Below are 144,179 nucleotides of genomic sequence, written 5' to 3'. Positions count from 1 at the left end.
GCGGGAATTCTTTTAGCTTTTCACCGTTGAGAATGATGCTCACTGTGGGTTTGTCATATATGGTCTTTATTATGTTGAGATAGTTTACCTCTATGCCCACCTTCTGAAGGATTTTTATCAGAAATGGGTGTTGGATTTTGTCAAAGGTTGTTTCTGCATCTATGGAGAGCATCATATGGTTTTTATTTTTCAGTTTGTTAATGTGGTGTATCCCACTGATGCATTTGCGGATATTGAAGAACCCTCGCATCCCTGGGATAAATCTCACTTGATCATGATGTAAAATCCTTTTAATGGATTGTTGGGTTCTTTTTGCTAATATTCTGTTGAGAATTTCTGTATCGATGTTCACCAGTAAAATTTGGCCTATAGTTTTCTTTTTGTGTGGTAACTTTGTCTGGTTTTAGTATCAGGGTGATGGTGGCCTCATAGAATGAGTTTGGGGGTATCCCTTCCTCTGCGATTTTTTGAAGCAGTTTCAGAAAGACAGGTGTTAGCTCGTCTCTAAATGTTGATAGAATTCACCTGTGAAGCCATCTGTTCCTGGACTTTTGTTTGTTGGAAGTTTTTAAATCAAAATTTCGATTTCATTTCTTGTGCTGGGTCCGTTCATCTTTTTTATTTCATCTTGGTTTAGTCTTGGAAGATTATACTTTTCTAAGAATTTGTCCATTTCTTTTAGGTTTTCTGATTTATTGGTATATAGTTGCATATAGTAGTCTCTTAGGATCCTTTGTATTTCTGTGATGTCCGTTGTTACTTCTCCTTTTTCATTTCTAATTTTATTGATTTGAGTCCTCTCTCTTTTTTGCTTGATATGTCTGGCTAGGGGTTTATCAATTTTGTTGATCTTTTCAAAGAACTAGCTTTTCGTTTCTTTGATCTTTTCTATGGTTTTCTCTGTTTCGATTTCATTGATTTCTGCTCTGATCTTTATGATTTCTTTCCTTCTACTACCTTTAGGTCTTGTCCTTCTCTCTCGAACTGCTTTAGATGTAAAATTAGCTTGTTTATTTGAGCTTATGCTTGTTTCCTGAGGTGGGATTTATTGCTATAAACTTTCCTCTTAGAATGGCTTTTGCTGCATCCCATGGGTTTTGGAGTGTCCTATCTTTGTTGTCATTTGCTTCTAGGTATTTTTTAATTTCCTCTTTGATTTTTTCAGTGATCCATTGGTTGTTTTAGGAGCATGTTGTTGAGTCTCCACGTGTTTGTGTTTTTTGAAGTTTTTTTCTTGTTGTTGATGTCCAGTTGTATAGCGTTGTGGTCAGAAAAGATGCTTGATATGATTTCAATTTTCTTAACATTACTGAAGTTTGATTTGTAGCCCAGGATGTGACCAATCTTAGAGAATGTTCCATGTACTTGAGAAGAATGTGTATTCTGTTGCTTTTGGATGGAATGTCCTATAAATATCTATTAAGTCCATCTGGCCTAATGCTTCATTCAGGGCCTTGTGTTTCCTTATTTATTTTCTGTCTGGTTGATCTGTCCATTGCTGTAAGTGGGGTGTTAAAGTCCCCCCCATGATTGTTATTGTCGATTTCTCCTTTTAAGGTTGTTAGCAGTTGCCTTATATATTGTGGTGAACCCCTATCGGGTGCATAGATACTTAAAATTGTTATATCTTGTTCTTGGATTGAGCCTTTGATCATTAGGTAGTGACCTTCCTTGTCCCTTAAAATAGTCTTCATTTTAAAGTCTATTTTGTCTGTTATGGGTATTGCTACTCCAGCTTTCTTTTGATCCCCGTTTGCATGAAATATTTTCTTCCATCCTCTCACTTTCAATTTGTATGTGTCCCTAGAAGGGAAGTGGGTCTCTTGAAGACAGCATATGTATGGGTCTTGTTTTTGTATCCGTTCAGCCAGTCTATGTCTTTTGGTTGGGGCATTTAGTCCATTAACATTTAAAGCAATTATTGATATGTATGTTCTTATTGCCATTTTATTAATTACTCTGGATTTGTTTTTGCTGCTCTTTTTTCTTCCCTTCTTCTCCTGTTCTCTCCTCTTGTGGTTTGATGACTTTCTTTAGTGCGGTATTTGAGTTGATTTTTCATATCTGTATGTGTATCAGTTGTAGATTTTTGGTTTTCAGTTATACTGAAGTTTTGATATGAGATTGTTTTAAGTTGTTGGTCTCTTAATTGCAAGTGCATCTCCAATGTCCTATATCTGTATCCTCCTCTTCTAATGATTTCTGATTTTGGTGGCATAGTTGTGCATGGATGGTTTCATATCTTTACTGTTTATATACCTTTACTGGTAAACATTGTCATTTGTGGAATTTTTGTTTCTGATCGAGGTCTTTTCTTTTCTGCCTAGAGAAGTTCCTTTAGTATTTGTCATAAGGCTGGTTTAGTGTTGCTGAATTCTCTCAACTTTTGCTTATCTGTGAAGCTTTTGATTTCTCCTTCAAATCTGAATGAGAGCCTTGCTGGTTAAAGTAATCTTGGTTGGAGGATTTTTTCTTTCATCACATTAAGTATATCATGCCACTCCCTTCTGGCCTTCAGAGTTTCTGCTGAAAAATCTTCCGATAACCTTATCAGGGTTCCCTTGTATGTTACTTGTTTCTTTTCCTTAGCTGCTTTCAGTATTTTCTCTTTGTCTTTAATTTCGGTCAGTTTGATTAATATGTGTCTCAGGGTGTTCCTCCTTGGGTTTATTTTATTTGGTACTCGTTGTGCTTCCTGGATTTGAGTGAGTGGTTCCTTTCCCATGTTGTTGAAGTTTTCAGCTATTATCTCTTGGAATATTTTTTTCTGTACCCTTCTTTCTCTTCTCCTTCTGGCACCCCTATAATATGGATGTTGGTGCGTTTCACGTTGTCCCAGAGTTCTCTGAGACTCTCTTCATTTGTTTTCAATCTTTTTTCTCTTTTCTGTTCTGCATCTGTAATTTCTTCTAATCTGTCCTCCACCTTGCTTATTCATTTTTCTGTCTCCTGTATTCTGATGTTAGCTGCTTGTAGTGAATTTTTATTTCAGTTATTGTATTTTGCATCTCTTCTTGTTAAAGTTTTATATCTTATATCTCTTTGGTCAGTGTTTCCTGTAAGTTATCCATCTTTGCCTCCAGTTTATTTCCAATGCCCTCAGCATCAACAGTCTAAAGTCTTTTTCCGGAGTTCCTGTCATGGCGCAGAGGTTAATGAATCTGACTAGGAACCATGAGATTGTGGGTTCAGTCCCTGGCCTTGCTCAGTGGGTTAATGATCCAGCATTGCCGTAAGCTGTGGTGTAGGTCGCAGATGCAGCTCGGATCCTGCATTGCCATGGCTCTGGCATAGGCTGGCAGCTACAGCTCCAATTAGACCCCTAGCCTGGGAACCTCCGTATGCTGCGGTAGCAGCCCAAGAAATGGCAAAAAAAAAAAAAAGACAAAAAATATATACACAACCTAGGAGATAGATTTACAAGGAGATCCTGCTGAATAGCATTGAGAACTATGTCTAGATACTCATGTTGCAACAGAAGAAAGGCTGGGGGAAAAAACTGTAATTGCAATGTATACATCTAAGGATAACCTGACCCCCTTGCTGTACAGTGGGAAAATAAAATTAAAAAAAAAAAAAATATATATATATATATATATATATATATAAATAAATAAATAAAAATAAATAAATAAATAAATAAAGTCTTTTTCCTGGCAGCTGAGAATCTCCTCATGGCTTAGCTGATTTTCTGGGGGGGTTTTCCTTTCTCCCTCATCTGAGGTATAGTTCTCTGTCTTTTCATTTTTACAGGTTTTTGGTGTGGTGACCTTTTTACAGATAATAGAGTTGTAGCCTCTCTTCCTTCTATTGTCTGCCCCCCTTGTGGCTGAAGTCGGTATGGGGGGCTTGCTGTAGGCTTCCTGAGGGGGGGGGCTGATGCCTGCCCCCTGGTAGGTGGAGCTGATTCCTATCCCTCTGGTGGGTGGGTCTTAGTCTCTGGATGGGTTTAGAGGTGGATGTGTGCCTGGGGGGTATTTAGGCAGCCTGTTTACTGAGGGGCAGGGCTGTGATCCCACCTGGATTGTTGTTTGAGCTGGGGCTTCTCAGTGCTGATGGGGGGGGCCAGATTTTCCTAAAATGGCCCCCTCCAGAGAAAGGCAAGCTGCTGAATATTCATTCCCAAGAGCTTTGCCTCCAATGTCCTTCCCTCACAACAAGCCACATTCACCCCTGTTTTCCCAGGATGTCCTCCAAGAACTGCAGTCAGGTTTGACCCAGATTCCTATGGAGATTTTGCTTTGCCCTGGGACCCAGTGCATGTGAAACTCTGTGTGCACCTTTTAAGAATGGGGTCTCCATTTCCCCCAGTTCTGTGGAGCTCCTGTGCACAAGCCCCACTGGCCTCCAATGCCAGATGCTCCAGGAGCTCTTTCTCCCAGTGCCAGACCCCCACACGTGGGAGTTTGATGTGGGGCCCAGAACTCTCACTCCTGCAGGTGAGTCTCTGTGAATCAGTTCATTTCCAGTCTGTGGGGCTTCCCACCTGGGAGGTATGGGGTTGTTTACATCATGGAATCATCCCTCCTACCTCTTGATGTGGCCTCCTCTTTGTCTTCTGGAGTGGGATATCTTTTTGAAGGTTTTCGGTCCATTTTGGTGAAGATTGCTCAGCCTTTAGTTGTGAATTTTGTTTTTCAGAGAGAAGTTGAGCTCCAGTCCTTCTATTCCTCCACCTTAATCCCATTCTGACACTTCCTCTTTAAAATACTGACTTCATGTTCAATAACAGGCCAGTTCATTCATATGGAGACACTCTTACTAGCTGGGGTGGCCATTAAAAAATACCTTAGGTGGGAAAAAGCTTAAACAACAAACATTGATTCCTCATGATTTGGTTTGGGAGGCTGGACCTCTGGGATCATGATGCTAGGAGGCTCCTATTCTGGTGAGGAGAGAAAGCTGCCTTCCCATGGTGAGAATGAAATCTCATCTCCTGTGGTCTCTTCTTAGGAGGTCCCTAGCCCCACCCTCATGACCTTGTCTGACCTTCATCACCTCCTGAGACCATCCCCCACTGGAGGTTGGAGGTTCAACACAAGGAATTTAGGAAATTCGAAAAATGCACTCTGCAAAAGAGACTGAAAACACAAGCCTTGATCAGGATTGTGTTTTTTGAAATTGTCATTTCTGCATCTTTATCATTTCCTAGGGTTCCACCTTTGCTGTTTATGCTGGACCTCCCCCAAAAGGGCATGTGAAACTTAACTTAAGCATTTCTTTCCCCTCTTTTTTTTTTCTTTTTATGGCTGCACCTGGAGCATATGATAGTTCCCCAGCTAGGAGCTGAATCAGAACTGCAGCTAACAGCCTACACCACAGCCACAGCAATGCTGGATCCAAGCCGCATCTGTGACCTACACCACAGCTCAGGGCAACACCAGAAACATACTCCACTGAGCAAAGCTGGGAATTGAACCTGCATCCTCTCGGACACTACGTTGGCTTCTTAACCTGCTGAGCCTGCAGCTGCAGCTCTGATTTGACCCCCTCTGCCCAGGAACTTCCATATGCCCTGGGTATGGCAAGAAAAAGAAAAGCAAACAAACAAAAACTGCAGTTACTCCTACAGAGACTTATAGCGTGGAGGGAACTCCTTATCCAAAATTGACAGTCAGGAGTTTCCTTGTGGTGCAGCTGGTTAAGGACCCAGCAGTGTCACTACAGTGGCTCTGGTCTCTGCTGTGTCACAGGTTCCACCCTGGCCAGGGAATTTCTGCATGGCGTGGGTACAGAAAAAAAAAAAAAGTTCTCATGTAGTTCCCTGGTGGCCTAGCAGTTAAGGATTCGGCTTTGTCACTGCAGTGGTGGGGGTTCAATCCCTAGACAAGGAACTTCCTCATGTCATGGGCACAGCCAAAAAAAAAAAAAAAACCACCAAAAAGCAAAAGTGACAGTTACCCAGCAAAAGAAGACTGGTTTTTCCCTTTTCGCAGTTAATTTTGTGTTCATCTGACAATCAGAGAAGTTCTTCTCCCTGGAGTGGGTGTGTGCCTGGTTTGTTTGCCTTCCCAGACATGAGCGTTTCATCATCTGTGCTTAAACTTTGCAGTTGATTCATATCAACTTTGAAGGAATTCAGGGTCATTTCGCGATGGCTCCACGCAAACCTGGCATGGCGTCCTAGTCTCAAAGATTTGGATGTGAGGAAAATCTCATCCCGCCTTCCTCCTGTCCGCCTCACCACGCTCACGATTTTATGATTTCTCATTTTTCGAGTGATCCTACACACTCGTGAATAATATCTGTAAATCTCTCTCATAATATGTCATCTTGGAAACACCCACTTCCTGTGCGAAGAGGGATCACAAGACGTTATTTCAGCTTCTCCCCGACGCTCTCCACGTCCACTTCAGCTTTGGATGAATGTCCTCACAGCCCTATTTTGCATTTAGAGAGCAAATGAATTACGCCTGACAAACACCTGCCTCTGTGTTTTTTACCATGACGGAGACGCTGAATATAGATTTAATATTCATACACTTGACTGGCGGGATGTGGATCCCCCCCCGCTTTTTTTTTTGCCAGAAGGGCTCTTTTATGTTTTCAAAGGTCTTCTGTGTTTGGAAGGATCTTTCTCTGATGTGGGCAGTCAAATGAGGACGGCCGGGGGCAGGGCGGGGGGTTCCGAAATGCTTGCATCTTGCTTGCGTGCCCCAAGCATTTCGGCATTTTTCCCTTTTAGGTCCCAATATCATGGATAAGAAGTTGTGCATCTGGAATTCCTTATCAAATGATTACGAGTTATGCCCAAATCCAGCTTCTTTTCTAACCTGACACCGCTGTTGTTTTTGTATCTTAGATATTTGGAATGGGAGTTTTTATTTCGTGTCGCTTAGCATATAGAACTCCAGCTCTAACTCCTGCTCTGAGGTCTGTTGTTCTCAATATTTTTTGAATAAGGATGTTTATTTTTTCCATTATAGCTGGTTTATAGCGATCTGTCAATTTCCTACTGTACAGCAAGGTGACCCAGTTACACATACATGTATACATTCTTTTTTCTCACGTCATCAGGCTCCATCATAAGCGACGAGACATAGTTCCCAGTGCTACACAGCAGGGTCTCATTGCTCATCCATTGCAAAGGCAATAGTTTGCATCTGTGAACCCCAAATTCCCACTCCATCCCACTCCCACCCCCTCCCCCCAGACAACCACAAGTCTATTCTCCAAGTCCATGATTTTCTTTTCTGTGGAAAAGTTCATTATGAATTTCATTTTTCTCTCCAGTTAATGAATTGCTTTTCTTGCCAGTTTTGCTCTGTGTGTGTGCGTGTGCGTGTGCCCATGTGCGTGCGCTGCGTGTGCGTGTGCGTGTGTGTGTGTGTGTGTGTGTGTGTGTGTTGGTTCTTTCTTCCTTTTATGTAGTATTTCCATGTCTTCTCTTCCTTCTCAGATCCCATTGGAACCGTGAGATTTTATTTCAGAGTGGCCATAATTTATTTAATCTAGTCATGTCATGCAAAATCACTCATGAAATATTATTTCCCATTTTGCGAAAATTATGTTTCCTGCTGCTTCCTTTGCTTCTGCTATAAATGTGCCTGTTTTGCATCCTTCCTCCCTCCCAACCTCCTCCCTTCCTTCTTTCCTTCCTTCCTTCTCCTCCCTCCCTCTCTTCTTTCCATCTTTCCTTCCCTCCTTTCCTCATTCTCCACTTATTTTCCTGCTTTATAAACCGGGTGTTTTTCTGAATCGATGCCGTGCAGATTTCCTTCTCATGGTCTCTCCATTCTGAGTAGGGGTCTTTCCTTCTAGGACGGCTCTCGGCCAAAGAGTAATGTGTCATGGGAGTCGAGGGGTCTCTTGGGGAAGCTGGTGGCCTCATCCAGCTGCCGTGTCTCCATGAACTGTCCCTCCAACCAGCTCTGCGGTCTGCTCCACCAGGGGTCTCTGCATGTCCTCTGGCTATTAGGCTAAATTGGGGACCTGATGATATCCTGCCTGTGTGTGCATGCACATGTATGCTTGCATGTGTGTGTGTGTGTGTGTGTATACATGCACCTGTCTAACAAGCAGCAGGACAGCGAGTCACCCCACCTGGTCCCCCACTCCTCAGATCCCAGGGAGCTCGGCTCATTTCCGAGATGATGGACCTGAGGCTATTAATTTACTTCTTTCTTTCCTGACACTCGGCTCCGGGGTCCCTGGAACTCTTTGTGTCCCTTCTCACTCTCCAGAGCTCACTCTTCCAAGGTTGGGAGCCCTGCACCCCTTCTCCAAAACCTCTCTAAAAACCATGAAACGGTGTGCAAGGGGTCAGGGCTGCAAAGCTCATCCCATGAGGCATGAGGAGGGATTGCTTTCAGTCCAGGGCACGCGGGCTTGGAAAACATTTTCTGCAACAGGCGTGCGACAGCTGAGCCGAATCAGAAAGAAGTGACGGGGCTCCACCCAAGGCCTCCTTCTTATCCTGCGAAAAAAGAGATATAGGAGTTCCCATTGTGGCACAGCGGAAGTGAATCCAAAGATTATCCTTGAGGATGCGGGTTCAGTCGCTGGCCTTGATCAGTGGGTGAAGGGCCCAGCATTGCTGTGATTTGTGATGCAGGTTGAAGATGCGGCTCGGATCTGGCATTGCCGTGGCTGTGGTGTAGACCTGCAGCTGCAGCTCTGATTTGACCCCTAACCTGGGACTTCCCTATGCCACAGATGCGGCCCTAAAAAAAAAAAAAAAAAAAAAAAAAAAAAAAAAAATCATAGAAATCAAAGTAGGACGAGAGAGACTCAAATACAGAAAAGGAGGTAAAATCAAAAGCCATTGAACAAAGTAATCAGCATTTCCTCTGGCATTTTGAGTTGGAGGTTTTCCTGAAAAAATGCCAAGAGATAAGGCTGTTTCAAAACTCTTCTTCCTGGAGCTCCCTGGTGGCTCAGTGGGTTAAGGATCCGGCATTGTCCTTACAGGGACTCAGATCACTCTTGTGGTGGGATTCCTGGCCCAGGTACTTCTGCATGCTGCAGGTGCAGCCCTCCCCCCCCAAAAAAAAAGTATATTAAAATTTTTTTTCTTCCTGAGAACCTGCTGTGGCTGAGGATGGGGTTCCTACATCTGTGTTTTTCTCACCCCGTACCCTCCCTAAGAGAAAGACACCTCTGGTACGAGATGCGTTGCTCTTGGGTGTGAAATAATTGTGCAGCTTATTCACCAACAAAGAGTGAATCCCAGTCAAGGCACCTGGGTGGGGGGTGGAGACAGTCATCAAGCCCCGCCCCTGGGGGGCCTTACGTAGGACTTCAGGTCTTTCCCCGTCAAGATCCTATTTCTTTTAGGGCTGGAAAACCAATCAGGCATTTCTGGCCAACACTGATGCCCTCTGCGTTCAGAAAGACGGCGTTTGTCACTGTGGGAGTGATTGCAACATTTATTGAACAGTGTTGCCGCTCGCACGCCCAGCTATTGCCTAAGAAGAAATTGTTCGGGGTGGGGGTGCATAAGTACCGAAGCAGAACCTAAAGAATGCGAGTAGGAAACGGGGGAGGTGGCCCCACGTGATTTCACGCCATTGACAGACACGCGGCCGGTCCTGTACGCTGCCTGTCTCCCCATCTCACGATGGGACTTTCAACATTGGCAGCGAGCATCCTGGGAACGCGCGCTGTACCACAGATCGCGCCCTTTTCTGCCTTTGCCCGCACCTCCAGAGCGGCCAAGAGCTGGGAGCACCCTTTCCATCTCACACTGAGTCTCCGTGTTATATGCTGAATGATTTTGGCCGGCGGGGAAGGTGATGAAATGTATTCCTCCCGAAGCAATAACAAAACTTCCTATGGGGGGCGGGGAGTCATATGTGGTAGTTAAGGTGCTAGCTGGTATTTTCAGGAAATATGGTATTAACTTCGAAAAGGACCTGTTTATTATCATTTACCAAAAAGTTCTTGGACAGCCTGAAGCCCATCTGCTTTCTACAATACACATGCATAGGTGTTTATTCCCATTGCATGATTAGGACATGAATAGGCTGTGGGTCGTGGCATAATACACCGACCTGGCAAGGATGTTGGTGAACCATTTGTAAACCTTGTTCTTTCTGGTTCAGTAGGGTCTTGCCTGCTCTCAGCTCATGTTCTCTGAAATCTGTCTTAGGCTCAGAATAAGTGACATCCACACCTGTTTACATAAAGCAGTGGAAAAATCCAGGGAGTCCCTGTGGTGGCTCAATGGAAACGAATCTGACTAGCATCCATGAGGATGAAGGTTCCATCCCTGGCCTCATGCAGCGAGTTAAGAATCTGGCATTACATGAGCTGTGGTGTAGGTCACAGCCATGGCTTGGATCTGGTGTTGCTGTGGCTGTGGTGTAGACCAGCGGCTACAGCTCCAATTCAACCCCTAGCCTGGAAACCTCCATATACCACAGGTGCATCCCTAGGGGAAAAAAAAGACCAAAAAAAAAAAAAAAAAGGTGGAAAAATCAGGAGTTCCCATTGTGGCTCAGCAGGAATGAACCCAACTACTATGCATGAAGATTCAAGCTCCATCTCTGGCCTCACTCTGTGGGTTAAGGATCTGGCATTGCCTTGAGCTGTGGTGTAGGTCACCGAGGTGGCTCGGATGCTGTGTTGCTGTGGCTGTGGTGTAGGCTGGCACCTACAGCTCTGATTCGACCCATAGCCTGGGAGCTTCTATAGGCCACAATCCCCACCCATTGCAGTCAAGAGAAAATTCCAAGGAAAGTATACATTTTTAATTTCACAAATGATGTTTTCTCAAAATTTGTGGTTATTCAAATCTGGTTTATTTTTAAATTTTTTATTATAGTCGTTTTATAAGGTTCTGTCAATTTCTACTATACAGTAAAGTAACCCAGTTATACGTGTGTGTGTGTGTGTGTGTGTGTATACATGTGTGTGTGTATATATATAGAAATATATTCCTTTTTTCACATTATCCTCCAGTATGTGGGAGTTCTGTGATGGTGCAGCTGGCTGATAATGTCATGGTATCACTGCTGTGGCACAGGTTCGATGCCTGGCTGGGGAATTTCTGCATGCCGTGGCCACGGCCAAAAAAAGAATTGTAATATGTGTGTACACAGACACATGTGTAATGGTAGTAGACTGTGCTGGATTCATTACTAAGATAATCTGGGGAAAACCTGAAAGATTGCTGATGTTGGGGGCTAGCGGTCTCATCGTGGAAGAAGAAATTCAAAAGTAGGGACAGAAGATTCCTGTGGGAACGTCCTGACATTGAAGATATCCATGTAAAATAGTGATTTCTAAAGTATGTATACGCCAAGTAAGTGTGTGTGTGTGTGTGCGCGCGCGCGTGCGCCAGCACAACCTCAGGCATGTGGAAATTAACACACACATACACAGTTGCTAGTGTCCATCCAGACAAACAGTGAAGGAACAGGAGCCCAGCAGCAATGAGCAAATCTTGCACCTGGATGTTAGTATGTTAGATTTTGCTTGTTTGTTTTTTTTTTGTTGTTGTTGTTTTATTTCCTTTTTACAGCTGCACTGCAGCATATAGAAGTTCCCAGGCTAAGGATCATGTCAGAGCTGCAGCTGCCAGGCTACACCACAGCCTCAGCAACACCAGATCTGAGCCACATCTGTCACCTATGCTGCAACTTACGGCAACACTGTATCTTTCACCTACTGAGTGATGGAACCCACATCCTCCTGGATACTAGTCTGTGTTCTTAATCTGTTGAGCTACAAGGAGAACGCCTTGGATGTTAGTTTCTAACATTAACCATCACTCGAGGAACCCAGCCTTACAGACAGAGCTGATTTCAGGGCAGGTCAATGTGAGCATGTGCCTTAAATCACTGCAAAAAGTCCAAAACTGCTCGAAAATATTAGAACGTCTCAGAAGGGCACAAAAGCTACCATAAGAGTTCCCATTCTGGGAAAATTGGAGCTACAAATAAAATAATACCATAAAAGATGATAAACATTTGGGAGTTCCCGCTGTGGCTCAGTGGATTAAGGACCTGACATAGTGTCCATGAGGATGCAAGTTCCCTCCGTGGCCCTCACGCAGTGGGTTAAGGATCCAGCATTGCCATAAGCTGCAGTGTAGGTCACAGATGCAGCTCCAATCAGGTGTTGCTGTAGCTGTGCTGAAGACCTGCTGCTGCAGTTCCCATTCAGTCCCTAGACTGGGAACGTCCATGTGCCACAGGTGTGGCCATAAAGAGAAAAAAAAATTAAAAATGAAAAAAAAAGATTATCAATGTCTGAAAAAATAGCAATGCATGTGTCCATGAGTATATGTGGGTGTATATGTGTATATTTATATATACACGCACATGCACACACATATATATACACACATATATATTTTTACACTCATATTCACCTGCATGCATATGTCTATATATAATGTGTATATGTATAATTATGTAGAACATATGTATTTTACATTATATATATGTGTGTGTGTGTGTATATATATATATATATATATATAAAATGTCCAGTATGCAACGTCTGTTCAGCAGCTGCATTTGCAACAGGGGCAAGATAGGCAAACTGTGCCACCTCATAGGTGGTATTCTTGTGTGCTTCAAGCATAAGATGCTCCTAAAAATAAAGACCTGCCTAAACGTGTCATGTCACAAAGCAATCAGTGTCGCCAAGCACAGAGAGGGAGAGATGTGTGAGAGATGGAGAGAGAGCTCAGGCAAATAGGGCACCCAGGCAAAGCCTTTGGGAGGTCATTTATGTCGAGGCTTGCATCGGGAAGAGTACACAACCTTTCAAAGACAGAGAAGCGTCTGAAAGAGCACAGAGCCGGCGTAAGGGCTCCACAGCCTCCCTCAGCAAGGCTGGTTCTAGAAACAGAAGTTCGATTAGCATGGTGTGGCCGGGAGATGCAGAAAGCCAAGGAAAAGATGAGGTGAAAGAAGAACCCATTCGTGTAGGACCAATGCCATAGGACCTTTGTCGTGCCAGAAAAGAAAAGCCACTCCTGCTTCTTCTGCCCAGAGAACAATGAAAGTGTTCACGTTTTTACCACCTCTTTCCAGGGAGAGGCAGTTCTTCTTTCTCTCTTTAGGGAAGTAGTATGTGTTTGACTGATGGGTCATATTCTTTCATGCTTAACCTCACCACGTATGAAGCACGTCCTCACACAGGCTTAAATGTTGGAGTTAACATCAGTTACTTAAAACACATTATGGGAGTGTCCATCCTGCGTGGCTCAATGGGGTAAGAATTCAATAAGTAACCATGAGGATTTGGGTTCAATCCCTGCCCTCGCTCAGTGGATAAAGGATCCAGTGTTGCCATGAGCTACCATGTAGACCACAGACGCAGCTCAGATCCATGGTTGCTGTGGCTGTGGTGGAGACCATCAGCTACAAGTCCAATTCAGCTCCTAGCCTGGGAACTTCCATGTGCTGCGGGGGCGGCCCTAAAAATCATAATAATAATAACTGAACAATAAAACATTCTGAGAACTCATGAGAAATATACACCATTACTTTGAATGAACAAGGAGTTAGCATGCAAAGGAATGTCACTGAAGCCATAACGTGTCAATGATTTTTGTTGACAATGATCCACATTTGAGCCATTTTGTTCAGAATCTGGTTCTGCTACACCACAGAAAACCATAACAAAGGTCTCTACAACAGGTGCACACTCAGGAAAAGACAATTTAAACAAACTTTTTATTGGGTTTTTTTTTCAGTGTTTTTTCAGGTATTCGGATGATTCAAATATGTTATCTCGTTTTTCCTGGATAGCAGATGCAGAGGGGCTTGCTTAATTAACTTCGCCAAAAAAGATGGATCCCTAAAGACAAATACAACCTGCCATGTTTCATCCTAATTTGGAGATGCGAGATGCTACATGGAGGCTTTCTGCCTCTCTCCCTGGGTTTTTCTCCCTCGAAATCCACATTTACAATATGTTGTTCACAAGGAAATCTCCATAGATCAAGTAATTATGGCTTTTTTTTTTCCTAGACAAACAAAAAGATGTGTCGGGGAAAAAAAAAAAACGATAGCAAAAGGAACCAACAGCAATGATTATAAAGATCGGGAGCTTGGACTTATCAGACACAACTTAGAATAGATTTACAAGGAGATCCTGCTGAATAGCATTGAGAACTTTGTCTAGATACTCATGTTGCAACAGAAGAAAGGGTGGGGGAAAAAATGTAATTGTAATGTATACATGTAAGGATAACCTGACCCCCTTGCTGTACAGTGGGAAAATAAAAAAAAATTTAAAAAAAAAAAAGAGAAATAGTTTAGAGGAAAAAGCAGGCTTTGTGGGACTTGTTGGCTGTTTATCCATGTTGTAGTTAAGAAATCAAAAGAGCATGCGCTCTTCTTTTTAGAGTAAAGTAAGTACAATTTGGAAAAAGAAGGGGGAAAAAAACTCACCTCAGAAAATAAGATAGAAAACTTAGAACTTTTATGCCTTGTTCAGAAACAGAAAATGAATTCCATTTGTCAAAACCTTAGTCATGAGAAATCACCAAACCTGTTTCTGAAAGGACACCACAGCCTATAAACATATGTTAGGTAAGAAGATTGAAGTGCTCATGATTTAAATAGAGAAGCACTTAAAAATGGAAGCACCTTAGAAAACTATACATAAAACTACCATAGGATCCAGCAATCCCACTCTTGGGCATCTACCCACACAATACATTCCTTGAAAAAGACACATGTACCTGCATGTTGGCTGCAGCACTAGTCACAATAACCAAGACATGGAAACAACCCAAAAGTCCATTGACAGATGAATGGATTAAGAAGATGTGGTATATATACACAATGGAATACTACTCAGCCATGAAAAAGAACAAAACAATGCCATGTGCAGCAACATGGACGTAACTAGAGATTCTCATCCTAAGTGACGTAAGTCAGAAAGAGAAAGACAAATACTATATGGCATCACTTATATCTGGAATCTAATATACAGCACAAATGAACCTTTCCACAGAAAGCAAAATAATGGACATGGAGAACAGACTTGTGGTTGCCAAGGGGGAAGGGGAGGGAATGGGATGGACTGGGAATTTGAGGTTAATAGATGCAGACCATTGCCTTTGGAATGGATAAGCAATGAGATCCTGCTGTGTAGCCCTGGGAACTCAGCCTAGTCATTTAAGACAGAGCATGATAATGTGAGAAAAAAGAATGTACACATATATGTGTAACCGGGTCATCATGCTGTACAGTAGAAAATCGACAAAACACTGTAAGCCAGCTATAATGGAAAAAATAAAAATCATTAAAAAAACAACAACAACAATAAAGAAAAGTGCCTAAAAACTGAATCTCTCCAGACTTTCCGTCAATTCCTGTTTGGTAGGAAGTTGGCAAACATTACCGATGGAAAACCCACCCCATTTTCTCTTAAAGGAGACATGAAGATATTTGAAGGTCACATCTGAGAAGGTATGCCCGTATGCATAGGCCACAGTCTGCCCTGTCATGTGCTGTGTTTGCAGGTGGAAATGTGTTGTCTCTAGTTATGCCCATGTGGTTGCACTTTGCCTTTCTCAGAGATGAGCTAGTGGCAAGATCTTCCAATATTTCTTCTTAGTGGGGAAACCTCGGAAAATGGATATCATGGGACAATTTCCATCCTTTCAATAATTTCCACCACCCCCCCCTTTTTTTTTAGGTCCACACCTGTGGTATATGGAGGTTCTCAGGCTAAGGGTCTAATATGAGCCATAGCCACACCAGATCTGAGCCGCATCTGCAACCTACACTACAACTCATAGCACTGCTACGTCTTTAAACCCGTTGAGCAAGGTCAGGGATCAAACTTGCTTCCTCATGGATACTGGTTGGGTCTTTACCTACTGAGCCACAACAGGAACCCCCCATCCTTTCCATAAAATTCTAACTGTGCACACACTGCTGGCCAGAATCTGTTCTAGTTGTTGAGGCTACATAGTTTAATTAAATGAAAACAACCATCGACTTGAAGACATGTGTATCAAATTAAGAACCAGACTGGAGTTCCCACTGCTGTGCAGTGGGGTAAAAGTCCAACTGCAGGAGTTCCCGCTGTGGTGCAATGGGATTGGCAGCATCTTGGAAGCGCTGGGATGCAGATTGGATCCCCAGCCCTGTGCAGTGGGTTAAGGATCTGGCATTACCACAGCTGCCGCGTGTGTCACAACTGTGGCTCAGATCTGATCCCTGACCTGGGAACGCCATATGCCCCCGGGGTGGCCAAAAAAGAAAAGAAAAAAAGAAAAAAGAATCCAACTGCAGTGGCTCAGGTCACTACAGAGGAATGGGTTCGATCCCCAGTCCAGCACAATGGATTAAAGGATCCAGTACTGCCAGATGCAGCTCAGATTCAATCCCTGGCCTGGGAATTTCCATATGTGGGCAAAAAAAAAAAAAAAAAGAAGAAGAACCAGACAAATAACATTAATAGCCCTTAGTTAAGTAAAGTCGTATGATCAGGTAAGATTATCACAGATAATAACTTTAATTCTTTCCCTACCTGAGATTGGCATAAATTAAGAATCTGGGTTCCCTGGGAATATCAAATGATATGTGATTTTTTTCAGAACCTGGGATTAAAAAGTGGACTTTTAACATGTAAAACAAACATGGAAATATGTTTTCTAAAGGGGAAAGATAGGGGACGGATAAATTAGGAGTTTGGGATGAACAGATACACACGACTGTCTATAAAATAGATATATACTTCTATATATTAAAAAAATAGATAACTAACAAGAATCTACTGTACAGAACAGGGAACTATACTCAATATCTTGTAATAACCTATGGTGGAAAAGAATCTGATAAATCTGAAAAATAATATGAATATATATATATTCATATATATATGAATCACTTTGCTGTACACCTGAACCTAACACAACCTTCTAAGTCAACTCTACTGCAATAAAAATAAATGCATAAAATATAAAATGTAGACATGCAGTGGATTTGGGGGTTAACAGTGGGTCCTCGAACAGGTGTTTCATGTTCTCCATCTGAAAATAATGGTGACATGGTCTCTGAATCCTATTAGATGCCTTCTCTGTGTGTTTCAAAGGTCCCTTCACCACTCACCTGGAAACTCATCTCGGTGAGTTATTTTTAGACTTCTTTATGAAACACCGACAGGACTGAGGACCCAAGGCATGCTGACAAGCCTCTGCTGCACCCTCCAGATGCTGGGTCCCAGAGCATCTATTTGTGCTCGTGGCCACTTTCAGGACACTCATTCACCCCTGGCTGTCACTTCAGATTATTCTGAGGGTTTGCCCTGTGATTTATTGTGAAACAGCGGCAGTGTCATTCTGGAGACAGAATACCACCATGAAAGTATCTTCAGGAAACTCAAAAGCTGTTGCTCCCTCGGTTTCTATTAAGTGTACACATAGATTGAATAAAAGCCTCTTTCTACACACAGATTTCAAGATCAATAGATCTGGCTAGTCCAGCCATTTCCTTGATGGTGATATAAACATCATGTTTTATATGATTAGAATGTGATATTTTAAAATTATTGAAAGCCTCTTTGTCAAATCAGAATATGATTTCACGAGCTCCCATTGTGGCTCAGCCAGTTAAGCACCCAACGTAGTCTCCATGAGGATGCGAGTTTGAACCCTGGCCTTGCTCAGTAGGTTAAGGATCTGGCATTGCCATGAGCTGTGGTGTAGGTCACAGACATGGCTCAGCTCCTGTGTTGCTGTGCCTGTGGTGTAAGCCTGCAGCTGCAGCTCCGATTTGACCCCTAGCCCAGGAACTTTCATATGCTGCAGGTGCGGCTGTAAAAAGAAAAAAAAAAGAGAGAGAGAGAGAGAATATGATTTCAAAATCTGAGTCATGACAAAATCAGTATTGTGGAATCAAAACACTCATTCGACTTACACTTGACTTGTTTTACACATTAAGTAGTAATTCTTGTTAGAAAGAAGAGAAAGGCTTATGAGAGGTTCAAATGTGTTGACATTTTGGTTGTCATGCTTATCAGTTACGTCAAAACCATAAAAGCTGTACGCAAAAATAAAGCACTTTCTTTACTTTCTGTTTATAAAAAAAAATGAACATCCTATTTAAATTCAAACATTTGTTGAAATTAGTGTTATTTAGTGTTTTCTTCTGCAAGAGGATGTTTAGTTTGGGGAGAAATGTTTTCATGTGTGTTTAGAAAATGGTAGACCCAGATATATGTATGGATAGATTGATGATAGAGATAGATTGATGAATCAGTAGATAGGTTGCTAGATGATGGTTAGATGATAGGTAAATAGAAGAGAGATAAATAGAATGTAGATACCTAGGTGGATGTGTGGGTACATAGAGACAGATAAGTAGACATTAATTTATGTTAAAATATTTGGGGCAAAGCTAAAGTCAGATAATGACATACGTGCATCCGGTGGAGTCCCGTTTGGATGTTTATTGTCCTTCCTATCTTTCAGGCAGTTGTAACGACTCTAGATGCCACCACACTGTAGAAGATGTTGATAGCTTTTGCATTATTTATGAAAGTGTGAAGAAGACATCCAAACCCTTTAGGAATGCTCTCCCCCAAAGACCCGTCATTCAGGAGGTGCTTTTCTAAGGTGCATTCTTTTCCTTCAGCACCTACAATTCCTCTTCTCAGCATTTCCTTTTGCCTGTGGAGAACTGGTGTCGCATAGCCGGACGGTCTCCGAGAAACCGGTGATATACTGAAGCATTTCGCTCCGCTGCTAGAATTAATCATGCTTACAGTTGGACTAAGCATTGCCCCATTTTCTGAGCATATAAGCTCCTCTGAGGAAAGCCCACTGGGATAAATATCAGTGGTTCTGTTCCATACGCAGTGTCCACCTGGCTGCAGGTGCATGGGTGGATGGGAAGAGAAAGGTGGGTGAGATGGAACCTACGGTTTGGATGTGTTCCACTTACAAATATTTGAAAGAAGAAGCACGTTGGCTATCACAGTCTTTCCTACATGCAGCCTAGGGTACCAGGCATTCAAAACAGAAATGAACCCAGTTGAGAGGCAAATAACAGAGGTATCAGCAAATTCTCCTTAAACACGTCTCCGGGAACCCATGTCCCTCACACAGACAGACACAGGTGACACACGTCTGAGATGTGAAGACGTCTTGAAACATACATGTCCTCAATTTCTCTGAGCATCCTGACATGCCTTTTTCCACTCAGAGCACCAATGGAGAATGTCTAATGCTTTAACACGACCTTATATTCTAAACTTCTGCAGGAACCCACCTCCCTCACAAGGGGGCAGGGATGGTGCAGCTAAAAATACATCACCCTCTGTTCAATGTGAATTTCCCATAGTCACCAAATATATTTTTATGTATGCATGTCTCATGCACTGAGACACATATGCCTTTATGCAAAGGCATGTACAAAACGGGACTTCGTTGTTTATTGGAAATTCCTGTTGAGCTGTTCGTCTCCTCTTGTATGAAACACTACAAAGTAACTGTAAGAGTAGAAAAGGAGCCATAATGTATTCTGTGATCTATTTATCCATCTCTTTTACGTTTTCCTGTATCTTTCCATCCTTTCTTCTCACAGGCGTTGACCCCAAAGACCATTTTTCATAAAGACGAGCATCCCGGAACCTGCATCCCAAATGTACAGGCGACACATCTTTGCAGGGGCCATGACCAGCTCTCAGAGGCTCTGCTATAAACTTGCATTCGTTCATGGATCACTTGCTTCTTCAAGAAGCAAGGCTGAGTACATCACATTTTCCACACCGTGTAGGTGGTATTGAGGAGAAGGAGCCCATTCTTTGTGCGCAAAGACTTCCCTCGCTAGAAGATAGTGAGGGGGAAAAGATATCAAATCTTTTCCTAGGTGGTTGAACAGAACTTTTGGAAATGCCATTATAGAAGCAGCATGAAGGATGGGATCTCCTGACTCCTTGACGTTTTCTTGTTTTGCTCAGGCGTCTTGAACAGACAGGTGATTCACTAGACCTACTACTTTCAAGGAAAGGAGAAAATTAGAATGAAAAGGAGGAGGAAAGACAGAGAAGAATGAAAAATGAAATGTCCAAAACCTCCCTCCCTTCCTTGCTTCCACCCTCCCTTCCTCCTTCTCTCCCCTTCTTTCCTTCTTTCTTTCTTTCTTTTTACGTTGTAGTGACTTTTATTATCTTCATTTTATATCTGAGAACACTGAGATATATTAGATTTTTTAAATTTTTATATAAATACAGTTGATTTACAATATCATGTTAGTTTCAGATATACAGCACAGTGATTTGGCAATTCTTTTACACACACACACACACACACGTTCTTCTTCAGATTCTTTTTCCTTATATGTTATTACAAAATATTGTGTAGAGGTCCCTGTGGCTATACAGTAACCCTCACTGCTTATCTATTTTATATATAGTTCCATGTATACGTCAATCCCATTCTCCTGACTTATTCCCCCTCCCTTCCCTTTGGTAACCAGAAGTTTGTTCTCTATGTCATGAGTCTCTTCCTGTTTTGGAAATTTTATTTCCTCCAAAATATTTAAACCAACTCTGATTTCTTTTTAACAGGATAACTAGGTTTTTATCATCCCGTCCCATCTCCATTTGTCCTAGTAACTCGTGTGCTGGATATTTTATTCATAATTAATTTTGACTGAATAAGACGGAAGATGTAAAATAATTTAACCTCCCAAAGCGGGAATAACTATATATAATGAGAGAGTATTGTCATGCAATTTATGATTTAAAGATCAGATCCCATTTTCCGAAATGGTGCCTGTTCTTTTAAAACTATTTATTTTCATAAAATGTATATTTTAATCCATCAGTAAGTGAGGTGGTCTCCAAAGAGCATTTTGCCCAAATGGAACGCTCCATATTTTTTTTTTCCTGGGATGCATAAGCAAACAATAACTGGACTGCCCCACATATGAACAATTTCCATTGCTGTGTGACACTTGAAAGAGCCTTAGCGGTACGGGCTTGTGTGTTTCTCTAAACAGCTCCCGCTCACAGTATGAAAGCACATAGCAAAAAAAAATAAGCTTGCATAACACTCTTTCCTGTTTTTCATTTGATATTCATGGAAATGATACTCAGAAGTGATAGCACTTAAAACACCCAGGGGTTCTCCCTCTTGATCTGCAGGATAATTTTTTCTCTCTTTCTTGCAACTTTAAATTAGAAGGAAATGCATTGAAAGCATGCACAACCTACACGCTGCTGTGAAATTAGTTCACAAAGATAGTTTTTATATGCGTGTTGTAGTTCATTTACTTGATATGGAGCTCATGATAATGAAAGTACTCTGAAAAGTTCTCAGCACTTCTTGATGTCTGAACTTTTCAGAATTAGAACATCAAGTCCTTGAATATATTTTGGGGATGAATGACAGGAAGTGAGATGTTTTTGTGAAGGGGGAAAGAATTCCTGTCGCAGGGAATGACAGGAATGACTATCTTGTTTGAAATGTATGTAATTTCCAGCTTAAAAAAAAAATGGACGATTCAAAAAAACGTAGAGGTCAGCAGCTGGATAAAAAATGTCAAAGTGTGACCATGAATTAACGCACATGTGGAAATTATTTCGCCCTTGTGTTCATTCTCACTTTAGTCCTATCTTATATCGTGTACCTTTTTTTTCCCAAGTAACTTGTCTTTAAAAATGCGTTTTTTCTCGACATGGAGAGCAGACGTGTGGCTGCCAAGGGGGAAGGGATTAGGGGAAGGACGGAGTGGGAGTTTGGGATGAGCAGATGCAAACTATTATATAGAAGGTGGGTAGACAACGATGTCCTACTGCAGAGAGAGCACAGGAAACCATATTCAATGTCCCATGATAAACTATAATGGAAAGGGGGGGGAAAGCACTATATTCCAGCCTTTTTGAAATTTTTGCTGTTACCAAAACAAGCCCAGAAATTATAATTTCTTTTTTTAATTTAATGATTTTTTATTTTTTTCCATTATAGCTGGTTTACAGAGTTCTGCATTGTGTATATATACCACATCTTCCTAATCCAATCATCTTGAACATATATCCAGACAAAACTTTCCTTGAAAAGACACATGCACCCTCATGTTCACTGCAGTACTATTCACAATAGCCAAGACATGAACAAGTGTTTGATTGACTGTTTTTTTCCAAATTAGAAGAACAGAGGCTTCTTTGGTTCTTCCGATCCTGAGAACTGGATTCACATGAATAAGCTTTTTGGAGTGCCTTTGGAGTGCAAAGCATCTATCCTTCCCACATTCTTTCAAGGAAAGATTCATGTGTTTAATAAGGAGGCTTGGGAACAGCAGAAGCTGGCACCCTAGGGCTCCATCTGGCCCTCCACTTGCATTTATAAATAAAGTTTTATTGAAACACAGACATTTGTTCCCATGTTGTCTAAGGCTGCTTCCATGCTACAGTGGCAGAGCTGACAGTCAGGGCAGACATCTGTGACTTGAAAAGCTACAGATATTCATATCTGGCCCTTTATAGCAAAAAAAAAAAAAAAAAAAAAAAAAAAAAAAAAGAAAGGTGACAGCTGGCCTCAAGAAGTTTTCTTGCACCAAAAGCTGGAAGACAGAAAGTTTATGACCATAAGGCCCCCTCTTTGAAATACTCTTCTTTCTCCCTTTCCTCCCCTCCTGGTAATGTCTAAGGCACAACCTGTTTGCAAAGTAGCACATTTGCAAGCATCTTTTTAAACAGTCCTGTTTCACCATTTCCAAATCCCCCCACTTTTTGTTATTAAAATTTAGGACTTCATCCCTAAGTTCTGTTAACTCTGCCTAGGAAATGAGCTGGATCCCATTGCCATAAAGGATAACTACTCTCTTTTTGATTAAAGGCGTGTCGAGTTTTTCCTAAAGGCACGTGGGAGTTGAGTGGTGTCGGGGAAAATGGTTGACAGGGAGCACTTCAAGACGACCGTTTCTCAAGGCTGCCACCCTGGGAATAAAGATAGACATTTAACAGATATCCCTTCACCAGTTCTATTCACGGACATCTCTAAGATCCTGTGTAGGTGAAAACAGTACATAAAAACATGTCAGGTGGATGCACCTCCCGGAAGGGAGTAAAAAGGGCACATACTGCTTTTTACAAGGAAAGCAAAATGTGAGATTTTAACAAAGTCACCCTTTTCCTTCTCTGTCTTCTCACCTTCCACCCCACAACTTGTAAATCAACGTGTACAATACACATCATGGTGCATCTTGAGTCACGGTTCTCTGCTTCTCTGAAACTCATAAGGAACATCCTAAATAATTCAACATAGAGTTACAAAGATCATACTTCTAAAGAACATGCTATTATGCACATGAGAGGTTTCTTATAATCCATATAATTTGTCAAAACCTCCCAAAATTTTAGGAAAACGATTGCCTTGGGAATGGATAAGCAACGAGATCCTGCCGTGTAGCCCTGGGAACTCTGTCTCGTCACTTATGATGGAGCACGATCATGGGAGAAAAAAGAATGTATACATGTCTGTGTAACTGGGTCACCTTGCTGCACCATAGAAAATGGACAGGACACTGTAAACCAGCTATCATGGAAAAAATAAAAATCATTATTTAAAAAAATCCCAAAATTTTAAGGACAGAACTCTCACATATTATTAGACATTATACACTACTTCATCGGTGAATTGCAACATTATAATAATGCTTTTTTAATTTGTTTTTTAATTCAGTGAATTTTATGCTAGTCACCGATTTAAATTTAGTCAATTAAGTTGTACCACCATCACCACAACATAATGCTTTTGGTTACTGAAAACAGATTAGAATCATGCAACTTGAAAGAAATACAAGTTCGGGAGTTCCCACTGTGGCTCAGCAGCCTGAGAACCCGATGCAGTGTCCATGAGGATGTGGGTTTGATCCCTGGCCTCCCTCAGTGGGTTAAAGGACTGGTATTGCCACAAGCTGTGGTGTAGGTCGCAGAGGTGGCTCAGATCCGGTGTGGCTGAGGCTATGGTCTAGGCTGGCAGCTGCAGCTCCAATTCAACCCCTAACCTGGGAACTTCCATCTGCCACAGGTGCAGCCATAAAAACAAATAAATAAGTAAATAAAAATTAAAAATAAATTTAAAAAATAAATAGATACAAATTTATTCTCAAAGCAAGCACTATATTTTTAATATGACAGAACACCACACATTTAGGGATTTATTTGAAAATTAGATTTTTGCCATGAAGGACCTTGTATGAATCTGATTCCATTGCTACTTCTGTTTTCTGGCATCTAGAAAGGGTCAAATTTCTTAGGAAGCCATTGTACTTCCTACTGTGGAGATAAGTGCAGCTTCTGCCCTAAATAAGGGTCACTGCAGGCACCAGTTCATTGAAAATATCCTTGAAATTCTCCTTGACAGATTCCTGGTTTTCTGCTCAGCAGCAGATGCTAGCTCTTCTTACGGCCTTTGACATGGGCAGCAATCTCTTCTAAATTTATCTATTTCCTTTTAAAAAAACTCTTTTCCATTATGATTTATCGCAGGAGATTGATTACAGTTCCCTTTGCTCGATGGTAGAATGTGGTTGTTGTTTATCCATTGTGTATAGAATGATTTGAATCTGCTAACCACAAACTCCCAGTTCTTTTCTCTCTCACCACCTCTCCCTTGAAAACCATAAGTCTTTCTCTATATCTGTGAGTCTGTTTCTTCTTGGTAAATAAATTCATGTATGTCCTATTTTAGAGTCTATATAAGTGATATCATATGATATGTCTTTTGCTTCCTGACTTACTTCACTTAAGTCTACATAATCTCTACATCCATCCATGTTGCTACAAAGGCAGCATTTCCTTTTTATGGCTGAGTAATATTCCACTGTATATATGTACCACATCTTTATCCATTCCTCTGTTGATGGAGGGATACTTCGGTTGCTTGTATGTCTTGGCTAGTATAAACAGTGCTGCAAATGGCATTATTTCATGCTCTTTTATGGCTGAGTAGTATTCCATTATATGTAGGTCCCACATCTTTATCAATTCCTCTGTCCATGAACATTTTCTTTTCTTTTTTAAACCATCTGGACTATCTCGTTTAGATTCAACCATCAAGCCTTGGAGTGTACATTCTGTACACATTTTTCCAAAGGACAACCACAACTTGGAAAGAAAAACATCCATGGATTCCCCAAGAGTACTCCAGAAATACATTCCTAATGGCTAAAGAAAATATGTTATTGACACAGAGGGGGATAGACTGGGCATTTGGGGTTAGTAGATGCAAACTATTGCATTTGGCGTTTATGAGCAATGAGGTCCTGCTGTATATCAGGATATAGTATATAGGGAATTATATCCAATCACATGTGATAGTACAGGATGGAGGATAATGGGAGAAAAAGAATGTGTGTGTGTGTGTGTGAGAGTGTGTGTGTGTGAGTGACTGGGTCACTTTGCTGTACAGCAGAAATTGACACAACATGGTAAATCAACCATAATAAAAAATAAAAATCTTAAAAGAAAAAGAAATACATTGTCCAAAATTCAGCTAAGAAAAAAAGAAGAGAGATTCACTTAGAAACCAACCACCTGACACAACTCCGCTCACATCTTACACAACTCTTGCTAGCATCGTACACAACTACTGCTGGCATTGACACAACTCTTGTTAGTGTCTTACACAGCTCCTGCTAACATGTTACACAACTCCTGCTAGTATCTTGCACAACCACTACGGACATTTACACCACACCTGTGAGCATCTGACACACCTCCTGCTAACATCTTCCGAGGTCCCTCATCCCCAGTTCTTGGCACATCTTCCCGAGTAGACCCAGTAGAGCAATCGCTTCAACAGCCTCTTGCGTTGCCCACGTTTTTCCCTTCTTTTCCTCCATATCCTTATTCACCCTTCGAAGGGGAGCTGAGTCTGCGATTTGCGTTAGGCAATAGGAAGTCTGCAGACACGTGACTTGGAAACACCCTCCTGGGCCGCCACGTTCCCTGGAGGCCTTGCCTCTTGCAGCCAAGCTCAGCTGTCCTAATTGAGGCCACCCTACATTAGCCAGCTGCCCGTCAGCGCCCCCGCTGCCAGCCCCACACACAACAAGGAGCCTGGCCAAGATCCCCCGCATCCGGCCATGAGGAGTATCAGTGCTCGTTAGTTGAACTGGCTCAAGTGGAGGGAATCTGTTTAGTAGCAATTGCTACCAGATCCATTCTGCTAATATTGGATATAGTACCCTGTGTAGAACTATATTCCCTACGCTTTCACTGAAATGTTACCTAAGTTACCCTTTGTATAAAACATTGTAACAACAACCAGTTTCCCATTAATAAAGACAAAGACTTTCTTTCTCTGATACGTTGCTATGCAGCTGGGTTCCCTGCGCCCGCAAACGTATATCCACGTGATAACAAAAGCCTGCATTTTCGCAGCATAAACACTTACCTCTTTCCCTGTGTATGCTGTTTCCCTCAGCCCTTCAAGAGCTGTTACTCCAGCATGTTCTAGTTTGCATTGTTTCTGACTAGAAAACTGATTATTCCTAACTCTCTACCTAGAATGTCATGCATTTCTTTTCTGTGGCTCCTAAGATTTTTTTTTTAATCTCACGTCTTGAGCAAACAGATTACAAGTTTCCTCTGTGTGATAGTCATCTTCTGCTTCAGAATCATTGTTTCTTGCATCTTTTTTTTTTCTTTTTAGGACCACATGTGCGGCATATGGAAGTTCCCAGGCTAGGGGTCAAATCAGAGCTGCAGCTGCTGGCCCTGAGCAATGCCATATACCTAACCCTCTGAGCAAGACCAGGGGTTGAACCTGCATCTTCATGGATACCCATCAGATGTGTTACTACTGACACAACGGGAACTCCTCCATCCCTATTTTTAACCAAGTTTTTTTAATAGCTTTTTTTTCTCCAAATATAATAAGATTACCGTCTTTCACGTCTTTTCAGATTCTGAACACATGTCAATTAAGGCACTTGAAATTGTTGCATAACCTCCTGATACTGCTTATTTTTCAGTTTTTCACTGGTAGGCGGTGGGGTCATTGGGAGTCAGCGTCATCCACCTTCTGGTTCCAGCAGGTCTGGGGTCTCTGTGCCAGAGGCAGCATATAGTTAACTTCTTCCATCTGGTGGGGGCTTCAGCACCTGCAAAACAGCTCCAAGGACATGGCTCAGAATACTACCTCTAGTCTTTGAGGGTGAACCAAGGACCTTGACTTTGTCAAATGGCTAAACTCTTCTTATTCTGTCCTGCTCAGCTGGGTTCATGTTTCTCTGTCTTTTCTCACTTTTCTGATGAAGTGGATGCTTTCACTCAAGTTTTTCTCTAGACAACAGGCAGGTGGAGGACACGGGAGGGGCTCCACTTGGGGAAGGCTTTACGGGGTCCTGCTCGGTGACACGTTCTTGTCCCCAAGTTGTCCTCAAACATCTCTGCATGGTCATGTTCCATCTCAAGAAGCCATCTCTCTCCCAATGCATGGGAGTCTTGCTGTCAAGGCGTCACCCCCCGGGCAGGGAGCACTTGGAGAAACAGGACTGGATGTGAATCCAGCCCTGGGGCAAAGCACACCAGTGATGGGTTCTGATTTGGCCATTCAGGTGTCTCCAGGCATCTCCTTGACTAAAACGCGAGCTAGTCCGGCATTGCTCTGACTTGGTTTGACTTGGCTGTGATTGTTCTTATCACCTCCCCGAAGGTATCAGGTTTGTTGCCCTTGAGCAGAGCTTACTATAGAGAAAAATAACTGTGTGTTACCATCACCAAGGATGCAGATTGATTTTTAGGGCTTAAAACCACAAAATAAGTTTTGTTTCATTTTTGTTTTGGTTTTGACCATGCCTGCAGCATGCATGTGGAAGTTTCCAGGCCAGGAATGGAACCCATGCCACCTCTGGAACCGGCAGTGACAAGACCAGATCCTTAACCCACTGAGCCACCAGGGAACTCCTGAAATACATTTTGATTTTTGAAACTGCCAGACAGGAGTTCCTGTTGTGACTCAGCAGATTAAAGACCTGACATAGTGTCTGTGAGGATTTGGGTTCGATTCCTGGCCTTGCTCAGTGGGTTAAGGATCCAGCGTTGCCGCAAATGCGGCTCAGATCCAGTGTTGCCAGGCCCCCCTCACCCACCATCAACCAGTCGTTAATAAGTTACTGAATCGTGGCTGTGAAGACCATTGCCTCACGCAAACATAAAAGCTCTTTCCACAGCCTCCCTCTCCCAGAGCAACTGATACAACTTCTATAGAGCTCGGCAAGGAAAGTCACAGACAATTAATTAGGACGCTCAAAGTGCTTCAAGAGCCTGCTAAGGGTGGAGCACCATAGAAGGACAGACATAGGTTTCAGTTCCATCATGTCCTGGCCATGCTCCTGCAGGGTTTTCCTGGAAATGGAAACCCTCAAGCTGACATGCAAGCCGAGAGTCACACAACTTGAAGAATTCAGGTATTCAAAGAGCAGCAGGAAAAGAATACCGGGGCCTGGAACAGCCTGTGCAAAGTCAAAAGGGCCAGGATGAGCCTGCTTTTTGATGAATCGAGAGACTGAAGACTCTGGAGGCAGAGGCCTTCGGGATAGAGAAGCTGTGAGGAAAGCGAGAGGGAGTATTTGAAATAACTGTGGGGAAGATGTTTCAGTATGGGCTCATACAAAGTTAACTTATTCTGTGTCTTATAAATTAGTTCATGTATATGTGAATTACTAACAGGTGAATTACTTAACAGGTGGATTAAAGTTGGTTGTGTTTTTAAGTTTTTAATTTATTTATTATTAAAGTATAGTTGATTGACAGTGTTGCATCAATTTCGACGGTACAGCATAGTGACCCAGTCGTGTGTGTGTGTGTGTGTGTGTGTGTGTGTGTGTATTCTTTTTTCTCATACTGTCTTCCATCATGTTCTGTCCTCAGATCTTGGATGTAGTTCCCAGGGCTGGATTATTTTTAAGCAAAGAGCATTTTACAGTGTGTAAGATGGGTAATACAGCTACCACTTCTTTCATAGTTCCAAGTAAGAGTAAGATTCACATAAATGCTAATGTCTTAGCTTACATCTTTGGCTGTGATTATCTGATTCCACAGCTCCTTTAGGATCTTAGGTGTTCTGTACATTTGTAAGTCAAAAAGTAGGTGTGTGTGGATTGGCCAGGTGAGAAATAACCACGTGGTCACCAGTGTGAAACAAAACCCATCTTGCAGAGAAAAAGGAACCTTCTGACACTGTGGGAAGGCCAACTGGTCCAGCCACCCTTGAGAACTGTATGGAGAAAACTAAATGAACATACCAGAGAATCCAACAGTCCCACTCCTGGGCATCTATCTGACAAAACGCAAATTCAAAAAGAAACGTGCCCCTCAGTGTTCACAGCAGCACTGTTCACAATAGCCAAGACATGGAAACAACCTAAGTGTCCATTGACATAGGAGTGGATCAAGAAGATGTGGTCCATATGCACAATGGAATATTATACAACCATAAAAAATGAAATGATGCTGTCTGCAACAGCATGGATGGACCTAGAGATTCTCCCACTAAGTGAAGTCTGTCATAAAGAGAAAGACAAATACCATATGATATCACTTACATGGGGAATCTAAAATATGACACAAATGAACTTATTTACAAAACAGAAAGAGACTCAGAGACAAACTTATGGTTACCAAAGGGGAAAGGAAGGGAGAGATAAATTGGGAGTTTGCGGTTAAAATATACACACTAATATATATATAAAATAGATAAACAAGATGGATCTACAGTGTATACAAGAATTGTACTCAGTATCTTGTAATCAATTATAATAGAAAAGACTTTTAAAAAGAATATGTGTTTGTAAAAAATTATATATATATACACACATAGGTATATCACTTTGCTGTATACCTGAACCTAATACATCATTGTAAATCAGCTCCGTTATTTTATTTTATTTTATTTTTTTTTGTCTTTTTGCCATTTCTCGGGCCACTCCCGTGGCATATAGAGGTTCCCAGGCTAAGGGTCAAATTGGAGCTGTAGCCACCAGCCTATGCTAGAGCCACAGCAATGCAGGATCCAAGCCACATCTGCAACCTACACCACAGATCACAGCAACACCAGATCTTTAAACCACTGAGCGAGGCCAAGGATCGAACCCGCAACCTCATGGTTCCTAGTCGGATTCGTTAACCCCTGAGCCAGGACAGGAACTCCAAATCAATTTTGACAAAAATTTTTAAAATAATGAAAGCTCTCTATTTTTCAAATTTAATTCATGTATTGGACAGAAGACAGGAGAATTCTCTTGAAGACCTGCAGACACCACTTCAGCTGCTGCCGAATTATTTTTTATTTTTATTTTTAAAAATTTTATAATTAGCCTATACTTGATTTACAATGTTGTGCCAATTTCTGCTATATAGCAAAGGAACTCAGTCATACATATGTATACATGGGTTTTTTTTTCAAATTTTTTTAAAGCGTAGTTGATTTACAGTGTTGTGCCAATTTCTGCTGTACAGCAAAGGGACTCAGTCACACATACATATATATATATATATATATATATATATATATATATCCTTTTTTATTTTTTTCAGACATTTTTATTAAGGTATAGTTGATTTACAGTGTTGTGCCAATTTCTGCTGTACAGCAAAGTGACCCAGTTATACGTGTATACATTATTTTTTTAAACTTTTTTTAATATTTATTTTTTATCAAAGTGTAGTTAATTTATAGCGTTGTGCTCATTTGTGCTGTACAGCAGAGTGACCCAGTCCTACATATTTATACATTCCCTTGCTCATCTTATCCTCCATCCTGGCCCATCCCAAGAGACTGGATAGAGTTCCCTGTGCTGGACAGCAGGACCTCACGGCTTATCCATTCTCAGTGCAAATGTAACACACAACTTCACTAAGTTACTTCTGTTTTCCTGTTTCTACATTGTGGCATGTTTTGACCTTGCTATTTAATATGCTGATGAAATGGGAGAGCCCCTCGTGGCTCAGCAGAAACAAATCTGAGCAGCGTCCACGAGGTTGCAGGTTCAGTCTTTGCCCTTGTTCAGTGGGTTAAGGATCTGGCGTGGCTGTGAGCTGTGCTGTATGTAGGTCGCAGGCGTGGCTCAGATCCCACACAGCTGTGACTGTGGTGTAAGCCACAGTGCATATATATATATATACACACACACACACACACACACACATACATACATATATACACACACACGTATGCATATATATATGTATGTATGTGTGTATACATATATATATATATGTATGTATACACTCACTGATGAGTTGAATTTGTATTGGTTTAGGTAACTATGTCCTTTAATGGAACCATTCAATCTTCAATTATATTTACTTCTGACACAAGGATTATTTTAACCTTCTTACAGTTTGTAAGTTTCACATGAGCTCACTCCCCAGAACGTCTTATTGACTCTGCTCTCTCTTTTTTTCTTCTTGTCTTTTCTAGGGCCGCACCTGTGGCATATGGATGTTCCCAGGACAGAGGGTCCAATCAGAGCTATAGCCGTCAGCCTACGCCACAGCCACAGCCACAGCAACGTGGGATCCAAGCCACGTCTGCAACCCATAGCACAGCTCACGGCCACGCCGGATCCTTAACCCATGGAGTGAGGGCAGGTATCGAACCTGCAACCTCATGGTTCCTTGTTGGATTCATTAACCACTGAGCCATGACGGGAACTCCCAAACTGGTCTGTCAACAATAAGCATATTTGGAGTTCCCTGGTGGCTCAGCCGGTAAAGAATTTGGTGTTGCTGGTGCTGTGGCCCTGGTTGGATTCCTGGCCTGGGAATTTCCATATGCTGTGGGCATGGCCAAAAAGATAAGAAGAAGAAGAGTTCCTGTTGTGGTTCAGCAGGTTAAAAACCCAATGTAGTGTCTGTGAGGATGCAGGTTTCATCCCAGCCTCACCTGGGTTAGGTCAGGGATCCCACGTTGCTGCAAGCTGCTGTGTAACTCAGAGTGGTGGCACACAGAAGGTGTGGCCATGGCTGTGGCACAGGCCTCAGCTGCCGCTTGGATTTATCTCCTAGCCTGGGAAATTCCATGTGCTACAGGTGCGACCCTAAAAAAGAGAAGAAAAGAATAATAAATAGATTTGACCTCTCTTGCTGGCTTTGGTTTTTAACTTGCCTGTCATCTGTCAGAGCTTGTTCTGTTTAACCAAAATGTCTCCTTTTGTCTCATCCCCTATCCCATCTAAGCAATAAAATTCTTTTCTGAATTTTATAAATTGGGGATCTGTAGCCCCAAGGGCTGAGTTACTCTCCTGGATTCATAGGATGGCTATTGGAACCCAAACAATCCAATTCTAGGATGAGATCTGGCGTCTGAGGCTCCAGAAGTGAAACACAGATCTATAAATTACGTGGAAAGATTTCCTGCTAGGACAACATATTTAAAATAACTTGTGGATTTTATTTTTTATTTTTATTTTGAGGGCTGCTCCTGTGGCATATGGAAGTCCCCAGGCTAGGGGTCCAATTGGAGCTACAGCTGCCGGTCTATTCCATAGCCACAGGGAGCCGTGGGATCAGAGCTGCGTCTGCGACTTACAGCACAGCTCATGGCAACCCCAGATCCTTAACCCACTGAGCAAGGCCAGCAATCGAATCTGCGTCCTCATGGATATTAGTCAGGTTCATTACCACTGAGCCAGGACGGGAACTCTCTAACCTGTGAATTTTAAACAAGCATTTTCAGTTTCATTTTGAGCAGTGTACTCCCCAATTTTTATTTGACCTAATTTTACAGGTAGAAATATTATATGTATAATTATTATACATTATTATAATTACATCTTGAATTATTATAAGTAGAAACATTGATGTGCATGTATTTGTCATTTATCCAGAATCCTTTACTTTTCAAAACAGAGTAAGTTTTATGGAAACTAAATGCAAACTTCAAGTAAAAAAAGCATGTTCCTGCATTCAGAACATTCTTGTAGAAGCACTTAAGTGATTGTAGTTGAAATAAGTTTACAGAAGCTTCTGTCACTGTTACTAAAATAGTGACAAAACAATCCATTTTGGTTTTGCATCTGAAAACTAGGCTAAAGAAGAAAATACCAGCCCAGACTTAAACACCCGCACCTATGGTCAACTGGTCAATGACAAAGGAGGCATGAACATACAAATGGAGAAAAGAATATATAATTGAAGACAGTGCTGGTGACTGGGAGAGTTCCCGTTGTGGCACAGTGGTTAGCAGTTCCAACCAGGAACCATGAGGTTGCGGGTTCGGTCCCTGCCCTTGCTCAGTGGGTTAGGACCTGGTGTTGCTGTGAGCTGTGGTGTAGGTTGCAGACACGGCTCGGATCCTGCATTGCTGTGGCTCTGGTGTAGGCTGGTGGCTACAGCTCCGATTCGACCCCTAGCCTGGGAACCTCTATATGCCGCAGAAGTGGCCCTAAAAAGGCAAAAAGACGAAAAAAAAAAAAAAGTGGTGCTGGGAAAACTACATATAAAATAATGAAATTAGAACACTCTCTAACACCATCCACAAAAATAAACTCAAAATGGATTAAAGACCTAAATATAAGACCAGATGCTGTAAAACTCTAGAGGAAAACATAGGCCAAACCCTCACTGACATAAACCCCAGCTATACCTTCTCAGATCCACCTCCTAGAATAATGACAATAAAAACAAAAATTAACAAATGGGACCTGATTAAACTTAAAAGTTTCTGCACAGCAAAGGAAACCCTCAACACAAAGAAAACACAACCCACAGAACGGGAGAAAATCTTTGCAAATGAAGTGATGGACAGGGAACTCATCTCCGAAATTTATAAACACCTCCTGCAGCTCAATACCAAAAAAGCAAACAACCCCATCAAAAAATGCACAGAAGATCTAAGCAGACAATTCTCTAAAGAAGACATACAGATGGCAAAAAAAAAAAAAAAACATGCAAAGATGTTCAACATCACTCATGATTAGAGAAATACAAATCAAAACTACCACGAGGTACCACCTTACACCAGCCAGAAAGAATGACCATCATCCAAGAGTCAACAAACAATAAATGCTGGAGAGGGTGTGGAGAAAAGGGAACCCTCTTACACTGTTGGTGGGATTGTAAACTGGTGCAACCTCTGTGGAAAATAGGAGGGAGATGCCTCAGAAAACTAAAAATAGAACTACCATTTGACCCAGCAATCCCACACCTGGGCATCTATCCAGAGAAAACCATGACACGAAAAGATACATGTACACCAATGTTCACTGCAGCACTATTTGCAATAGCTAAGACATGAAAGCAACCTAAATGTCCATTTACAGAGGAGTGGATCAAGAAGATGTGGTACATTTACACAATGGAATATTACTCAGCCCATAAAAAGGAATGAAATAATTGCATTTGCAGAAGCATGGACGGACCTAGAAATTATCATGCTAAGTGAAATTAGGCAGGAAGACACCAATGTCCTATGCTGTCACTTACATGTGGAATCGAAAAAAAAGGCTAAAATAAACTTCTTTGCAGAATAGATAGTGACTCAGAGTTTGAAAAACTTACTGTTTCCAAAGGAGACCAATTGGTTGAGGGGGGCAGGGTGGGAAAATGAGCTCGGAGTTCAGGATGGAAGTGCTGTAAAATTGGGCTGTGATGATCATTATACAACTATAAAAATATAACAATATTCATTGAGCTGAAAGCAAAAAAGAAAAGAAAAGAAAAAAGAAAATATGGCCCTTTTCCAGATTCCTCCTCTCAGTGATTGTCAATTTCTTAGGCTGTTCTTTCCTCATATGCGTGGCTATTTTGCCTCTCAGATTTAATCTTTCTTAGCAGAGGGCAAGTTTCTGCAGCCTGCAGAACTGGGGCGGATCTAAGCTTTGTTATGATGTTCATGTGGTTTTTTTATAGTTCATTATTCTGCACACCTCTGACTATCAAAGTATTGATCCAAATACATGATCCTTTATGACTCCATGATTATTCCAGCCAGCCATCAAAAAAAAAAAAATGTTTGCCCATTATTTCCACTACATTCCACATCCACCTGCCTGTGAAATGAATTTGATGCTAATGTTTACTGAGAAACTGTTTTTCTGCTTTTGCAAAATATTAAAGCAGCTGGGGTCTCTCAAGAAATCTGTCCAATGCTGAAATGAAAATGCTGTCGTCTTCCTTTCTGCATGGATCCTGAGAAAACTTTTTCTTAGGTGGCTTCGTAAGAAAAGTCTTAATCTAAGGTTGTATTGCAATTGTACCCTTGAGTACACGCTGTATTTGAAGCAAGATCACTTCTGTGGAAGATGCACCCCTGAACAAATAAGTTTAGTGAATGAATAAAGCAATACTTGCAGAAGAAAGAAAATAACTATGCCACGGAACCCCATCTCCAGGAGACAGGTTTCTACTTATCTGGATGTCTCCAGAGTTACTGTTGCAAAAATAACAAAAGCAGAGCTTGTGTTACTTCTCAGGTGTTCAACCTGATGCACACATGTTACAAATAACCATACTTTTGATGCAGGTGCAGGTCAAGAGACATATTTCCTCTAGAAGTCAAGTCCATCTCTTCTGGAAAATAACATTCACAGAATCCTAAAAACAATAACAAAAACTGTGTTGGTTTCATCACACACACCAATACCCACAGTCCCCACCCCGACAAACAGACAAGATGCCCACTTTCTGTCTCTGCATCACCATCTGTGTCCATTCTCATCTTTCTGAGATGGAACAATTGACGGCCATCAACAAAATCCGTTTTCTTTCCCCAGGAGGCATCCCTTTGGAGAAAGAAGATAGTGTGAGTCATCATTCAAAAGCTATCTCTCTGGATGGATCCTGAGAAAACTTTTTCTTAGGTGGCTTCGTAAGAAAAGTCTTAATCTAAGGTTGTATTGCAATTGTACCCCCTCTCTCTGCCACACTCTCTGCAGCGACAGGACCAGAAAAGTCCTCTTGGATCATAAGCCAGCATCATCTGGCAGGCCATGCCACACCAACTCCGTCGACCCCAGCCAGGGTGGCAGGAACCTCTCTCGCCTTCAGCATTCAGAGGCAGCCTCCAGAAGATACTGCTCTCGGAGCCAGCGTCCTCCCATGTCTGCTGGCTGATCTCCCAGGAAATTTGTCTCCCATCAAAACGGGGCACCTCAAACTCCTTTAGACCAAGGGGTAAAATTCACTTGGTGCCAGTGTCCTCTGGCTCTGCAAGTGGAGGGAAGACAGAGCATTGAAAATTAAAACTCCCATTGAAAAATCGGGAGGGGAGTTTCTGCGGGGGCTCAGCGGTAAGGAACCCAACTAGTAGCCATGAGGCTATGGGTTCAATCCCTGGCCTCGCTCCATGGATTAAGGATCTGGCATTGCTCTGAGCTGTGGTGTAGGTCGCAGACGAGGCTCGGGTCTGGCATTGCTGTGGTGTAGGCTGGCGTCTATAGCTCCAGTTCGACCCCTAGCCTGGGGACTTCCATGTGCCCCAGGGGCAGCCCTAAAAAAGAAAGCGAAAAGAAGAAAGAAAGAAAGAAGGCAAAAAAGAAAAGAAAAAGAATGAAAAGGAAAGAAAGAAAGAAGAAAAGAAAAAAGAAAAATCAGGAGGAAGAATATCCCATCGTGCGGAAGGACCACACTGATTCTTTCATCCCCTGATGGGCATCTGGGTTGTTTATACCCATTGGCTGGTGTTAATAGTGCCACCGGGCGCAGGCACACACCTATTTTTGCTGAACGCCTGTTTTCAGTTCTCTTGGGCAAATACCGAGGCGTGGGATTGCTGGGCGGTAAGGGTATTTTATGTTTAACGAGGAATGCCAGACTGTTTCCCTCTGCAGATGCAGCCGTTAAAAGAAATGAAGCATTGACCTGTTAGACACAGCCTAGATGCACCTTAGCCTCACTGCATGCACGGAGGGGTGTCAGGCTCAAACAGCCATGCTGGGCATGATTGCATTTATATGCAATGTGTAGAGTCAGCCAATCCAGAAGGTAGATCTGTGGTCACCAGGGGCTGGAAGGAGGAGGGCGTGAGAAGTTGCTCTTCAAGGAGACAACATCGGAGTTCCCATTGTGGCTCAGAGGGTTAAGACCCTGACGAGTATCCATGATCCTGTGACTCTGCTCAGTGGGTTAAGGATCTGGCGTTGCCTGTGGCTGTGGTGTAGGTCACAGATGCAGCTCGGATTCGGTGTGGCTGTGGTGTAGGCTGGTCGCTGCAGCTCCAATTTGCCTGGGAACCTGCATAGGCTGCAGGTGTGCCTCTAAAAAGACAAAATTAATTAATTAATGAAAGATTTCCCCAATGATGAGGAAAAAAAGGAAACATCTTTGGGACAGAGAATAATACTCTCAAAGAGGTGGTGATTTCATAGTATTGGTGCATACACCATATAAATGCAGGGAATGGTGTATTCCTGAGCTGCATCTATGTGCCAGCAACCCCAGTGAAAAAAAAGGACTCTATTTCTACCACAACAAACATCCCTGTGGAACCTACAATGGCCGTCTGTCAAATAAATAAAATCTATGTTTATATACGTTGAAGTGGTATGAGCAAAACAGAGTAGCTGGGAAGAAATGGGATGGTGATAGTTTGCAATTTTCTAGTCCCTTTTCTGAGTTGTTGGATTCGGTTTGCTCATATGGTGTTGAGGATTTTTGCCTCTCTGTTCATCAAACATGTTGTCCTAAAACCTTCTTTTTTTTTTTGTAATGTCTTTGGTTCTGGGATCTGGGTGATGGAGCCCTTACAGAATGGGGTTTGGGAATATTCTGTCCTCTTGCATTTGGGCAGAATTGTTTAAGAAATAGTTGAATAATAGTTGTTATTAGCTCTTCTTTGTATGCATGGCAGCAGTCCCCTTTGAATCCATCCAGCCCTCGACTTTGGTTTGTGGGGAGTGCTTGCTTTCTGTTTTCGATTTACAAATGCAATTTCACTACTAGGAATTGGTCTGTTCAGATTGCCCATTTCTTCCTGGTGTGGTCTTGGAAGATTGTATGTGTCTAGCAATGTACGCATTCCTTCTAAACTGTCTGATTTGTTGGCTTATCGCTGTTTGTAGAATTTCTGTATGATTCGTTGTATCTCTGTGGCATTGGCTGTGATTTCTTTCATTTCTTAGTTTATCTAGGCCCCTCCTCTCTCTCTCTCTCTCTCTTTTTTTTTTTTCCAGTGAATCTAGGTAAAGTTTTATTTTATCAATTTTGTTTGTCTTTTCAACAAAACCAGATTTTGGTTTCATTGATCTTTTTAATTTGGGGGGAGGGGGCCTTATTTATTTCTTCCCTAATATGTATTATTTCCTTCTTTCCTTTTGGGCTTTGGTCTTTTTTGTCTAATTCATTTAGGTGTTATTTGAGATTTTTCTTGTTTCTTAAGGAAGACCTGTGTCACTAGAAACTTCCCTTTTGGAACTGATTTTGTTGCATCTCACAGATTTTGGAAAGTTGCTTTTCCACCGATGTTTGTCTCGAGGTAGTTCTGATTTCCTCTTTGATTTCTTCAGTACCACGTTATTTTTTTTTTAGTAGCATATTGTTTAACCTCTACGTGTTTGTCTTTTTCCTATTTTTCTTTCTATAATTGATTTCCGGTTTCATACTGTAGTGGTCAGAAGAAAAATGCTTGATATAATTATAATTATATAGTACTATTATATGTTATATCTAATTAAACAGTACTATTTTATTATATTATTTATATTGCTATATGTAACATTATATATTATTTATTATTATATATAATTTTATGTGTGGTATACATCATATGTAAATATCTGCCTAGATTTACATATATACTATCTGGATGGAAATCTGTCTAGGAGTTTCCATTGTGGCTCAGTGGAAAGGAATCTGGCTGGTATCCATGAGGACGCATGTTCGATCCCTGACCTCGCCCAGTGGATTAAGGATCCAGTGTTGCCGTAAGCTGTGGCTCGGATCTGGCATTGCTGCGGCTGTGATGTGGGCTGGCGGCCACAGCTCTGCTTCAACCCCTAGCCTGGGAACCTCCATATGCTGCAAGCATGGCCCTAAAAAGACAAATAAAAAATCTCTCTAGAGGTTAAGGACTCACTGTTGCTACTGCGGTGACATAGGTCACAGCTGTGGCTCAAACTTACATATGCTGCAGGTGCAATTGAAAAAGGAAAAAGAAATCCATTTAGATTATCATATCTATAACTATATTCATTATGAATAAAATAATATTGGTAAATAGTATATAATATTGTACTATTATAAAATGTATATTAGTGATCACTCTATTGTACAATATAGTACATATACTATGTATAGAAGTAGATAAGCATGTGTATTATAATTATATGTGTATTTATATACAATACATATCTATATCCTATAGACCAGGGATTTCTTTTTTTTTTTTTTTGCTTTTTTTGCTTTTTAAAATATAGTTTTAGGGAGTTCCCGTCATGGCTCAGTAGTAACGAAACTGACTGGTATCCCTGAGGACTCAGGTTCAATCCCTGGCCCCATTCAGTGGTTTAAGGATACAGAGTTGCCATGAGCTGTGGTGTAGGTCATAGACACAGCTTGGATACTGTTTTGCTGTTGCCGTGGTGTAGGCCGGCCGCTGTAGCTCCAATATGACCCCTAACTTGGGAACCTCCATATGCCTTGAGTGCAGCCCTAAAAAGACAAAAAAAATAAAAATAAAATAAAATATGGTTTTATACATGCCTTAAATGGGTTTACATTTTTTAAAAAGTAATATTTTAATTTTATATTTTATAATTGCGTAGAAGGAGAAATGATATTATAACATTCAGAGGCATTTTCTCCTCTATTATTTTTTGTTTGTTTTTTGGTGGGTTTTCTAATTTGTTTTTTAGTTTGTTAGTTTTGTTTTATTATTTTATGTTATGTTATTTTATTTTTCTTACTGAATAGTTTATTTACAGTGTTGTGTGGAATTTCATTTTTATTACGAGAGACAGAGGACAAAAAAATTCCCCAGAGCACTCTCTCCTCAAATATATAACATCCTATCTTGGGAGTTACATTGCAGCTCAACAGAAATGAACCCAACTAGTATCCACGAGGACGCAGGTTTGAACCCTAGCCTCACTTAATGGGTTAAGGATTAAGCATCGCCACAAACTATGGTGTGGGTCCCAGATGGAGCTCGGATCCTGTGTGGCTGTGGCTGTGGTGTAGGCTGGCAGCTGCAGCTCCGATTCAACCCTTACCCTGGGAATTTCCGATTGCCACAAGTGAGGTGCGAAAAAAACCAAAAACAAAAACCCTACTCTCTTGCACAACCTAGACCGACTTGTGTCCAGTCCTGTCTTGGGTTTATCACCTTGGATAAACCCCAAACTAAACATGGGCGAGCAAGCAGAATGGATAGTTCACGCAGAAAACCCTGGAGTCATGTTAAGAGGATGGATTTTGTACCTGCCCACCAGCCACCTGTGTTCCTGGAGTTGTCATCCCAGTAGCCAGTGAGATGTCCACCCAGAACTCCAGGTTTTGGGCTCATGGGAAGGTGGTCAGTGCACAGGAGCCTCCTTGAGAAAATTTCTGAGGTGTCACACAGCTGTTATTCCTTGACTTCTTGGAGATGGGAAACTTGCAATGATACCCACACCTTCCTCATCATCCACCCTCTGCTCCAAGCCATGAATGCAACACTGTCTGCCCTTCCCTGATCACAGGCTTCTCCAATTTCCAGATTCTGCCTTCTTTGATTCCATGCAATTCCATAGAATGCATGTTCCAAATGTGCACGCCCTCCTGACCCAATCCAGGTGTAGACTTTGCTTTGCCTGAGCCGGTTCTGAACCTTGGCATGTTTACTTTCCGTTTCCCAAGTGTTTGTGGACCTGATCTCAATAATTTGTAGCTGGCATTGTGGCAATTTCCGGACAACCCTTGGGTACTGGATAAGGTCATTTCCTTCCTGAATAAACCAGCAATCTCTGAGGGAGGGATTTTGGCATCTGTCCTGCAGTGATAAGGGACAGCTGGAATGCTAAGGACAGTGCCGGGAGGGAGGCTACTTGTCAACCAAGCAGGGTGAGTCTCAGTGTTTTAACAACCGGGACACCTGAGTATTTGTTCTGCCCACGAAGCCAAAATCTAACCCAGAAAGCGAGTGAAGAACATTTTCAGAGCCATGCTCATGAAGCGTCATGTCTGGCAGTCCCACGATCCCACAGGGATCTCCATAAAGATGACGCAGATCTGGTGGGTCCAAGAGGCCAGCTCACAAGTTATTCACTGATGCTGTTCTGCAGATTTTGAGAGATGCCAGGTTGGAAGGCATTTAGTCAAGACAAATGTATCTCTCTCTCTCTCTCTCTCTCTCTTTCTCTTCCTTCCTCCCTCCCTCCCTCTTTCTTTCCCTTCCTTCCTGCTTTGCTTCTTTCTTTCCTTCCCACACCTGCAGTATATGGAAGTTCCCAGGCTAGGGGTTGAATTGGAGCTGCATCTGTGACCTACACTGCTGTTTGCAGCAATGCTGGATCCCTAACCCACTAAGCAAGACCAGGGATGGAACCCACATCCTCACAGACACTATGTCTGGTTGTTAACCCCCTGAGCCACACCAGGAACTCCTAAAGGCGACCTTTCACAACTATGATTCCTTTGAGGATGCTATACCCCTGCTTCTCCATCCATTGCAGGAAGGCGACTCTCCTAAAACGTGTTCCTTGAAAACAGAACACAGCATCTCATTCAGTTTCTCTCTGCCCATTATCAAGGGGGTTGTTTTTCAAGCAACCTGCATACCTCAGTGGACGCTGGAAATCATGGCGGGAGGGAAGCCAGAATCAGATAAAATTGCACAGCTCTGCACCTTTCTTAAAAACCTTCGGGGAGAAGCACTGTAAGCTAAGTTTACAATTAGAAATCAGGTCGCAGGGCCCCTAAAGCACATCACCCAGATGCCTTTTTAATTGTTTCTCTCCTTCTCTGACACTTGATTTTTAAAATGTACTTCTTTTTCCCCTTGTGTCAAAGGAAGTGTCATTCAGAAATTACCACTCAGAGGTTGAAACACCCCCAATTCACTGGAACACATTTGAGTGAGGTTGCAGGGAGCCATTGAGTTTAATCATGGAAATCTGCAGGAAGCTTTCATCGATAGTTTGTCAAAGCGTGTAAAAATAACAGCACGGGGAATATAGCCAATATTTTATAAAACTTTAAATGGAATAGCATCTATAAAAAGAGTGAGTTACTGGGTTGCCGCCTGAAACAATGTATTGTAAATCAACTCTACTTCCCTCTAAACAAATAAATATATCAATAAAAAACAACCAAAAATGCAAAGAAAAGGTATATAAAATCATAGGCTAGAAGAAAAAAACGTTAGATTACGATTTTCTTTCTCTCTCTCTCTCTTTCTTTCTTTCTTTCTTTCTTTTTCTTTCTTCCGCTGTTTTAATGTCACACTTATGGCACATGGAGGTTCCCAGGCTAGGGGTGGAATCAGAGCTGTAGCCACCAGCTTATGCCACAGCCACAACAACGTGGGATCCAAGCCGCATCTGCAACCGACACCACAGCTTGTGGCAACACCAGATCCTTAACCCAATGAGCGGGCCCAGGGATTGAACCTGCATCCTCGTGGATCCTAGTCAGGCTTGTTAACCACTGAGCCACGAAGGGAACTCCAGATTATGGGGTTTTTTTAACTGAATATTTTTTACCACAGTGGCAGCATGCAGAAGTTCCCTGGGGCAGGGACTGAACCCATGACACTGCAGTGACCTGAGCTGCTGCAATGGCAACGCCAGATCCTTAACCCTCTGAGCTCCCATGAAATTCCTGATAATTGAATATTGTTATGTGAAATGTATGCAGCAGGGGATTCTGAGCCAAAACTGCATCTACGTCATTTCTACGAATGCATCTTATCTGTCTACCTGTTGTTATCCATCTGTCTGTCTATCCATCCATCCATCCATTTATCATCTATCTCTGTGTATGTATCTATCCATCTATCTTATCTCTCAACTATCTTATCTATCCATATTTCTATCTATCTATATGTATGTATTTATTTATCTATCCATCTATCTTATCTCTTATCTATCCATCTATCTATATGTATGTATCTATGTATCTATCTTAACTCTCATCTATCTTATCTATCCATCCATCTATCCATCTACCTACTTATCTCTCTGAATCTCTGTATCTCTATGTATCTATGAATCTACGTATCTACGTATGTATCTATCTCAATATTTAAACAAGTTACATGTGTTTGTTAGGCATTTTTGTATGTGTGTATATAACTAACTTTAAAAAAATCTCAGCCCCAAATTATTAGATGCCTTTCCTGTGAAAAACACTGATTTATGCACAAAGCGTTTTTGCTTTTCTGTGTCAATTAGCATTTGCTAGACCTGAAATCACCCTCAAACCCTATGGCATTCTTAGCACTATCTTTCTAAATTGACACAGTGATGCCCTGAAGCCCTACCTGACTAATTGCCACGGCTCCTATATATCTAGTGAAAAGTGCTGCCAGGACATTTGTCTGGTAGCAAGCCCAAGGCAGTGACCTAGAAGCCAGCTGTGTGACTGGCAGTTGTGACTCACGGTTTCAAATTTCCTGGACCGTGGGGCAGCCACTGACCTCCTATTCCTTGGCCATTGTTCCTCCTCATCCTTGACTCGCTGAGGCTCTTGTACCCTCAGCACTGTTGACATTTAGAGCTGGATAATCCCTTTAGCGGCGAGTTTCCCTGTGTCTTGTGGATGATAAGTGGCATCGTGGTCTCCACTCCCAGGATAACAGTTGAGACCCCTGCAAAAATGTCTGCAACATCACCAGCATCCCCTGGGGGACTGGGGTGGGGGCAAAACCACCCCATTTGGTAAATAGCCCTGCTGATTAGACTGAATTGCAAGCTTCTTAGTCTTTTAGACCCTTAAGTCTGCACATTGCTCCTCTCTTAAGGTATTTTTTTTCTCCCCCTTTTTCTGTCTTTTTTGTCTTTTTAGGGCCACATCCAAGGCATATGGAGGTTCTAAGGCTAGGGATCCAATTGGAGCTGTAGCTGCTGGCTTATGCCATAGTCACAGCAACTCGGGATCCGAGCCACATCTGTGACCTACACCACAGCTCATGGCAACGCCAGATCCTTAACCCACTGAGTGAGGCCAGGGATCGATCCTGTGTCTTCATGGATGCTAGTTGGGTTTGTTAACCACTGAGCCATGACGAGAACTTCTCCCCTTTGCCTGGACTGTAAACATGGATTTGCTTCCTTGCACAGGGTATCACTCATTCTTCCTAAGATGCATAAGGAGTTGACGTAGTATATCTCTGAAATTTCTCTGTAAGCAGAAAACTCACATTGCATTCACAAACTTTCACACGTTGTCTCTAAAGATTTGTTTAAAAAAATAATTGGGACATGACATTTCAACTCCTATGAATGAGTGGGTGGCAGGTTTTTGCTGCTGTGTGTATATGTGTGTGTACACACACACACTAATATATAATATATATGCACATATATAAATATATGTGTGTGAGGTTTTTTCCTGATATATATATGTGGTATATGTATGTGTGTGTGTGTGTATAGAATGTCTATCAAAACTAATTATGGCATAGATTCAAGAAATAGTCACCATTCCTTATGCCCTTTAGAAAAAGATGCATGTTTGCTTCTTGCCTTAGTCCAAAGGGAGTTAGAAAAACATACTGATTAACCAAAAAATTTTCTCTACATCCTAGAATTAATATTGGGGCTCCTACAGGAGAAGAATTTCTCATGCTACCTTTAAAATACAGTATTGGCATTCCTGTCGTGGCTCAGCAGAAACGAATCTGGTTAGCATCCATGAGGATGCAGGTTCACCCCTGGCTTTGCTCAGTGGGTTAAGGATCTGGTGTTGTCATGAGCTGTGGTGTAGGTCACAGACGCAGCTCGGATTCTGCGTTGCTGTGGCTGTGGCATAGACCAGCAGCTACAGCTCCGATTCGACCCCTAGCCTGGGAACTTCCATATGCTGTGAGTGAGGCCCCAAAAAGATCAAAAGACAAAAAAAACAAACAAACAAACAAAAAAAAACCAGTATCATGGAATAGGGAGACTACCAAAGTTATACATCACTGAGATTCCATAATATTTCCCACCTTTATGAATAATAGTTTTCTTCTTGGGGTTTCTAAATTAAATTAGACTTTCTAATCAAGGGAAAAAGCCAACTTGTTTCCAATAGCTGTTGCAAAAAGTGAAGAATCCACGAAAGCAACTCTGATTCTCTTAGCTGAAGAAAACCATGAACTTGGGAGAAATATATATAAATCTATGCATATAGAGTATATATATATATATACATGTATAAATGAGAATCATTGAGGAAACCAATGAGAAATCCATTTTCTGGGCTCACTGCTATAGCTGTGTCTTTATTTGCCAGTGTAAATTTAGAGTGTGACACACACACACATTTAGAGTGTGACAACTAATTGTTTCGAGAAATCAAGTAAAATAAAGTGAAACTAGAAGTCGAGCTATCCTCAAATAGAAGGCGAGACTGTACATAGTAGAGACCTACTGGATGGGATCAGTCCTAGGGTATTTATTTCGTCAGCATTTACCATCCTATTTGGATGTGGCGAATGGTTTATCTCTCATTTTTCTTTCATTTTCTTCTCTCTTCTTCTTTCTTCTTCTTCTTCTTCTTCTTCCTCTTCTTCTTTGTCTTCTTTCTCTTCTTCTTCTTCCTCTTCTTCTTCTTCCTCTTCTTCTTTTTCTTCTTCCTCTTCTTCTTTGTCTTCTTTCTCTTCTTCTTCTTCCTCTTCTTCTTCTTCTTCTTCTTCTTCTTCTTCTTCTTCTTCTTCTTCCTCTTCTTCTTCTTCTTCTTCTTCTTCTTCTTCTTCTTCTTCTTCCTCTTCTTCTTCTTCTTCTTCTTCTTCTTCTTCTTCTTCTTCTTCTTCTTCTTCTTCTTCTTCTTCTTCTTCTCTCTTCTTCTCCTTCTCCTCCTTCTCCTCCTCTTTCTCCTCCTCCTCCTCCTTCTCCTCCTTCTTCCTCCTGTTCCTCTTCCTCTTCTGCTTTTTTGGGCCACACCTGCAGCTTACAGAAGTTCCCAGGCTAGGGGTGAAATCGGTGCTACAGCCGCCAGCCTACACCACAGCAACACCAGGACCACAGCTCACAGCCACACCAGATCCGTAAGGCATCGAGGGAGGCCAGGGATGGAACCCACATCCTCAGAGATGCTAGTCAGGCTCATTTACCCTGCGCCACAACAGGAATGCCCTATCTCTCATTTCTCTTAGCGTAGTTATCCAGAACCTCCTAAGGTCAGGCGAAACACATTTCCATGCTGTTGTACATGGCGTCCTTAAGGAGAGCTAGCACGTAAGTTTAATATTCATGACATGTCAGACTCTTTCATTGTCATGACTACATGGAAATCTCAGACACCATCAATGCATGAATGGTCTAAATCACTAAAGATGACCTAGTTTTATTTCCATAGATATTTATTATGGTGACATTTCTCACCTTCTTATATCTTGCATTCAAAACATGTATAGTCTGTAATTTCACATGTATTATTATAAGGCAGGGGTCTGGATTGTGTAGACCAATTTTAAATAGGTATAGTATTCAAATAAGACTTTAGAGTATCAGTGTTAGAATATGATATTACTAATCATATAATAAAATATTGACACATCTTAAAAGTATTTCCAAGGTCCTTAAAACCCATGAAAATTTAGTGAGTACCACTGCCTGCTCTTTGATCTCAAAAAGCAATATATTTTACAGGAAGAGGGTGATCAGAGCTCCCACTGTGGTGCCACGGGATCAGCAGCATCTTGGGAGCCACTGGGACAAGGGTGCCACCCCCATCCTGGCACAGTGGGTTACAGATCTGGCATTGCCACAGCTGCGGCTTGGTTCTCAGCTGTGGCTCAGATCTGACCCCAAGCCTGGGAGCTCCATATGCTGCCGGGCAGCCAAAAAGGTTTTAAAACAAGAAAAAGAAAGGTGATTATCAAATAGCCTTCCATTAGGGATGCAGTAAAGAGTATAATGAAGGGTGTAAAGTGATGATAACTCTCTCGTGTTTACTGTCAGTCTTTTTTATATATAATCAATAAATCATTCTGCTCAGGCATTTCATTGCAGCAGATGACGCTGGATTTGATGCATTGCTTAGAACTGGACATCCATGGCCCTGGGGTTTACAGGGGATCTAAACTGAATTAACTGATTGACTCTCCCTGTCACTGATCTTTGGGGAGAGTGATTTTTGGAATCAAATTAACTTTGTCACCATATCTATCTGGGCTGCTTCTTCGTAGGATAACTGTGGTACACAGAAACATCATTTTGTAGGGATAAATGAGTGAGGATTAGTGAAAACAATTTGGTTTAAAGTGGTATTGGTTTAAATACTAGGAAAATATGTAAAAATAAAGCATGAGTTTAAACAAAATGAAAAGGTTATTTTTCTCACTTCTTAAAATCTATTTTGGGTAGCCCACGTGGAGGTCATGTCTTAGATTATAATACTTTTTTATTAACAATTATAAGAACTTAAAAAAATGTAGGGAGTTCCTGTCGTGGCTGAGTGGAAACAAACCCAACTGGTATCCATGAGGATGTGGGATTGATCCCTGGCCTGGCTTAGTGGGTTAAGGATCCAGTGTTGCCGTGAGCTGTGGTGTAGGTCACAGATGTGGCTCGGATCTGGCGTTTCTGTGGCTGTGGCATAGGCCGGCAGCTGTAGCCTGGGAACTTCCATTTGCCAGTGTGGCCCTAAAAAGCAAAAAAATAAAAATAAAAATCTAACTGCAGGACCTCAAACATCTATCAGCAGAACCTCAAAATATTTTCTCTATTAATAAGAGTGCTTTAGGCAATAAAAATAGTTCTGTGATGCATTTGTATGGTTAGAGAGAATCTAAACAAAAGTGTGACATTTTAAAAATTTTCCAGTAAGATGAAAATTGATAAACTCTTGTGATATACATTGGTTATTATTCATGTTTATCCAAAACTCTGAAATTCAAGAGATTTAAACCTAGAGTGCCATGCTGACATATTTGCCTTAAAATTTTAGGAGTTCCCATCATGGTTCAGCGGAAACGAATCCAACTAGGAACCATGAGGTTACAGGTTCGATCCCCGGCATCGCTCAGTGGGTTAAGGATCCGATGTTGCCGTGAGCTGTGGTGGTAGGTCACAGCGAGGCTTGGATCTGCCGTTGCTGTGGCTCTGACATAGGCCGGTGGCTACAGCTCCAGTTCGACCCGTAGCCTGGGAACCTCCATGTGCAGTGGGTGCAGCCCTAAAAGGACAAAAAGACAAAAAAAAATTATAAAGCACAGATAGCTGGATAATCTCCTTCTTTTCTTTTCTTTTTTTTTGGGGGGGGTGCTTTTTAGAACTCCACCTGCAGCATATGGCAATTCCCAGGGTAGGGGTCTAATTGGAGCTGCATCTCCCAGCCCACACCACAGCCACAGCAATGCCAGGTCTGAGCCATGTCTGCCACCTACACCACAGCTCACAGCAATGCCGGATCCTTTAACCCAATGAGCGAGGCCAGGGATCGAACCTGAGTCCTCATGGATGCTGGTCAGATTGGTTTCCACTGAGCCATGACGGGAACTCCCTCTTTCTTTTCTTTAGAGCCCTGACTTTCTCCTACAGTAGTTTGTCCAGATTCCATAGTGAAAGGAGTACACCTAAATATACATTCAGCTGTTTTATTTTACTTTATTTTTAATTTAACTTTGTTTTGTTAGGGAGGCACCTACCACATATGGACATTCCCAGGCTAGGGGTTGAATCAGAGTTGCAGCTGCAGCCTACCCCACAGCCACCGCAACACCAGATCCAAGCCACATCTGAGACCTACATGGCAGCTTGTGGCAACGCCAGATCCTTATTCTGCTGAGCGAGTCCAGGAATTGACCACACACTCTATGCTGGGTTCTTAACCTGCGGAGCCACAGCAGGAACGCCCATTCAGTGATTTGCTTTTTTTAATTCATTTATTTATTTTTCTGCTGTACAGCATGGGGGCCATGTTACTCTTGCACGTGTACATTTTTCCCCACCCTCTGTTCTGTTGCAATATAAGTATCTAGACATAGTTCTCAATGCTACTCAGCAGGATCTCCCTGCTGAAATGCCATGATAGTCATGGATAACACGCTCTGGTATTCGTTGGTCCAGAAGAAGCCCTTCACTGAGGGGGATTTACCACCTGAATTCTGTTTTAGGTTGTGGTTCCTCTTTCTACTATGGGTTGTCTTGCTGCAGAAGGTCCTTAACCCACAACACAACTGCCGTAAGGACCTGCTCGTGTCATGTGAGACAATCAAACTGTGCCCACAATGATCCACATCACAGAAGACCGCCAGAGAGGGCTGGTGGGGTAGATGTTGGACTCTAGGACCTTAAGGGTATCAGTTCCCAAAAAAGAGGAACACAATTAAAAAAAAAAAAATCGGAAAGGAGAGAAACGTACCGGCGGGCCAGAGCCGACGTATAAAAGCCTTTCTTTATTCAAGGCCAAGAGCACTTCTGGAAGCTTGCTGCAGTAAAATCATCAGTGAATGATGGCAATTAGTAACACACATCATCACTGCCCCTGTGTATCCTGTTGGCATGTGACGGCATTGCGAACACTTAGGAAGTGTTCAAAAGGATAGTGCGTGAGAAGTTCCCGTTGTGGCTCAGCGGGTTAAGAACCCGACACAGTGTCCATGAGGAGGCAGGCTGATCCCTGGCATCGCTCAGTGGATTGAAGGACCTGGTGTTGCTGCGGCAGTGGTGTAGGTTGGCACCTGCAGGTCCGATTCAACCTCTAGCCTGGGAACTTCCGTATGTGGCAGGTGCAGCCCCCCTCCCCTGCAAAAGGAAGCTGGAGCGTGAAACTGATGCAGTCTGAATAAGGAGCAGGATACTTAACAAACATACACACATTAATTGGTAAGTATTTACCGTGTCTAAGGGAATTCACAAGTCAATAAATTCAATAAAGTGGGGGAAAAAAAGAATAACCGTTTAAAAAGATAACATGTATTTCCACTAATAAGCAAGAAATTTAAAATTTACTTGGTGTTCTTAATTGCAGGCCGTGACTCAGTCTTTAATCAAGCTTTCCATGAAACCACAGGAATCAAAAAGCAAGAGATAATTATGAAAATTTGAAAATATCATTGGTAATTTTTTAATGTAAATGGGAATGGAGCAATAGAAGGAATCGGACAGCTTAAGGAGTTTCCTGGTGGCCTGGCCGTTAAGGATCTGGCATTGTGTCTGCAGTGGTGTGGGTTCAATCCCTGGCCAGGGAACTTCCACACACTGTGCATGTGGCAAAAAAAAAAAAAAAAAAAAAAAGAGAGACATCTTTATAGAATAAAGGGCATTTGTCAGTATGTAAATCAAAATGACGAAAGTCATTTTCTTTTTATTTTTTTGTCTTTTTGTCATTTCTTGGGCCGCTCCTGTGGCATATGGAGGTTCCCAGGCTATGGGTTGAATCGGAGCTGTAGCCACCAGCCTACCCCAGAGCCACAGCAACTTGGGATCCGAGCCGCGTCTGCGACCTACACCACAGCTCACGGCAACACTGGATCCTTAACCCACTGAGCAAGGCCAGGGATTGAACCCACAATCTCATGATTCCTAGTCGGATTTGTTAACCACCGAGTCATGACAGGAACTCCAGGAAAGTCATTTTTAAAAGGTGGGGAAAATGCTGAGAGAAAAGAAGGCAGATCCAGGAGTCAAATATCTATCTTATTAGAGAAAAACAAGTGCAAAGAATATAATGAAAGAGGATGAGGAAAAATAACTTTCTACGTCTTAAAAAGTGTTAAATTTTAAGATCAAACTTAATTTTTTTTAACTTTTATTTCTTTTTGCCAAGCCCACAGCATGCGGAGATTCCCAAGCCAGGGATCCAACCTGCATCTCAGCTGTGATGTAAGCTGCTGCAGTGACAATGCTGGATCCTTAACCTGTTGCACCACCAGGGAACTCCTTAGTCCACCTTTTTTTTTTTTTTTTTTTTTTGCTTTTTCTAGGGCCGCACCCATGGCATATGGTAGTTCTCTGGCTAGGGGTCCAATCGGAGCTACAGTTGCCAGCCTACACCACAGCCACAGCAACACAGGATCCGAGCCACATCTACAACCTACACCACAGCTCAAGGCAATGCCAGATCCTTAACCCACTGAGTGAGGACAAGGATTGAACCCGCATCCTCGTGGATACTAACTGGGTTCTTTACTACTGAGCTACAGTGGAACTCCCCCTATTCCATCATTTTAGAACTCTATTTTCAAATATCATCTTCCAGGTTGTGGCTATATTTTCCTTCTTTCATGATATTTTTTATTTAAGAACGTTCTTAATTTTTGCATAGCTACATGGATCCATGTTTTCTTTTATGACGTGTTCTTTTGGTGTAGCTTTTAGGAGTTCAGTCAAGGAAGGAACTGCATGTGCAACATTTTCGATAGGAAGTATCTCATCTCAGTGTAATTATCCTAGTCAAAACAGGGAACAGCCTCAGAGATCTTAAAACAATGTGTCAATTTAATGACTCCTGGAATGTCCACGTCAAATTATCCTCATGAACTACATTGTAACTATTTACTGACAAGAAACACACAGTATAGAAGAACAAGGTATGTAAACATTGGAATACATCATTATTATAGATTAATTACATAATTCCCATAGATGGCACACTGAAAACAGGTGAGAAGAAAAATAAGTACTTCATATTTCTGCAGTGAACATGTATGGCTTCTGTACGACACAAATATGATAAAAATTAAGTGAAGGAAAATAAACACCTTCTAGAGATGCAACATATTCTCCACGATGAAATTCCAGTTTGGGAACTAGACCCCTTTGCTGTCAACTTACGCGAAAGGACTGGACACGTATTTACAAGCTCACACTTAAAACTTCTCTATGAACTTACCTAATCAACTCTGGGGTAATAAAGTTTACAGGAGGAAAAATTAAATGCCATATTGAACGGAGACACACCTTCCTTGCTCAGGGGAATGAAGAGAGAGAAAAAGAAAAATACAGGGTATAGCTGTTTGGGGAGTAAAAAGCAAACCACAGAGCCCGTAATATTTTGTGAAAAACATTATTAAAAAAAAAAAAGGAAACACATAAAAAGGGAGAAAAACCTCCCACAGGGTTTACAGTGCCAGATGGTATATTTTTCAGGAAAATAACCCTAAAACTTTAATGGCCGTCAACAATGAATCCAACTTTTATAACGTAATAAGAAATTTCATGCTTTAGTATTTTAAATTTAAAATATGTACTCAAGAATCATCCCACATTTGTATGAATGGAGGCGGATTCCAAAATATGAGTAAAATCATATGCGGTGATGATAAATCAACTAGGAAAACGGTATAAAAAATGAAGTGGATAAAGGGCCCTTGTTGGCACAGTGGGTTGGGGATCCGGTGTTGTCACTGCAAGGGCTTGGGTCACTGCTGTGGTGCAGGTTCAAGCCCCGGTCTGGGAACGTCCGGAGATCACAGGTGCCGTTAAAAAAAAATGAAATGGATGATGATGAATTTTATTTATTTACACACCTAATCTCCTCTGTGATGAAATATTTAACTTTCACAAAAATGAAGATATCTTCTCCATATTATTAGTGTTATTACTTGGACTATGCCATTTGTGTGTTATGTGTTCTTTTAACAAGTTTTATTGGAGTAGAATTGACTTACAATGTTGGGGTATTTTCAGGTGTACAGCAAAATGATTCAATTATATATAATATATATTTATACATATATACACACACACACGTATGTATATATCCATTCTTTTTCAGATTATATTTTTCCATCTAGAGTGTTACAAAGTAATGAGTAGATTTCCAGGTGCTATGCAGTAGGCCCTTGTTACTTATCTATTTTATATTCGGTAGTGTGTATTTTTAAATCCATCTGCAGAAGAAATATTAGGAGTCTTTTTAAAAAGGCAAGGCTTTTTTTTTTTTTTTGCCAAAATTCTCCAAATCTGTGAGCAATGTTTGCTTTAATGCCTTCAACTACTTGAAAGAATGAAAAATGGATTAATAATTCGGTGAATAAGTCTTCTCAGGCCACTCTATGAAAGTTCTTGAAGATGAATAGATTTCTAGTTACAAAGGAATCCCATTTACAAGTCCAATAGCAAGAGGATCCAGTAATGCTTAGAAAGCAGTAGTTTTCCTCCGTGGAAATCCATGATGAAAGACATCAGATTCTGGCATCCACCTGACTTTTGTGGTACCTTCCGGTTTTGCTTTTCCGCCTTTCAGAGTCCATCCCTTTTTGTGGTTTTATAATCCTAACGTGAGACCACAGCCTCTCATTTAACTTGCTCTAGACCTATGACTTCCATTAAAAACTGCACATTATCATAAGCCTTGGATGACAAACGTGAACACATAGTTTTCTGTAATTCAGAGGCTTGGTACCCAAACCCAATGCTAGGCTTTCTCTGTCAGGCGTAATTAAGAGCTCACACTTGGCATTTTTCTCCTGCTTGACTTAAACCCTATGTCTTATGATGATACATTTTTGCATCGGATTCTTCTTCAACAACATTGTTCTTCTGCTTATATTCTTGTTCTATGGACAGATCCCACCTTCTCCTTTTTCCCTAAAGTATATATTTTTTGGGGTCCGTCATTTTACTGAGCAAATTCGATTACACAACTGAGAAATATACAGCACAAATTCAGACATAACACTGCATGAATGGCTTCCATTCTTAAGGTTTTTTTTCAAAAGCTAACGAAACAGCTGTGTATTACGTCAGGCAACAAGGCAGGCTCTGAACAAATATTTTACTAAACCTCTAGTGAACAGAAAGTGTCAATCACAGAGCATGATTTCAGAAGAAAAACTTCAAAGATGGGTAGGTATTCGGTTGGACTGGTCCACATACCTCACGTTTCACAGTGGACGTTCAAAACGCTAATGCATGGAATGATTTTTTAGTGCAGAAAAGAATCTCTGAATCCCTTGGGTTTTTATACGTATGTTTAAGTGTTTATTACATGACGCTGCCAAGTTGCCTCAAATTTATCTCTTGATTCCACATTAGGCAGGCTTTCTCTGGAAATCAGTGTTGATGATAAATGATCATGGAAATGACAAGGACACATAATTGGAAAGGCAGTCTAGATAAATTAAAAAAACATGGAGAACTTAGACCAGTGGTAATTACTGCAATAATTCAGCGGGGGGATACAGTTGCAAAAATAGATACAGTGATCCATGGAAAATAATGGCGCATTGAGAAAGCGACTCACATGGATATATTGTCATTGGATTAATGACAGAGGCAGCACCAGGGAGAGAGCGGGAGACTCTCTGGAGATAGAAAAAATAAAATCATATTGACGTTGACCTCACACCATGTGCAGAAGTCAATTTTAATTATAGCGCCAGCCTCCGTGTGACGGGGTCAGGCAAAAGGTCCATTCTGACTTTGGTAGGTTTCGGCTTATGATGCTAAGGGGAAAACAGGGGCTTGCAGGCTGGCCCAAATCTTTCTGCCGGCCCCTCATTCCCCCTCTGCCTGTAATTTTTATCTCTTTCAGCATTTTTCCTTACTTTATTAATGAATCACTTGACCGGAATGTGTATCAACTTTTATGTGAGATAGGAGTTCCCTGGTGGCCTAGAGGGTTAAGGATTCAGCAGTGTCATTCCTGGGGCTCAGGTTTGATCCCTGGCCTGGGACCATCTGAACGTTGCAGGCACAGCCAAATATATATATGGGGGGGTATATATATGTGTGATATGTATGTGTGTGTGTGTGTGTGTGTGTGTATAAAATGATGAAAACACTGAAAATCAGTTACCCAGGCCCACAACATAAGTCGGGAGGAGTTCCCGTTGTGGTTCAGTGGGTTAAGAACCCAACAGAGCATCTCTCAGGATGTGGGTTGGATCCCTGGCCTCGCTCAGTGGGTTAAGGATCTGGCGTTGCTGTGAGCTGTGGAGAAGGTTGCAGATGCAGCTTGGATCTGATGTTGTTGTGGCTGTGGCATAGGCTGGCAGCTGCAGTTCCCACTGAACCCCTAGCCTGGAACTTCCATATGCTACAGGTGTGGGCTTAAGAAGAAAAAAAAAAGTTGGGAAAGCAAAAACAAAGACACCCAGATAAGGAACAAAATAAATAACAAAGACAGAGCCCCAGTTAATGAAAGTGAAATGAAGATGAACTCGGCCCCCTCCACCCCATGCTGGCTCTGTGGAAAGAGCTACGCCTTTCAAATGCCATTTCTTCAGAGCCCTCAGTTACACACCACCAAAGAGGTACGGCTAGAAGATGCCAAGATGCAAATAACCATGAACAAAGGATAGGTTGAAATAATGGCCAGCATTCCCAAACTTGGATACAGAGACAGGAAGTAAGCAAACGGCTGTTGGAAAAAGGGTCTGAACACAGGATGGCCACACGTGTTTAGCTGGTACCAAAGAAAACGTAGTATCTATGAGCTGCAGTAAAGCCAAGCACAAGCCTGTATATATTCTCTGTGTATGTATTAAATATAGGTGTATATATAATACAGTATACACAGTATACTGTTGGCTAAAAAAGATGCAGAACCTAACATTTGAGAATTAGGAGTTCCTGCTGTGCTGCAGTGGGTTAAGAGTCCGACCGCAACAGCCCGGGTTGCGGCAGAAACACAGGTTTGAACCCTGGCCCAGAGAAGTGGGATAAAGGATTTGGCATTGCCGCAGCCCTCGTGTAGGCTGCAGCTGAGGCTGAGTCGGTTCCTGGCCCAGAAACATCCATAGGTCACAGGAGAGGTCAAAAAAAATTTTTAAGTTAAATAAAAGTTAAGAATTATGTTTCCTTCTGGGAGCTTCCTGAGGACTATATCGCCGGGAAAGACGGCCAGGATATATTGGAGTTTTGCAACAAAAACAAAAACCACTCTCCTCCCGTGCCCCACTGCAGGAAACTTGCTGAATAGAAATGTGGAGAGAGAGTTTTGGGTAAAGTTTTGCTTTGCCAGGCAGAGGAGGGCACAGCAGGCTCACGCCTCAAGGACTGTGCCCCCACCCATCCCCCTTTGGGGAAGAATTGCAGAGAGTTTCATAGTCTCAAAGGAGAAAAACAGGGTTTCAGATAAGAATCAGGGTTGGGGCAGGCATGCATTCTTCTTTCTCTGGGGGAATCTTTGTCATGGAAGCTGGTGTCAGGCCATCTCAGCCTGATCTGGGGGGTGGTCTGCTGGGTTATTGCCTAGAATGACAGTACCTGTGAAAAGGGCATATTGGTCAGAGATGAGAACAAACCAGGAAAGTTCCTGAGAAACATCATGAGCTCATCATCTTCCACCCACAGGCCATTAGGCTCAGGGTGCCTCATCCTTAGCTCACAGGTGATGTGTTTAGGGTGCCGTTAAGCCAGGGAGAAGCACAAGGAAGGACTCCAAGCTGTTCAATTTCAAAGTGCTCATTTCTAGAAGAAGTATAAGGAATATCCCTTCTCTCTTGGGTGTATAAGATGCCTACATCATTGTGTGTATCTCTTGAGAGGGAACCAGGATCCTGCCCCGAGGCTGTACTGTTGTGTCTTGATGGCTCCTCCCTGGTCTCTGCCTCCCTTCCCTTCCCTGATTGGCAACCCTCTGAACCTGCCCCTTGGAGCTCAGAGAAAGTCCTGGAGGCTGAAGGAGGTCCATTTCCTAAAAAGAAGCAATGGGGAACACAGAGGCTTGTGTGCCCAGGAGCCCCACTGGGCCCTCCTCAGTTACACTGGTGGTGGTCTTCTGGGTTACGGCGTCTGGACTTTTACTAGAGTAGCGATACTTATGCAAAGGGCATATTGATCAGAGATTAGAACCCGCTAGGAACGTTCCTGAAAGACAACAGGTGCTCATCATCTTGAACCCGCAGGCAGTGTGCTCAGGCGGCCTGAGCTTTAGCGCACAGGTGATTGTGTTTAGGGTGCAATCCGATGCGGTCGAGGGCTCCAAGCTGTTCAGTTTTCAACTATTCATTTCTAAGCTGTTCATTTCTTTCATTTTTGCTTTTTAGGGCCGCACCCGTGGCATATGGAAGTTCCCAGGCTAAGGCTTGAGTCAGAGCTGCAGCGGCCCGTCTACACCACAGCGCTTGGCAATGCTGGATCCTTAACCCACTGGGCGAGGCCAGGGATTGAACCTGCATCCTCATGGATCCTAGCCGGGTTCCCTACGGCTGAGCCATGCAAACTGAAGTTCGGCACTTGCCATCAGCCTCTAGGTGGATTACGTCACGAGGTCTGCCGATGCTGACTTGCAGCCCCCACTGGGCACAGCTCAGGGTGAAAATCAGGAGTGAAGACTCTATCCTATGCTCTGGGAAAACTGGAAGGACAGGTCTTCAGATAGTCAGATATTTTTGGAGATTTTCTGTGCCCAGTGCTTTTATCTGCTCCTATCTAGAAAAACAGTAAAATCCTTCATGGTGATGCCTGCTCCTTGGGACTGGCAATGACCTTCAGGAGATCAGCCACAAACTTCTGTAGAATGTGTGTGTGCTGCAGGCCCCTCCCCCTCCGCTTGAGCACATCCTGCTGTTCCCCCTTTTCCTCCTTGGGTGGTATTTCCGCAGGTCTGTAGCTAAGGATGAAGAATGTCAGGGTCATCTGGGAATCAGTCACCTCCAGGGGCGAGAGCCTGTGAGTCCTGCAGGCTGTGCACACTCAGGATCCTGCCCTGAGAGCGCAGGTGCCTGTCAAAGGAAGGATTTCAGGGAGCCCGTGGGGCGTCTTTTGTTTCTGCTCCCTGTTCTTTGCTGCAAACCCTCCTCTATATCCCAGCTCCCCCCTCACTGCCTCAGAGCAGATTCTCAGGCTGAGATGCTGTCTCCTGGGCTTCAGTCCTCATTTTGCCCCAAATAAAACTTAATTTGCAACTTGCAGATTGTGCATTTTTTTAAGTTTTGTGCCGTAACAGGAAGTCCTAAGCAGTTCATTTCTAAAAGAAGCATAAGGAATCTAATGTTTCTCTTAGGGCTATGAGGTGCCTGCATCACTTGTTACCTGCAGAGCTAACTTTATTATAATTGTATTACACTGAGGGCATAATGAGCAACAGGTTACATCCAGACATTGGAGATTCCCACGTGTTTCCACCTTTCTTATCTGCCCCCAGAGCACTTATCACCCCAAAAGCTGTGGGTTCCTATCAGTCTGGGGGCTCCAGCTTTTCTTCATCCCCCCTGGGGACCTGCTATTTGCATGATGCATGGTTTCCTGCCATCTGGCCCCATGTTTCCATTCTCTGCTCATACCTAACTCTCTGCCTGCGGGAGCACAACCAAGCCAGTCATGGGTCACCTTGATTCCTTGTAAGACTGTGAAAGAAATGTTACCTTCTAGGGAGTTATTCTGCTGGTGTCAAGAGGAAATGCTTTTTTTTTTTCCCCTTTTCCTTTTGTGGGGGGGAGCAGGCAGTCCTGTTTCCTCTAAGGGGCCCTAACAAATGCACCACCACACTGATGGGGACGGGGGAGGGACAGTGGCCTGTAGCCAAAATCGCTGTCCAGTGGGCCCCATGAAGTCTCAGAGACAGAGTTGGGGTGAAGCAGAAAGACCAGCTCTATGGCTCTGCTAGACAGAGGAGGCCCTGGCAGGTGAGCCCCTCCAAACAGTGTCCTCCCTGGAGAGGGGACAGCAAGGGCTCTTAGAGGTTGAGCTCCAAACCAGGGCTGTTGATGAGGATGAGGGAGCCTGCATTCTTCTCCCTCCAGAGGTCATTTCAGAGTCATCACCGCTGCAGCTGGGGGTCCAGGGACGGTGCCTGGTGGTCTTTGGGGTGATGGCACCTTGACCTTCTCTCTGCAGTGAAGAGGGCTCACCAAGGAAGAGGTGTTGGGGGGGGGGGTTCAGAGGAAAAGAAAACCCCACATGCAACAGAATTCTACCTAGAAAGTAACTATTAGTAAAAGAAAGAAAGCAGGGAATACATTATTTATGAAGAGGCAAGTTGGTGGGCCAAGGCAGGGCTCAGCATCATGACTGTTTTTAACTAGTTTTTAGCTGTAACAATGTTTCCTGATATGTAACTCTGGAGTCAGCCTTTTGGGATGGAGGGGAGGCCTGGGAGACGAAAAGCAAAGCCTTTACCTTCAAAACAGAAGGACTCAGGGCTAATACAGTTTCAGCCCCAAGGGACAGAGGAATGAATTTCCTGGTGAAAACGGTTTCTTGTCTTGCCTTAAACATAATTTAATTTCATCACACTAAATGAACAAAACTCTTACCCTGCCAGCTATCGTCTTATTAATATGCACACATTTTTGCTCCTTGGCTCTGAGTTGATAAATACAAGGCAATTCATGGAAGAAATCAACAGCGAGGTTTTTTTCTAAAAATCAGTGTCCTCCAAATGACTTTCAAACTTTCTTCCCAACATAAAGAGGACAACTTTCCTGGAAAGGAGATCATTGCTTCTCAATAAACAATGGGGTTATTGTTTTGTTTTTTTAAAACACGTACCTTCAACCCTTTCCAGCAAGCTTGCTTTGTTACTGTTTTTCTTTAAATAAATAGGCTCTGCCTGAATTTAACCTTGTGTCCTTTGGAAGTGGGGGATCCGGAGTAAATCAGTATCTCTGATACTGTGATGGATAATAAATAGTTGGCTTTCATCCTAGATGCTAGTGGAGGTCTCTTTCCCAACACCCTTGGAAGGTCGCAGAAGCAGAGCAATTCAGGTGTCTCTTGTCATGTTAATGAGGTAGCTTTAGAATTGCTACCCTTGGGATGGGGGGCTGGTTGTCAGGGCAACCAGCCAGGTTGCAACCAGAGGGTTGGAACTTTTAACCCCACCCCCGGACCTCCTCGGAGGGGCTAGGCTAGGGGTTAACTCCCTCCTCAGAGGCCAATGATTTAATCAATCACACCTGTGCCCGGAAGCCTCTATAAAGCCCCAACGTGGAAGGCCTTGAAGCCCTTCCGCGTGGATGCATGCCCGGCGGCTGGCAGGCCGCACAGAAGCTCGCCCCGCTTCCCGGAGACCTGCTTGAGCATCCTCTGACATACACCGGTGAGTTCCCTCCTTGGGTCCCGTACTGGTTAACTCGTTAAGGGCAGTGTTTCTCTGAGTTCTGTGAGCAGGGGTTGGGGGGTCTGACCAAGCAGGCGCTGATCTAGAGCCGCTGGGTTGAAAAGCACAGGCAGCCCAGCCCGTTGAAGTTTGGATGGACCGACGTCGGAATCGTGGTGGGGGCGGGCGGAGTCTTGTAGGACCGAGCCCTTAACGTGTGGGGTGTGATGCTCTTTCTGGGGCAAAAGCGTCAGAATGGGGCTGAACCCGTTGGTGGTGGGGACCCCCCATCTTCCTGCCCCCACCCCACTTCCCCCTTGAACTTGGTGACCACACTTGCCCGTACCTGCTCAATGATGCCCCGGGCTATGTCTCTTTCCCGTCTGTCGCCTACCGAGTGTTCACGCGGTACGTTCTCTTGTTTAACAAACAAGTTGGTTTCTCCAAAGTTTACTTCTGGGGAGTCGGATGTTAAAATGTGTTTGTAACGGTCAGGAAAACCTGCGGTCAGAATTCCTTCCATCAGCTCCTCGGATTACCAGCTGGTTCTTGGTGTGGACAGGATCAGCTTGTTTCGTAGTTAACTTGTGGTAGCATTGCATTTCATTTGCGGCCGCTGTTTGCAAGTTAATCAAGTTAAAGGAGAGCCTCTGGCTGGAAGTGGAAAATAAATGCAGATAATGGGAGGGGTGCCTCAGCTGAGACTCAATCTTGGCGCCTTTAACAGTTTATTTGAGACTCAGTAACTTATTATGAAAAAGAGAGTGTTCAAATGCCTTGAGAGGTGGAATGAAAAAAATGGGAAAGCTTGTTTTTTCATTTTTTCATCTTAATGCGAATCTGATTGTATTTTGTATTTAAATATATAGTATATGCATTAACATACTTAACCTATTAACATGCTTTGGTTAATATCTATAAATATATATAATTTATACTATGTAAACATTATAACAATGTGTACATAAACATATCAACATGTTTATGTCTATACATAGTTTATATAGTTTGTGGGTTTTTTTTTTTTTTTTTTTTTGTCTTTTGTTGTTGTTGTTGCTATCTCTTGGGCCGCTTCCGCGGCATATGGAGGTTCCCAGGCTAGGGGTTGAATCAGAGCTGTAGCCACCGGCCTACACCAGAGCCACAGCAACGCGGGATCCGAGCCGCGTCTGCAACCTACACCACAGCTCACGGCAACACTGGATCCTTAACCCACTGAGCAAGGGCAGGGACCGAACCCGCGACCTCATGGTTCCTAGTCGGATTCGTTAACCACTGCGCCACGACGGGAATTCCTATATAGTTTATCTATATATGTAGTTAATATAGTATATATGTAGTTTATATATCTATACACATGAATCTGTATGTAGCACTTTCATATGTAAACAAATCTATATATAAAACTATAATAGGTAAATATGTTTATATATAAATTGCATCTCTATAACATAAACATTGTTCTATAATCTTAAAATGTTAATAGGTTACGTATGTTAAAATATATGTTAAACATTTTGAATGTGCATGTAGAAAAGGAGATTTTGAACTGTTTTCTTAGTCTCTATTGCAGAAATGGCTGCAAGTAGATTATAAGTAAACAAAGGAAAGACTGTATAGGTAGTTCATGCACAGGTTCAGAAACAAGTTCTTTGAATAAAGATTTGAAAAAACTTTGAACTACTTTGATGAGACTCTTGGCTTGTTGAAAGCCACTGGACTGGGTGATGGGTCCTATAAGACGACCTATGCCATTAATGGCAGCTTTTAACTGAGGAGTGAGGCGGTCCTTTGGAAATATTCATCCTGTGTATGTTTAAATTTCTAGGATCCAGAGTGGACTTCCATCAAGTTAAAAATTAACACATCTGTGGCTTTGCAATCCATACAAACTGAAATAAATGATAAAGTCATTTCCATGCAGCAGAAATCAGTCAGCTTCAAAGCAAGCAGAGTATTCAGGAAATCATGATATGTGAAGGTACCATGCCTAAATAAAGAAGAGGCATATTTACTCCAGAGAGAAGCATAAAAAAATGATACATAAAAAAAACGAGAACCCAATTTTAGCCCTTGTACCAAAAATTCAAGCAAAATGTTTGCTTTTTAAAGGATGATATGAACTGACCTTTATGCCAGCTTAGTGTGATGGATTGTAGAATACTGTCCTGCATTCTCCTTAATGAACATTTTTATTCACCTTGATCCATTTCCATACTTACTGAGCCATCTAGAGTCCTCTTCTGGAAGAGGATGTGATGTTGGGAAGTCCCAGCTTCCAGAAAGCCTGTTGCATTTTTCTCTCTGCTAATAATTTTCCTTCTGGCTGGATATTTAAAAGTTAATGGAGAGGAAGAATTGGTTAGAGTTAGCGTTTAGAAGCTGAAGCATCCAGAGCTCACAGATTTAGATTAAGTTTTGAACCTTCCAGCTCTGGGTGGAAAAATTCTTAAATCAATGAAATGGTCTTCGCATTTTTGGGCAAATGCTCAGGTCAGCAATTTTAATTCACTCTGTATTTTCATCTCAATGAGCTGCAGTGATGATAAGAACAAAATCTGGGCTAGATCGTAAGAATATAAACAACAGATGTTTGAAAGCACATATTAACTTTTTAGGTAAGAGGTACTATACAGCAATGGACTAAAATAATGTTAGAAAAATGCAGGACTGGAAAAGATAAGCCTGTTTTGTAATTTTTAAAGGTTTGGGCCACATGGGGTGGTACCTTTATATAAACGAGTGATGAAATTAGATAATTAGATAGTCAGTTGGGTAATGTTCATGAAGTTATTTAAATTTTCTAAAATTGATGGATCAGCTATAACAGGTTTTTTCTGTAATGACCTATTTAATATGCATGGCTTATTTCACCATCTTTGAAAAAACATAGGACTCTGTTTAATTCTGTTTCTTGTCCCTGGCTCTCTCAAATGATAGCCTGATTTGATAAGACCTATTAGCAGGCTATTTTATATTTTCCTCTGAAATATTCTCTATAATAGTTCTTCATGGCTTCTAAAGAAAACGTCTGCATGATCCTACATCAGCAAATATGTATCGTTAAACATTTGTCAAAACCCATAAAATGCACAACATTAAGAGTGGACACTGGGAGTTGCGTTGTGCCTCAGCAGGTTCTGAATCTTGACTAGTATCCATGAGGATTTGGGTTCGAGTCCTGGCCTCCCTCAGTGGGTTAAGGTTCTGGAATTGCCACAAGTGGCAGCATGGGTTACAGATGTGGCTCAGATGTTGTGTGGCTGTGGCCACTGTGTCAGCCGGCCACTGCAGCTCCAGTTCCTCCCCTAGCCTAGGAACTTCCAAATGCTGCATGTACAGCCCTAAAAAGAAAAATGAGTGAACCCTCGTGGAAACCATGGTCTCGGGATGATGATGGATCGTTTTAGGTTCATCAGTTGTAACAAAGGTACCACCTGGTTGGGCATGCTGGTGGGTGAGACTGTGCTCGTGTCGGGGAAGCTGGGTATATAGGAAATCTCTCTGTCGTCCTCTCAATTTTGCGGTGAACCTAAACCCTCTCCAAGAAAATAGTCTTTAAAAAGAAGTGGGGAGTTCCCATTGTGGCTCAGTATTAAGGAACCTGACTGGGATCCATGAAGATGTGGGTTCTATCCCTGGCCTTGCTCAGAGGGTTCAGGATCGGCTTTGCTGTGAGCTGTGGTGTAGGTCGAAGATGAGGCTTGGATCCCACGTTGCTATGGCTGTGGTGTAGGCTGGTAGCTGTAGCTCCAATTTGACCCCTAGCCTGGGGACTTCATGTGCTGTAGGTGGGGCCCTTAAGAGACCATAAGAAGAAATGGAAAGGGAAAGTCCCGCTTTCTGTGCCAGGGGAAGTATATCAGACACAAAATCCAGACTGACCAGTAAGTCCTGGGTGAGTTACCATTTCAGGAAGCACAAACACCAGTTCAGCAGGCTGACTACAAACCGTTAGGCATCAACTGAAAACCCTTCTCAAAATAGCCCTTCCCCAACCCCAAGGACCCAGCTCTTGCACCTAGGTCACAGGGGCAGAGACTCTTTCCTGGGAAGGATCCTCTGGTTTCCTCTCCTACAAGCATGTCTTCATCCAAGTCCACACCCTCTAAGGTTTGTCCATCCCTGATCTTCCAAAAGGATACATTCTTTGATGAGAAGATACTTGTTGAGTTCTCGTGATCAGCTCAGGTTACAGCAACCTTGACTGTGACACTAAGTGTCACATGATGCTCACTAATTTCCTTGTCTCCCTGTTGCAGAGAAACGGATGTTAGCATTCCTTGCTTGAGTGTAACTCAGAAGTCCTTCATGTATCAATTAAATGTTCCCTTGTGGATTTTTGTCTTCTCTCCTACACACAATAGCTGTAGACAACAACATTGAACCTTTCCCTGACCTGGACCCGTTTCATCTTTGCACCCAAATGAATCCATATAACCGGGTAAATGCACCAATGCCTCGAGCTTTCCATTCTCTTCATCAGGTTAAATGTCCAAGTATTTCCTTCTAACGGTGCATCAGCCTGGATCCTATGATGGGCAGCTGGGTGTGTGGTTGGAGAGAAGCTTATCAGGAGTGCATACCAGTTCTGAATGCCACCAGCCAACCGGAAATGAAAAACTACCCTGAGAGTGAGCACGACCTCTGCTTTTATCATATTGTACATCCAGAGGCCTCGTGAAGTATGTAACAAGTCTGAAACGGCAGGTGAACACGAGAATCGTTTCCCATACAACTCAAACGTGTCACAGAGCGTGGCACAATCACTCCGAGGTTTAGGGTGGGGACTGAGCAAAAACTGTTGCCTGTGAAAATGACTGAGATGGCCATGAGGTCATTAAGACAATCCAGAACTGGTCCGTGGATTCAGGAGTGATTTCTTTATTATTGCCCCCGTAAGAGCTCAGGAAACTGAGATGCAAGAGATACTGTCTTCCAGAAAAGAGATTTGAAAATCAAAGGATAGGAAAATAGGAAGTCTTTTTAGATATACCGGCTGATCCCCTTTCCGTGTGTAACTGCAAAGATGTTGTGTGTCCTCAGAAGGAAGATGTGTCCCTGGTGAGATAAAAACGGGGATAAAAGAACAGAATTGGCCAAAAGTATCCGTTTCGGACATCAATTCCCTTTTCTAAGAACCATTGCTATTGGCGAGGAGGCTAGATCTGGTGATAGTAATTCGGTCTACTAAGAACTGAGGTCGCCTAACTGATTCTATGTTCATGGGATGGAAAAATGATCATTTTGCTGGCCACATAGTCTGCCTACTAGTGGAGAATGTCGTATGTGTAGGTTTCCTTCAATTTTCCCATTTTAGGGAGAGACATACCTTATAAATGACTGTTTGGGCATTTTCGTCTTTTTTCTCTTTTTGTCTTTTTAGGGCTGCACCTGCAGTGTATGGAATTTGCCGGACTAGGGATTGAATCGGAGCTACAGCTGCCAGCCTACATCACAGCCACAGCAACGCAGGATACGAGCTGTGTCTGTGACCAGCATACACCACAGCTCAAGGCAATGCCGAATCCTTAACCTCGTAAGCGAGGCCAGGGGTTGAACCTGCATCCTCCTGGAGACTAGTCGGGTTCATTACTGAGGACTGAGCCACAATGGGAACTCCTCCAGTCTTCTTTCTCTTTGTTGGTCACTGGTCATTTTGGATCTCCTATCTCTGTGTGATGGCCACACTCCCTAGGCATTTATAAATGGAGTTTTCTGATTCTTCATGGCTGAGGACCAGCCGCTGTGAGATAATACAACCAATTTTTAAGGAAACAGCCAACATGTGGTCATAGGACATACTGTTTAATTGTTTTAAACGTGGGAATGTCTGTGGTTCAGTATATGTGGAATAAGCAAGGGGAAATGTGTCATGAGGCATGGATACATTTGTTGACCCAAAAATCTAATATCGCATGTCTAAAAAGTATCTATCAAGTTCAGGTGTCAGTCCTACCTGAGCAAAGGTTGCAGGTTCGCAGATGGGTAGCTAAACTGTGCTTAGCGCAGAAAATCCTTTTTAACATATGCACCGTGTTCAACACTGTTTAAACACAGAAAATGCCTAATTTTCAAGCACACACAACTACTTCAAGTGGGTGGTGACATCACTCATTGATTCACGTTGGTCACTATTTCTTGACAAACGTCTACATATACATCAAGTGCAGTTCCCGTCGTGGCTCAGTGGAAATGAATCTGACTTGCATCCATGAGGACGCAGATGTGTTCCTTGGCCTCTCCCGGTGGGTGGAGGATTTGGTGTTGCCGTGAGCTGTGCTTTAGGTCACAGACCTAAAGTTAGGAGAAGTCCAAAGGGATATGTTGCCCAGGGGCTGAAGTTACTACTTGGGGACAGCGATCCAGGCGGGGGCCATGGCTCCCGGATGGACGTGCGGTGAGAGAGAGGTTTTGAATATAGCTTTTAAAAACTCTTCTGTGTGTTAAGGTGGTGAAACCGCCACTGTGCTACCTGGACTTATTTCCTAGTAGCTCTGGAATTTCTAGAATGAGATCGGGAGGAAATGACTTCTCGTTTGCCCCGCTGTCCCTCCCCGTGTCCTCCTCAACCTGTAGTCCAAGCCCACATCTCGCTCTGATGGGTTACAGTCTCAGCTCTCTGACGGGGCGTGGTTTCCTGATGTTTGGGGTGGCATCTGGCTGGAGGACCTGGCTGGTGGATTGCCATCCAAGCGGAAGGGCCAACAGGTGTGCCTGAAGCTCCTCTGCCATCCTTCAATCCACCTGGTGGAGGAGATGAGGGCTTGACCTTCAACGTCTCCTTCATCTGCAGGGGAGCTGGGACGCAAAGCAACCCGAGAGCTGGGAGGGAAAACCAAACGGTGATTCTCTTCCTCTTTGCTGCCCCGGGTTGGACCTTGGTTCTGGCAGGTCCAGCTCCCCGAGACATGGTCATCTGACCTAAAGGTTCAGATCCCACATAGCTGTGACTGTCGTGTAGGCTGGTGCTATGGCTCCAGTTCAACCCCTGGCCTGGGAATCTCCATATACCATGAGCGTGGCCCTAAAAAAAAAAGGCAAATACACATGCATCAAGTGCTTTTATGTAGTTTTATATGTTCTTTATATTTATCTCCCATGGTGAGATTCTTAGATAAAATTTCTTGTCCTCATTGCTCAACCGTTTGCATTAGCAGCCAAATCATCAGCTCTTGAAAAGAGCAAAGTAGATCAGGCTGTTCCAGGGTTACTTGTACACGCTGTCATTTCTTCAGGAGCCTGGCTTAGGTTTCTTTGTGGAAAATAGACCATGTATGGGGCGGGAGGCATATGTGAGTTCTCCATGCAAACATTTGACGGTATTGATGACTTTCAAAAGTCAGTCTTAAAATGGTGTGCAGCCCTTTCTCTGGAGTCTTGGATGTTTGGGTGTCCCCCTCCATGGGATACGAATGAAGAGTCTTGATGTGTTTTGATGTGGTTCAAACTGATTGGCTTTCCACATTCCTCGAGGCAGTTTAACTTATGTTGCTTCTTGGGTATCTATGGCAAGGTACTTATCAACATTTTTTTTTCCCAGATATTCATTTTACTTAACCAGTATTTCATGTAAATAATGGTTGACTTTCCTATGCATGTGGACATAAATTTATCCAACTTGAAATATTTGGAGGATATTCATAATGGACTCCTCAGCTTTGTCATCTGACCCTTTCTTATTTTTTTATGGTGGTGTCGTTGATTTACAGGTTTCAGGCATACAACATGGTCATGCACAGTTTTTAAAGATGCTACTCCAATGTAGTGTAACTACTCACTATAGTATAACTAGCTATTCACCATAGTGCAACTAACTATTCACCAGAGTTGTAACTATTCACTCTAGTATAACAAACTATTCATTCTAGTGGTGTGTGAACATAGGAGTAACTTGTATCTTTTTGAATTACTGTTTGTGTTTTTTTTGGCTCTATACCCAGGAGTGGGATTACCGGATCCTGTGGCATTATGGTAAAATAATGGCTATATTCTCTGTGCTGTACAATATATCCTGGTAGCTTATTTTATACATAAAGAGTCTGTACTTCTTTTATTATTGTTTGTTTTTTTGGTCTTTTAAATGGGGCCACACTCCTGGCATGTGGAAGTTTCCAGGCTAGGGGTCTACTTGGAGCTGTAGCTGCCCACCTACACCACAGCCACAGCAATGCCAGATCCAAGCCATGTCTGTGACCTACACCACAGCTCACAACAATGCCAGCTCCTTAACCCACTGAGCGAGGACAGGATCAAACCTGCGTCCTCATGGATGCCAGTCAGATTGGTTTCCACTGAGCCATGATGGGAACTCCAAGAGTTTGTACTTCTTAATTCCCCCACCCCTCCCCCCTTCCCTCTCCCCACTCGTCACCACTAGATTGTTCCCTATATCTGTGAATCTGCTTTTTCTGTGTTATATTCACTGGTTTAGATTCCACCTAAAAGTGATGTTACACCATATTTGTCATTCTTATTTATTTCACTAAGCATGGTACTCTCCAGGTCCCTGCATATTGTTTCAGATGGCGTGATTTCATTCTTTTTGATGGCTGAGTAGTACTCCATTGTATATATGTACCACGTCTTCTTTATCGATTGCTCTGTTGATGAACCCTAAGGTTGTTCCCATGTCTTGTCTATTGTAAATAGTTCTGCTGTGAACATTGGGGTGCATGTATATTAACAAAAAAAAAAAACTGAGGTATATGGGAGTTCCCATTGTGGCTCAGCAGTAATGAACCCAACTAGGATTCATGAGGATGTGGCTTCAATCCCTGGCCTCGCTCAGTGGGTGAAGCATCTGGCATTGCCATGAGCTGCAGTGTAGGTCACAGATGCAGCTCGGATCCAATGTAGCTGTGGCTGTGGTGTAGGCTGGCACCTGCCTCTCTGATTTGACTCCTAGCCTGAGAACTTCCATAGTCTGTGGGTGTGGCCCTGAAAATAAAAATAAATAAAAAATTAAAGTATATTTCATTTACAGTGTTTCAGGTTTACAGCAAAGTGATTCAGTTATACATACATATGTTCATACATACATTGTTTTTCAGACTTTTTTTCCTCTATAGGTTATTACAAAGTATTGACTATAGTTTCCTTGTGTATTTTATATAGAGTAATGTGTATCTATTAATCCCAAACTTCTAGTTTATCTCTCTTCACCTTTTGGTAGCCATAACTTTGTTTTCTATGTGTGCGGGTCTCTTTCTGTTTCGTAGATAAGTTCTTTTGTGTGATATTGTAGATGCCACAAAGAAGTGATCATACAGTATCTGTCTTTCTCTTTCTGACTTAATTCACTTAGTATAAGAATCTAGCTGCATCCATGTTGGTGCAAATGGGCATGATTTGATTCTTTTCTATGGCTGTGTAGTATTCCTACACACACACACACACACACACACACACACACACACCGTCTTCTTTATCTACTCCTGTCAATAGACATTTAGGCTGTTTCCATGTCTTGGCTATTGTGAACAGGGCTGCAATGAACATAGGGGTAACTTGTATCTTTTTGAATCACTGTTTGTTTTTTTTTTTTTTTTTTTTTCCTTTGGCACTCCACCCAGGAGTGGGATTACTGGATCATATGGCAGTCGTAGAAGAGTTCCATTTTCCCCACATCCTTGGCCGCATTTGTGAGGAGAGGTCTTTTTGATGATGACCATTCTGGCAGGTGTAAGGAGAGAGCTTGCTGTGGTTTTGATTTTCATTTCCCTAATGATGAGTGATGTCAGGCATCTTTTCATGTGCCTGTGGGCCATCTGAATGTCATCTTTGGAAAAAATATCTATGAATAGTCTTTAAAAAAAGATTATTGAGTTGCAACTTGCAATTTATAGAGAGAGAGACATACATGTAATTTATGTATGTGGCATGTATCCGTGTATATGTGTGTGGATGTATAAACATATATGTAATGTGTGTATATGTAATTTATATGTGTTTAAACTCTCCTGACATACATATATAATAGTTATTTTCTTTTTTTTTTTTCCTAGGTCTATACCTTTGGCATATGGAGTTTCCCAGGCTAGGAGTCAAATTCAAATTGGACCTGCAGCTGCCAGCCTACACCACAGGCACAGCAGTGCGGGATCCAAGCCACACTGGCAGCCTACACTGCAGCTCACAGCAACACCGGATCCTTTACCCACTGAAGGAGGCCAGGGATTGAACCTGCGTCCTCACGGAGACCAGGTTGGGTTTGTTCCTGATGAGCCCCCAGGGGAACTCCACATATGGAATAGTTCTTGAAGCACCTGTTCCACTGTACTGAGTCTTCCTTCCCTTTAGGTGTATCTGTGAAGGCCTGGGTCCACTCAGGGTAACAGAAACCTCACCATGGGTCTCAGTAGAGGGATTTGATAGAAGGGACTGGTGAGCGAGATGCCCCGTAGCTGAAATCCCTGCAGCTGCAGGATAACATCCAGGGGAAGAGGCTGCCTTGAGGAGAACGAGGGCAGCCTGTGCAGGTGAAGCTCAGGCAGATGTTGCAGAACCTCCGTGGATGGCATGGCTGGTGTGTCTGAGTGTGTGTGACCATGTCTCGGGGAGCTGGACCTGCCAGAACCAAGGTCCAACCCGGGGCAGCAAAGAGGAAGAGAATCACCGTTTGGTTTTCCCTCCCAGCTCTCGGGTTGCTTTGCGTCCCAGCTCCCCTGCAGATGAAGGAGACATTGAAGGTCAAGCCCTCATCTCCTCCACCAGGTGGATTGAAGGATGGCAGAGGAGCTTCAGGCACACCTGTTGGCCCTTCGGCTTGGATGGCAATCCACCAGCCAGGTCCTCCAGCCAGAAGCCACCCCAAACATCAGGAAACCACGCCCCTTCAGAGAGCCAATCTGCCGAGACTGTAACCCACCAGAGCGGGACGTGGGCTTGGACCACAGGTTGAGGAGGACACGGGGAGGGACAGCGGGGCAAACGAGAAGTCATTTCCTCCCGATCTCATTCTAGAAATTCCAGAGCTACTAGGAAATGAGTCCAGGTAGCACAGTGGCGGTTTTACCACCTTAACACACAGAAGAGTTTTTAAAAGCTATATTCAAAACCTCCCTCTCACCGCACATCCATCTGGGAGCCATGGCCCCCGCCTGGATCGCTGTCCCCAAGTAGTAACTTCAGCCCCTGGGCTGAACATATCCCTTTGGACTTCTCATAACTATAGCTACTGCATTTCGTGGGGAATTCAAGAATACCATGGCTGCTTCTTACATTTTTCATCGTTTGCATTTTTTTTTTCCACAAACGGTTTGCTTCTCATCCCAAAGGAGGGGAATAAGAATTAGCAAATGAATAAGGTGAGATTTTGTTTTGGGGTCCAGGCTGGGAAGCTAAATCGCCAAAAGGAAAATAAACGCATTCAAGCAAACCTCTAAAGAGAACCTTTCAAAACCGCTTTATTATTTTGGAGACATCCTGCAAAGGTTCCCTGGGAATGTCTGTGATATTAACGTTCAACATGGCAAAACGGGATAAAGAAACTTTGGAAAAGGGGAATAAATGCCTTCTACCCCCTGATGAAAGAAAGCCAGATTTGAAAGGGAATAGTGGAGTTTAATCTTGCTCTTCTTCTGCTAGAGGGTTTTGCATTTGATTTGTGTGCATGATACTCTGACCAAACACATTTACAGAGGAAGCCTGCTCTGGAGTCACAGTTTGGATGATGGATGTTCTCCTGCCCCCCAGATTTGAGGGGTGCATTTCCGAGACTCATTGTGAATTCAGGAAACATTTTGTTTTCCTCTGGAGTCTGGCTTCTGAGGAAGAGGGTGATGGAAAGAAAGGAACGGTTTCAACTTTGGCCCAAGGGGCAGAAGTGGGCGTGGTCCTCACGCAGTCTCTGAAAATGCAGACTCCATCCTGTATCGATCCAGGGAAGGCGGATTTAGTTTGCATGCAACGGTTTTATGAAAATGCGGCGATTCTGAGCCATCTGCAGGGGACATGCTCATTAGCTGGCTGGGCTTCCATCAGTCCCTTTAATTGATAGTCTCCCTTCTCACCTTGGAAACACAGAATGTCAGGTGTCATAAAACCACCTCTCAGCTAGAAAAGGGAGACGGGAGACGGGAGGCGGGCTGAGGATGGTGTCCTTGTTGGGCTCTGTGTTGGTCGGCACTAGATTCTTCACTGCATTTTTCTTTTCTTTTTATTTATTGTCATTTTAGGGCCCCGCTTGCAGTATATGGAGGTTCCCAGGCTACGGGTCCAATCAGAGCTGTAGCCACGGGCCTATGACACAGCCACAGCAACGCCAGATCCGAGCTGTGTCTGTGACCTACACCACAGCTCACAACAATGCCGAATCCTTAACCCACGGAGCAAGGCCAGGGATTGAACCCGTGTCCTCATGGATGCTAGTCGGGTTCGTTACCTGCTGAGCCGTGACGGACACTCCCGCATCTGTCTTTGAAACGTGACTCTGGTCCTATACAATTCTCATCGAATTCTTACGTCTTCCTCCAGCAACAAGTGTTAAGATGTGTAATAAGTTAAGGCTTTCTTTTCTGGAACTTGGCAGGAAAACTGAATGTGGTCTGCATGAGTCCTGTGCCTCAAGATGAAGAAAACAGCTTAGAAGTATCTTTAAAAAAACAAACAAACAAACAGCATCCGGAGTTCCATTGTGGCTCAGTGGGTTAAGAACCCAACTAGTATCCACAAGGGTGCGGGTTCCATCCTTGGCCTCGCTCAGTGGGTTAAGGATCCAGCAATGTAACAAGCTTCGGTATAGGTCACAGATGCAGCTCGGATCCTGTGTGGCTGTGGCTGGCAGGTGCCGCTCTGATTTGGCTCCTAGCCTAGGAACTTCCAGATGCCACAGGTTTGGCCCTAAAAAGAAAAAAAAAAATAACCTTCTGTATATACAAGTTGGGATGCTTCACAATTGAAGGTCCATTTTTTCCACAGAATATAGGACCATGTTTTATGCAGCCTTGCCCAAGAAAAGATAAAAATGGATTGAAGGCAAGAATCCATTGGATGAAAGTATGTCCTGCATGTAGCAGAAGGGAGCTTTTTCTCAGAAAGTGCACGTGCAAATATTCTACATGGAAACTGTGTTGCCTTTAATTGCAGGGTGAATTTCTGTGGCCCAGACAGAACAGTGAATGACACTGCTGCTGGCATGACCTTTTCTCCAAAGACAACAAGAAAGAGGACTTAAACTGTCTAACAAAGAGAATCTGGAAATACCCAGGATTTGGGCCATGTCAGAAAAAGTGCACTTTTGTCATTGAATCATGACCAGCTAGGCAGTTCTCACAATTCAAGAGTGACCTGCATGTGATGGGGTCGGTGAAAACGGTGACTGATAAACCTATTCTGAACATTGAGGAAATTCATTCTATCTGGACGGTTCCTTAAATTGCACAGAATGAAGAACTGTGACGAAGCCAAAATTCCTACTTTCAAGACCATCCGTCTTCTGGCCCTATTGAGATCCAATAAGAAACAGCCAGGTCCTGACTCCTGTCATAGAACCAAACTCAGCGTTGATAAGAGAGGGGAAAAGGGCAATTACATCCCCTGCCTAGGGGAAGAGCTCGCTGAGAAATGGACAAGAGTGAGGGAAGATTATTTCCAGGTGGCTTGAGAAATAGATGGCAGACAGGTGGTCTCAGAGCAGGCTGTGTCTGTAAGTAGCCCTGCTTGTCATGTGAGCGAGTAGAGAACAAAGATATTGGCGTGCTTCCTAACCCATCTGAGCATCCATTATGGACCATGTGAGCCCAGTTTTGTCTGGGCTACAGTTCTCTCTTCTCTCCCAATTTCCATCTGAGAAACTCAGGGAATGATGCGTGATGGTCCGAGATGATTCGCCAGCCTGAACCTCATCCCTGCCTCCAGGCAATGCCGCTGCTTTCATTTTCTTCGGCCCTAAAACACCTGACATCCGAGCTAACTCCCAGGTGATAAAAGGCACTTGCCAAGACCTACAGCCTCTTCTAATAAATAGTGGAAAATAGGAAAGTTGGAATCAAGATATTGTAGCCTGTGGAAGACGTGTGACTCCGCAACCTTTGCAGCTTCTCTCATCTCTTTGGAGAAGATGCTCATCTCATTATACTTCAGAGCCATCATTTCACTAAGTCCTAATACATCTCATTATAAAGAACGCATTCCTTTCAATCACAGTGGTAAAATATGAGAGGCTTGATACCTTCTGTTAATGATATTCTGTTTTTGTTTTTTTCTTTTTTCTTTTTTTGCTTTTGATGGCCGCACCTGCGGCATAGGGAAGTTCCCAGGCTAGGGGTCGAATCAGAGCTACAGCTGACAGCCTACACTACAACCACAGCAATGTGGGATCCGACCGGTGTCTGTGACCTACATTGTAGCTCATGGCAACATCGGGTCTGTACCCCACTGAGCGAGGCCAGGGATCGAACCCACATCCTCGTGGATAGTAGTCGGGCTTGTAACCGCTGAGCCACAGCAGGAACTTCTGATGTTCTGTTTCTATTGGGGTTGATAGGTTTTGTAAGCATCCGTGGAAGTGTAACTGGTACCCAGCCTTTGATCTTTTCTTTATCCTTGTCAGAGTCAAGTTTTTACCCAAGAAACTGTTACCTCCCTAGAATTGACCAGGGACAGAAATGGGAGCAGAAGACAGGTCTTCCAGGGTCTTTGATATGGAACAGATGGTTTACATAAATAGATGCTTAGTCTATGACAGAGTCCTAGCAAACTGAGCATGTGATGAACTAAATGTTTTTCTACCGAGAAATTTAAAAAACTGTAGTCAAGGAGAGGAATGATGCCTTCACAACACAGGGGGAAAAAAACTCAAAAAACCAAGAAAGCATGTATAAATGCATCCACAGGAAAGGGGAGAATGCTGACATGGCCTTGCTTTTGGAACAGGTGTATAGGAAAGCAACCCTCACCAAGTCCAGGTGTTTGTGACAAGGGGGTCAAAGCCCAGATGGAAGGGAATCCTGGGCTTCTCAAAATCCACAGAGAGTCCGGTACCACATTGTCATCTTGTTCCTTTTCTTGTCCTGTAGCTACTCCCCTGAATTCTGAGAACAGGAGATGCAGGAACTGGCCATGCCGTGTCTTTGGGACTGATGGCATTCTTGTCATCATTGCATGAATTGAGACAAATCACAACAGTTTTTACCCTGAAGAGTGGTGATCGCTAGGAGACGAAAGGCAGGCAAGGGATTTGCCACATGGTGTTATAAATCTGAATGGAAAGAGCTTCATTATACTTCGTGAAAACAAAAGGTCCACTCTGCCTCTTTAAATACACTTTGCATTCTGAAATAATTAGGGTTTCATTGATTGAGAATTTAGTTTCTTTTAAATTTTTTAAATTACACAATGAATTTTATTACATTTTATTACATCACAGCCCAATTTCATAGCATTTCCATCCCAAACCCCCAGCCCATCCCCCTACCCCCCAAGTTGTCTCCCTTGGAAACCATAAGTTTTTCAAAGTCTGTGAGTCAGTATCTGTTCTGCAAAGAAGTTCATTGTGTCCTTTTTTAGATGCGACATGTAAGTGATAGCATATGATGTGGGTGTCTCCCTGTCTGACTAACTTCACTTAGCCTGACTATTTCTAGGTCCATCCATATTGCTACAAATACCAGTATTTCATTCCTTTTCATGGCTGAGTAATATTCCATTGTGTATGTACCACCTCTTCTTGATCCACTCCTCTGTAGATGGACATTTAGGTTGCTTCCACACCTTGGCTAATGTATACAGTGCTGCACAGCATATTGGAGTATGTGTATCTTTTCGAATCATGGTTTTCTCTGAAGAGATGACCAGGAGTGGGATTTCTGGATCGAATGGTTATTTTATTTTTAGTTTTCTGAGGAATCTGCATACTGTTTTCCACAGTGGTTGCACCAGTTTACATTCCCACCAATAGTGTAATAGGGTTCCTTTTTCTCCACGCCCTCTCCAGCACTGATTGTTTGTAGACTTTTTGATGGTGGCCATTCTGGCTGGTGTAAGGTGCTACCTCATCATGGTTTTGATTTGCATTTCTCTAATCATGAGTGATGTTGAACATCTTTTCATGTTTTTTTTTTTTTTTTTTTTTTTTTTTTTGCTATCTGTATGTCTTCTTGGGAGAATTATCTGCTTAGATCTGCCCATTTTTGATGGGGTTGTTTGCTGTTTTGGTATTCAGTGGCAGGAGGTGTTTATGAACTTTGGAAAATAATCCCTTGTCAGTTGCTTCATTTGTGCGTTGTCTTTTCTTTTTGTTGAGGGTTTGTTTCCTTTGCTGTGCAGAAACTTTAATTTTAATTAAATGTAATTTTTTTTTTTTTTGCTTTTTAGGGCCACGCCTGTGGCAAATGGAGGTTCTCAGGCTAGGGATCCAATTGGAGCTATAGCTGTCAGCCTATGCCACAGCAATGTAGGATCCGAGCCATATCTGTGGCCTACACCACAGCTCATGGTCATGCCAGATTCTTAACCCACTGAGCAAGGCCTGGAATTGAACCCACAACCTCATGGTTCCCAGTCGGATTTGTTTCTGCTGTGCCACAGTGGGAACTCCGTAATTATAATTAAGTTTAAGTTCACTTAAGTCCCATTTGTTTATTTTTGTTTTTATTTCATTAAGAGGTGGATCTGAGAAGATACTGCTGTGGTTTATGTCAGAGAGTGTTTGGCCTATGTTTTCCTCTAAGAGTTTTATAGTATCTGGTCTTATATTTAGGTCTTTAATCCGTTTTGAGTTTATTTTTGTGTATTGTGTTGGGGAGTGTTCTAATTTCATTCTTTTCCATGTGGCTGTCCAGTTTTCCCAGCACCACTTATTGAACAGGCTGTCTTTTCTCCATTATATATTCTTGCCTCCTTTGTCATAGATTAGCTGACTATAGGTGCATGGGTTTAATTCTGGGCTTTCTCTACTGTTCCACTGCTCTATATTTCTGTCTGTGTGCCACTACCATATGGTTTTGATGACTATAGCTTTGTGGTAGCTTTGTGGTAAAGTCTGAAATCAGAGAGCCTGATGCTTCCAGCTCCATTTTTCTTTCCCAGGATGTCTTTGGCTATTCTGGGTCTTCTGTGCTTCCAAATAAACTTTAAAATAGTTTGTTCTAGTTCTGTGAAAGATGTCCTTGGCAATTTGATAGGGATTGCATTGAATCTGTAGATTGCCTTGGGTAGTATAGTCATTTTGATAATATTGATTCTTCCAGTCCAAGAGCCAATCCAAGAGCATGGTATGTCTTTCCATGTGTTTGTGTCATCTTTGATTTCTTTCATCAGTGTCTGACAGTTTTCAGATTACAGGTCTTTTGTCTCTTTAGGTAGGTTTATTCCTAAGTATTTCATTCTTTGGGATGCAATGGTAAATGGGATTTCTAACCCTAATTTCTCTTTCCTATCTTTTTGTTGTCAGTGTATGGAAATGCCGTTGATTTCTATGTATTCATTTTGTATTCTGTGACTTTGCAAATTCATTGATGAGTCCTAACAGTTTTTTGGTAGAGTCTTTAGGATTCTGTAGGTACAGTATCAGGTCATATGCAAATAGTGATAGTTCTACTTCTTCCCTTCCAGTTTGGATTCCTGTTATCTCTTTTTCTTCTCTGACTGCCATGGCTCGGACTTCCCAAATTATGTTGTATAGTAGTGTTGAGAGTGGACATCCTTCTCTTGTTCCTGAACTCAGTAGGAAATTCTTTCAGCTTTTCACCATTGAGAATGTTAGCTCTGGGTTTGTCATATATGGCCTTTATTATGTTGAGGTAGGTTCTCTCTAAGCCTACTTTCTGAAGTGTTTTTATCAGAAATGGGTGTTGGATTTTGTCAGAGGCTTTTTCTGCGTCTATTAAAGTTTCTTGATCCACCTCCCAATTTAAAATATTTTGTGGTGTTCCCATTGTGGCACAGTGGAAATGAATCCAACTAGGAACCATGAGGTTGTGGGTTCAATCCCTGGCCTCACTCAATAGGTTAAGGACCCGGCATTGCTTAAGGAAACTGGAGCTGTGGTGTAGGTCACAGATGTGTCTCGGATCCTGTGTTGCTGTGGCCGTGGTGTAGGCTGGCAGCTGTAGTCCCATTTAGACCCCTAGCCTGGAAACCTCCATGTGCCATGGGTGCAGCTTTATTAAAAAAAAAGCCCAAAAAAGTTTTTTTGTGTTGTGTTTTTGAGATTTTGTTCTTTTGGTTAGGTCACTGCTCAAAAATGGTTGCTGTACAAGCTGGTGAGAAAAATTCTTAACTAGCCTGTGTCAGAGTATTTGTCTTTGCAGAAGATGAAGTGTTTATATGGATTTTAATCCCCAGTAGTCTGTAGTAAGAGCCACAATTTAATTTAAAATAGCAGCCTAATACTGGTACAAAGATAGAAAACATGGATCACTACAAAGATAAACGAATCTCAGAAATTACACCTAGCAAATGTCCATCTTTTTTTTTAAAGATTTTTTTGAAATTGTTTTTCGGTTGTTTTGATTTCTGGTGGGGATTTGGAGTCACGAGAATTTGCCTTCATGCTGTTTTCTTGAGCTTTAACGTTTATATAACCTTGGTGCCTTTATGAAACCTAAGGAATTGGGGGCGTTCCTGTTGTGGCTTCGTGGGGTAAGAACCTAACATAGTGTCTCTGAGGATGCGGGTTCAATCCCTGGCCTCACTCAAGGGGTTAAGGATCTGATGTTGCGCTAAGTTGGGGTGTAGGTCGCAGATGCGGCTCAGATTGATTTTGCCGTAGCTCCGACTTGACTCCTAGCCCAGGAACTTGCATATGCCACAGGTGCGGCCGTAAAAAGAATGGGGTCCCGTGATGTTACCTATCCTACAAACGTTCAGCGTCTACTATTTTTTTTTTTTAATTATTGGCTTTTTCCTCTTCTGGATTCAGTTTAGGATCTCACATCATATCGTTATCCCATCTCATTCGTTTCGTAAGGCATGTTCTATCTCTTTCCTGGTCTTGTGTCACCTGGACATTGATGAACAGCAAGGATCACTTACCTTGTTGAATATCTCTCTGTCTGGGTCTGTGATGTGTTGCACATTGAAAGGACACAAAATATTAAACTCAAGGCAATCCCAATGCTGAAAGGGGGTAAAAAGTTGGGGCAACAAAGTAACAAGCATGTTGATCCATACCCCACAGAATCATAATAAAACTCAGTTGGGTTCATACAGATACACGTGACTGATACATAAGAAGGAACACTGCTTACACAAGAATTTTGATGAATTCCTGTGGAAAGGGTGAGGAAAGTAGAAAATTAGGATGAGGTAAGCACAGCAGGAAAAACGGTTGTGCCCAGTATTCTCCAATGGATGGTGAAATTCGTGGGCGGAGGTTTGAGAAGAAGGACTGGATTTGGACAGATGGCTTTAATGTATCTCCCACGGATACATGTTAAGATACACAGATACATGTTAATTGCAAAGGGAATAATTTAGGCAGAACTCCACCCCAGCTACGTCATCCTTACTGATAAGGATGAAGTATCAACCCTCCGGGAATAATATCCAAAATTCTTAACATCAGTAAAAGCAAACAAAATGTGTATCAAGACGAGACTGCGTAATTGCAGGGAATTCACTTAGCCCTTAAAATACTGAGCTGTAGTTCTTTTTTTCCCCTTTGCTTTTTTGTTTTGTTTTAGGGCTGTACCTGTGGCGTATGGACGTTTGCAGGTTAGGGTTGAATCAGAGCTGCAGCCGCCAGCCTATACCACAGCCACAGCAAACACGGAATCCGAGCCATGTCTGCGACCTAGACCTCTCAGCTCCTGGCAACCCCGGATCCTTAACCCACGGAGTGGGGCCAGGGATGGCACCTGGGTCTTCACAGACACTAGTTGGGTTTGTTACCCCTGAGCCGTAACGGGAAGGCCCTGAACTGTATTTCTTATATGAGCACTGACAGATGTACAGTGTGGCTAAGTCAGCAGAATGGCGCCATAGTATAGAGTTGATGGAAAGTCTATAAACGGTTGGATATAAAATTTATTGCAGAGGGAGTTCTCTTGTGGCTCATGGGTTAAGGGTCCACTGTCATCACTGCTGTGGTGCAGGTTTGACCCCTGGTCCAGGAACTTCCACATGTCATGGGCATGGCCAAAAAAAGGAAGTGTATTGCAGAAACATAACATAGGAATGGTAAGAATATCCAGCAAATGCCTGGTTTTGGTTGCCCTTTGGGCAGGGCTAGACCATAATAAGGTCAAGAAGGCTTATAAAGTCAATCTGGAATTTATAACGTCAATATTTTGTGTGTTTTATAATTTGAAAAAACTGTAGCAGTTACCACTATAGATATTTATGTGTCTACGAAGATGTGCAAGTAAAGGAATTAATATACATTATATCTAAAGTATATGATAAACAACATGATATATACATACATGTTTTATATATATCACATATATCAAATATATATATAAATTTTCTATATATAATATATAAATATATATCTAATAACATGTATTATACAGTAATATATTAGATGTATATTTAAATACACATATATTTGTATCTAATATGTATCATAGGTGAATATGCATTTATATACATGTATATATCTAACATACAAAAAGCATACATATAATATGCATGTAGTTATATCTAGTACGTATTATATAAGAATGTACATATAACATGTATATTATTTATATCTACTATGTATTATATAGGAATGTGCACATCATATGTACATTTATATCTAATATGTATTATATAGGAATATGCATATAATGTACACATATTTTATATGTAACATGCATTATAAAATGTGCATGTAATATACGTGTGTGTTATCTGTTTCATGTGTTACGTGTGAATATGCATATCTATCGTTTACACTAGAACTATCGCATAGTCAGCAGAAGACACTTTTGAACGTGTGGGGAGGAAAAACCCATCTCCAGGAAAGAGCATATGATGTCCTTCCACCAGGGTCCAAAGGCCGTGCTTGTGATGTGCTCATAGGCTCCGCACGCATTCTCTCTCTTAATTTCGGGACCACTGTCCGAAGGGCACACGATTCCTATATGTACCCTGAGCCTCCCAGAGTTTAAGGAAGCAAGCAGCTACAGGATTCTTGGGGGCAGGGGGTGGCGTGCAGAGTCAAAATTCGGAGACAGCGCCTGGCCTCCTCCCAGCCTTTCTCCATTGTTTTCCAGAGCCTTCCAGTCTTCCTTGCTGCTAAGCTGAATGTGAAGTCCTAGCCCCCCTCCCAGAACGGAACTCTCCCTACAGAACTCCTAACTGATGTTGTGGTCTTCAGGTATCTGAGCTGGGGTGATTGGCATCACAAAGTGCTACCTTTAAAGACGCCCCGACTCTTTGCCCTAAAATTTTAAGAGCATCAGTCCCTTTGCATCTTCCCGTCAGGTGTGCATTCATGAAGAAGGTGTAAAAACTAAGCTGTACATGAACAACTTGACCAAGGGAACTGACCAGCCATCATGAAGAAACAAAATCCTGAACACGCTTGGTTGATAGTTTGTGAATGTTCTACACATACCTGAGTGGGGTCTTCCATTCTTTTTTAAAAAAAGAAATGGTAGGAGATTATATATATATATATATGTATATATATATATATAGTTTTTTTTCCTTCTTTGGCTGCCCTGCAGCATTAAGAATTGCCAGGCCAGGGTTGTGATCCAAGCCTCAGTTGCCGCTTATGCCACAGTTGCAATGCCAGATCCTTAACCCCATGTGACAGGTCTGGGATCGAACCTGCGCCCCAGTGCTCCAGAGACCCTGGGGATCCCATTGAGCCACAGTCAAATAACTGTGACTTATTTTTCAGTCCCAGTGTCCCCCACGATGACATGAACACGCCTTTCTCCCAAACTGTCTCTGGTTCTGTAAAAATCCCGTAGGCTTTCTGTTCTGCTGCTTCAGTGTGGCACACGGTTTGCATGACTTGTTTGTTGTTGCTGTTGCCATCTGTGTTTCTGTGATGTCTTATTTTTATAACTGATGGATGGGTCTCTTGTTTGAGAGGGGATATATCTATTGCAGTAAGTTCTCATCAGTGTCTGCCTTTATGAATCCTTACTGCTCATCTTAATCACTTCTGTAGATAGATATTTACATACTTGTGTGTGTACATATGTGTATACAGAAGTGTGTGTATGTGTGTGTATATATACACATACTCCTCCTGAAAGTACATTGTGGCATATATGTATGTGTGTGTATTTGGAACTTTGCGAAAGGAGAAAAAACTGACACATGTATCTCCTGAGTCACACATGAGGCAGCCAACCCTTCCCTCACCTGCTTTAGAATTCAACCATGATAAGGTTACCCTCATTTTCACATGGGCTGGATGCTTACTGAAGAGGGGTTCTGGATATATTACAGATAAATTCACATTGTCTGTTGTCTGGGTAGCTGTTTGATCTTTCTACCACATTGTTAAAAAAAGTTTCTAGCCTGCAACCTCCTTAACTCAAGCCCATGCAGAACAGCTGGGTAAAACCATCCCAGGAGGAGAAATGTCATTTTCAGTGCACACACTTTCATCCCATCTTGGCTTCCATTCATGCTTTCATGAAATATGTATTGAGTTGCGACTATGTTCCAGTTGCTAGGTGAATGGATAAGATTGTGGAGCTATGGAGCAGAATTACAGGGAGCCCCCCCCCAAATGGATGTGGCGCTTACTCCTCCTACCCACCCCCCAGAGGGACATGTATGCGTAGGGGATTTAAAAAAAAAAAAAAGACTGACATTAAAAAGGACAATGCTTGGTAATTGCAAGATGCAGCCATGCAACGTGGAGGTCTAGTAAAAAGCTGACTTGAAGCAAGTGGCTTCGATTGGAAATCGAAGGGAGAATTTTCATCTCTGTTTACCTGTAGTACTGAAGGTGTTACTGCGTCCAAGCTTGTATTGCTTGCTGCAAGACTGCCTAATAAACAGGTGAGATGTGGGGCAAGGAAGAGTGACGTTATTCAGAAAGCCAGCAGGCAGAGTGGACTAGTGTCCCCAAGAACCACCTTCTCTGTGTTAGAATTTAGGCTTCTTTTTAACTAAACGGGGAGGGGATGTGGCTGGTTGTTGCAAACTTCTTGGTGCTGGAATCCTTTGTTCTTGGAGCAGTGGGTGGAGGTCAGGTCGCTATGTGCCTGCAAACTTCCAACTATTGTTCTCGGTTCTGCAACTTTTTATCTCCAGAGCATGTAAAATGTTATACTCTCAAAGGTCGGAGCCTTGAGCATGGGCTCTCCTGGGTATTTCAGGATCTAGGCAACATTCTTTTACAAAAGGTATAGAGCCAGCATGACTCAGCACGGGGCAACACAACACAAGGGTTAGAGCCAAAGGAAGAAATTCAGTATGGAGTCGGATTGGTTCTTCTCTGTAACAAGGGGAGTCAACGCTGGCAAAGCTACTGAGACGGCGATGGAGAAGGAGATGGGACAGATCATCCCAAGTTCCAGTTCAAAGGCTTCCCTGCAGATAAAGGCGGGTCACCCAGTGCCAGCTTCTTAGCCATCTCAGCCCTAGACAGCCTGTGCTTGGAAGGTTAATGGCAATAGATGCCCAGAGACCTATGCATTTAGTGGGGGCATTAAAATTGGTCAGTTACACATGGCCCCATGCCCTGGAGACTTTGAAGGGGCAACCTTACTCAGAGCGTGTACATCATCTACCTATCTATAGCCACGTTCTTAGGACATGTAATTTTTTTTTTTTGTCTTTGTGTATTTTTAGGGCCACACCCGTGGCACATGGAGGTTGCCAGGCTAGGGTTCAAATCGGAGCTGTAGCTTCCAGCCTATGCCACAGCCACAGCAATGCCAGATCTGGATCCTTAGCCCACTGAGCGAGGTCAGGGATTGAACCTGCAACCTCATGCTTCCTAGTTGGATTTGTTTCTGCTGCGCCATGACGGGAACTCCTGAAATTTGGTTATGTTACACAACCCTGTGAATATGCTACAAATCACGGAGTTGTAATTTTTTTTGGCTTTTTTTTTTTTTTAAAGGGCCACACTTGTGGCATATGGAGGTTCCTAGGCTAGGGGTACAATCACAGCTATAGGTGCCAGCCTATGCCACAGCAACGCGGGATCTGTGACCTACCCCACAGCTCACCATGCCAGATCCTTAACCCACTGAGCGAGACCAGGGATCGAACCCACAACCTCATGGTTACTAGTCGGATTCGTTTCCACTGTGCGATAGTGGGAACTCATTTAGTGTTTTTGACTATACCCTTCGCGTGTGGAATTTCCCAGGCCAGGGATCAAACCCGCACCACAGCAGTGACCCAAACCGCAGCAATGACACCACTGGATCCTTAACCCACTGAGCCACCAGGGGAACTCGTTCCCTGGGATAGTTTAAAAAAAAAAATAGACGCAAAAATAGACTCAGAACAGACTTGTGGTTGCCAAGGGGGAGGGAGTGGGATGGACGGGGAGCTTGGGGTTCCTAGATGCACACTATGAAATGGAGAATGGGTAAGCAGTGAGGTCCTGCTGTCCAGCCAGGGAACTCTATTCAATCCCTGTGATAGAATAATAGAAGATAATATGAGAAAGAGAAGGTATATATACTTACAACTGGGTCACTTTGCTGTACAGTGGAAATTGACAGAACATTGTAAATTGACTATTATAAAAAATCGCAAATTACAGATGAGATTTGTATTGTATCATGGATTTAATTTAGCTTCTTGACTAATGATGTTATCTCTGAATATCCTTATTTGCAAATATATCCCTAATATGTTACAGGATGTATAAGGAAAAGAATACAGTCCATGTGTATATATGACATTTTATGTGACATTTTACTGCATCATGGCTGATTGGGGCTGGGACAGGGTTTTTTTTTTTTTAAAACATTGCCTCTTTGAATCTTTCCAAGGGCTCTTTCTTGCCTCGCAGGAGCAATTATTATCTGAAACATAAACAATCCAGCATTTTAAAATAATTGTCCTAAATTTAAATCTATTCATAAAAAAATTTAGAGTACATGGCTTTGGAAAAAAATCTATAAATAATATACATATTATGCATGTACTCCAACAAAATTAGACATTTTGGAGAAATATTAGACTTTGTGGAGATGGAGTTGATATTTTTTAACACCCTCACAGTGTCATATTAAGAGAATAGATCATACAACGTAACATTGTATCAGTAGGCTCTTCCGTTCTTTGTAGGATTTACTGCCTGCAGACATGGTTTTCGGTTTTATTTCTTTTTTTGCCTGCAGTGCTACAATATATATGCTGTTTAGATTCTCCTTGAGAGCATAGTGCTATTTGGGATCAAGGAATATTTTAAAAGCAGAAATAGATGATTCAGGGTATTGTATGCCTTTTTCACCTAATATATAAGGACAAAGTTATTTTCGAAAGTTAACATGCACAGTCTTTTCAGAGGTAAGTGATTTCGCACAACACTGTAAATCAACTATAACTTAGAAAAAGGAGGGGGAATAGACAAGGATTTCCACATTCCCCCTGGTTTGCCAGGATAAGGACTCTGAGATGTTGATACCGGACAAACTGACACTCATGAAATCATTCACTTCTATTTTAATTTGCAATTTTCTTTTTTTTTTTTTCCTTTTTGACCACACCCGAGGCCTATGGAAGTTCTCAGGCCAGGAATTGAATCTGAGCTGCAGCTGAGACCTGTGCCACAGCTATGGCAATGCCTGACCCTTAACCCCCTGTGCCGGGCTGGGGACAAGCACACAGACATGCTGGATCCTTAACCCGCCGCACCACAGTAGGAACTCATAATTTGCAACTCTTTCTTTCTTCTCTCTCTCTCTCTTTTTTTTTTTTTTTTTTTTTTTTTTGCTTTTGAGGGCCACACTCATGGCATACGGAAGTATCCAAGCTAGGGGTCCAGTCAGAGCTGCAGCTGCAGGCCTATGCCACAGCCACAGTAACTCAGGATGCAATCCGAGCTGCATCTATGACCTACACCACAGCTCACAGCAACACGAGATCTTTAACCCACTGAGCAAGGCCAGGGATTGAACTGCATCTTCATGGAAACTCATCAGATTTGTTTGTGCTGCACTACAACGGGAACTCCCAATTTTCTAACTTGTTGGATGATCTTGTCATTTCTTGATGCAGAATTCTGCTTTCTCTGTTTAAAAAACAAAAACAAAAGCCTTGTCATATACTTTGCTCAATTTCCTATGTAGATATCTCTATTTGTCATTTGAGAATACAGAAAAATGTGCATGGGTATTCTACCAATCAACTTATCTATTATACACGTTGCCAAGAGATTGTTTCCAAGTGTGAAGTATTACATTGTGTCTGTGGCATCCTGGGGAAGAAAAGCTCATATGTTATCAGATTTTAGCTTTAAAATGGATACATGGTGGAGTTCCTGTCATGGCTCAGTGGTAACGAACCCAACTAGTAGCCATAAGGATGAGGGATCGATCCCTGGCCTCGCTCAGTGGGTTAAGGATCCAGTGTTGCTGTGAGCTGTGGTGTAGGTTGCAGACATGGCTTGGATCCCGCATTGCTGTGCCTGTGGTATAGCCTGGCAGCGGCAGCTCTGATTCGACCCCTAGCCTGGGAACTTCCATGTGCTGCAGGTGTGGCCCGAAAATAAAAAATTAATAAATAAAAGAAAGGAAAAATGGATCCATGGTAAGAAGCTCCATGTGTAGATGATTCTGAAGAGTTAAACCACCAGCTGTCCAGTCATGGAATACTGTTCCTCCGTCTCTGGTCCCCTCTCTTCACCAACCATCAAAATATGTGTTTTCCTTTCACCTGTTCCTCACCGCCCACCCCACAGAAGAATCTTTCCAGTAGCTTTGTCTTGATGTCATTTTCTTCTCTGTCTCCAGCTTGATGGGTTTTACGGAAAAGAATGTGTTTTTCCCTGGGTCCTCAGTGTCTGCAGAATCTCAGAAAGCAGCTTCCCAGCAAAGAGTTGGAGTCTAGGATGGTTGTACGCCTTCATCTTTCCTGCATCCTGTGTGCCGCTGAGGGTATCTGCCACTGAGCTTTCCACCAAGAGGGCACCTCTCTGTTTCATGCGTTTTCTGTCCTTTTTCTTTTTCTGAGGTCTTCTTAGGGCTGCACTCAGTGTGTGGAAGTTCCCAGGGTAGCAGTCAAATCAGAGCTACAGCCATAGCAACGCCACATCAGAGCTGCATCTGAAACGTACACCACAGCTTGTGGCAGCACTGGATACTTAACCCACTGAGCGAGGCCAGGGATTGAACCTGTATCATGGATACTAGTCAGGTTCTTAAGCCACTGAGCCACAACGGGAACTCCCCTGTTGTAATTCATTTTCTCCGTGGTTCGTCTGGCTTTATTGGAAAGATACTAAAGTCTTTTCACATTGATGTATGTCGGAAGGCAAACATGGGTCTTCCTGGGCAAAGAGTTAGTGTCTTGGCAGCTGTGTTCCTTTCTGGAGATTTTAGGGGAGGGTCTGATTGGCTCATTCTAGTCATTGGCAGAATTCAGTTTCTTGCCATTTTAGGACTAGGACCCTGATTCCTTGCTGTCTGGCTGTCCCCAGGTTGTAAGGGCTGCATCCTTCCTTGTCAAAGGGCTCCTTCCTTTTTGAAAAGCCACTGACAGTGCCTGGGTTCCTGTTCACATCGGGTCTGAAAGACATGATTAGATTTAACCCATCTGGGTAACCTCTCCATTTCAGATACTTCTTCTTTCCTTTTTTTAAAAAAATTATATTTGATAGTTCGTTGCAGCATTGTTCACAATAGCCAAGACATGAAAATAACCTAAACATCCATCAAAAGAGGAATGGATTAAGAAGACATGGTCCATATACACAGTGGAATACTACTCAGCCATAAAAAAGGACAAGATAATGCCATGTGCAGCAACATGGATGGAACTAGAGACTCTCCCACTAAGTGAAGTAAGTCAGAAAGAAACCATGATTTCACTTACAGCTGGAATCTAATAAATGGCACAAATGAACCTTTCCACAGAAAAGAAAATCATGGACTTGGAGAATAGACTTGTGGTCGCCAAGGGGGAGGGAGTGGGATGGTTGGGAAGTTTGGGGTTCGTAGACGCGAACGATGACCTTGAGAATGGATAAGCAAGGAGGTCCTGCTGTCCAGCACAGGGAACTCTATCCAGTCTCTTGGGATAGAACACGATGGATGATCACATGAGAAAAAGATTGTATATGCATGAATGACTGGGTCACTTTGTGGTGCAGCCAAAATTGGCACAACGCTGTAAGTCAACTATCCTCTAAATGAAAAAAATTTACAAAATGTTGCAGTTGCTTTACAGTGTTGTCACCATCTCAGATTCTCAACTGCATCTGCAAAACCTACTGGAGACCTTGGGTTATCAACTCTCTCTAGGTTCTGGGGATTTGGGCATGGACATCTTTGTGGGGTCATGATTCTGCTGAGCACAGACATGCTGTCTTGTCAGTCGGAACGCTTTGTACTGTGATGCACAGTAAGAATGAGGATAGTGTAAGTTCTAGCAGTGGCGGTGATAACATGAAGCCTGCTTGGAAGAGAGACTCCAGTAAATGGACAAGAAAAGCTGACAAACCAAGGGAGGCGTGGTGGTGATGTTTGGAGTTCTCTAACCACGGAAAGGGGCCAAGTCCCATTTGGAAACACATCCAGGTCTGTGACTGCATTTTCTTGAGTCATTAATTCTTCTCTCTCGAGTGACCCCCCCATTTCCCTGTAAAGCATCCTTCTCTTGGATCAGTATCCCCTGTGTCACGGCTCTTCTCAGATGTAGGCGATAAGTCTGCTCTTGAGGAGATCACATTGATTTGAGGCCACCGCCCAGAGGCACTTTCCAAAACCTCGTGAATGGGAACTAGAAACCCGGTGGGGTTGGAGACCATCCCCCATTCTGACAGATTCTGTTGCTTAGAAAGATGTGCCAGTGTTAGTCGCTGGCCGAGAGTGAATCATGGGACCTTATGAAGCGAATGATTGGACCTGGGAAAGAAGAAAATTGTACACTCTGAAAGGAAACCCCATCCCAGTTAAAATTTATCGACAATGCTCTCTTGGGGAATTTTCTGTTTTTTGAACTCAAGATTCACTTACTTAAAAAAACAAACAAAAAAAAAACCCCTGCATTCCTGCTGTGGCACAATGGGATCACGGCATCTTGGAAGCGCTGGGACACAGATTTGGTCCCCAGTCCAGTGCAGTGGGTTAAGGATTTGGCATTGCTGCAGGTGTGGCTTAGGTTGCAGCTGCGGCTCAGCTCTGATCCTTGGCCTGGGAACTCCATAATGCTACAGGGCAGCCAAAAAAAGAAAAAGGAAAAAAATATCTATCATTAGCTTTTCTTTGGGAACCCATGAAGCCAGGCTTCACTAAAGAACATACAACAAAGGGTTGAATAACTCAGACTGAAAGACCAACGCTATTGTTTGTTAGCCCAAGTCCACGGTCAGATGCATAGTGAGGCCAAAGCAGTTGCAGTGTTGGAGTTTGGAGCAGAAAAATTTTGTTGCAGGGCCATGGAAGGAGAGGGGTGGCTTGTGCCCCCAAAATATCCAAGACTCCTAGAACCAAAATGGCAAAGCATTTTCAAAAGCCACCTGAGGGAGGGGCTGTTGCAAACTTGCTGGAACAGAAATCCTTTGTACTTGGAGCAGTTTCATTAGTCAAGTTATAATGTTCCTATCACTATGCTGCAAGATACATGGAATATGTAACACTGGAGCTCAAGCAGAGGATATGGGGGAAGGGCTGTCCCGTGGAACCCCAGGGAAGACCCTGTTGGGGTCTGTGCAGTAATATGTTCACATCCATATCGGCACCATGGGAATTCCTCTCCTGGCTCAGCAGAAATGAATCTGAGAATCTGACTAGTCTCCATGAGGATGCAGGTTCAATCCCTGGCCATGCTCAGTGGGTGGAGGATCCAGTGTTGTCGTGACTGTGGTATAGGTTGGCAGCTGCAGCTCTGCTTTGACCCCTAGCCTGGGAACTTCCATGTGCCACAGGTGCGGCCTTCAAAAAAAAAAAAAAAAGGCCGGACTGTTACCATAATTCTTGGTGCAGGGCACGCTTCAATTTGCTCATGCAGTTGGAACCAACATTCATGAAGGGTATTCTTTCTGCACGTTGTGGTAATACTCCGTGTCCTTGGATTTTGTGACTGCAGCACTTCTGCTAGCTGTCTTGAGGATATGATCATTTTTCTGCTTCCAGAAAGCAGTGTATCTTCTGATCTTACCAATGGAAGGGGCTCTCAAGGACCCTGTACTTTGGCCTCTGTCTTTCTTCTGCAATTGGTCTGTTGGATTCGTCAAAATTCATGATTAAAGGTAGGAAGATGGAGGTATAGGTAGGTGATAGACAGTCACACAGAGATAAAGAGACACAAGATAGATGCATAGATACAGAGAGATGATGAATAGGTATATATAGATTTATAATTCATGATATGTCTATAAAATCCTTTTTATTTTTTCATATTTATATGACATAGATGTTCACCAAAGTTGTGATAATTTCATGCTGTAAGTCAAATTATGCTATACATTTTAAACTTAGTGTTATGTGTCAGTTATATCAATAAAATGAAGAAAAAAATGTAGTTATAAATTTATATGTAAAAGATGTAATCACTATATAAATTTATATGTAAATGATGTAGTCAGTATATGTTGATATAGAGATACTGTATACATGTATTAATATATCAATTACATCTGTTACATATATTTAAGTGATGTAACTATGTATCTATATATCATCCCTATCTTTATATTTAAATATAAATATTCTGTATACATATATACATACATATTTTCAAACCCCTTTACCAAAATTATTGCAACTCTGTACTGAGGTCTTAATCGTTGTATTTGATTTTATGGGTCATAGACATTTGGAATCAGTAATATCTTTTTTTCTCTTTAAGGCCACACCTGTGGCAAATGGAAGTTCCTAGGCTAAGGGTTGAACTGGAGCCGTACCTGCTGGCCTATGCCACAGCAATGCCACTTTTACTTCACTTGTGACCTATGCTGCACACAGTGGCCACGTCTGATCCTTAATCTACGGAGTAAAGCCAGGGATCGAACCTGCATCCTCATGAATACTGGCCAGGTTCTTAACCTGCTGAGCCACACCAGGAAGTCTTCTCACAAATACCTTGAGTTCATTTTACATGAAATAAATCAGAAATTATCCAGAGAAACTCAGAATTGTAGGAGGAAGAGTCATGAACTACCCGAATGGCTTAATACTCCTCCTCCTGCATTTCTCAAGGTGTGATGGTTTCTATAAGGCAGCGTACCCCGAACCAGAAACTCAAAACTGTCTTGGATCCATTTCTTTCTCCCTAAATGTGGTCGTGCTTGACTTTTGTCCTGTCAAACTTCTAGGACAGGTGACTTGAATAGCATAAGAAACATTTGCTGAAAGAACAGCCAGAGCTCCTGGCACATATAAAATGATCCATATTTTTGTTTGTTTACTAAATTTATGAACACATTATTTCATGGACTCTGAACAATGGGTAGGCAGCCCCTCAAGGGTGTTTTTAAAATTTTTTTCCTTAATTAAAGTATAGTTGATTTACAAGGTCCCAGTTTCTGCTGCACACCAAAGTGAGTTACACAACTGTGTACTTTCTCTTTTTTATATTCTTTTCCATCATGGTCTGTCCCAGGAGACTGGATATAGTTCCCTGTGCTATACAGTAGGGTGTTGTTATTTATACATTGTAAATCTTATAATTTGCATTTATTAAACCCAAACTCCCCGTCCATCCTACTTCCCACCTCCCTTGGCAAGTCTGTTCTGTGCATTTATGTGTACAAGTCTGTTTTTGTTCTGTTCATTTGTGCCATATTTTTGATTCCACATAGAAGTGATGTCCTATGGTATTTGTCTTTCTCTGTCTGGCTTACTTCACTTAGTATGAGAATCTCTAGGTCCATCCATGTTGCCGTGAGTAGCATTATTTTGTTCTTTTTAACAACTGAGTAATATTCCATTGTGTGTATGTACCATATCTTCTTTAACCATTCATCTGTCAATGGACATTTAGGTTGTTTCCATGTCTTGGCTACTATGAATAGTGATGCAGTGAACTTAGGGGTGCATGTATCTTTTTAAATTATAGTTATTCAGATAAATGCCTAGGAGTGGGATTGCTGGGTCATAGGGTAGTTTTATATTTAGTTTTTTGAGGAACCTCCATGCTGTTTTCCATAGTGGGAGGGTTTACTTTTCTCCAAAGGAGTGTTTGCTTTTTTCTTTTTTTTTTTTAATTCCTGGCCATTAAGTTAGTGGCATTATTTCATATCAATGCAAGTTTATTTTTTTATTCAGTTTTCTAATTGAGAACCGTTTGGTTTTACTTAAGCTGACCAGTCATTCTTGGAAATCTCTGGATGATGCTTACCGCTTCCATAAAATTATTCCTTTTTCCTTCCACCCACAAACACATCCTAGAATGAGTGATAAATTTTGTGGTCACCCCATTTATACTTGAGAAGAAAGACCTTTATTCTGAATATTGCTGTGAATTATCAGCATGATGGCATGGATGAGAAAGGATGGAGAATTGGGGCTGGTTGTGTAGAAATTTGCTTGTCACCTTGAACTTTAAAACATGCCATAAAAACAGGTGGATGCAGATTATAAATTATACCTCTTTCCCAGGAATCGCCTGCAGTGTAACAACTACTTATTCTCAGGCAGCCTTATTTTCCCTTCAGGGTCCAGTTTTGTTAATTCAATTCAGTTTTATTGCATTTATCTTCACCATGAGTCAGTCATTTTAAGGTCTGAGCTGAGTTTTCAAAAGCCATTGAGAATGGCAGGAACATCATTGCTTTGTCAGTATATTTCTGAAAAGGAAGTTATGCATCTGGTATTTGGAGTACAGGCTTAAAAAGAAATTGTTTTGGCTGGGGAGTAGGGAGGTTTAAAATGTCACTAAATTAACTGTATTTCAGACTAAGGGAGTGGTTAAAATGAGTTTAGTTTTACATTTGTTGTCTTCATCCTCTCCTAAGTACCTAGAAAAAAATGTATAAACCCAGTGGCATTCGAGTGACTTATTCTTAATAAACATCAAGACTTTTTTTTTTTAAAAAAAAGTTGCTTTTCTGAAAATGTCCAGCACATACAAATGGTTTTCCAGAGTGCCTTAGAGTAATTTTGGAAAATAAGCAATGATAACCTTTACGCTGGAGAGAAGATGGTTTACCACATGGATTTTATGGAATGATTTGAAATCCTTATGCAAGATGATAGCTTGAAAACAAGAATCCTATGTTGTTGTTCTTGATGATTTATCTTCAGAGTACCAACATCGTGAGTGCAGAACAAGTTCTAATCATTGGACACATTTCCTGCCTATTGCTTGTGCGTCTTGGGAATTATTCAGTTAAAATTCAGGCATGCACTGAACAGATGTGTACTCTGTGCCTGTGCTGTAGTTAAGAACCAGCAAAGCACTGTAAAAATACCAAACAGGACAGTAGCATACCCTCACGGACCTGAGGGGAATGTGGGGAGACCGCTATTAACAAATAACTACACGTGGCGTAGCAGGGAATTGTCCCGTTTGAAGGCATTCTGATAAAACAAGTGCTGGGGTAGCAACAAGGGGCAAGAAACGGATGGCCCATTGGCCAAATAGGGCCCACCCCTTGCTTTTTGTAAATAAAATTTTATTGGAACAGAGCCACACTCCTTCATGTACGCATTGTCCATGGATGCTTTTGTACAAAACAGCAGCGTTAAAATGTGTGATACGGCTGACGTATCACATTGTATACATTTCAGGTGCCGGAGGTGATGATTTGATACACTTAGATGTTGCAGGATGACTGCCTTCATAGCGTTAGACCTCACATCACATACTTACCTTTTTTTTTTTTTTTTTAAATGTAGTCTTGGCAGCTTTCAAGTATATGATATACTCTTGTTAACTATAATCCCCACGCTGGGCATGAGATCCCTAGAACAGATTCATCTCGTAACTGCATGTGTGTACTCTTCGATCACCGTGCATTCTTCCTGCAGCTGAAAACTGGAAGTGAACCAAATGTCCATCACTGGAAGAAGAGAGAAATCCATCGTGGTGTATCCATCTCATGAATCCTGTTCCACAAAAAAAGGGAGCCAAACCATGGGTACATGTCACAGGAAGAAGAAACCTCGAAAGACAGTGCGCTTGGAGAAAGAAGCCAGACAGAAAAGGCTGCATACTGTGTGACTCTATTCATTTGAAATTTTAGCAAAGGCAGGTTTTTAAAAATTAGATGAGTAGTTGCCTGAGTTGGAGGTCAGATTGAATACAAATGGGCATGAGAGGATGTTTTGAAGGGATGTACCCGTTCCAAAAAGGGATTTAGAGTGAAAATGACACCACCTGCATACATTGACTAAAAATCATTAAACTATACCTGACAATGGGTGAATTTTATGGTATGTAAGCTATACCTCAAAAAAAAAAGTGCTAAAAACTTAGAAAAGAAAGGATATGTGGTAGAGACGTCTGTAATGATAAAGTTTGAACAGTCTACTATCTGACCCTTTATAGAAATAAGTGTGCCATCCCCTGGTGTAGAGATTTATAGATGCTTAACTGTTAGTATATGATGGACAGGAGGTTTTTGTGAGGCTGTGAACGCTCAGTAGCAGTCGGCAATTAAGTATTAGAAGTCCATGGATATATTGGGGGAGGAAGTTTTCCTGTCCAGAAAAGAACCAATATGTGGTTTGTTTTGCGACAGCGAAAGGGACAAAGAGAAGGAGACAGAAGTGAGGAGGGAAAGGAAGGAAAAGAAGAAATAAGGTCACCACTGATGACTGGATTTAAAAATGCCTGGGAGGCTGGGGAGAGGTGGGTAAATTATATTTCTTGGTTCTATGAACTTTTAGAATCAGTTTATTGACATCCCTAAAATAACACGCTGGCATTTTGACTGGAATTGCATTCAACTTGTAGATCAGGTTGGGAAGAGCTGACATCTTGGCAATATTGAGGCTTTCCCTCCATGGACATGGTTTATCTCCATTTTTTTTTTTTTTTAGCTCTTTGGTTTTGTTCATCTTTTTTAAAGTTTTTTTTTATTCAATGTGTAGCTGACTTACAAATTTGTGATCATTTCTGCTGTGCAACAGAAATGATCAGTTATACATGTACACACATCCATTCTCTTTCAGATGCTTTTCCCACATAGATATTCACAGCATCTTGGGTTGAGTTCTCTGCTAGATAGCAGGTCCCTGTTGACCAATCATTCCACAGACCTTAGAGTGCATATCGGTTTTATTCATCTTTAATTTTGTTTTCCTCGTATACCTCTTGTAGCAGGTGTTTGTTTAAGATTCACCCTCAAGCATTTCATCATTGTGGGGCTAAGGCAAATGGCATTGCTTTTTTAATTCCCCTTGTTCACAGCTGGCATAGAGGACAGCAACGAACTTTTGCAAATGAGCCTTGGGTCCTGCTTCCTTACTCGAATTGCTTATTAGTTCCAGGAGAAGGTGTGAAGCTTTCATGAAAGCAGAAAAAAGGTGTAGGGAGCCTGGTGGCCACGGGAGGGGGCACTGAGGAGGGTGGCGATGACATAAAAACCTGGAGTGAACCAATTTAGTGATCCTACATATAGAGAGCACATCCTGAGATAATGTTTCCCAAGTGAGCCTTCTCATGGAAGCAGATCAAGAACAAGCTGATGGAGATACAGTGGTGGCCAGGTTGAGCTTATTTTGAAATGGCATCTCATGCACACCCAGCGATGGCATTTGTATTTTGTACAAAATATGTAAAACATAGCTATTTGGTGAACAAAAGAGATATTGTGAACCGGGGGACCTCTGACTACTAATGTTTATGCATCATCTTATTCTTACTACAAATGTATTATCTACATAAGATGCCTCTATTTTGTTCTTTAGATAAAATACACAAATACTCTGTTCCTTTGTCCGGGAAGTTTAAGACATCTCATTTTTGGAGTGCAGTAGACAGAAGTATACAGCATGAGGAAAGTGTAGCATATTTCTTCTTTTTAAAAACTATTAAAGTGTAGTTGATTTACAGTGTTCTGTCCATTTCTGCTGTACAGCAAAGTGACCCAGTCCTACATATATACCCATTCTTTGTCTCATATTATCATCCATCATGATCTATCCCAAGAGACTGGATCGAGTTCCCTGTGCTGGACAGCAGGACCTCCTTGCTTATCCATTCTCAATGTCATAGTTTGCATCTACGAACCCCAAACTCCCCATCCATCCCACTCCCTCCCCACTGGGCAATCACAAGTCTGTTGTAGATGCCTTGTGAGTCTGTTTGTATTTTGCAGATAGGTTCGTGTGTACCACATTTTAGCTTCCACATAGAAGTGATATCATATGGTATTTTTCTTTCTCTTTCAGACTGACTGCACTTAGTATGAGAATCTCTCGTTGCATCCATGTTTCTGCAAATGGCATTATTTTGTCCTTTTTTATGGCTGAGTAGTATTCCATTGTGTTTGTATATCCCATCTTCTTGATACGTTCATTTGCCGATGGACGTTTAGGTTGTTTCCATGTCCTGGCTGTTGTGAATCATGCTGTGTAGCATATTTCCACCACTTGGGTATCTCCTTGGAATTTCAAACTTTGGGAATGAGTGAGTCTGAGTTAGGATGCCCTCAAAATAAACCGTATATGTATGGAACATCCTGCTGCCCTTTTTTTTTATATGGTACATTTTCATGTTTTTTATTTTACTTTTAATCAACTGTCTCTTGTTCCATGTCTCATCTTTAATTGGCTAACTGTTCATTGCCCATATTTACCACATAGCATTTCCTTGTTTCTAGCTATATTTTGCATGTATGTGAAATTCTAAAATTGTCTTTGTATTTCATTTCATTCAGCTTCTAATCCTTTCCATCCTTTCATTTATCTTGTAAATATGTATATAAAATATGACATACATATTTAGAAAAAAATATATATATTCTAAAGACTATATATATAGAGTGTCATTTGGTATTTTTCTTCACTCATCTTCATATCATATTTTCATTTGAAGAACCCTGGGTTTTAGTTTGTTTTGTGTATTTTATGTTTCTCTATCCCAACTTCTAGACATATAATTATTGGTTAATGGAAAAAATAGTTTGCATTTTTCTTTTTGCCTGATGGGCAGCAATCGTACCTTGACGAATATGCCACAGTCTTTAAGGTGAGGTTTTTAATGCCAATGCCCCTGGATGTCCAGAAGTTCTTTTCACATGAGAAAAGCTGACTGTGTGTGTGTGCATCAAATGTGAACCCCTCCCTTCTCTGTTTTTCCCTCTCTCTCTGTTTCCCGCGACCACTGACCTTCCCACTCGCCTAAGGCAGAAAGGAAGCCCATGCGTCAAAGACCTTCTTGGCCCAGACAGATAGTGAAATCCCAGAATGGCTAGTGGGTTAGAACGATTGCCAGGCATCCTGCCCACGTCCTGGGTCCCTCAGCCCGTGGAAGCCTTTGCCTTGCATCCTCTAGCCTGGCCTGCTCTTTGCACAGAGAGATGCTTCCAGTGATTCTCATCTGCTCTGTTTTCCTTCTCACCTGCATGGGAGTAGGACTCTCCCAAGAGTCATTTTTTCTTTAGAAACAGTCAGTTAAACTTCCCAAGGGTTTCAGCCCCCTCCAAATGGTGTTGGAAACTAGTTGTGAGGATTGGGCTTAATAAGGACGGTTAAGGCAAAATCAGAGCACTAATTCTCAGAGATGAGAAAAATTCCAATGACATGTAAGGCAGTCTCAGAATAAAATAGAGAATATTGCTCATTTTTTTCAGTGTGGAGCTGGAGCTTGGCAAATACAATGCACAAACTAAATATTTGTCAAATGGCCTGGCATTTCGGTTAATGAACGGCTTAATGTATTGTGCTTTTTGTACCATAGCAGGAAAATCAAATTTATCATGCAAAGGACAACCACAAAACTAGTTCCAAAATGTCTGATGTTAATTATGAGTTTCTTTTCTTTCTTTCTTTTCTTTTCTTTTTTGTCTTTTCAGGGCCACACCTGAGGCATATGGCAATTCCCAGCCTAGGGGTTGAATTGGAGCCATAGCTGCTGGCCTCCACCCCAGCCACAGCAACACGGGATCCAAGCCACATCTTCAACCTACACCACAGCTCAGGGCAACATCCGATCCTTTAACCCACTGAGTGAGGCCAGGGATTGAACCCACATCCTCATGGAGACTAGTCGGGTTCATTACTGCTGAGCCACAATGAGAACTCCAGTATTCTTCTTTTAAAGCAACAACCTGTTATGGTATAAAGCAGATTTCTCATTTGTTGATGAAAAAAACCCTTCTCTTTTTCTGCATAACAATGTTATGAATTTCATAAAAGAGTTGGACATTGGGATTAGTCAAAAAATAGGTGTAAGATGGCTTTCTGCTCTAGACTGACTTGAAAATTATTAGTAAGGTTCTTTCTGGTGGTTGACCAATAGCATTTCTGACCCAAGAGATGAGATCCCCATTGCGTCCAATTTCAAAGTTGATGGATTTTTTTATTACAATATGTTGGTGTGATGTGGTGATGCTATGTATGGTCCCCACAGTAAGTCATAGCATCTGAGGGTGGAGTCATCGGACTCATACTCTGGATCCCAGGTTCACTTACTTTCTTGATAAATACCACACCTCCCTCCCCCAGGCTGCATGGTTTCAGGATGCTCGGGACCGTTGTAGACGCTTTAGAATTTCTAGAGTGTATTGCACATTCTGAATCTCTCCAGTCACTGGTCTGCTCGGGCTGCTTATCCCATCACGTTTGGTGTCTTGATCCCTTTATGGCTCTGCTCTAGTTCCCGTGAGATTTAATTAATGCCGGAGTAGACGCAACAACGTCCCTTAAATTGACCAAAACACAAGTGCAGCGAGTTTAAGAAAAGAACCATACATAATTTGGAAAAACCCAGCACAGAGCCTGCCCTGTGAGATATTGCAGGAATTGAGCTCCATCAAGATCCAAACAGTCGATCTTGAGACTGGAAGCTCTCCTCTGGGCGTTGTCCTACCTGTGTCCTTCTCCTCGTCAAGTCCTCTTCCAGGACATGTCTCTTCCGTGACTCCCAGGACCCCTCAACCCTCCCATCAGAGAAGGTAGCCAGACATTACTTAAATATCATATATCAACACGTCTTTTCAAGAAAGTTACGTTTCCAGGGTTCCTGCTTTCCCTCTAACTCATCTTCACATCCCAGACGTGGCCCTTGCGTCTTCCCTTGGCGTTGCCGAGATTCGTACTTAAATGTGTCCTTTACTCCAAAGAGTCTGCAGATCCAAAGGGAAAATGGGTTTCCAGCGCTAGAGAAGTGTGGGTGGGTTCCTTTTTCAGAGATCTCTTTTGCATATTCATTAGGAGGTCATCAGAAACCTCTGGCCCTTTGTAGCTCCATCACCATAATTCATCCAAGGCACTGCTGTTGAGAAGTGTGGATTATAATAACTCTGTATGTGGCATGTGAGGAAGTCACATGGGTGGATTCTGTGTGGAAAGAGGAAGGATGGAGCATAGCCTCCTGGCAGTGGCTGATTCACATGCAGGTCTGTAAGGTTCCTCTGAAGGCTAGAATGATGTTAAAAGTTTGGTACCCAAATATGATTTACGGTTGAAATCAAGTAGATCGAGGAGGCTGAAAGGAGGAAACCCAAAAATGAACTGAGGAGGCGTCCCTAGGATATGTGTTTGTGGCATCTGCAGAGCTCGCCTGGCATGCAAATTCTCTTCTTATCTAACGTCTATAGCCCAAAGGGAAAGGCACCAGGAGACCAGCATCGGGCAGAAAGACACAGATGTGTGGCTAATATTTCAGAACTGAAATCAGCACTGGATTTTGAAGTGTCTTACCTGTCCCCCAGTGAGCAGATGCTGTGAATGGCATCAGGAATGAAATGCAGACGAGATCATTTTTTCTGAATAATGTGGCAGTAAGGTGTTTAAGATAGATCCATCTATGGTGAAGTTCAGGTTCACAGGGAACAGTGCAGAAGAATTCCAAACAATTTATGGAAGCACTCGAGGATGTGGTGCATATTTGCTCAGTCTTGAGGGGCAGGCTCTGGGTGGTAACTTTCTTCCAAAGGGTATGATGTGAAGAGAGAAGGGAAAAAGGAGCTTAAAAGTGGGGAAATGGAGCTTCCTTGTGGCTCAGTGGGTTAAGGACCTGGTGTTGTCGCTTCAGTGGCTCTGGTTATGGCCATGATGCAGGTTCAGTTCCTGGACTGGGAATGTCACATGCCCTGGTCATGGCCAAAAAAAATTTTTTTTTAAAAAAGTGGCGGAACCTAACAAGCCAGGTGGTCCGAGTCAACCTCAGCAGCAGACATGTAGATAGGCTGTGCCCTTGACATGATGTGATGACATGTCATTTCCCTCTGTCGTCTTCCTTCCTACAATAAAAGGATGACTCTCATCTAGTCATGAAGGGACATCAGACATGTCCCACAGCGGCAGGGATTCTCCAAAAGATCTGACAGGGCCTCCTTCAAACCCGAGAACATCATCAACAAGGAAAGTGTGAGACCCTCTTTCAGCCAAGAGGAGCCTCAGGACACAAGACAACAAAGTGTAATGGGATCCTGGGGCACAAGGAGGACCTTTGGTAAAGATGAGGGGACATATGAATTGTGTATGGGCTTTGGTTCATCAAAGCGAAAGGGAGCCGATATGCATTTTCAAGCAGTTTGCAAGGTGGTCCAGCAGAAGCCCCACGAATGCGAGCCTCGAGATTGTGACGTAGTGTTTATGGCATCCCTCCTCAGTTTATAAGAGCTCCCCCACAAAGCTTCTGCCTTTGAGGATGCAGGGTGGCAAGGTTACAGGTGTCCTAAGGAAGAGAATGTTGGCTCTGCGCCCTGGGGAACCTGAGAGTTTTGGATAAGGTGCAGAGAAGAAGAAACTTGCACAACCCTTTGCGTTGTGCTTGATGGGTCGATGCTGTGCACAGTGTCTGTATGTCATGGGAAGCCATTCTACGCGGAGGATTTAGCCTATGGCTCTGTTTAGGAGAAGAGGATATTCAAGGTGGGGGCTGGGCAACCAGGATGCAGGCAGAGCAAGAAAGAGAAAGCCAGAAAAACGCTGTTGGGAAGCTTCACCTTGGGGTTTGAAGGAGGATTAGCTTTTGCCTCCTGCCTCCTTTACGTCATCGTCCTTAAAAGCCGCGGTACCTTTCACCACACTGGGTGCTGGACGTGCTTTTTCGTACATGAACGTGCAGATTTGATCATGTGAGCTTCTAGTGGGTTGAACATGCCTTTCCGTGTAGTTGATGTAAGGATGCTATGGCCCATCTCCTATCCAAGTGCTCGATACTCAGTAGAATATCAATGACAGTAACCTTCACACAAAGGGGAAACGAATGGGTGGTGGTTTCTGAACTTTTGTGGAAACTTGGACTCGGGGAGGTTGGCCAGTAATTGCTGGGACTGAAAAAGGTTTATAGCCTCCTTCTTTGCACCTGCCCATGGACAGCTGGGTGTGGAGTGGAGTGCAAATAGTGATGGACTTGACTCAAATCTTGTTTCTGCTCCTGGATCTGTTACGATGCTGTCGCTGTACCAGCGTGTGAAGGCAGTGGGATTCTGTTAGCTCTGCAGTAGAAAGAGAAGTGCATCTTTTGTTGATATGGCAATAGATTGGATGAGCTTCCTAAATCACATTGCCTAAGAGTACAGATTTATTTGGAGTTCAGTTCTGATGGAGAAGTTCTGATGGCTGTACCTTGCATGGCAAGAACCATACCTGGCATTCAGTGATCAGGACCTATTTGTGGCAGAGGTGACGGGCGTCAGGTACTAAACATACACCTGAACTCATAAGCTGAGTCTAAGGGACCTATTCCATTGTCCTCCTCAAATTAAGTGGTTCTGACAAAGCATCATGACTTTTGGTTCAATTCTATATGATCACCGGATGGAACCTAATTTCATGGGTCCCAACTGTCCTGAGGCTGGTGCAGGTGGAATTTATCACTGCCTTTAATCCCATTCCAGGAACTGGATGTATGTTTAACCAGTACCCATTGAACTTTGTTAAAACAAATCAGCTCTGCTCATTTTTTTTAATAAGTATTATTGCCCTTTTTATTTATTTAGTGTGAAGTTTTTTTTTTTTTAGTGGACTTGCCATGCCCGCAACAGGCAGGATTTCCCAGGCCAGGATCCAACCTGACCCGCAGCAGTGACGATGCCACCTTGTTAACCACTGGGCCACCAGGGAACTCCAGCTCTGTTTATACTCGTGAGTTTCAGGAATGTGGTGTGTGAGAGCGTGCACACACAGCCTGTCTACAATAAAACGTCCCCACTTTTGTTCTGGGTGTCACAGAGCTGAAATGTAGAGAGAAGATACACTTTCTTTCCCGCAGAGATTTGTTCCATGACAAGATGAGATGGATTCTGGAACTAAATGTCTCGACGGGTGGTGGTTCTGATGTTTAATGGCCCAGGTGATGTGGCATCTCTCTGGGACCTGTTTCCAACTCCAAAATATCCATTGCTGGTTTACTCTTGATTTCAACATTCAGCTACTCAATCTCACGCCTAAAAAGCTGTTGCAGGATATACAGTTTCTCCCTTGAAACAGGTTGGAGATGTCTTTTTCTCTACAGAAGATGTTAAATTTCGGTCAAGGAGCGTCATCTCATTGTGACAGCCATGAACCGTGGGTGTTCTCACAGTCCAGGCTGTGTGGTCTCCACAGTGGAGAAGAGCTAAAGAGTCCACTAAAGATCTGGGGGACTTCACGGTCATGTTGTCCGGGAAAAGTGACAGGTGTTTTCACCAACTCCATGGCTTCCATCATATAGAAGTTATTTCGAGAATGTTCTCACAAGGAAAGGATAATTCATAATGTTAAGATTCTTCCTTTAAATCTTGAAGTAGTCTGCACTTACCACTAGTATAATTTGCTTCCTTCGTTTTTTAAAGCTTTATCATTTTTTGGGTTGCGCCTGTGGCATGGTGAAGTTCCTGGGCCAGGGGATCACACCTGCACCAGAGCAGCAACTCACACTGCTGCAGTGACAATGCTGGATCCTTCACCTGCAGTGCCACAGGAGAACTCCAGGTTGTAACATTTATTTATTCATTTTCTTTCACTATGCGTCTACAAAAATCAAACCATGTCCCTGTATTTTTTTTTATAAGGAATTCTTTTAAAGGAATGCTATTAAAATATGCTTTAAAGGAGTTCCCGTCGTGGCATAGTGGAAACGAATCCAACTAGGAACCATGAGGTTGTGTGTTCGATCCCTGGCCTTGCTCAGTGGGTGAAGGATCTGGCATTGCCATAAGCTGTGGTGTGGGTCACAGATGCAGCTCGGATCTAGCATGGCTGTGGCTGTGGTGTAGGCCACCAGCTGTAGCTCAATCCCTCCAGAGGCTGTGGGTGCAGCCCTATAAAGCAAATAAATAAATAAAAATAAAAATGTGCTTTAAAAAGCTAGAACACTCTGAAAATAAGTTCTGTATTTATGTATGACTGGGTCACTTTGCTGCACAGTGGACGTTGACAAAACACTGGAAATCCATGATAATGGAAAAACTAAAAATCTTGTAAACCTATTTAACAATTGAGTAGAGAAGACAATCCAGGTGACACACATTTATTGAATGCTTTATGAAGCAGACTCTCTCCATTTGACAAAACTGGAAGATGGGGCAGAAGGCAAGAAGCTTTTTGCTGGAGACAACTGAGGTGCTAAACTCTGCGGAAGGCAAATATCTGCTGAGGCAGAGTTCTCACGTACAGGGTCTCCTTCAAAGAGGGACCAGGGAGTTCTGCATAAACCATGCTCTTCTGTAAATAAGCAGGTGCGCTATGCCCTAGAGGGATGCACCTGTGCTGAGAGCTGCCTTTGTTACTCACTAAGTCGTAGCTTTGTCTTTGCCTCTTCCTGTTCCTGCTCACTAACCTACAAGAGGCAGCTTCCTTAAGAAAAGCCATGTGGGCTAAGGACTAGGCGCTTTTGTTCTGGGGAACAGAGGGCCTCCCGGTCCCCCACTTTCTAGATGTGAAAGAGTCTTGTGTGTTTTGTAACACCGTGCCATCCCTCTTCTAGGATTCCCCGTTGCCCTGCAGCGCTGGGCACAGCAGCTTCGGCAGGATTAAGAATAAAGGACTCTTTGCTTCCCCTGTGTCCCCTTGGTATTCAGTCTACTCATTTTCTACCTCCGCAGTCTTAGCACTCTGAGGACCATAAACAAAAGTCAGTCCTGGCTGTTCCTAGTTCATCCTGTGCCTGCCTGGATGCTGCTGGTGGCCAAGAGTCTAGATTTCTCATCTTCGTGGATTTCCCCCCAGTCCCGCAGTGGTTTATGCTGTGAACGTACCCCTGGCGCTTAGTGAGTCTCCTGAGGGCTGCCATTTTTTACCAAATACCCAATAGAAACCCCAGGAGTATTTGCGTGGACGTTAACAAACCTCAGAAACTTGTCGAGGACCTCAGAACATGTATGAGAACTTAACACCCTTTCTGGAGACAGTGTAATACCTATGTGTGTTTGTGTGTGCATGTGTGTAGATACACAAATATACACATATAGATATATATATATCTGTAAATATGTACATATATACACAATATACACACATGTGTATTGAATACACACATAGATACATATATATCTGTGTATAGATATATGCATAGATACATATATGTGTATACGTAGATACATGTACACATGTGTATCTATATACACACGTATCTATGTGTATACATGTAAATTTACATTGTATTATGTATATGTATATATACACATGCATTTTTTATCATAGTTAAAAAATATTTTTATTATAGTTGATTTACTATGTTCTGTCAATTTCTGCTGTACAGCAAAGTGACCCAGTTTTATATAGATATAGATTCTTTTTCTCACATTATCCCGCATCATGTTCCATAACAAGTGACTAGATATAGTTCCCTGTGGTGTACCACAGGACCTCATGGCTTATCCATTCTAAATGCAATACTGTGCATCTACTAAACACCGTACACACACACACACACACACACACACACATATATATATATATATATTTATATTTTTTAAATAAAGACTGTTTGGCTTGGGGGCTGCATACAGGGAGCAGAACTCCAGTCCAGGAAAGACTTATTGCAGCTTTAATAAGTACAGAGAGACAGCAAAGCCCAGAGGACTCAGTGGGTGCCTGGCCTGCGTGTCTCCCTGTCCTGCAGGCTATTTAGCAGTCACTTAGGGGTCCCATTCTTTGTCCCCCCAGACTGTGAAGAAAATGATTCAAGAAGACTGTTGACAGAGTTCCCAGCTAGTCTCGTGTATTAAGGATCTAGTGTTATCACTGCCGTGGCTCAGGTTGCTGCTCTGGCTGTTGGAAATAGTGCTGCTATGACATTGAGGTACATGTGTTTTTTTCACATTAGGGTTTTCTCTGGATAGTTGCCCAGGGGTGGGATTGCTGGATCATATATATGGTAGTTCTATTTTTAGGATTTTTTATCTATTTATTTATTTATTTATTTATTTATTTATTTATTTGGCTTTTTAGGGCCACACCTGTGGCATATGGAGGTTCCCAGGCTAGGGGTGAACTGGAGCTGTAGCCACCAGCCTACAAACAGCCACAGCAATGCCGGATCCTTAACCCACTGAGCAAGGCCAGGGATCGAACCTGCAACCTCGCGGTTCCACGACGGGAGCTCCCCTATTTTTAGTTTTTTGAGGAATATTCATGCTGCTCTCTAGAGTGGTTGTACCGATTTACATTCTCACCAACAGAGTAGGAGGGTCCCTCTTTGCTCCACATTCTCTCCAGCGTTTGTTATCTGTGGACTTAGTCACGATGGCCATTCTGACTGGCGTGAGATGATCTCTCATGGCGGTTTTGATCTGTGTTTTTCTGATCATTAGCAAAGCTGAGCCTTTTTTCATGGGCCTGTATGTTTTAAGAGGTAATTTAAAAGCAATCTATCCACACTAATGTCAATTTTTGCATTTGATTAGTTTCAATTCAGTTGAAGATGATCAGTTCATAACGTTTCTGGTCTTTGTGTTAAGCCTTTAATCTAAAAGTTAACTGCTAATAGAAACATCTTCTTAACCTTACTTTGCTTGCTTGTTTGTTTTTTTTCTCTTGAGACCATTGCCACTGGCCAGTAGATGTTTTAGGGATGATGGAAGTGTTTCATTCTTGTCTTGTTCAATATGTTGCCATTACCCATGTGGAGCTTTGTAGCATTTGAAATGTGGCAAGTTGAACTCGGGAACTGAACTATGAGTGGTTGTTCTCTTTATTTACCTTAAATTCATCTGTATGTGCCTACTCTCTACCACTTGGATAGTGCAAGTCTCACCACGCTCTCTTTTATTTCTTTACTCATTTTTCTATGTCTTATCAAGAAAAAATGTCACTGTTTCCACCCACCTCAGTAGGGCTTATCTTACAAGAGGCATTAGGAAACATCAGCTGTTCCTTGCTTAAAGGTGTACATTAATCACCCCAAACATTGTTTCTCTTAACATTTGATCTTCCTGGATACTCTGTTTATAAGTACATTTTCTTTCTTTTTTTTTTTTTTTCTTTCGATGGCTACACCTGCAGCATATGCATGTTCCCAGGCCTGGGGTCAAATCAGAGCTGCAGCGGAAGCCTATACCATAGCCACAGCAACACTGGATGCAGTCCACATGGGTGACCTACACCACAGCTCATGGCAATGTCAGATCCTGGGGAAAATACATCACTCAATGTTTAATATATAATTCAGTGTTACTGATCACTGTTATAGAATTCTTGATGAGACATCCTGGGTTGAGATACCATTTACTAGCGAGATGAAAATTAATGCTGGGAGATTCCGTTTCCTCATGCTAAAATTGAAATACTATTAGTAGCATGCTGATGGGCGGCTACTTCTAAGTAAGTATTGATTTTTATGGAAATTCATTGATGCATTAAAGAGTAGGTTTCTTATTGAGGGCTATAAAACCTCTCTCCGTAGAGTCCATATGGACCCAAAAGCAAGCTAGCAATTGTATTTGTCACTATTTATTCTTAATTTTGTGCCAAGTCCGCCTGACCTGAATAAGGTTTGTTGTGGTGTTTAAGTTTTTCTTTTTACCATTTTCTGATTGTTTCTAACTCATATCGTCAAACTGCCATGTTCATAATTATACGGATTTATGACAGCATCAGAAATTCCATTTTCAGGAGTTCCTGTGTGGTTCAGTGGGTTATAAACTCAACTAGTATCCATGAGGACGCGGTTCAGTCCCTGGCCTTGCTCATTGGGTTAAGGATCTTGTGTTGCCATGAGCAGCAGTTTAGGTCACAGATGTGCCTCGGATCTGGCATTGCTGTGGCTGTGGTGTAGGTCAGCAGCTGCAGCTCCAATCTGACCTCTAGCCTGGGAACTTCCATATTCCACAGGTGTGGCCCTAAAACAAAAAGGAAAAAAAAAAAAAAAGAAATTCCATCTTCAGTCGTTAAAAATTGTTTTGATTCTGATTACTGTGGTTAACCTAAAGTTCCACATATATATTAAAATTATTTTATTACATTCTTTTTGCATTCAGCTAATTCTTCTTTGCTCATCATTTAATATTCAACCTCATTTTGTATCCATTGTAAGTATGTTTTTGCGAATTAAATAATTTGAATAATTAAACATTTTTTTAAATTGTTAAATTCAAGGGAACTCCTGAATAATTTTAAAACTAAAAAGTGACAATCTTCCATTCCACAGAAAATATAATCCACTTATGTTCAACATGGCAAGCAATTTATTTTATTTTTTTTCTTTCAACTTACTTTGTAATTATGTTTTCAATACGTTTTATTTTATGGTAGTAACAACTCATGAGATCTACCTTAATAAGATTTTATTTGCATTATACACTGCTCTTTTTTCTCTATATATTTCTGATTGCTTAATTTAGATTGTAGAAATGTCCTCTATTCATCCAGTTGGGAAGTCAAACAGGATTTTTTTCTCTAATTCTTAAATAGAACACTTGATCTATTTAAGCATATTTCGTGATTATAAAATCAAATAGCAAGTAGATAAATTAACTCCTGTGGTATCTCTCTCTCTCTCATCTATTTAGTTGAATTTGAACTTTGACTCAGTTTTAAAGCATTCCTGTCTATCTAGGTTTTAGACAAACTACTCATTTTTAGGTGTAAAATTTGGCATCTTCAATTTTTTTCCATGTAGCTCTGTAATCCATTTGGAGTCTATTTTTGTTCTTGGTGTGAAGTCTGAAATCTATTTTATTATAGTTTTCATCTATATATGTGGAGATATATATATATATAGGTGTATTATAAAGAAGTCCCATTTGATTGGTGATCTCCATTTTATTGACTAAGTTTTCATATGTGGTTGGGTGTATTTCTAAATGTTCTCTTCTGTTGAATGTGTCTGTCTATACATGCAACAGAATGGGACTCTCTTTCTTAAAGAAGATGGCTATTGGCTTTTAAGTTGGTGTAAGACTAGTGGCCTCCAGTGGGACAGCTTGTCAGCTTTTCCATGTATCAACCCCAAACTCTAAAGGCTCTGATAAGGCCTGCATCACCCCCCAGAACTCCAAAGGCTCTGACAAGCATTTTCTGTCCCTTGAGCTGGTGAAAGCTAATTAATTCTCCTCATGCAAATCCAGAAAACAAATTACCCAGTACAGTCTACTCCAAACCTTTGTAAATAGTCCTTTCCTTAAACTTTTCTTCTGCTGCTTTTTTAGGGCCACATGTGCAGCGTAGGGAAATTCCCAGACTAGGGGTCGAATCAGAGCTGAGGCTGCCAGCCTATGCCACAGCCACAGCAATGCTAAATCCAAGCTGTGTGTGTGACCTACAGCAGCTCACAGCAATGCCGGGTCCTTTAACCCACTGAGTGGAGCCAGGGATCGAACCCACATCCTCATGGATACTAGTGGGGTTCACGTCTGCTGAGCCACAATGGGAACTCCATCCTCTCTGCATAACTTTGGAGGAGTTACCTGTCTTCAGCGAGCATCTTGTTGGTTTACCCCTCCTGGGGACCTAACCCTCACTGTGCCCTTTGCTCTGTTGAGAATACCTCTTTGGGGTCCATAAGTTTGTCCAATTTTCTTTGTGTTTTTCTCTTTGTATTTGGTAATTTCTTTACAAAAGTCTTTAAGTCCCATTGTTCTGTACTTTAGACATCTTCCCTGCACCTAGTACTCAAATGCTGTTGACTATCGCAGAATTCTCTGTTACTTTATTGATAGCAGAGGAAGCTCTTGATAGGAAATTCACCTCCATCCAGGTAGCTTAGTTCATTTTGTTTGATTTTTTTTTCCCCTTAATCTCAACGCGTTTCCCCTCTTTGGTTCCCTGGCGAAAAAGTTAGCAAGATGCCAAGTTCAGGCTCCATGAGTGTAGACGTTTGCATCCTGTCACTTTCTCTTGACTCTTTGGTTGTGCCTCATGATGCCGGGATTGTTAACGGCCAAGCTTGACCTGCCGCTTAAAGGACAATAAAAACCCCAGGCGGCATCTGTGCAAAGCATTTCTTGCTTCAGTGGATAGATGGCAAAAGCATCATCAGAGTGAAAAACAACAGATCATGTGTAAGCAGCGACTTAATCACAGCTTCTTAGAAAATAGCATCACTTGGTGTTGCTTGATGGGCAGATTCTCCTAAAGGCTGTGCTCACCTCATGAGCTGTGGGGTCAGCAGTAGGGAAGGACCCTGGTACATTTACTGCATCGACCTTCATGGTGACCTTTGCTGACCCAAGGGGGCACCATTGTTTTCTTCCTGGGTCGATGCTGAGGCATGGCACACCATGGAGCCACCTTCTGGGAAGGAGAAAAAAAAGGGTGAGTCCAGCTTATTTTTAGATGACTGAGAGATTCAGGCAGATTTGAGGGGAAGGGAACCTTTCTGCAGAATTAGGATATGCCCTTTTTCCTGAACACCTTCTGTACCCAACTGCAGATGACTGCCTCCAAGCTTCTTAGATTCCTTCACCTTTCTCAGGAATGTCTGGATGGGGGAAGAAAAAAAACCTCGCTTTCCTTATGCATAAATAAATTTTTGAGGCATTGGCTTAGTGCCTCCTGAATATTTATTCAACAATATGATTCATCTCAGTGGGTTTCCCATTATATTTATCTTCCTCGCTTATTGTAAACTATAAATTATTAAAAGTAGAGTAGAAGCTCACTGAATGCACCCCTCACCCTGTTAAGCCAAGTCATGTTGTGTGTTGTGTAGCCCCAGAACACTTCTGTTCAGAGCAAGGCTCAGAGAGCAGTCTGGAAAGTTTTTATGGAAGGGGACCGTATTACATATTTTGGGCTTTGTGGTCGTGAGTAGCCTGGTCACAATGACTCAGCTGGACCTGGTGGCACAGAAGGAGGCACAGACAATACGTCGGTGAATGGGTATGGCTGCGTTCTGGTCCCGAAGTTATTGTCTAGACACTGAAATTTGAATTTCATCTCATTTTTGCCTGTCATGACTTCATGCTCTTGTGTATTATTTGTTCCCAACATGCAAAAAAAGTAAAAGCAGTGTCAGATGGTAGCCCATGGGAAAAACAGTGGGCTAGATTCGGCGTGTTGGCTAGTCTGTGGACCTCTTGTTGTAGGGTAAAAATCTGTTAAGAGCTTGTGGCTTGGTCACTTCTGAGCCATGTCATTGATGGAGTCCCTTAATTCCCTCTTGGCTTCATAGGAAAAAAGAGAGACGGGGCGAGGGGGAGAGAAGGAGACAGAAAAGGAGAAGAATTTAGGCAAGATCTGATGTGTTTTCATTGAGTTTTCTCGTGAGCTGCCTTCATTCACACCATCCACTGAGTGTGCAATTCTCCAGTCTCTTGTTGCCAAGTCACGCCCCCACTCATGTGTCCCAAAGGTGTGCTTCTCCTGCAACCGAGTGGGTTGTTACAGAAGGATTAGGCAGGAACCGTCGTTCCCAAGAGGCTTACTGTTGGAACACGGACACCTGTAAGGTGCTCTCTGCAGCTGCTCTGTGTGTAAATAATTTTAGAAAATACAGTAGCTCTAGGTTCTTGGAACTCTGCTTCACCCAGCTCACAGTGGAGGACATGGAAGTGGCAGTAAAGTGTTGCCACTCAGTCCAGTCTGTGCTGAAATCACAGAGTGTTGAAGAGGAGAGAGGCTTGCTTCCTGAAATCATGGCAGGTCCTGGGGAGAGAGAGCTTAGCCCCAAGGGTTTCCTCATGATAGTTTTGCTTTTGCACAAGAAGGGAAAGAAGGAAGATAACAGAAATATGGTAGATTGACCTCTAATCGAAGGAAAAGCCATGGGGGTTGTCCCACCCTTATTTTTACACATGCATCTCAATTGATCGCACCATGGCATGGCTCCTGGTGGGCTTAGCCCCTTTGCCATTTTATGTAAAGACCCGCTTGATAGAACCGTCGGCTCTTCTGCAGGAAAACAAGCTCGAGGATGATGCTTAGTCTCAAACAATTTTGCATGGAAGGAAATTTGATGCCCACATCCTGATGTTGGCTCTCGTGGGAGGTATGCCGGCAGCCTTCTACTCCCCACTTTGCTCCATGGTCCGTTTTATCTGATGATATTCCTTTGCAGGAGGTCCCAGCTCTAGAGGTGTAGCCTCTGTGCAGCTTGAGCCAGTAGATGCAATTTAAACACATCAGCCCCCTAAAGACACACCTTTTGCAGGAGTGCACAGACTGGACTGAAAAATGGACTCAAGTTCAAAATAGCCCCCCTCAGAGTTCATCCTCCCAGGAGCTGCGGTTGCCATGGTCATCGGAAAGCTGGTCGATTGCCTAGAAGAACAGCAGACGGTACCGGTACTGTCTTTCCTAATAGATGGAGATGAGTCGATTAGATAAATGTCTCTGATCTCCAGTCATGAGGGATAGGAAGAAAAAGAAAGCAGATGCTGTATTTGGATCCCTACCAAGAAGAACACATCCTCCTGGGTCTACATAATTGCCTTTCCACCCCTGGCCCCTGGGCGTGGGGCTCCTTGAGGCTGCAGCCATGGGGGTATAGACAGAGCTGATGGTGATTTTGATTCTAGGCATAGCCATCTCACCTCACGCCTGGGTCCTGGGCTTCTTACACACACCTCTCTTCTCTCCTGATGGCTTGTCCACTGAAAACATGATCCACTGATCCCCAGGTAGTTACAAGAATGTGCGTCCTTCTCACTGATCCGGTTACTCAGTCCTAAGGTCCCAGGGTTGAATTTGCATTTGCACATCCTCTCGCACTTGGCGAAGAAACTATCTGCAGGAAGCAAATAGCTCCCTGAAGACCATTCTCTCTCCTCAAGAACAGTTTTCACCACCATTACACCTGTCCTTAGCGGAGCGTTTGTCAGTTCTGCAAACACAGCACTGAGACCCTTTAACCCATTTTGGGATTTTTGTCCAGATTGGACTATTTCCCAATGTGTACCTTAAAAACACCATAATTGGGACCGCATCCTGCAGTGCCCCGGGTGTGATCTAACCACAGCACCACGCGTCTATGAACTGGAGTTAGCAAACATGTAACTAGCAGTTCGCCAGCCTGCCTTTAAAAAATGAAACACAAGATGTTACATTTTCACAGTAAGCATGCCTCATACCTTGGCTGGTCATTTTAGCTTTCTGGACAATGTAAAACATTGCTCCAAGCAAGCAATCTCCAAAGGGAATGAACATGCATTTTACAGCTGCATGCAAGCTGTAAACAGTTCCATGAAAATGAAAACTGTTGGAAAAATGCATTTTCCGCACAGCCCTAAGAAACTTCCAGCAGCTTGATAACAAGCCATAAAAAAAGAAACCACACCTCGTGATGTCTTAAACATCAGCCAGAAAAATAATTTGCCTACATGCTCATCAAGCTCAAAATTTTTCATCTTCCCGATAACACTATCACCAGAGACTCTGCCAGGCATATTTCAGAAATTGGAATATATGTGTTGTGTTATTTCTCTCCTGATCCTTCTCCAAGTTTAAATAGCAGATTTTGCTCCTGCTGTTTTGTTAGCTTGACTCAAATATTTTCATGCATTGCATCCTAATTACAGATCACAGTGGGATTCGATTAGAAGCTGAAAGACATTGCCTGTGCAGAAAATTGCCAAATATTTAAGAATTAACAACTTAACTTCTGAGTGGACATGGGTCAAAAAAGAAAACCTCCTTAGGAAAATGTAAAAAAAAAATGTTGGGAAAGAAAGAGAAATCAAAATGTGTCAGAATCTGTGGCACGCAGAACAGAACATGGAGGGAAAATTCTCTCTTTAAATGCAGGTACAGACCTACAGAGATAGGGACCCTCCAGTTTTCACCTCGCTGGCAAAAAAGTTTAAGGTCCGTGGAATGTTCCCACGTCTTAATGGAAAAGAAGGAGGAACAAATGATAAGATATTAAATCATGGACATAGGTCTTAATGGAAAAGAAGGAGGAACAAATGATAAGATATTAAATCATGGACGTAGAAAACAATCGTTAACCAAAGTCTAAGTTGATTTCTCTTACACACACACACACACACACACACACACACACACACACACACAAACACACACACAGAGTGCATTACAGAGTAAAAGGCAGTGCGACTTCAAGGTTAACACGATACTGTTTCCAGTTCCTGGTATTGATACTGTACTATAGTTATAAGATGTTACCACTGGGGAAGCTGGATCAAGGTACAAGGGACTGCACATCATTTCTAGAGCTTGCCGTCGTGTCATCTCTGTTTCAAGATAAACAAAGCTTAAAGACATGAACTTTTCATGAAATCTGTAGCCTTTGTTCTTAATGGCACCAAACTAAAGGCAGCCCGATGTCTTTGCCAGGGAGAATGGACAACCCAGCTGCAGTATTTTTCACGTGGTGGAAGGCTGTTCATTCGGTAAAATGAAATCACTTAGAGACACAGCAACATAGATGAATCCCAAAACGTTTTGTGAAGACAACGTAGTGAAAGAGAAAATACTATCTACTGTGTGATTCTGTTCATGGAAATTTCGAGACAAGGCAAAAATAACCCAAGGTCTTAAGTCACAGAGTTTGGGCACTTCTGGGAATGAAGACATTGAATAGAAACTGTTTTTGTTTGTTTGATTGGTTGTTTTTTGGAGTTGCCACCATGGCTCAGCAGTAACGAATGTGACTAGCATTCACGAGGATGCGGGTTCGATCCCTGGCCTCGGTCAGTGGGTTAAGGATCCGGCATGGCCATGAGCTGTGGTGTAGCTTTCAGATGATACTTGGATCCTGCGAGGCTGTGGCATGGGTCGGCAGCTACAGCTCCAATTTGCCCCTTAGCCTGGGAACCTCCATACACTGCAGGTGCATCCTTAGAAAGACCAAAAAAAGGAAAAACTTTTTTTGGCGGGGGGGAATACTCCTTGGACTGTGTATTCAAATCTATGATCTTTGCTTACATACATTTATTTCAGTAAAAACAAACCAAAAAAATGACACAGTTCTACTTGTAGTCCCAAATGGCATTAAGTAAATGACTGTATAGTTTAGGTCCATAATAAAGGAAACGTCGCCATCCTATTATAGTTTATCCAGAGCCCTTGAAAACCCAAATAAATAGAACATATGGAATTGTAATCCTTAGAGTAACATGTCGAGAGTGTCTGCCCTTTCACCCTTGGGGATCGTAGAGGCTTCTCTTAAATCTTTTAGGATCCACATCCTATTTTAAGGCCATGCTCTTTGCTATGAGAAATGTCACTTACAGAATTGTTCTGAATTACTGTCTCTTCTTTCCCTAGTCTCCTCACCTGTGCTTTAATTTGGGTCTGAATACATTTATATATATACATATATTTTTTTTTTTTGGCAAGAAACATCCTTTTCAGAGGCACCTATGTTCTTCTGTCCCCTGAAACAATCGGGATATCTTCCCTTGCCACCCGGGTGTGAAAATCAGCAGAGATAGGCTTTCACCCAGCTCATTTCTTATCCTGCTATATGTTCCCCAACGCCTCTTCAGGGTGAAGCCTGACAGCTTTCCTATTGTCCCATTTCTGGGACATTTTGGTTGAACTCTTAAGGGCTCTTAAGCCCTTCTAGAACCTTCTTTCTGTATTCTGTCTTGGAGAAACAAAGGCGGCAATGGTTCAATTTCTCGGTTATTAAATGGTGAGGCCCCGAGATCCAGGGCTTCTGGGTTGCGTGCTCTAAGGTCAGCCTGCCAGCTATCCCAAATAATCTGATTTTCCCAGATAACTGATACGTTATTTCTGCGGCTCTCTACAAAGACACTTCATCATGAGGGTATCGAGATTTTTTTCTTTAGTGTTTCTTTTTCTGGAGCCAGGTCATACCTTGTTGATGGGTTTTATTAAATGTTAAAAATGAGGAGTTCCCGTCGTGGCGCAGTGGTTAACGAATCCGACTAGGAACCATGAGGTTGCGGGTTCGGTCCCTGCCCTTGCTCAGTGGGTTGACGATCTGGCGTTGCCGTGAGCTGTGGCGTAGGTTGCAGACGCGGCTCGGATCATGCGTTGCTGTGGCTCTGGCGTAGGCCGGTGGCTACAGCTCCTATTCAACCCCTAGCCTGGGAACCTCCATATGCCGCGGGAGCGGCCCAAGAAATAGCAACAACAACAAAAGACAAAAGACAAAAAAGACAAAAAAAAAAAAAAAAAAAAAAAAAAAAAATGAGGTGAACCTCCAAAGAATAACACACTGCAGAGGCATCATTCGGTTTCAAGAAAAAGTTAGCATTCCTTTGTATTTGCTAAGGAGACACATCGTAGTGGGTATATACGCATGTGTGTCTGTGGGTTGATTATTAGATGATAAGTAGGGAAATAAATAGGTACATATAGATAGGCAGGTAGATAGGTGATACATGTGGATGATAGCTAATAGATGGATGCAGGTGACAGGTGATAGATGGATGATATCGATGATAATAGATGACTGATGATTGATGGATGATAAATAATGATTGATGGATGATAAATGATAGATGATTGATGACAGATAGGTGCTAGATAATAACTATTTTTGATGATTGATTAATGATAGATGATTGGTGATTGACAGATGACTGATAGATGCTAGAAAATTATTGTTAGATGATAGATGAGTGATAGATGATAAATGACAAATGATTTATGATTGATAGATGGGCATTTGATAGATGGGTGTTTGATAGATGGATGATAGATAATAGATTATTGATAGATGATTGACTGACGTACCATGAACTTTTGGGGCAAGTGACTCTCTTGTGTGGCTCTGCCCTTCACATGGCCAGGGGTTTCAGCAACCTTGCTGGCCTCTGTCAGCTGGAAATCTCTGGATTGGGACCCCGCCCTTCAGAAAAATGTCTCCAGTCAATAAGAAATGCCCTCTGGAGAGAGAATCACTCCGAGGTCAGAAACAGAATGTTAATTTATAAACACACACCTGTGCTATATAACACAGACGTCCCCTAACCCAGGTCAAATAAAGAAGACATCATAGCGTTTCATCCTTAAATACTTGAATAAAGCACCTGCAAACATCAAAGACCATTTCCTGCCTGGCCATAACTTTGTTATTGTGGCTCATGAAAGTAAAACTCCTTTTCTGATATCATAAAAATTCTGCTATTTATAGGCAGGTTTCCTCAATGGCCTCCCGTCATGTTTGTTACTTTTCTTGGGGCTGTTGTGTCTGTTGAGGAACCCTTAATTTGGCCCCGTGTCTCACGTTGCCCTTGTGTCTGATAGGGGCTCTCCTGGGACAACCTGACCGTGCCTGGGACACGGCTGCTCATATCTCCTGGAGTCAGTAGGTCCAGCTCCATGCCTTTTCCTGTTGAGTTTGAGACCAACTCAAGAGTAAACCTGAGTGGAGCCGGACCTACTGGCTCCAGGAGTTATGAGTTGACTGAAGTTAGTCATCCCAGAAAGGAATTCTTGAATAACATTAGGGCTTCAGGTGGCTATATATATAATTTATCTTTTTAGAGCTGCACCTGCATCATATGGTTGTTCCCAGGCAATGGATTTCCTGTCCTGGCTCAGCAGAAATGAATCTGACTAGCATCCATGAGGACGCAGGTTGGGTCTCTGGCCTCGCTCAGTGGGTTAAGGATCAGGTGTTGCAATGAGTGGTGGTCAAGTCACAGGCATGGCTCACATCTGAGGTTGCTGTGGCTGTGGTATAGACCAGCAGCTGCAGCTCTAATTCGACCCCTTGCCTGGAAACCTCCATATGCCAAGGGTTTGGCCCTAAAAAGACAAAAAAAAAAGAAAAAAAAAAGAAAAAAAAAAAGTTCCGAGGCTAGGGGTCCCATTGGAGCAGCAGCAGCTGCTGACCTATGCCGCAGCAATGCAGGATCCGAGCCCTGTCTACGACCTACACCACAGTTCACGGTACCGCTGGACCCTTAACCACTGAGAGAGGCCAGGGATGGAACCCGCATCCTCATGGTTTCTAGTTGCATTTGTTACTACTGAGCCACAGCGGGACCTCCGAGGTGGGCTGATATTAATATCTCACTTGTTCATGGTGGGTCTCCTGATCCTGGGCTAATAACATGACACCCAGATCTGTCCCCTGCAGAGATACCTGTTTGCTTTTTTGAGATGCAGTCCTCCTCTTATTGATGAGCGCTCAGAGCCCCTCTGGGTCTGTTTCCAACATAACTCTTGGAACACTTGCAGCCACACACCCTTCCCCAGGTAGCACGCTTGTGCCCTGTGGGAAGGATGGCATGCCCTGACTTCCAGAGCACACTTACCAGAATGTGCTGCGTGATGCCCTTGTCTGCACGTATGTTCCTGGGCGTGTGGATGAAACGACGGAAAAGAATATCCACCACTTAACAGCCACGCGAGAATCCCCACAGACAGCATCCCGCACCTCACAAAGGGATGTTTGGTGCCTTTGAACTAGATACAATTAGCTTCAAATGTCAGCGCGTGGTTTGTGCAGAGCTTTTCTCTCCGGTCCTTTCAACCCACACAGTCATAAAAAGAGCTAGAGTCAGAAATGAGTAACAAGATGAAAAGGCTGAAATAAGGGGGCATGAACCCTCCGCCGGCATCTGACAGGTCTCAGAACCATACCAGGCGATTGTGAGGCTCTGAGAACCGCCTTCCTTCATGCTAAGAGGTACCTTTCTCTCGAAAGAGACACTTTTAAGGGGTCTTCTGATCCATAATAGACATTTTCCCTTTTTTAAGAGTAAGATCCTCAGGGTTCAGTGTGGCACATTTGCTAGAAGCTCCAAGAGATGGCTGGTGGGGCAGTAACCTGTGCGGCGTTTCCTCCTATGTTGAGTCCGATACTCACAAACATTGCCAAAACGGAGCCTGGAAGTGCAAGTGTAATTTGCTAAAGTTTAATTAGCAAATAAAGTGTTTGATGGACACCTCCTCTGCTAAGCCAGGCATTCTTTGTCTTATTAGGTATTGCAGGAACGTTTCATGTCAGATGTTTTCATTTTAATACGATTTATTAGAGTAGACTTACCATGCTGTGTTAGTTTCAGGTGTACAGCAAAGTAAAGGCATTCTATATACACATGTATTCATTCCTTTTCAGATGCTTTTCTGCTATAGGTTATTATGCAGTCTTGAATAGGTTACCTTGTGCTAGACAGTAGGTCCTTGTTACATGTCTGTTTTATATATAGTGTTTGTCAGATTTTTTTTTTTTTTTTTTTTTTTTTTGCTTTTTAGGGCCACACCGGTGGCATAAGGAGGTTCCCAAGCCAGGCGTCGAATTGGAGCTACAGCTGCCAGCCTACACCACAGCCACAGCAGTGCAGGATCCGAGCCTCATCTGTGACTGACACCCCAGCTCACAGCAACGCCAGATCCTTAAGCCACTGAGTAAGGCCAGGGATCCAACCAGCTACCTGGTGGTTCCTAGTCAGATTCATTTCTGCTGCACCACAATGGGAACTTCAGATTTTTGAAGGCATTAAATACTTTGTTTTTATTGGAAGTGGTTTTACCTTGACTTATATATATATTTTTAGCACTGAACCGATAAACAAAGGGGCAAAAGGGAAATCTTACTGTTACACGTTGGGGCCAAGTGTGACATTTCATCTTAAACAGCATTGCTTTATGTCGTAACATGTGTTTCTGTTTTTTTCATCTTGACTATCAAGCCTCCTACCCATTCACAGTAAGTCTGTCATCAAGATCAGTCCTTTATTCATTTACCACAAAGCTAATCTGAACATGTACCTTGAGCCACGACGTGTCTTAGCATGGAGGAGTCCAACAGGGAGAAATCTTGAGGTGTAGATTTTATTTTTTAAAAGAAAACATGGAAGAGGTGTTACAACACACCTGTCAAACATGATAGGACATGTCCCAAACGTGGTGGAGGAGACAGGAATTGGTTCTGGAGGAGTCAGCCAAAGCTCTGGTGTGTATCAGTTCCTTACTGCTGCTGTAACAAAGGACCACAAATGTAGCACTTTGAAAAAAGCAGGAGTGCAACCCTCGAGATAAATGTGTGATGTCCTTCTCAACTGGGCCACAGCAAGGTGTAGACAGGGCTGTGTTTCTTCTGCTTTGAGTACACATCTTTTCTCGCCTTTTCCAGCATTTAGCGACCACCCCATTCCTCAGCTGGTGGCCACTCCCTCTCTTTTCAGGCAATTACTGGTCATCTGTGGGACTCTGCTGCCCTCCAGCTTCCACTCTTCAGACCCTTTATCTACCACCCTTCTCCACCTTTAAAGACTTTTATGGTGACAGGCAGCCCAGGCAGATAATCCAGGGTTATTTCCCAGTTTCTAAATTCCTCCACACCCTTAATTCCATCTAGAACCTTGATTCTTTGAGGATGTACTCTAAACCCATGGGTGGGTTCTGGAAATTAGGGCGTACACATCGCTAGTGGGGGGATGGAACTCTTGCTATTCTGTTTATGGAATTTAGTAGCTTGAGATCCTTGAATAAAAGGTGACTCTTTCATCATGCTGTCAGCACATGCTTCTGTATATTGAGTATGTAACTGTTGGAAATACGGGCCACGCACAACCACAGTGGATGAATAGTTTAAGCCTCTGTTTTACTCTAATGCATTAAAGTATAATCATCTTCTTTAAAGATGTACCATGCATTTGTGGATAGATTCGTTTCTTTTCAGTTTCTAAACATTTAGATCAATGTGATGCTCAAATTGGTTCTTTTTTAATTAATTTTTTATCATTATTTCCCCAATACAATTTTTTTTTTTTTTGTCTTTTTGCCATTTGTTGTGCCGCTCCTGCGGCATATGGAGGTTCCCAGGCTAGGGGTAGAATCGGAGCTGAGCTGCCAGCCTACGCCAGAGCCACAGCAACGCGGGATCCAAGCCGCGTCTGCAACCTACACCACAGCTCACAGCAACGCTGGATCCTTAACCCACTGAGCAAGGGCAGGGACCGAACCCGCAACCTCATGGTTCCTAGTTGGATTCATTAACCACTGCGCCACAACGGGAACTCCCCCAATACAATTTTTTTCTACTGTACAGCATGGTGACCCAGGTACACATACATGTGGACATTCTTTTTTCTCCCATGACCATGCTCCATCATCAATTTGTTTTTTAAAAGATATTCGACTTCAAATATGTGCATAGAAAAAATTCTAGAAAGATACACAAATGACTTAATGGCAGTTCCTTGTTCAGGGATATATTCAAAGACTATTTGGACATATATATATATATATATATATATATATATATATATATATTTGGTCTTTTTAAGACCGCATCTGTGGCATATGCAAGTTCCCAGGCTACGGGTTGAATCAGAGCTGTAGCTGCTGGCCTGCGTCGCAGCCACAGAAATACCAGATCCAAGCTGTGTCTGCGACCTACACCACAGCTCTCAGCAATGCTGGATCCTTAACCCACTGAACAAGGCTAGGGATCGAACCGGTGTCCTCATGGATGCTGTGCTGGGTTCTTTACCTGCTGAGCCGCAACAGGATCTCCTCCCATTCTGTTTCTAATTGGCAGTGTTGAGCTGGGGGATGGCTTTTCACACCATGGGCTGCAAAGCATTTCAGGGGTGATAGGCAGGCTTTTGGATGAAGAGATTTAGGGATGAGAGTGTTGAGAAGCTCACTGCCCGTCCACATATCGAGCTCAGAGGCCGATTTTATGTTTGGGGGTACTGGTCTTTGAAGAAAGTACACCCCTGTTTTAAAAGGATAGGAGAAGGGCATTACCATTGTGGCTTAGCATGTTATAAACCCCACTAGTATCCATGAGGATGGGGGTTTGATCCCTGGCCTCGCTCAGTGGGTTAAGGATCTGCAGTTGCCGTGAGCTGTGGAGTAGGTCACAGATGGGGCTCAGATCCCGAGTGGCTGTGGCTGTGGCGTAGGCCTGCAGCGGCAGCTCCAATTTCATCTATATGCTGCAGGTGTGGCCCTAAAAAAAAAAGAAAGAGAATAAAAACGGGATGGAAGAAAAGGGATGGAAGATGTTTATTTTTTATGTCTATAATTTAAAAGTATTTTTAAATGAATTTTCTAAGCATTTAAAAAATGTAATACCATTTTTGAACATTACTTTCCATTTAGAGTTTAAAAAATATTGTCTGTATTCCCTGTGTTGTACATCCTTGAGCCTGTCTTTTTTTTTTTTTTTTCCCCACTGTACAGCAAGGGGGTCAGGTTATCCTTACATGTATACATTACAATTACATTTTTTCCCCCACCCTTTGTTCTGTTGCAACATGAGTATCTAGACAAAGTTCTCAATGCTATTCAGCAGGATCTCCTTGTAAATCTATTCTAGGTTGTGTCTGATAAGCCCAAGCTCCTGATCCCTCCCACTCCCTCCCCCTCCCCCTCCCATCAGGCAGCCACAAGTCTCTTCTCCAAGTCCATGGTTTTCTTTTCTCAGGAGATGTTCATTTGTGCTGGATATTAGATTCCAGTTATAAGTGATATCATATGGTATTTCCTTGAGCCTGTCTTAAGCCACCTCCCCTCCCCTGCTCCTATGGTACCCCTCACCCCCCATCCCCACTAATTACTAGTTTGTTCTATGACTCTGCTTCTTATTTGTTATATATTCATGAGTTTCTTATGTTGTTATATTCCACATATAAGTGATCTCATACAGCCTTTGTTTTTCTCTGTCTGACGTAGGTCTTGATGAAAGAGTATATAAGCCAAATATTTGATCATTTTTTGGTTGTTGTTTTGGTTTTTTGGCATGTGTACGCTGAGGTCTGTGGAATAATTGGCCAACTGGGACCTGCTGTCTAGCACAGAGATCTCTGCCTGGTATTCCGTGATCATCTACGTGGGAAAAGAATCGGAGAGAGAATGGTGTGTGTACATGTGTGACTGGGTCGAGAAACCATTACAGTCTTGTAGGTTGACTATACTTGACTGAAACTTAAAAAAAAAAAAAAAAAGGAAGGAAAGAAGATGATTTTAAAGGGGGCAGAAAGTTGGTAAGTCCAGTGACTGTGCTTGATTTGCTGGCCTTATTAGCCTCAAACGCGGGGTGGGGACGTTAGAAGGAAAAGAACCTGCCTTAGGCTGGAGATGATGGCAGGATCCTGGTGATGCATGTCTCCATGGTGACGGGTACCAGAGCTACTTGGGAGGCAGTCTGGACCCCAGGAAGCTGTTAGGGTTGGGGAAGGGGAGGGGGTGTGTCTTGTCAGAATTCGGTGGAGAGAGAGAACCTGCAGAAAGACGGGATTGTTGTCCTCGGATGTGAACAGCTCAAAAGCAGAGTTATGTGCCATCTGTACCACGGTGGGAAATGCTTGTTGGTTTTTTCCTTTCCCTCTTACGCTGCTGGTGGAATCAGCAACCCCGAGTCCCTGGACCATTCCATAAGTCTGAGAGGCTGTGGTTCTGTGTACCACCCCATGAATGAATCAGGCAGAACAATGTGTGCTGAGGTCCGGCTTCTGCCCTCTAGCAGTTCGAATTCAGGGTACCAAAAAATCTGATGAATAGGCATTCAGTAGATAGGGATTTAGCTCTCATCTTGGGGTGCTCAAAGGAATTTCACTGGGGAGCACTTGGATCTGGGAGACGGACCCCCTGATGTTGTCAAATAATAGGCATTTGAGAAAAGAAGAAAAGCTTTGATCGCCGGGGGGGCATCAGCCATGGTCCTTCAGGGTGAGGGTTTCCTGAAAAATTGGATTAGTTGCTTTTTCTCTTCATCTGCATTCTTTTTTTTTTTTTTTTTTTTTGTCTTTTTGCTATTTCTTGGGCTGCTCCCACGGCATATGGAGGTTCCCAGGCTAGGGGTGTAATCGGAGCTGTAGCTGCCAGCCTACGCCAGAGCCACAGCAACGCAGGATCCGAGCCGCGTCTGCAACCTACACCACAGCTCACGGCCACGCCGGATCCTTAACCCACTGAGCAAGGGCAGGGACCGAACCCGCAACCTCATGGTTCCTAGTCGGATTCATTAACCACTGGGCCGCGACGGGAACTCCCCTGCATTCTTTCTTCTCTGGAATATCCCACTCTATCATGGATCTGGATGAAAAGTTTGGCTTTCTTTGAAAAAGAAGGAAGTTCTGGTTTTGTCACAAAATGCTCATTCAGCTGCTAACAGCTCTGGGTGAAATTGCTTAATTATTTTTATATTTTACAGCATCAGTAATTACATTTTATAAGAAATTTTTCTTTCAGGAGTTCCCATTGTGGCTCAGCAATTTAAGGACCTGTCACTGTCTTCTTGAGGATGCAGGTTCAACCCCTGGCTTTGCTCAGTGGGTTAAGGATCTGGTGTTGCTGGGAGCTGTGGTGTAGGTCACAGATGAGACTCAGTTCTGATGTGGCTGTGGCTGACAGCTGCAGCTCTGATTTGACCCCTAGTCCCGGAATTTCTATATGCTACAGGGCAGCCATAAAAAGAAAAAAAAATTTTTTTGTTTTACATAACAGGTAGTTTATACATTGCTTGTGTTACAAGTAACTTTTTTTTTTGCTTTCTTTTTGCTTTTTTTTTTTTTTAGGACCACACCTGCAGCATATGGAAGTTCCCAGGCTAGGGATCAAATTGGAGTTGCAGCTACTAGCCTACACCACAGCCAAAGCAGCATGGGGATCCAAGCTCCCTCTGCAACATACACCACAGCTCACGGCATCGACAGAGCCTTAACCCACTGAGCAGGGCCAGAGATTGAATCCACATCCTCATGGATACTAGTTGGGTTCTTTTTCGGCTGAGCCCCGATGGGAGTTCCCACAACTAATGTTTAAATGAGACTCTAAAATAGGACACCTGGTAAAGAAGGGTAGCTTTTCAGTAAAACTAATTAGACAGGCAGGTCCTTATCTTTAGCTTGTCATCATCAAAGCAGCAACAGACACCCACCTTTTGAGCCAGGAGCTACCTACCCCTTCATCTCAGAGGCAGCTCTGGGTCAGACTTGATGTCCATAGCAGGAGGAAAGGCATTCGTCAACTATGGCATGGCCAGGTGTATCCTCGCATTTCCTTGGTGGGCAATTCCAAGCTTGCGTCCTGTGGACACGTGTTGATCTGACTGCCAGTGTCTGGTGCTGTTCTTCTGTTGTGAGTGTCCTCTACCCAATGTCAACCCTGGAATACTTCCCTCGCGGCTCGGAGCTAAGCCTCTGAGCCAGTCTCCTCTGCCTCCCATCAGAGGCATTTTGCTGGGTGGCAGCAGCGGGAGGAATTTCCACCTTGCTGTGGTGGCAGCAACCATGCAGTCAGGTCACAATCATGACTTAAGGCCTGGTGTCAGGGGGTGGCACTGGGAGCGGTCACCCCAGCCAGGTGTCACCTGGCCGTGTCTACACCAGACCAATTCACCAGCTTTCCACTGAAGACTGTTCCATGGAGTTCCCATCATGGCTCAGCAGAAACAAATCTTGACTTGAGGATCCATGAGGATTCGAGTTCGATTCCTGATCTTGCTCAGTGGGTTAAGGATCTGGCATTGCCTGGAGCTGTGGTGTAGGTCACAGACATGGCTCAGATCTGGGATTGCTGTGGTGTAAGGCGGCAGCAGCGGCAGCTCTGATTTGACCCCTAGCCTAGGAACCTCCATATGCCAGGGGTGTGGCCCTAAAAAACAAAACAAAACAAAGACTGTTGCTGAAAAGTTTCCCAATTACCTGGTTCACCAGAGTTTTCAAACAGTGTTGCAATCTGTGCAATCTCTTTCTTTTTTTCTTTTTAGGGCTGCACCTGCAGCTGGATATTCACAGGCTAGGGGTTGATGCACCACACCCACAGCAACACCAGATCTGTGCTGCATCTGTGACCTACACCACAGCTCCCAGAAATGCTGGATCCTTAACCCACTGAGCGCGGCCAGGGATTGAACCTGCATCCTCATGGACACTATGCCCTATTCTTAACCCGCTGAGCCACAGTGAGAATTCCTGTGGCATTTCTTTTAATCAGTATTTGTCTTCCTGATCAGTGAGACTCTGCTTCTGAGGGCAGCAGTTAGGAACAGTGGATAACTCAGACACCTAAGGTAGCTGATGGCTTGCTCAGATCACCTCCAAAACAATGGCTATATGCTGGTGCAGATACACATGTTTTTCTTCTTGAGTTTCTTCCATGGTTATGGAAGAACCCCTTTCTTATAGCACAGATAAGATTATTCTTAGGGGAGTCCCCACTGTGGCTTAGTGGTAACGAACCCAACTAGTATCCATAAGGATGTGGGTTTGATCCCTGGTCTTGCTCAGTGGGTTAAGGATCCGTTGTTGCTGTGAGCTGTGGCGTAGGTCGCAGACGAGGCTCGGATCCCAAGTTGCTGTGGCTGTGGTGTAGGCTGGTGGCTACAGCTCCGATTCGACCCCTATCCTGGGAACTTCCATATGCCGCAGGTGCAGCCCTGAAAAACAAGATTATTCTTAGGGTTTACTGCTCTGCATGTCCACAGGTTGCCTGCATGGACCTCAGAACCCATACTGAAGGGACATTATTTAGGTCATCTCATCTTTACTGGACCTTTTGAAATGTATGGAGACTGCATTAGACTGTGGATTATTCCAAGTGAGGGAGCATATCTTTTTCATGTACATAGTTTCTTTTTTTATTGTTGACATCTTTTATTATCATCTCTTTTTTTTAAGGAATAGTTGATTTACAATGTTGTTACTTTGAGATATACAGCAAAGTGATTCATTTCTACATATGTATGTGTGCACATGTATATATTGTGTATATACATAGTTTCAGATTCTTTTATAAGTTATGACAAAATACTGAGTATAGTTCCCTGTGCTGTAGGTCCCTGTTCATCTCTTTTATACATAGTAGTGTGTATCTGGTAATCTCAAACGCCTAACTTTTCCCTCCCCCCGTCCCTTTTGGTAACCCCAAGTCTTGATGTCTTTGAGTCTGTGTCTGTTTTGTAGATAAGTTCATTTATGTCATATTTTAGATTCCCCATAAAAGTGACATCATAGGATACTTCCTTTTCTCTTTCTGCCTTCCTTCACTTAGTGTGATCATCTCTAGGTCCATCCATGTTGCCGTAAATGGCATTATTTTGTTCTTGTTGATGGCTGAGTAGTATTCCACTGTGTATATGGTTCACATCTTATTAATTCATTCTTCTGTTGATGGACATTTAGGTGGCTTCCATGTCTTGGCTGTTGTGAATAGTGCTGTAGTGAACATTGGGGTGCCTGTATCTTCTCCTTTTTTTTTGGTCTTTTTGCCTTTTCTAGGCCTGCTCCCACAGCATATGGAGGTTCCCATGCTCGGGTCTAATCGGAGCTGTAGCCACCGGCCTATACCAGAGCCACAGCAATGCGGGACCTGAGCCGCGTCTGCGACCTACACCACAGCTCACAGCGGTGCCGGATCCTTAACCCACTGAGCGAGGCCCGAGATCAAACCCGCAACCTCATGGTTCCTAGTCAGAACTCGTTAACCACTGTGCCACGACAGGAACTCTCTGTATCTTTTCTAATTATGGTTTTCCATATAGCACGTGTCCCTTTTGCATAGACAAACATTCTTGAATTTCTGCCACATGAATAAAAGTAGCAGAGTGTAAGTCCAGAAGAGGTGGGGGGAGGCTGTTAAAACCACACAGCGATAACAGTAAAATGATCATTTTGCTTTCGTCCATTGATTCTTTGAGCCATAATTTGTTCCCATTTAGAGAAAACCAGCTTGATTAGGCTTGTAAACCTGCAGCTGCAATGCCTTAGCTGGAGCAATTTAGGAAGGATTTCAGGCTCTCTGGGAATGCAGAAACACAAGGTAGAGGTTCCTCCTTCCAGGAAGGGCTTTTTTTTTTTTTTTTCTCTGTCGGGTGCAAATGGAACAGGTCTCCACACACATGTACATGTGTAAACATACATGCATTCGGGCATGCATCACACACACATGCACTCAGTCCCCATGTGCATGGACACTCGTGCACACACGAAAAGCAGCCTGTCCTGTTTCAGAGACCATGTGTAGGGTCCTATCTGCCCCTCTGCCCTGGAGCTTCCATGATCCAACCTCTAGTTAACTTTAGTTCATTACTTGATGCCAAGTTGTGTGTTTACACCGGTCACGGGTACCATTGTGGAATATTTGACTTTCCCTTGCCTTTTGGTAGTAAGTCTTTTAAAGATATATACAAATAACTGTGCATCTTTGACCCCACCCTGGGGTTATGCAAAGACCTGTCGCCAGTGAAGCTATAACCTTCTGGATATATTTGGATGGTTTTCATTTGTAAGGAAAGGATGCTGGCTGTGAACAGATGGCAGGAGGCTGATTTTCTCTAAGTCCCCTTTCTTACCTAGTTCCCAGTGGTGATTAGACTGTTTGGAACTTGCCAGAAAGTGTACAGTCAGTTGAATTTTACTCCTGGGTTCCCCCATACAAAGGTCTCGTTTGGAAGGAAAAGCCAAGAAGCCGAGTTGGCTAAAAGTGAGAAGAATTTGATGCAAAAGAGGGTTGAAATAAAAGACTTAAGAAGAGGCTGGGTGGTGGCTCTAAGCACCTCACACAGTTTGGAACCAGAGAGTAATAATTGTGTATCGAGAAACAGGGGCTTCTTCTTAGAACACTGGTTCACTAGTAAGACCTGTGGGAGGATAGATGCTATAATGGTGTTTTATTCCACATTTGTCATCAGACCTCTTAATGTAGAGCTTTAGGATAAACAAAAATAAATATAAACATCAGTCAGTATTGGAGTTCCCTGATAGCTTCACGGTTAAGGAGCTATTGTGGTCACTGCAGCAGCTTGGGTCCCTGCTGTGGTTCAGTTTGTGTATCTGATTGGGGGACTTCTGTACGCCCTGGCTGTAGCCAAAGAAATCGATATTTAAAATGCCTCAGGGAGTTCTCGTTGTGGTTCAGCAGGTTAAGGACCTGACATGGTGTCCATGACAATGTGGGTTCCATCCTTGGCCTCCCTCGGTGGGTTAAGGGTCCAGCGTTGCCCTGAGCTGTGGTGTAGGTCACAGAGGCAGCTCAGATCTGCCGTGGCTGTGGCTGTGGTGTAGACCTGCCCCTGCAGCTGCCATTCAACCCCTGGCCCCGGGCACCCCTCCATCTGCGCAGGTGCAGCCCCAAAAGAAAGATAAAAGATAGTGCCTGTGGGGAAAACAGCCCTGTGATGATTCCAGATGATGTGTGGGTTTTCCTGACATCCGGTGGCTTGGTAAATCCTTCTCCTGAGGTAAGGCTGTCCTCATGCACACACACACATCCATAAAACCAAATTCACCGCATGAATGCCCTTCAGAGTGCCAGCCACAAGTGTGCTTGCTTCTCCCGGGTTTGGTCGTCCTTCCGTATCTCAGGATTGGTGCCTCCGTCTTGCACCTCCTTGCTGCCCCCACTCTGTGATAACTCTGGAAATACCCACTGGCCGCCTGCATGCTCTCTTGTTCTGTCCGGAGCAAAGGGCCTCTTTGGAGCTGCTCACCATTGCCAGGCCACCTCCTCCGCCTCATTCTCTATTCATCTGGATTATCCGTGCTGACCTTCGCGGCTCTCCGCCCATACAGCAGTGCAAACTGCAGAATTGTGTCTCTGCCCCAGGGAAACCAGCTGTCCTGTCTTGGCAGGACCCGATGCCCTGGACAGGACACGTGGGTCCCAGCCAGGAGCCTAGGGTGTAGCCCTATCTGCAGGGTGTTCAGCTCTGGAGGAATGAGCTCGTGAGGGTGGGGTCTCTGATGCATGGATTGTAACAAGCATGAAGAATCGCTCTCATTTTTGTCTCCTTTTGTCTCTCATTTTCTCTCTTAATCTTTCATCTCAATTTCTCTGTTTCTCTTTCTTGCTATCATGTTCTTTCTGTCTCTCATTTTCAATCTCTCATTCTGTGTGTCTCTATATCTCTCGGCGTCTCATTTTTTCTGTCTCTTTCTCTGCCCATCTCTCTGTCTCTCTCATTCTCTCTGTGTGTCTGTTTTTCTCTCTGCCTGTCTGTGTCTCTCTCCACCACATGAGGACACAGCTAGACTCCGACCATCTGCACAGCAGCAGCAGCAGAACCTTCCCCAGACAGCAGCCCTCTTGCAAACGGCTCTGGTCTACCTGCTTCCAGGTCTATGAGACAATAAACATCGTGGTTTCCCCCTCCACCCCACCCCGTCTCTGGCAGTGTTACAGTGTTACAGCAGCCAGGCTGATTGAGGTATCTGGGGAGGCAGTTCTCAGGGAGGATGAAGAATCTGTCTCAAGGACTTTGAGGTTCCTGTCCATCCTTTATGTCCAGTGCTCTCTAGCTACTGTGCTTGCTCAGGTTCAAAGGGGGCTGATGATCAGACGCAGGCCGGCACCTGCCCAGCTATCTTCAGCACTGCCAGCTACCTGCCAGCTGCCTTCACTGTGACCTGCCTCCTGGCATTCGAACTTCCTGCTTCAAGACCTGAGGGTCCCCTCAAGTCTCCTCTGAAGTGATGCTTAGCTAGTGAGCTAGGTAAGAGGGGGATGACGTGGGGAGTTACTCATGTTCCTCTGAACACTGAAATCCTAGCTGCGTGGCCATGAACTTGGAGGAAAAGTAGTCATGTTCTCCTTAGCTGGCATTGTCTCTCCATCTCTGTGTGTGAGTATGTGTGTGTCTGTCTCTGTGTTATGTGTCTCTCTCTCTGTATGTCTCTTCCTCTCCTTCTTTCCTTTCTCTTTCCCCCTCCCTCTCTCTCTGTCTTTGTCTTTTTCTCTCCCTCCCTCTCTTTCTGTATCTCTCTCTTCCTCTCCCTCCCTGCTTCCCTCTGCCTTTCTGTCTGCCCTTCCCCCACTCCAAACCCCAACACGCACTCCCTACCCAAACCACAGAACTAAGCTCTGCCCAAAGCTCAAATTCCACATTTAATTTTTTTTTCAGAATTTGCATCGTCTTTTATTTTTATTTATTTGTTTATTTGCCACAGCACGCGGTGGTGGCTTGATGTGGGATCTCGGTTCCCAGACCCAGGTACAAAACCCACGCTGCAGAGGTCAAAGTGCCAGAGTCCTAACCACGAGACCACCAGGGAACTCCAAGATTCCAGTGTTTTTTGTTTTTGTTTTTTGGCTTTTTAGGGCCGCACCTGCAGCATATGGAGGTTCCCAGGCTAGGGGCCCCATCAGAGCTGTAGCCACCAGCCTTCACCACAGACACAGCCACCCCAGATCCGAGCCACATCTGCACCTCACACCACAGCTCAGGGCAACGCTGGATCCTTACTCCACTGAGCAAGGCCAGGGATTGAACCCGCATCCCTATGGATACGCGTCAGATTCGTTTCCACTGCACCGTGATAGGAGTTCCCAGATTCCACAGTTTGGATGGACCATGTTTGACCTACTCATAGGCCTACTTGATATTAGCTATAGCAGTATAAGGGGGACGTAGTCTCAGTTAGGGTCTAACCCAGGAAAAATTACCAGTAGAGAACTTGGCTTAAAAGCTAATGCACGTTGTGGGGGAGGGGGCAGGAATCATCAGGAACCATAATGGGTAACACCCTCCAGGCGGTGAGATGAAATAAAGCCTGGGTTTCTCCTGGGAGGCATCCTGGGGCACTTTCAATTCTGTACGCCAGTAGCAGTAGCTTATGCATCTGACGAGGGTATGTTTATAGTATGTCCTGAGCACGAAGCCTGGATTTTTTTTTTTTTCCCCCGCACCTAAGACATGTGGAAGTTCCCAGGCCAGGCATCTCCGAACCCGAGCGACAGCAGTGACCCTGCACCATGAGAGAACTCCCTAGATGACTGATTATGGCGAAAAGGTGTGTCTTTCCTGTCCTTGCAAAGGTGTCTTTCTCATGACTTCTAGGATCACTTTCTCCAGTGAAAAACACAGCACAGCTTGTTAGGCTGCTGATTTAAATTGCAGTCGATTCTCATATTAATTTGGGTGGAATTGGTGTTTACATCAGATGAAGTCGACGCCTTTGAGAAGATAGCTTGTCGTTTCCCTGGTTCAGATCGTGTTTTGTTTCCTTTAATGAGATTTGATCTGTTTGTTTGTTTTTTTTTTTTCCTAGTACCTCTTTCAATGAAATGCCCTGCAGATATTTTATATAATTATTGGATTTTGACTAGAATCTGTCCATAGTTCTTGCGAGGTTTTGATTGCCGGGATAGGAAAAGAGCTCGGCCGTGTTGTGTATTTCCTTTGCATTCAGCAGTTTTGCCAAATGACCTTCTTCCTTCTAATAACTTTTTAATACATCCTTGTAGGTACACATTCAAGTCATCAATTAGAATTCCCATTGGATCTGTTCTTTTCCACTGGTTATAACTCAGTCCCGTTTACTTGTCTCATTGCATTTCCAAGAATATTGTTTTTTTTTTAAAAAAAAAAAAAAAACCTTTGGGTGTAATAGAAAAAGAAGACGCGCCTGTCTGCTTTTCAGTCCAATCCTGGTATTGGTTGTAGAAGGTGCTTTTGTTGTGTGAGTTCTCATTTTGTTTTGCTTATGTTCTCCTTGGTAGAACTGAGCTGCACAAGTCTTGTCCAAAGCACTTTCTGTGTCTTTTCATGTAATCCCCTTGCTTTCTTCTTCCACTGGTTGAGTGAGTAGATTATATTGATAGATTATCAAACACAGAAAGACCTTATCTTTCATCATGGTAACCTGGCAGGAGCAAAGGGCATCATTGTTTTGGAGGTGCTAATGCATCTGAAAGCCATCTATATCCTCCAGGTGTGCTTGCGTGACATTTTTCTGTTCACAAGGGTCTTCACACTTTTCCAGGCTTAGTAGGAGGAAGAATCCACTCACCTATTGGCTTCATGGGTATCAGGGGCACTGGTGCCAAAATTTGGCCTTTGTCCACTGGTGCCAGAAAAAAACAGGGAGACAGAGTTTTTGGCTGGAGGAAAAAAAAAAATAGCTTTTATTGCGTTGCCAAGCAAAGGGGGCCACCGTAGGCTCATGTCTTAAAGATGGTGCCCTCCTCTTGTGAAGAATTGCAGAGAGTTTAATAGTCTCAAACGAGAAAAACAGGGCTTGAGATGAAGAGTCATGGTTGGGACAGTTATGCATTCTTCTTTCTTTGGGGGAATCTTGGTCATAGAAACTCGTGTCAGAAGATCTGAGCCTGATCCTGGTGATGGTTTTCTGGGTTCGTGCCTAGAGTCATAGCACTTGTGAAAAGGGCATATTGATCAGAGATGAGAACAAAGTAGGCACATTCCTGGAAAACATCATGAGCTCATCATCTTCAACCCACAGGACAGTGTGTGCAGGATGCCTGAGCTTTAGCTCACAGGTGATGTGCTTAGGACACGATTCAATGAGCAAGACGCACAAGGCAGGGCTCTAAGCTGTTCAGTTTTAGAGTCATCATTTCTGCAAGAAGCATGAGGAATATTACTTTTCCCTTAAGTGTATAAGATGCCTGCATCATTATGTGTATCTCTTGAGAGGGAACCAGCACCTGCCCCAAGGCGGTACTATTGCGTCTTGACGGCTCCTCCCTGGTCTCTGCCTCCCCTCGCTTCCCTGATCAGCACCTGTTCTGAACCTGTCCCTGGAAACTCAGGGAAGGTCATGGGGGCTGAAGGAAGCCCATTTCCCAGGAACAAAAAATGGGGGACAGGGAAAGGCTTGTATGCCCAGGAGCCCCACTAGGTCCTTCCCGGAGAGGTGAGAAGAGACCGCTTTGGAGAGCTCACATGTTTCTCAAAGGTTCTGGATGCCAGGGGAGCCCTGATTTTGCCCTAAAGCATGCACCTGCAATGAGACTAAAGCTCCCTCCCAGCAGCCATGTCCTGATTACTGCTAATGCTGTGGATCCTACCACCTGTTTGGACAGGTGCCTGACGAGAGACGGGGGGACTAGGGGACCTCTCACCTCTAGGAGTCGGCATGTCTGCTTCGTGGCCTCTACAGCCCATTAAGTCGGGATTGAAGAAGAGAGCAAATTGTGTGTTGTATTGGAGACACAAGGCTATTTCAAAGGGATAAAGGTAACCAGTACAAATAAATGTAACCAATATAAATACATGCAACCAATACAGAGATGTCTTTGGCTTCCACACCCATATCCTTCTGAAAGCCTTGACTAATTTGACCCAGAAATCGTGCTCCCCCAGTGCACAGAAGTAGAGGGTCACAGGACCTCTTAGAAAACATGTTTTGACAATAAAGCTAAGAAAGCTACAAATTTAACTTAGCAGTGCATTTTGCTGGATTATAACCTGCTTCATAACCAACTGCTTGTCCTAATGCATTTTAAAGTACTTAATAGAATAAGGCTTTACTGTCTAGGAATACATTTTAATTTGGAGATGTGAAATTTGCCAATTGGTGATTCATTTTTCCATATACCTACAAATCTGTGCCTCTGTATGTTTCTGCTCTTAACAAAAAAAAGCCAGACTACATAGAAACGTTAACAAAAGAATTGTCTTTGCATTCACTCACTGTAGACAGCAGCAATAATCTAGGATTTAGTTTGTCTCCCAATTAAATTCCACCTTGAATTATTAGTAGCCTAAATTGAGTTTTATTTTCCTGCATAATTGCTTCAGATAGTTAATTAGCAACAAAGTGGCAAGTATGTCTATTTTGGGTTTGAAGGGTTTTTCTGCACATTTTCCACTAATGAGGACATTTTAGAAAACTATATCTAGTATAACGTTAAGTACAAACTTAGTCAAGCACTGTTTCCTACAACGTTTATGTTATTTTAAGACGCTAGTAAGAAAGCAGGAATCTGAAAACGTTTCTACCCTGAGGAAATCGATTTCTTGGTATTGCATGTTGCTGTCATCAACCTGTAAACAAACCTGTGTTGGCTGTGTTTTTAAACATTAGCCCCTATTTTAATTTTTAGATAGCTGAGTCATGCTGAGTCGTTAATCAGGAAAAGCAAGCGTTGGTGCAAACACAGGTGTATGATCTTCCTGCCATTTAGGGAGGAGCAAAAATAAAAGACATGGAAAATAGTTTAACTAGGAGGAGGAGGAAAAAGAAACGTTACTCTAGAGCAGGAAAAAAACACAAAATCCAAAGCTGATTGGCAGAGGGAGAGAGGGTGACTGACAGAAGCAGAGCCACAAAGAGACAGACAGAGAGTTGAGAGTGAGGGAGAATGTGGGAGAGAGGCAAAGAAAGAGAGACAGAGACAACACAGAGACAGAGAAATTCAAAAAGCACGAAATCCAGAAAGTCTGTGACGGGCATTGCAGGTGATAATAAGCCAGAACTGCGAATGAGTGGGTGAGTTATTTCAAATCTGGTATTATGTCTCAGAAAACTGTGAATGAGAGAGCAAAATTATTGTGATCATTTAAAAATACATAAAGGGGTCTAGTAAGCAAAAATGCAGAGAGCATCAAATTATTCATATAAAGCATCACTGTGTACCATTAGGCTGGAAGTATAGTTGGCCCTCCAACATAGAGTGAAAACATTGGGAAAAAATTCCGGAAAGGTGCAAAGAGCAAACTGCAACTCTTTGCATATCATTTACTTTGTGTTTGAAACTATGTAATCTAGAAAGGATTTAAAGTATCTGGGAGGATGTGCATAGGTTATATACAATACCATGTGCCATTTACGTAAAGCGTCCTTGGATTTGGGTATCCATGGCCGTCCTGGAACCAATCCCTTCGATTACTGCGAGAGCACCCTAAAGGCAGACCTCATTTTATTGTGCTTTCCAGAATCTGTTTTGTCATCCTGTGTTTTGTTTTTTTTTTTTAACAGAGCTGTGGGTTTGTGGCCAGCTGGTAACAAGTTACTAACACCATTTTTCCAACAGATCTTGTTCCCTTGGTGTCGGTCCCATTTTGGTGAACCGCCCTTACCTCCAGCTTTTTCGTTAGTATTATATTTGTGAGATTTTCATTACTATTGCATTTGCAGCATCTGGGATCCATCATCTTTGATGTTATTGCTATGACTGAAGGCTCAGAGGATTGGGTGGTCAGCATTTTTTTTTAATCAGCTAGCTGTTCTTTAAACGAAGGTCTATACATCTTGGGGGGTTTGCTTTTTTGCTTTTTAGGGCTGTGCCCGTGACATATGGAAGTTCCTAGACTAGGGGTAGAATCAGAGCTGCAGCTGCCAGTCTGTGCTGCAGCTGCCAGTCTGCGCCACAGCAACATGGGGTCCAAGTTGTGTCTGCAACCTACACCACAGCTCATGGTAATGCTGGAAGCAATGAGCGAAGCCTGGGATCGAACCCACATCCGCATGGATGCTAGTCGGATTCATTTCCACTGTGCCCCAATGGGAACTCCTTGTTTTCTTCAAGATATGCTATTGCACACTCAACAGGCTATCACTGAGTGTAAACATCACTTTTATATGCACTGGGCAAACAAAACATTCTCGAGACTAGCTTTTTGGCGAGATCATCTTATTTTGGTGATTTGGAACTGAACGTGCAGTATCTCTGAGGTGTGCCTGTATTAGCAAATATAAATTTCCCCTGTCCTTTTAAAGGTCTGCATACTATTCTACAGAATTGGTGTAGTACAATTTATTTAAACATGCAGATATTTAACTTATTAGAATCTATTGGCACTTCAATTAAGATATATATATATATTTTGTTTTTAATGCCATCTTTATACAAACGTTTCAGCAGGTGTCCTTTGGTGAATTCTGACTATTGAAATCACTGTGACAAATACAGTATATTTACCTTTGCAAATATCAAAAGAACATCCACTATGGGGCTGTATCATTTTACTGTCTCCAAAATGGATAAAGGGTTTTTTCTTTTAAAATTTCCCAAGCTTTTTTTCTTAACCAGCACATAATCAGACGTTTCAGTCTTTGCCAATCACTGAAAAATCCCTATCTCTCATTGATCTTTGCATCGCTCCATTGTCTTCATAAATGAAAGCCATATACACTGTCACTGCAGCAGCTTGAGTCACTGCTGTGGTACAGGTTTGATCCCTGGCCTGGAAACTTACACATGCTGTGACTGAGGCCAGAAAAAAAAGCCATATAAAACGTAATGGGCTGAGTCTGTGTATTTCATCATATTTCTTTGCTTTACTCTGTGTTATGATCTCAGAGGCGGTGCCTTGCTGTTCTGGTCATCAGATTGTCTGCACTCGGAACTCACTTAATATACGTGCTTGCAAAACTGAATCTCTTGAGGACCCAGCATCCTGAGAAGCCTGACCCTGGGCTTTCGGGAGAGAAATCTTGCCTGCAGATGGTCCCACAGCACTCAGGTGATGGGGAAGATGAGTGCTATTCTAAATAGATTCCCCTTTCCATCCAGGAAAGGTGCTTTCACATTTGGAAGATGCTATATTTCACCATGGCAGAATGAGCATCATTTGGTCACACAGCACCCTTCTCATGACATGCTGCCACATTTGATGAATAAGGTTTATTAAGGATTTTTGTGCATGTGTTCATTAGGAGTATTGGCTATATTTTTTTACATATTTTTTATTAAAGTATAGTTGATAATGATGTTTCAGTTCCTGCTGTAGAGCAAAGTGACCCAGTCATATATATACAGAGAGAGAGAGATTACCTTTCTTAGATTATTTTCTACCATGGTCTGTCCCAGGAGACTGGACAGAGTGTGCTGTGCCGTACAGCAGGACCTCATTGCTTATCCACTCTCAGTGTTGTAGTTTGCATCTGCTAATCTCCAACTCCCCATCCATCTCACTCTCTCCCCCTCAGCAACTGCGAGTCTGTTCCTGTTTTGTAGAGAGGTTCATTGGTGCCATGTTTTAGATTCCACACAGAAGTGATATTGTATGATGTTTCTCTTTCTCTGACTGACTTCCCTTTGTATGAGAATCTCTAGTTCCATCCATGTTGCTGCAAAGGGCATTCTTTCATTCTTTTTTATGGCTGAGTAATATTCCATTGTGTATATGGACCACATCTTCTGTATCCATTCATATGTTGATGGACATTTAGGTTGTTGCCATTCTTGGTGATTGTGAATTGTGCTGCAGTGAACATACAGGTGCATGTATAGAAGCACCATAGGACTCACCAGTCCCAGTGTTGTAGTTTTCTTGGGGTGTCTTCTCTTGGTTTTTGTATGAAGGCAATGCCGTCCTCATGGAGTGAATCAGGAAGTTTCTCCCTTTTCTTATGAATGTAAGTCTTCTTTAGGTTATTGTTTTAATTCTAAAATACTTAGTAGAGGAGTTCCCACTATGGTGCAGTGGGAACATCAGCATCTCTGCAGGGCTGGGCCATAGTGTTGATCCCTGGCACAGCACATTGGGTTAAGGATCTGGCGTTGTTGCAGCTGCAGAGTCGGTTGCAAAAACTCAGATCTAATCCTTAGCCCAGGAACTGCATATGACGCCAGGCCAAAAGAGAAAAAGGAAAAAACAAACAAACACACACAACTTGGTAGAGTTCACCTGAAAATCCATCTGAAATGTACTGTGTGTGTGTGTGTGTGTGTGTGTGTGTGTGTGGTGACTAACTCAATCCTTTCATTGTTATTTTGGTCAGTTTAGGTTTTCTGTTGTTTTGAGTCAGTCTTTGCACTTTCTGTTGCAGTTTCTGTCCTTTTAGAAAATTGTCAACTTTATCTAGGTTATATAATATGTCAGCATGCAATGATGCATCATTTTTATTTCTGTAAGACTGATTGTAATATACTTCTGGTACACCTGATTTCAAGAATTATTATTATTATTTTTCGGCATTCCCTTCATGGCTCAGCAGTAATGAGCCCAGGTAATACCCATGAGGACGTGGGTTTGATCCCTGGCCTCGCTCAGTGGGTTAAGGATCCGACCTTGCTGTGAGCTGTGGTGTAGGTTGCAGATGTGGCTCAGATCTGGTGTTGCTGTGGCTGTGGGGTAGGCCGGCAGCTGCAGCCCTGGTTCAACCCCTGGCCTGGGAACTTCCATGTGCCATGAAGGCTTAAACCTGTGACTCAGCAGTGACCCAAACCACTGCAGAGACAATGCCTGATCTTTAACCTGCGGCACTCCAGCAAGAACTCTCTGATTTCAATAATTTGGGTCAACTTTTTCAGGGTTCGTCAGCTTAACTAAAGATTTGTCCATTTGTTGAGCTTTTCAAAGAACCATTTGATTTTTGTTGCTTTTCTGTGTTGCTTTTCTCATCTCTATTTCATCTATTTACACATTAATACATATAATTTCCTCTCTTTTGCTTGCATTGGGTTTAATCTGCTCTTCACTTAGATGCTAATGGTGAAGGGTTATGTTGCTGTTTGGAGAGTGTCTTATTTTTCAGTATAGACATTTACAGCAATACATAGCCCTGGAAGCTCTAGTCTGGCTGCATCCTACACATTTTTGGTATATTGTCTGCTTCGTTTCATTGATCTCAAAAATCTTTGCTCATTTCCCTTCTGACTTCTTCTTTGGTGCTTTGGGCGCTAATGGATGTTGCATGTTTATCTCCTATGTTTGTAAATTTCCCTCATTCCCTCCTGTTCCGGATGACCGATGGGTGTCCCCTGTGGTCAGAGACAGATTTGGCAAGGTGTCAATCCCTGTAAGCTGGTTGAGGCTTGTACAACCTAATTCGGGTTCTACCTAAGGATGGGTTCCATGTGCACAAGAGAACCACATGTATCCTGTTAACCGAGGTGGCGGAAGAGCTTTCTTCTCTGACCAAGCATCAAATTTAAAAATCCCGTAAACAGCGCTTTTCCACGAAACTTTGAGATGGGTCAAATAGAGAAGGTTCTCTTACTGTGGGTTTTTTTTTTTGAGGAACTGTGGTCCTTGCAAATCTGTTGACTTCCATGGACCGTTAAGTTAGAGGAAAGGAATGGGGAATGGATCAAGTTAAAACACCCCAAGCCTCCTGCTCTTGGCAAAATCCAACCCTTTTTCTTGAATGATGGCAAGAAACCATTGATGCTTGCAACAGTTTTGAATGTGTAAATTCGGACAGCTTTTGCGGGTGGGTCCTCCTTGCTTTTATGGAAGAATAGACTCTTAAACATTCTTGCTCCAGTATTTCAGAAGCAATTCCAGTTTTTGCTTTGCTAATGTCAGCCCTTACTTTGATATACCGCCTTCTAATATTAGAGTCCAGTTCATTTCATTCTCTTTGTAACTTACTCAGAAAGATACTTACAGCAGCACCATTGAGCATTAATTAAACAGATAGGTATTTCTCTCTAAGTCTCAATTTGGGAACCTCTCACCCACAGGCTTTGACAACGCACATTTTAATTATCATTTAATTGGAAGTATTTCCGAATTGCCTGTTTCTATCTTATTTGCTCCATGTTTTAGTTAATTGTGTTTTCTTTAATTTGCAGGTATTTGGAAATTTTCTAGTGTCTTTTTGCCCTTCCTTCCTTCTTTTTTTTAGGGCTGCACCTGTGGCATATGAACTGGAGCTGCAGCTGCCAGCCTCTGCCACAGCCACACCAGATCTAGCTGAGTCTGTGACCTACAACACAGCTCAGAGCAACATCGGATCCTTAACCCATTGAACGAGGCCAGGGATGGAACCTGCAGCCTCATGGATATTAGTTGGTTTTGTAACCTGCTGAGCCACAGTGGGAACTCCAGTTTTCATTTGATTACTACCTGCCCTTACCTTGATTTACATTCTTCATTCTTCCAACACTTCAGTCCAATTGGTTTTGCATTCTTTTTTCTAACTTGGATGCTCGCAGCATTAATTTTTAGCATTGTTTGAACAGATATACCTTTCAAGATGCGTATTTTCCTCTATGTCTAAATTTGGGGACATCACACAAGTTTTGACAAGTCACGTTTCAATTATCATTAAATTCAAAGCATTTTTTTTAATTGTCTGTGTCCATTTTTTTTGCCCCATGGCTTAGTTAATGGTGTTTAATTTACACACATTTGGGAATTTTCTGTCTTTTTGCACTTTAATTTCTGCAAAATCCATGGTGATGAGGGTATCCGTCCTTAGTAGTTTCAGTTTTAGGAAATGTTGAGTGCTTGTTTTATGGCCCAGCATCTGGTCCTAGTCCTTTGTGCATTTGAAGAGAATCTGCTGTGTTAACTTGCTGAATCACCTTCTGTAAGTCATTTGGGTGCTTTGGGCTTTGAAGTGACATTTATCATTCCTAATTATCTGCCTTCGGATACATGTGTTACCACTCTATCGCATTCTCCTTTGTGGTGTCTGTATAAAAACTTTGAAGTTTTCTGGAGTTCCCCTTGTGGCTCAGGGGGTTAAGAACCTGACATAGTGCCCTTGAGGATGCAGGTTCGACCCCTGGCCTCACTCAGTGGGTGTGGTGTCGCTGCGAGCTGCAGTGTAGGTCACAGGTGGGAATTGGATCTGGCATTGCTGGGGCTGTGGTGTAGGCTGGCAGCTGCAACTTTTATTAGACCCCTAACCCAGGAACTTCCATATGCTGCAGGTGCATCTGTAAAGATAAGTAAGGAAGTAAACACTTGAAGATTTCTTACTAGTCACAGATTTATAATGTTTTTTGCTTTTTAGGGCTGTACCCGAGGCACATGGAGGTTCCCAGGCTAGGGGTCGAATCTGAGCTACAGCTGCCAGCCTACACCACAGCCACAGCCACGCAGGATCCAAGCCGTGTCTGCGACCTACCCCACAGCTCACAGCAACTTGGGATCCTGAATCGAGGCCAGGGATCGAACCTGCAACCTCATGGTTCCTAGTGATAGTCATTCCTGCTGCACCATGATAAGAACTCCCCTCAGACATAATTTTGTTTCTTCTAGCTAAATAGTGAACTACTCTTTCATTTCTTTAATAGTAACTTCTGCCTTGTGTTTTATTCTGTCTGAAAGGGATATTGTTGCACAGGCTTCATTTTGGTTAGTGCTTGCTTAGTACTGTTTTTTTCCCTAGTTGTAATTTTTATTTGCTTACTCAGATTTAGTCTCAAGGAAGCAGCATGTATTTGAAGTTTAAATTCCACCCAGGATGAGTGTTATTTTTAAATGGCCTATATAGGTAGCTAGTATTTATTATATATAGGCTATATTTATGGTTTATGGATAAATTAAATATTTTTATTATGCATTGCAGCCTTCCTTCCTTATACAATTGTTTGCTTTTTTCAGTCTGTTTTAAGTAGTTGCTCTGGAAGACAGAGTTTTGCACCCATGCTTTGTTCAAGTCTAATAAAAATGAGCACCACTTTCAAGTTCCCATCGTGGCTCAGTGGTTAATGAACCCAACTAGTAACCATGAGGTTGCGGGTTCCATCCCTGGCCTGGCTCAGTGGCTTAAGGGTCTGGCATTGTGGTAAGCTGTGGTGTAGGTCACCGATGCAGCTCGGATCCTGCATTGCTGTGGCTGTGGTGTAGGCCAGCAGCTGTAGCTCCGATTTGGCCCCTAGACTGGGAACCTCCATATGCTGCAAGTGTGGCCCTAAAGAGACAAAAAGATGAAAAAAAATGAACAGCACTGGACAGCACCTGTGATGAACTTGAGAGAACACTCTTTTGATGATCATTGACTTTCGCTCATCGTCTTTTACTGCTGTGCTCATTTCTTGTTTTTATTTAGATTCCTTCACACATGCACACGTATGTGCTCACATGTGCTCACACACACACACACACTCATCCATAAGGTGTTATGGCAGTTAATGAAACACATGTTCAATTGTCATTCCTGAAATTTTCTTAATTTTTAATTTTTTTTCTTTTCCTTTTTAATCTTTTTATGGCAGTATAGGGGATTTACAGTGTTTCAGGTGTACAACAAAGGAATTCAGTTATCTACACACACGCACACGCATATACGTATTCTGTTTCCAGTTCTTTTCCGTCACAGGTTATTAGAATCATTCCTGCAATTTTCAGTCATCATTCCACGTCCATGTAGGAGTATTTGCTTTTGCTTGAAACACAAATGTAGTATTTTCCCTAGGTTGGTCAACCGATACCTGTTTAGAATTTATTTTGTGTGAAAAGGTGTGTCCTTTGTAACAGGATTAAAGGCATGTTCTGTGACCATTGGTTTCGAGCTTGGAAGCCGTTCCTGGGAAACACTTTGATGATATTCTTCCCCTGCCATCACCTTTTCATGATGACTGTCTGATTGTTGCTTTTGTAAAAGCCCCGTTGTTCTTCTTTTCTGAATGCTTTGAGATCTTTTTCCTTTTGATTTTTAGCTCCTTAGCTCTGATACTCATTGAGATATTTCCTTTATGTCCTGCTGTGCTCAGTCTTTTTTTTTTTTTTTTTTTTTCTTTCCCTCTTTGTCTTTTTAGGGCTGCACCTGCAGCCTATGGATGTTCCTGGGCCAGGGGTAGAATTGGAGCTACAGCTGCTGGTCTACACCTCAGCCACAGCAACACCAGATCCAAGCTGTGTCTGCGACCTACACCACAGGTCATGGCAGTGCCGAATCCTTAACCCACTGAGTGAGGCCAGGAATGGAACCTGTATCCTCATGGATACTGGTTGGGTTCTTAACCTGCTGAGCCACAAAGGGAACTCCTGTCTCATTTTTCTGGATTCTATATGGGACATTTTCTTCAGTTTTGGAAAATTCTTGGTCAAACTCCACTAGCTTTTAGACACTGCTTCTTCTCCGCCTCCTCTCCCTCATCTTTCTGATATTCCCCAAATACATATGTTCTCAAGGTTTTCATCTAGTTTCATACGTTTCTCGGGCTCTTTGTTCTGCAGTTTCCATCTTTTGGCTTTACTGCTTGTCTTCCATTCTGAATATTTTCTTTTGACCTGTCTTCCAGGTCACAAACCATATTTTCAAGACTATCTATAACGCTCTGGAATCTCTCCATTCCACTGTGAATGTCTCTTAATGAGTTTTTTATTTCTTGAACCAGATTCTTTTTTAGGCTTTTTTTTTTTTCCTTAACCTACAGAAAGGTTCCATCTGGTTCTCCATTTTTTTTTTCTTTAGGTGTCAGAGTTATTCCAAGTCTGAGCTAACTCCCAATATTTTGATCTCTTTGGGCCTAATTATATAGATTTTTATTCTTTTTAAATTCAAATATAGTTGATTTATAATATTGTGTCAGTTTCTGCTGAACAGTTGATTTTTTTTTTTTTACTTGCGTTAATTTTATGGGTATACTTGATGATTCTGATCGAATGCTGGGCGTTTTATATGGAAAAAACATATTTTTTTTCCCTTGCATCATGTATCCGTTCTTTACAGGGGATTTACCTTTCCTTCTGGTGGTTCAAGTAAAAGAGTATTTCCTTAATTCAAGGGGAAACAGAGCCAGTAAGGGCCCTGCTTCACTGTTTGTGAGAGATGCCCTTTTGCCACGTGTCTCTTATTTAAAACACGCAGGTTTTGTGAGGCCTCACTCGAAGCTTGAAGGGGTATTTTTTTCTTTCTTTCTTTTTTTTTCTTTCTTTTTTTTTTTGCTTTTTAGGGCTGTGCCTTCAGCACATGGAGGTTCCCAGACTAGGGGTTAAATTGGAGTTACAGCTGCCGGCCTACATCACTGCCACAGCAACACCAGATCCGAGCTGCATGTGTGACCTACACCACAGCTCACAGCAATGCCAGGTCCTTAACCCACTGAACTAGGCCAGGGATCAAACCTGCAACCTCATGGTTCCTAGTCGGAGTCATTTCTGCTGCACCATGATGGGAACTCCTGAAGGGGTATTTTTATCAGACCTTTTGTTTTGATGGGCTTTTAACTCGCATATTCCTTTGGCCCCGTAATTCCTCTTAAATCTCTCATTTTCTTGGTCATCTTCTCGCTAGTGAACATACCTGGGCGGACACTGGAACTCAGAATATTTGACTCTCATCTGTGTTTCTCTTCTCTGTATTCCACTGGTCCCTCAAGTTCTAGTTTTGGAGGTTACTCTGTTCCCTTAAAACAGTATTTATAGCTATACACGCACCTATACAGAGTATTGTAGATACAGAATATATACAGAGTAGTATATATACAGAATATTGTATATACAGTGTATACACAGTGTATTGT

General features: G+C 42.7%; 1 long non-coding RNA gene across 4 annotated transcripts; it reads left to right on the top strand.

The window, feature by feature from the left end:
* Positions 1-59,834: 59,834 nt before the first annotated feature.
* Positions 59,835-112,713, top strand: LOC146394339 (uncharacterized). 4 transcript variants are annotated; one of them, XR_014836226.1, is made up of 4 exons: positions 59,835-59,931; positions 61,760-61,912; positions 105,171-105,306; positions 110,617-112,713. It is a non-coding gene; the product is annotated as an uncharacterized LOC146394339 (long non-coding RNA). The 4 variants fall into 4 exon arrangements; XR_014836225.1 differs by lacking the exons at positions 105,171-105,306; positions 110,617-112,713 and adding an exon at positions 93,801-95,960; XR_014836227.1 differs by lacking the exons at positions 105,171-105,306; positions 110,617-112,713 and adding an exon at positions 93,933-95,799.
* The last annotated feature ends 31,466 nt before the right edge of the window (positions 112,714-144,179 follow it).

The sequence above is a fragment of the Sus scrofa genome, chromosome Y, assembly GCF_054392235.1.
Source record: "Sus scrofa isolate SSC_HxYL_T2T_F1_AM1 chromosome Y, Sscrofa_HxYL_maternal_Yorkshire_Landrace_v2.0, whole genome shotgun sequence".
NCBI classification, from domain to species: domain Eukaryota; kingdom Metazoa; phylum Chordata; class Mammalia; order Artiodactyla; family Suidae; genus Sus; species Sus scrofa.
Note: the sequence above shows the minus strand (reverse complement) of the source record. Positions and strands in the feature narration are given on the sequence as shown.